This window comes from Falco rusticolus, chromosome 4 (genome assembly GCF_015220075.1).
Source record: "Falco rusticolus isolate bFalRus1 chromosome 4, bFalRus1.pri, whole genome shotgun sequence".
Classification (NCBI taxonomy): Eukaryota; Metazoa; Chordata; class Aves; order Falconiformes; family Falconidae; genus Falco; species Falco rusticolus.
Window position 1 is genome coordinate 95,163,685 of NC_051190.1, and position 144,179 is coordinate 95,307,863.

A 144,179-nucleotide genomic window follows, 5' to 3' on the forward strand; every position below is an offset into this window, starting at 1 on the left:
ACAGGCCTTGTGATGTAGAAGAATATATTGCTTTCCTAAGAAGATACACAATGCTTGCTGTCACAGGACTCCAGGTCCCCACTCAGGACATACTGTGCCACAAATGTTTTGAGTGTAGAAAGAATAACACTGAAAAATGGCTGTGCTGGTAGCAAACACAAGAGGAACAAAAAACTTTGTCTTGGAAAGAGCACCAGAAATTGTGTGTGGATCACTGACAACTGCTTGTACAACCATACAGACCTCTTCTAAGAGGCCTGTAAAATGCCTTAATAGGCACTCAGGTGGTTTACAAGTATACTAGCCTGTATGATGCTGACACAGGCAAGGTTAAGCAGTCAGGCTTTAAGGAAAAGGAGTACCAGGAAGGGATATCAGGCAAGAAACATTAGGCAGAGGGTTTTTTTTCAGCATTTGGGCAACTAGAAGCAAAATAATAAAACAGGCATGCATTTGCCATTAGTTGTGTTGCATTATCCTTTACTTATTATGTGCTTAAGATTCCACTAAAAGTTGTTTTAAAACTATTATTCTGAAGCACCTGATTTCTCTGAGACCTTTTTCTCGACCTCAAAAATAAACTAGAGTAAACAGAAGTTCATCAGTGGTATTACTATGTCAGTTTGGAGATAGAAAGTCAAGGAAACATTCTGAATTAGTCATCCTGGTAGAAGCTGTGACTTGGATATGTCCATGAAACCACACTTACACCACAAGCTCTTGCCCTTATAGCTGTAAAAAGACGCTGTTTATGGCCAGTGCATTTTTGTTGACTCTCTCGTGTGGGCCAGTTATACCAGGAAAAACATGTTTTTCCATGTATGGTGTCAGGCAGCAGCAAGAGCCAGCTGCTCCCCAAGGGATGAGGAGATGCGGGGATCCCCAGGGGACCAGCTGGGCAGGGGCTTCCCCAGCCAGGGTCCATCCATGAACCCCCAGTGAGGGAGCTGGGCAGGCTGGGGAGCAGCTGGGTGCAGCCGCCAGCCCAGGGCATTGGGCAGCTCCGTGGGGACAAGCTGAGACCAGGATGGGACATCAGCCTGTGGGTGGGAGTCAAGATCAGGCTTGGGGAGGGAATATACATAATGTCAGACACAGCCCCGTGATTGCTGGGCCTATGGGCTGGGGGGGACAGCCAGGTGAGGTTGGTCAGGGGTGACCCCAGGGCCCTGACATATGGGATAGTTTACTTGGGTCCTCGTAAGTAAGACCTTGGAGAGAGAACAATGTCTGTTTACCATTTCAGGTTGCGTCAGTGTCGGGTGCATGTTGCCGCTACAATAGATGCAGACCTTCAGTTGGGAGCCAGGTGTGCATCCCACCAGATGCAGGCCTGTGGTACGATGCAGTAATATCTGAGCCAGGCTCAGTGCTGTACTCTCAGGAGCCAGGAGGTGCTGCCTGCTCAGGAAAGCAAGAGCTGCCGGTGGAGTAGCTCCCCCAAGCTCAGCACAGCTGAGGGCTTGCGACACAGGCTGCAACTCTCTTTCCTGGATGTGTTACGAAGGGTGCTCTTCCCCTCAAAGTGAGGTTTTCCCATCACTGTGAAAGGAGCAGAGCTAAAAAACATGGTTTCTAGCATCAGCCTTGTGCCAAGGCCCATCCCTTCTGTGCACCTCCATCATGAACTCTGATACACGGGTTTATGTGTGGAGTGACAAGGATGTGGAAGGATCTGTTACTCACTCTCCCATCCAAAATAAATGTTTTCCCTTGCAAATGGCCCCACACCAACGCCTCTACTCTACAGCTGCCACAAAAGGGATGTAGGAGCTAGGTAGAAAGGGCTTTATACATAATTTTATGCTGCCTTGTGGGACTTCACGAGCACCTCCCACCAGTGCTCCTTCTGCACCAAAGCACGCTGCATCACCCAGCATGTCTAACTAGTTACTTGTTGGAGTGCCTGTGCACTCAGACACGCAGTACTGCCTCCTGAAGTCACCATTTCCAGTTTCTGTTCCTTCTCCTCTTGTTTAGAACCAGGAAACAATTAATTTGCAGACTCAGTAATTCACTGGCAATGTGCGTGCGTGGCAGGGATGCACGACGCGAGAAGGAAATGCCCCGCTGCACACCAGCAAAAGGCTTAGACGCTGCCAAGTATCATTTTTACAATGGAGTTTAAAAAAACAGTTTCATTTTCAGTCTGTGACTGGCTGGACAGACACACCCATGGTCGACAAACAGATGTAGTAGCAAAGACTGTTCTGCCAGTGTTCAGGTCAGAGTCCCTTGCAAGCCACAAAGCAGTGCCTTCCGCTTTCTGCATCAGAATTGGAGTGGGATGGTCCTTGGTTTCTCTGCGCTGATGTGAAACACCCCTAAATAACAATGATAGGAAGTTCAGAGGTTACATGAAATGCCAGCCACATCAGTTCGCATCAGCCACCCATTACTCTCAACTTCTATATTCTGTTGATTCACACAAGCGCTTTTACTGGAGTAAGAACTGCAAAATCCCACCCGTGGACTTTGATTTCTTTAAGTCTTAAGCAAACAAGATCACACTGGGGAGCATGCAGTTTTCCCACTTCTTATGGATGGCAGCTCCAAAACAACAGTTGTGTTGTGGCTGTACTTTTGATTGGGTTTTTTTTGTTGTTTTGGGGGGGGTTTTTGTTGTTTTGTTTTGAAAGTGCCTTTGCCCCCTTATTTTGATGCACTCTGCTTGCAGCAAAGTGATAAAAACAACCACTCTAAGGTTAGCATTACTTCATTTCTCCAGTCCCTAAACGGGTACAGGACGATTTATGTGAAAACTCAGCATGGAGGACAGATGATTAGGAGAAATTCATTTTTGTATCAGAATGTGGTGGGTTGACCTTGGCTGGATGCCCACCGAGCTGCTCTACCCCTGCTCCTCCTCAGCAGGACAGGAGGGGGAGAAAATAAGATGGAAAAACCCTCGTGGGTCAAGATAAAGGCAGTTTAATAGAGCAAAAGCAAAGGCTGTGCGGGGAAGTGAGGGGAAACAAAAGGTGTTCTCTATGGCCCATCAGCAGGCGATGTTCGGGAAGATGTTCCCGGCAAGATGGGCTACAGGGTGCGGGCGGCTGCCGGGGAAGGCAGCTGCTGTATTAAGGGATGCCCCCCTGCCCTCCTCCTTTCTCTTGGCTTTTATTGCACAGCTGACGCCGTACGGTACGGAATACCCCTTGGATCGGCGGGGGTCCCCTGCCAGGACCTGCCCACCCCAGCGCCGGCTGGGGGAGGCGGGAGGGAGCGTGGGGGCTGTGCCCAGCACCGGTGTGCAACCAGCACCTTCTCAGTACCGGTAGAGCACACGGTGCTGGGGGGGCTGCTGGAGGGGGGCGGTGCGTGTGTGTTAACCCCATCCCGGGGCCGGCGCAGGGGAGACGGGCGGACGGCCGTGCCCGGTGGCCGAGAACCACGCCACGAGGACCGCGGCCCACGGGAGGGTGAGGCTGCCGCGCGGGGCGCTGGGGGTGCTGCCCGGCCAAGCGGAGCCCTCGCTCCCGGGGCTGGCGGCGCACCGCCGCGCACCGAGGCGGGGCCGGTCCCCCGGGCAGGGGCTGCCTGGCGGGGCGGCCGGTGGCGGGGCGGGGCGGGGGGTGGGGGTGGCTCTCCCCGCTTTCCGCGTGTGCCCGAGGCGCCGCTACGTCACTTTTTACAGAAGCACCCTGAGATGGCGGCGCGGTGCCGCCCCGCGCCCGTGACCCCCGCCCCGCGGGGCGGCGCCTTCGCGGTTTCGATTCCCCGCGCGGCGCGGCGCGAGCGGCGGGGGCGGGGCGAGGGCGGGGCGGGGGCGGGGCGCGGGGGCGCCCGTGTTTAGAGGCGGCGGCCGGTACCCGCGGCCCGGGGCTCTCGGCACGCGGCGGCCGGCAGGTACGTGCGTCCGTGCGCTGCGACCCCCGTCCTCGGTCCTCCCCCCTCCCGGGGTTTGTGCGCGGGGGGCGCAGCGGCTGCCCCGCTCCCGCCAGCACGGCGACGCCGCCGCGTGTCTGCGGCCGCAGCGTGCGGGGTTTTGGGGGGTGCGTGTGATGGAGCGCCGCCGCCGGGCTGCCCCCCCCGCGCCCCTCCGCACCGCGCGGTTCTTCGCGCACCGCGGGGCCCGTGGGCGGCGCTGCGGGAGCCGTGGCCCCTCGGGCCGGCGCCCCAGCTCGGCGGGGCCGGCGGAACCCGCGCTGCCGCGGAGCGGGGGTGCTCGCAGCCCGGGAGCGGGGCCGTGCTTCCCGGGCGCGGGGGGGCTGTGCCGGCTGGGAGCCCCGCCAGGGAATGTGTGGGGAGCTTGAAGGAGGGAAGCGCGCGTTCCTGCTGCTGCAGGGCATCTGTGTGTGGGGGGTGTTAGCCAGGTACGGCTTGCACCGAGGAGCTGGGGGGAGGTGTGGTGGAGTGGCCGTGCCTGGAGAGAAAAGAGGGAGCCCGTTCGGCACAGCCCTGAGCTGGGCATTGCCTTCGATGGGCTTGGAGCCATTCCCTGAAAAGCAAAAGTCGTGTACGAGGTCGTGGAGCGGTCACCGGACAGAACAGGCTTTTGCATTTGGAAAGGAGTTTGGGCACAGCGCACGCTTCAAAAAAAACACCACCCCAAACCCAACCACCAAACCCCAAAAGATCTCTCATCATTCTCTGTGGGTTTTTTTACACAATTTACAGAAGAATAGCATGATGTTGATAGAGTGACTTTGCTGCAAATGGGAAGAGGCTTTGCTTTCCCATGAAAACACGCAGGAGGGAGTGTTTCCTGCCAGTGTTTTTACCAACACGCAGTTAAACTTCTCAGGCGTTGGCTGTGAATGGAAAACCTCGCTGTTAGGGGAATCTTCCTGTTTGGGGTTTGTTTGTTGGTTTTGTTTGTTTTTCATTCCAGATGCAACACCATCTTGAGCTAATGTATACAAAGGAAATACTGAGGCTGTTTGTTGCTGTTGCTTTCTGACCCGATCAGCTCTGTTTGATGACAGGAACATTGCTAGGCTGAGCAAACAACTGCAGCAGGGTCAACGCCTCCCTCCTGGACTGAGTTAGGTCTTGTATGGCTGAGCTAGATCAGGGATTTCAAGACTGTTGTTGTTTCGGAGGATAGAAGCAGGGTTAACTTTTTCCACTGTTTTGTGAGGTTTTGGGTGTTTTTGTGTTGTACAAAAGTGATGCCGCTGTGTAGACAGAATACTGAACGTGCTTTGGCATTGGTTTTTCCGTATGTAAAGTGGAAGATTCAAGTCCTTTCTTCGTTTACTGGAAGTCATAAGTATGTACACACAGTTGTTTTTTTTTCTTGAAAACACAACTCCACACTTGCTTTAACCGTATGGTTTCTTTGGTATAACTTGTTACTGGTTGAGTTAAAGAGGGGAAGATCATTTGAAACTGAAAGCAAAAAAGCCCTGTTTTGTTTGACTTTACAAAACAGGATGTGCTGGGGAAGAAGGCCAGACCTGTCACTGGTGCAAACCGCAAAGCAGCCTTCAGCGAAAGCTAGTCCATATGTGCTTGGTGTGAGTTCAGCTTAGGAGGAACAGAGGGAGGATGTTCAGAGATGTCACCTGTCCTGGTTTTGGCTGGGAAAGAGTTAATTTTCTTCCTAGCTGCTGGTACAGTGCTGTTTTGGATTTAGGATGAGACTAATGTTGCTAACACACTGATGTTTTAGTTATGGCAAAGAGGTGTTTACGCGAAGTCAAGGACTTCTCAGCTTCTTCTTCTGCCCTGCCAGTGAGGAGGCTGGAAGGAGACACAGCCGGGACAGTTGACCCCAACTGGCCAGAGGGATATTCCATACCATACAATGTGTCATGCTTGGTATATAAATTAAGGGGAAAGGTGGCCTGAGGCTACTGCTCAGGAACTGGCTGGGTATTGGTCAGTGGGTGATGAGCAGTTGCATTGTGCATCACTTGTTTTGCGAATTCTAATTCTGTGATGATGACTATTTTCGTTTCCTTTTCTGTTCTACTAAACTGTCTTTATCTCAACCCACAAATTTTACTACTTCTTAAAATTAATTTCTCTCCCTCATCCTGCTGCAGGGCAGGGGGGTGTGGGTGAGTGGCTGTGTGGTATTTAACTGCCTGCTGGGTTAAATCACAACACCACCTAAAATCCAGGATAATGTGTCATGCCTTTGTGGGAGGACCTTTGTTGCCAAATTAATCAGCAGCATGTTGAGGTCTTGCCTATAAATTGGAAGACCTGTGATTTTATTTTTTTTTTGTTGTTGTCTTTCAGTGGTGTTATTTTTCCTTGTAATTTCTCTAGGGGGCTTTCAAAATGTCGTGTAATTTTAGTGACATGAAGATACCTTATGGATGGGCTCAGGACATGCCAGGTAGTCTGTAAGTGCCAGTCTGTCAAGTTTGTTTCCCTCTTCATGGGTTTCATTCATTCTACAGGGAGCACTCATGGTGTAAAGCAGGTACAGAGCTGGTGTCATGGTTGTATGCACCCATCTTGTTTTGTGGAAAGTATTGTCTTGTTCTTGGTGATGTGCTTTTGATTTGCATTTCCTTGCTGTGTTGTTTCCTAACCCTAGAACCTTTCCTGTGTGCAAGTCAACCACACATCCCTATTCTAGAGGACTTACTTGTAACATTTCAGTAGCGTCCTTGTATTGAGGTTTTGCTTGGATTGCTGTGAGACGGCAGGGCTGGCCCAGTACTTCTGGTGGTCTTTGGGTCCTGTTTCTGTGGTCTTGTTTGCTTGTTATGTGTCTGCAGAGGAACAGAGCTGCTAACCGGTGTCAGCTATACAAGTGTGTTATGTGGCTGGCTGGAGATGTTGGGCAGCTGGGCTTAGTTATTAATGTTACATATCTGCTATTAGTTAGAATTAATTAACCACATTTGATTAGGAATATAGTTATAAGAAATATTTTAGTGGAGTTTGTGTTTGCATAGCAACAGACAGCTACTATGAAATCCTTTGTACAGCCCCGTACCAAGGCTGAAAGAACAGGTCAGAATCACCTAGTAGGAGTTATTAGAACTTAGATAACAGACTTAAGATTAAAGATGATTGGATACAGTATTTATGTGTAGACTAGGAGAAAGCATTGAGATGTCAAAATGTAGAATTAATGGGAACTGGGGAGAGTCGACTGGAACAGCTTGTAGTTACCTGCCAAGAAACAAGTAAATGTAGGTAAAAGGTAATTCTGGCAGGGGGTAGCGCGACCACAGACTCATGTACCACCTACCCGAATAATACCCCAGACCCACTTCCAGACCTTTTTAACCTTTACTGCGCAGAATCGGATATGGGAGGAGAGTATGTTAATGAATTTTGGGAAATATTATGTTTATACATGAATACTTAATGAATATGTATGAATAAGTTCTATATAAGGTGTGTGATTTTGAAACTTGGTGTGTGTTGATCGTGAGAGGACTGACTCACGCACCTGGTTGTTAATAAAGAAGTGTCTGCTTATCTGCATCACATTGGTGTTGATAAGTTCTTTATTCTGAGATTTCAGTAACAGTAATAACTGCTTTATAACAGTTTGCTTAAATGGGAACCAATGTACAGTGGAGGAGGAGGACCCTGGGAGGTCATTCAGGCCAGCCCTGTCCAGAATAGGGTCCTAGGCCAGAGCTTGAGTTTTCTTGTGTTTCTGTTCCACTTGCCCTGCTTATTTCATGCAGACCTTGCACACATCTCTTCCTTATCTGGTCTGTATGTAGCATTTTAGGTATTAGCAGGCCTTTGAGATGTCTGTGCTAATGATATCCTGGGATGAATTTGCCAAATGTTGATAAGGATGTATGTCTTGTTTCTGACAATGTCTGTGCTGTACCATCGTTAATTTACTACAGAGTGTGTTTCCAGGGGAAAGCTTGGAGTGAAATGAAGAGCAGCCTGGGGTGTTCTGTCTCACTTGGTGTGCCAGCAGCCATTTAATTTCTTTTGAAAGCACAGCCTGAACTGAGAAGTCTCACAGCTGACTTTAAAAATACAGATGTAGCACTTGCACGCTAGATCCAATGCAGGTACAGATCCTGTCTCAAGAGTGAGATTTGTCCTGGCAAGATGCACTGCTTCAGGGTGCTACTGCACTGGTGGAGCTACAGAAAGGTCAGCTGAGTTCCCCGAGTACTGGCTGAACACTTAGGAGGGAAGGGTGTCTGCAGAAGCAAAACTCTCTAAGTGGTATTTAGGGTTGTTTGTTTTCTGTTACGGGGGATCGTGTTCAGGTCTCCAGTTCAGACTGAAACAACCTGATAGTTTTTTCTCTATTTGTTTAGCTAGGCAATTGTTTTCTTTGTCCTTTTGGAGGCAAACGCAGCTACAGAGACGGTGGTCTTCACCTCAGGAGTACTGCAGTGCGTAGGATGGTGGCTGCCCATAGGGCCCAGGAACAGCAAAGATACTCCATTTGGTCCAATTTGTGCTAAGGTCAGGGCGATGTGCCCTGATCAGAAGCTATCGCTATGCTGCTCTGATTGCCCTGATGTTTCAGATTTACTCTGGAATCTCATTCTTTGTTTTCAAAGTGGTGCTGGCTTTTACTGGGAGCAAGGGGTCCTCTGGCATTTCCAAGCTCTTATAGAAATCTGGCAAGGTGACTTGTGAAAGAAATGTTTCTTTTGTTTCATAAGGCAGAGTGAGAATCTTATGTAATGATAGTCTATCCCTAGCTATCTGAATATATCCCTAACGACAGGGATGTCTAATAAGAAGCTTTCTAAGTGGTATACTTTTCATTTGAGTTGACCAGCTTCTCCAAGATGAGCTGACGTATTTTACAAGGGCTGAACGTGCTCTTCATGAGATACTGGCTGGACATTCAATTAAAATTTTCAGATAATCACAAATACCACAGCAACTCTTCCCAGACTGAACAGATCCATGAGGGTGGCCATGTCTAAATCCCAGCTTCTTTCCCCTTTTCTGTGTGAGATTTCCTAATGTATCTTATTATGGCCTGTTCAGTTAAAACCTGTTCATCCTGATTGCAAAACTTGTATTTTTGTCTCTGCTATTTCTCCAAGGCCACCTCTGAAAATACAGGTGTGGGTTGTTGGTTTTTTTTTTTGTGCACCATTTCAGCATTCATTGGAAAAACAAAGCTCCTGAAAAAAGTACGGTTTTTTTTCTGCTTTTCACTGTCATGGTTATGTTTATATGCAATGTTGTGGTTTAACTCCAACTGGCAACTAAGTACTATGCAGCTGCTCTCCACTCCCCCCTACCTCCGGCTGGTGGGATGGGGAGGAAGAGACTTGGAAAAAGGTAAAACCAGTGAGCTGGGATAAGAAGAGCTTAATAACTGAAGTAAAACATAATAATTGTAATGAAAAGGGAGATAGCAGAAAGAGGGAGGAATAAAACTCAAGAAAAACAAGTGATGCACAGTACAGTTGCTTACCTCCTGCTGACCGATGCCCAGCCAGTCCCCCAGCAATGATTGGCAGGTCCCAGCCAAACTCCCCCCCACTTCATATACTGAGCATCATGTTCTGTGGTGTGGAATATCCCTTTGGCTAGTTCAGGTCAGCTGTCCTGGCTCTGCTCCCTCCGGTGGTCTCGCCCACCTGCACACTGGCAGAGCATGGGATACTGAACAGTCCTTGGCTTAGGGTAAGAGCTACTTTGTAACAACTAAACCATCAGTGTGTTAGCAACATTATTCTCATCCTAAATCCAAAATGCAGCACTGTACCAGCTACTAAAAAGAAAATTAACTCTATCCCAGCTGAAACCAGGACAATGCATTCAAAGGAGGCTGCTGTGTTTTGTTCTTTGTTAGCTGCTGTTGCTGGGAAAGCATATAAAACTAGCTAGCAGGCAGAGCATTGCCTCTTCAAGCTATGGCCTGCTAGAGCTGTCTCATCCTCTATTTTTCCCCTCTCTTCTTGGGCCTGCCCTGACATTCACGTACATCTGTACCAGGACATACTGAACATGGCATTTGGAAGAACTATATGCAGTGTCCTTGCATACATAGCCCTGCAAGGACTGCCTGGATGGACGGTACCAGTGGTGGGCACGGGGCTGGAGGGGTCACTCTTGATGTAGCAGGTCAGGGTGACACGGCAGTTCCTTTTGGCTGGCACTCGGAGCCAGCATACTTTTGTTGGGCAAGAGCTATTGAGAGCCTGGAGGTTTCCTGATGAGAAAACATGAATTAATCAAATGCTGATGCAAAGTATTTAGTTGTCACTTGACTACAGTTTAGATGGGGTGTTGGGCTTTTTCTCTCCCTACCTGTTGGTGCCAGTTGGTAATGTCTGCCTATTAGGTTAAGGGGGAAGAAAGAAAAAAAGATTTATTCCTCTGATTAACAGGAATGAAGAATGTATGGTCTTTAGAAGTCATATTTCCTGGAAATAAGGAGATGCTAATTTTTCACCACTATTTTAATTCAGATGCAGAGCTACCCAGTTTGCTATACTTCACTTGTTGCTTGCATCATAGAAAGCTACTGTGCCTCCAGAATAAAAATGTTACTCTACCACTGAGTAATGCTATAGGGACAGAACTTCAAAGCTTAACTTTCAGTATCAACAATAATTAAAAGCACGGCTGTGTTGACCTTCCACTTTTTCTCTGTGAATAAGCAGTGTCACACAGTTTCTCTTTTAAACCATGTAAACCAGATGCAGACAGAACATACCGCTTGGGTTTGCGCTGAGATTTATAAAGTTTATAGTATTGCCAACTTCAGATGTTTAGAAAGCACAAGCTGGCGTCTTGAGACTGATAGCTGGTGTAAGGAATGCAGCCTTTTTCAAGAATGACAAATGGGTTTTCTGGGCAGTCTCTGTGCTTTCAAGCTTATCTGCTGAAGTGAGAGGAGTCAAAACTCGGCCTTGTAAACCCCCAGAGCTGCCCTGCTTCTGAGGATAAGCCTGACTGAAGCAGTTCAGTGGGACACTGACCATCACAGTAACGTAAGACTTGGCAATGTGAAGTAAATGGGAATTTTGCCCACTGGCAGCAGTAGGGGTTGGAGCTGATAGTTTCTGACTTAACTGTGTAATCTTTTGTTTTACTACTTTGAGTAAAAATCAGTTTCATTTTGCTGTCACAGCCATGCTGGTGGCCTCAGGAGCCATAAAAAACCTGAACAGAACACACCATCTTGTCTGGTCTTTTTTTTGTTTGTATTTTTCTTTGAAAGACAAGGTCTCAGCAATGCACTGTGAAGGGTCTCCCAGACTTTAGGGTGTCCCTGCACATTTATGTATTTCATGGACTCTATAGCTTAGGAGAAATACCTGCTTTACAAGGGGAACCTGGCTTACTCTACTGTGGCTGGCAGGAATGGAGGAATTGTCTTCATAGTAGCTTGATATGGTGCTGTGTCTTAAATTTGTGACCAAAACAACACTGATGACACAGTAATCTTCTAGCTGTTGCTGAGCAGTGATTGCATAGCATTGGGGTCTCCTCAATTTCTCACGCTGCCCCCCCAGCAAATAGATTGGGGGTGCACAAGAGGTTGGGAGGGGACATAACTGGGCAGATGACCCAAACTGACTGAAGGGATAATCCATGCCATGAAACATCATGCTGAGCAATAAGAAGGGAGAGGAGGGGGCTTAGGGAGATCAGCTGTCCTTAGCTCGGGAACTGGCTGGGCATTGGTCTGTATGTGGGAGGTGGTGAATGACTGCCTTTGTGTCACTTGTTTTCTTTCTCTCTTCTTCCACTTTTGCTTATTAAACAATTTTTATCTTGACCCATCAGTTTTCTTGCTTTTACCTGTCTTTTAATCTTTCCCCATCCCACTGAGGGTGAGGGGGGGAAGCGAGTGCTTGGCAGCCAGCTGCGGTTAACCCTTGGCATGACAAAAATCTTTCTTTAGATATATATTCAGATGCAGCTGTGACCTTTACCTGTGACAGTTAAGTCAGAGTAACAAGCAACATTTTTGTTTATTGCTTGCCACGCTTGGTAGACTTTATATAATAGGTCAACTGATTTTGAGTTAAATTTATTTATGCTTCAGGAAGATGTTGGGCAATAGCAAACCATGCTGTGCTAGCCAGCACAGCGATTCTTTTGGATCATTAATTTGGATGTCAGATTTGCATGCCTGTGTATCTCTTGGGGCTGCAAACTTGGATGTAGTTGCTAAAGCCTGCAGCAGATATCCCAGTTATTCAAATGACCTACGGTTTGAAGTTTTGGCTGGGAAGCTTCAGTGCTGGGAAAGAATGGGAATTTGTGTTCTGTTGGAAATCCTGCTGCCTGGAGTGGGGAGGGGCTACCACCTTCAGATCTGAAGCAGGGAGCCCAGTTCCAGAATTTCTCAGCATGGGACACATTTGAAAGTCCTTTTAAAATGTTTGTTTCAATTGATGATCTCTTGCTGTATTGTGGGAAGAACAGTCCTTTAAAAGCCTTGTAAATACCTTTTATTTGTAATTGTGCTTTAAGTGCATTCCAAGGAAAAGTAATGTAAATATAAGTCTGGGTAAAAATTTCATCCTAAGTAGAAATATAGCTGCCTTTAAAAAAAAAAAAAATCTATTGAAATTCAGCTATGATTTAGAAAACCACAGGTTCATGTGTGTTCCTACGTGAATAAGCTCCTGTATAGCTGAGCTGTTTTGGTATTATTCTTGGTGATACTAATTTATCTAACCTTCTGATGCTAAAAAGTTGAAAGAATTGCAAAAATGAGGTAGAACCATCTTTTAGCACTAGCTTTTTATTCTTTGCACTGTTCTGTTCTCCTTTTCTTCACCTTGGTAGTGCTCGTACTGTGCAGTGTAAAAAAAAAAAAGTCCTGCTTCTGCTATCCAGACAGTGAACAAGTGTAACTCATAAGTAGTGTTTTGTCCAAGTTTCAGCTGGGATAGAGTTAATTTTGTTAGTATCTGGTGCAGTGCTGTGTTTGGGACTTGGTGTAAAACCAGTGTTGATGGCACGCTGCTGTTTTTGGTTGTTGCTGGGTTGGTGTTTGTACCGGGTTGGGGACTTTTTGGTTTCTCAGGCCTTGCTGGCGGGAGGGCCGGAGGGGACACAGCCGGGTCAGCTGGCCCGAACTAGCCAAAGGGGTATTCCATACCATGGGATGTCATGCTCGGTATATGGTGTGGAGGGGGGATGTTGGCCAGGGTGGGGGGACCGTTGCTCAGGGGCTGGCTGGGCATCGGTCAGCGGGTGGTGAGCAGCTGTACTGTGCATCACTTGTTTTCTTTTCTCCTTTCCCCTTGGATTTCATTCCTCTCCCCTTCTCCCTCCTTTTCATTATAACTGTTGTTGTTATTATTTTTCTTTTGTTTTGGTTTTATTTCAGTAATTAAATGGATCTTATCTCAATCCTTGAGTTTTACATTCCTTTCCAATTCTATTCCCCATTCCTCTGGGTGTGGGGGGAGTGAGTGAATGGCTGCATGGTACCTAATTACAGGCTGGGGTTAAACCACAACATATTTTTAAATTGTTTACTGTGTGCATGTTGCTTAATGAAGTGATGAATGAATTTGCTGAGGGTAGCTATCATCATTACTCCTCTAACATGACTGGTCATTGTACCTCCCTCATGGAGATGGGACCTATTTTTTGTTAGTTTAGTTTATAGCCAGAAATTATCTGTTCTTGGTGCTTTGCTGGAATTAGGAAGGTGATGTTTGGATTGCAGACATCATCACAGAGTGTTTATTTGCTTAATTAAGACAAAACTATTGACAGGCCTTTTCCCAGCCAGCCTGAAGCAGTCTGGATCTGAGCTTTGCGGTTGCACCTGGTTCTTCTGCTGTTGGCTCTTCAGAGGTGTGGGCTGCAGGTGTCAACCTACCAAACACCTCTTGCACTCGGATAAATGAGGGAGGCACAGTGTCATCCATAGTGTGCCTCTTCATGCCTCTGTGTTCACAATACGGTACTAATTCTGAACATTTCAGGTTCATAATGAGGAGTACTATAGAGAAAATATGTTGGTAGTATTTCTTGGTTGGTCTGTAGGTCCATATACTTAACAATGCCTAGCTTGCTTGGATGTGAAGAGATCTTGCAAATGGTGGACTGGTTTTGGCTGGGAAAGAGTTAATTTTCTTCCTAGTAATAAGTGCTGCATTTAGGATTTCAGACTAGAATAATGTTGATAACACACATATGTTTTAGATGTTGCTAAGCAGTGTTTACACTAAATCAAGGACTTTTCAGCTTCTCGTGCTGTCCTACCAGCAAGGAGGCTGGGGGTGGGGGCTGGGGGAAGCACAGGAAGCTGGGATGGGACACAGCTGGGACAGCTGACCCCAGCTGGCCAGAGGGATATTCCATACCATACAACATCATGCTCAGTATATAAATTAGAGGGAAGGCTGGCCAGAGGCTGCTGCTCAGGAACTGGCTGGGCATTGGTCAGTGGGTGGTGAGCAGTTGCATTGTGCATCACTTGTTTTGCATATTCTAATTATTATTTCCCCTTCTTTTTTGTCCTGTTAAACTGTCTTTATCTCAACCCACAGTTTTACTTTTTTTTAATCCCATTCTCTCCCCCATCCTGCTGGGGGTAGGAGGGGAGGGGAGTAAATAAGTGTCTGTGTGGTGTTTAGCTGCCTGCTGGGTTAAACTACAACAGTCCTTTCTGGCACCCAGTGTGGGGCTCAGAGGGTTGAGATAACAACAGATATGACCAGAGAATGTTAAAACAAATTAATACAATGAATGCTTAAAACAAATTTAATAGTCATAGTCACAATGTTGATTTCTTTGCTTCCAGAACTCTTGTTCTCAGAGTTGCATTCTGTGCATTACTTGCTGTATATGTTGTGCTGTTTATCACCCCTGGGGGCTGGGTTAAGGTTATGATATTGTACTCTGTAATACAAATTATGATGTGATGCTGGTCATGAGACTGACCTGGTATTTGTGCTCAGCATTGCCATTATCTCTGTACTTCAGGGGCCATCTCTCGGAAGCTATTAATCATTACATTTTTTACCTTTTCTCCTTGGAGAGCTGACCTATGGGGGAGGCAAGGGGGGACATTTTCCCCATCTCCTTCACCTTCTCTTCTCCTCCAGGCTAATTACAATAGCTCTTGAGAATTTTGAATGTCATTGGAGTGTTCAAACTGGCACGTTCCTATTGATGTATCTTCTACTCCTGAATGGGTTTCAGGTCTTGTTTAAAGTTCAACAGCTATTTAAGAATACCACCCAGAGATCTGCCCTGAGGCTGGATAGTTATGAGTGTCAGGGTGTGTGGGATAGTATGGGCAAGTACCTAGGGCAGTTGGGCACCTCCAATGTTGTGGAACTTCACCCCTGAACAAGTGCAGAATTCTGAAAAACAAATAAACTATTTGGAAAAAGTATGCTGTCACCCTGGCCATTCCAGAGTGACATAAATCACTGCAATATGGTGGGACCTGGCCCATGCCTACCGAGCCCTGTTCAACCTATTCAGTATCCTCAAGGGGAAGAGAAGGTCTCTAGATGTGACAACAAAGTGGTGGGCACTGCAGCTGCTCCAGCCCCCTGCAGATGGACCAGAGAACCAGCCTGTGCTGGTATCAGTTGCCCCTGTGCACTAGAAGAAATAATGGAAGCAAAAGTCAGCTCATCTAGTAAAGGAAGAAACTCTTCCCTTACTAAGTGAAGAAGGGGATGAGGCAGACTACTGCAAAGCAGGGCCATCATGAGAGCAGGAGGAGGAAGAGGCAGAGACTGAGCTCATGAACGAGACAGTAACCACCTGATCCCTATCCCTGAATGAGCTGAGAGATATGTGAAAAGATTTCAGCTGTCATCTGGGTGAGCACACTGTCACTTGGCTGCTCCGATGGTGGGGTAATGGGGCCAGTACCCTGGAATTACAGGGTAGAGAAGCCAAGCAGCTGTGATCCCTTTCTAGGGAAGGGGACATTGACAAATGGAAAGGGGCACAAGTGCTGAGCCTCTGGAGGTGACTCCTGTCAGATATCAAGGATTTCCTTAAGTGTCACCCAGGCAAGTGGACCACTGTGAGAAGGGTATGCAGTACCTGAGGGAATTAGCTGTGCAGGAGGTGATTTGTGATGACCTGAACAATGATCAGTTATCTAAAGACCCAGATGAAGTAGAGTGCACTGACCCATGTGGTAGAAGTTTGTATGGGGTGCACCGTTGCCATATGCCAACTCAATGGCAGTAATGACCTGGAAAGATGGAGAGAGACAAATGGTGGATGAATTGGCTAGCCAACTCTGGCAATACAAAGTCTCTCTTCTTCCTTATGGGCTTGCATCTCAGCTGTGGAGAAACTGTCGTGGTTTAACCCCAGCTGACAACTAAGTACCATGCTTTACTAGTGGGATGGGGAGGAGAATTGGGAAGAAGGTAAAACCTGAAGGTTGAGATAAGAACAATTTAATAATTGAAATAAAATAATAATGATGAACAGGGGAGAGGCGTAAAATCCAAAGGGAAGGGAAAAAACAAGTGATGCACAATAAAATTACATACCACCTGCTGACTGATGCCCAGCCAGTTCCTGAGGAGCAGTTGGCCAGCCCTGGCCAGCTCTTCCCGGTTTGTACATTTAGCATGATGTTCTGTGGTGTTGAATATCCCTTTGGCTAGTTTGGGTCAGCTGTCCTGGCTGTGCCCCCTCCAATTTCTTGTGCACCTCTGTGGAGTGGCTGGAAGACAACGGACGTATTATGAGCAATCCAGACTGAATAACTTGGTTGTAATAACAGGCCGCAGCCCTAACAAGCTGCAGGTGTTGTGAAGGACATGTACAAGGCCAGGGGAGATAGGGAGGCTGTGTGTTTGTGGAGAGATGGGGGAGTTGGATGGAAAGATGAGAAAAAACAGGATGCCTGCACAAGGGGGGGAGCAGCGTGTGGGCACCACACTGGGACCAATCATAAGGGAGGTGGAAGTGTGGAGTGAGTAGTTTTAACCTATCACTTTTTACATAACAAAGCCTACATAGCATGTTTATCTTTTGCTGAGACTATAAATTGCTGTAAGTCTTTTAATAAAGTGGCACTAACTTGATCACATTGATTGTATAAGTTGTGTCCGAGCTTTCTGCATCAACACCCCTCCAACCTTCTCACTGGCAGGGCCTGAGAAACTGAAAAGTCCTTGGCTTTGTATGAACATTACCTAGCAACAACTAAAAACATCCGTGTGGTATCAACATTGTTTTCACACCAAACCCAAAACATAGCACTGCAGCAACTAAGAAGAAAATTAACTCTATCCCAGCTGAATCCAAGACACTGTCCAAAACACTGTCCTGGGAGTTCTAACAATTCAAGGAAGATGGGTCCTACTCCCCACCTGTGTGGACCAGTATCTCAGCTGTTAGGAGTAAGTGTTCCTCTGCTCAACAGAGGATTTGGTGGGTACACACCACGGGCTACTCTGGCTTCATCTGTATGACCACGAAGAGGTCATGAGGAAGTGGGATGGAAAATCTACCTTGACCCTAGAGGCACAGGTATGTGAGTTACAAGAAAAAATAATCACAAAAGGGGGTTCTTTCAGGGGAATTGCTGCTCCAGTTTCCAATGGACAGGTTCCTAGACAAAGTAGAAGGGCTGATCTTACTTCTGATTATAATCAAGGGACTTCTGATTTGTATTTACAAGAAATGAGTAATGAATACTATGACCACAAGTAGGAGGGCCCTGCCTCCAGCCAGGTAGAGGAAAGGGACAACCAGGTTTACTGGACTGTGGGGGTTCGATGGCCTGGCACATCAGACCCACGGGAGTGTAATGCTCTAGTGGACGTCAGTGCACAGTGTACCCTAATACTGTCAAGCTATAAGGGGGCAGAACCCATCTGGATTTCTGGAGTGACAGGGGGATCCCCACTGCTCACTGTCTTGGAGGCTACACCTAAATGAGAATGAGTGGCAAAAGCACCCCGTTGTGACCCGTGCAGAGGCTCCATGCGTTCTTTGTATAGACTGTCTCGGGAGAGGGTATTTCAAGGACCCAAAAGGGTACTGGTAGTCTTTAGGTATAGCTGACTTGGAAATAGAAGAAATTACACAGCTGTCTACCTTGCCCAGTTTCTCCGAGGACCCTTCTGTTGTGGGGTTGCTGACGGTTGAAGAGCAACAGGTGCTGATCACTGCCACCATGGCACACCGGAGGCAGTATTGCAGCAACTGAGACTCCCCAGTTCCCATCCATAAAGTGATTTGTCAACTGGAGAGCAAAGGAATGATCAGCAGGACCCACTCACCCTTTAATAGCCTCATATGGCCAGTGCAAAAGCCTAATGGAGAGTGGAGACTAACAGTAAACTGTTGTGGCCAGAATGAAGTCATGCCATTGAGTGCTGCCATGCCAGACATGCTAGAACTTCAGTGTGAACTGGAGTCAAAGGCAGCCAAGTGGTATGCCACCAGTGATCCTGCTAATGCATTTTTCTCAGTCTCTCTGGCAGCAGAATGCAGGCTGTGGTTCACTTTCATGTAGAGGGGCATCGAGCACACCTGGAATCGACTGCCCCAGGGGTGGAAGCACAGCTCTACCCATGGACTGATCCAGGCAGCACTGAAACAGGGTGATGCTCCAGAACACCTGCAGTACATCAATGACATCATTGTGTGGAGCTGTACAGCAGAAGGAAGTTTTTGAGAAAGGGAAGAAAATAGTCCAAATCCTTCAGAAAGCCAGTTCTGTTACAAAACAAAGTAAGGTCAAGGGACCTGCGTAGAAGATCCACTTTTTAGAAGTGAAAGGCAAGATGGACATTGTTAGATCCCAATGCATGTGGTCAACAAAGTAACAGCTATGTCTCTATCAACTAGCAAAAAGGCAACACAAGCTTTCTTAGGCTTTGTGGGTTTTGGAGAATGCACGTTCCAACTGACTGTCTGATTGTAAGCCTTCTCTATCAAGTGGCCCAGAAGAAGAACAATTTCAAATGGGGCCCTGAGCAACAAGCCTTTGAACAAATTAAACAGGAGGTAGTTCATGCAGCAGCCCTTGGACCAGTCTGGGCTGAACAAGATGTAAAAAATGTACTCTACATCTCAGCCAGGGAGAATGGCCTTACCTGGTCCTGTTGTACTGTAGGAAAACATGGAAGGTGGAAAGCTGCTATGTGGAATCCTACACAAGTTGCAGAAACTGTTGAAAGGCAAGGTGTATCAAGGTGAAAGCCATCCAGCTGGGTTTAGATATTGCTGAATGAGAAAAATGGCCAGTATTTTGTATTAACTCATGGATGGTGGCAAATGCTTTGTGGGGGTGAGTACAGCAATGGAGGCAGAGCAACTGGCAGTGCACGGGTAAACCCATCTGGCCTGCTGAACTAGGGCAAGATACTGCTGCTGGAGTAGAGATCCTGGTTGTAAAAGTATGTCATGTAGGTACCCAAGAGTTAGGCCACTGAAGAATGTTAAAACAACCAGCAGGTGGAACAGGCTGTTAAGACTGAAGTGACTCAGGCAGATCTGGACTGGCAGCTTAAGGATGAGCGAGTTAGAGCATGATGGGCCCACAACACCTCAGGCCATCAAGAAAGAGATGCAACATATAGATGGGCTCGGGATCAAGGGGTGCGCTTGACCATGGACACTATTGCACAGGTTACCCATGAATGTGAAATGTGCTGCAATGAAGCGAGTCATGTGGTTAAAGCCTCTCTGGTATGGAGGACAATGGCTGAAATATAAATATGGGGAGGCCTGGCAGATTGATTATATGACACTTTCACAAACCCACCAAAGCAAGTGCTGTGTGCTTACAGTGGTGGAAGCAACCACTGGGTGGTTAGAAATATGTCCTGTGCCCCATGCCACCACCTGGAATACTATCCTGGGCCTTGAAAAACAAGTCTTATGGTGGCATGGTGCCCCAGAAAGAGCCGGGTCAACACAAAATAGTCTAATTTCCAAAACAACCTCATAGACACCCAGGCCAAAGGCCATGGCATTGAGTGGGTATATCGCATCCCCCATCACGCACTAGCCTCTGGGAAAACTGTACAGTACAATGGACAGTCACAGACTACACTGCAAGCAATGGGTGCTGGGACATTCAAACACTGGAATACGCATTTAGCAAAAGCCATCTGGTTAGTCAACGCTAGGAGATCTGCCAGTTGAGCTGGCCCTGCGCAGTCAAAAGTTCTATACGCTAGAGAAGGGGATAAAATCCCTGTAGCACACATAAATATGCTGGGGAAGACAGTCTGGGTTATTCCTGCCTCAGGCAATGGCAAACCCATTTGTGGGACTGGTTTTGCTCAAGGAACAGGGTGCACTTGGTGGATAGTGCAGAAGGGTGGGGAGGTCTGATGTGTGCCTTGGGGTGATTTGATCCTAGGTGAGAATAGCCAGTGATTTGAATTGTATGATGTTAATTGCTGTATAATACTGTGTCATCATTACTATGGTTGCTATATGCTGTATCAACAGTATTACAGTAAAAATAATCTAGATTGGTGAAGAATGAATTTTGATAAAAATGGGCAAACTAATAGCTGGCCAAGGTGATAGAACTAGGCAAGTGCTGTGGTGGTGGAACCAGAACCGGCTTCAGCCTGCAGCAATCCAACACCACACACCATCTCTCCTTTCCTGAAGGACTGCTATGACAGACGGAGCCCGAAGGCACGGACTAAAATGAGTATGATACCTGTGTGTATATATCAAAGACAGGAAAGATGCTGGTGATTAATGGTGATGGAAGAGGTTAGTGCTCTCCTTGATGAGGATGGAACAGACCCTGGTGGCCTCACGCATATGGTTAAGGCACTGCCACGTACTTCAAAGCATTTTTTGATGTATTGGAAAGTGTGGGGACCTGGGCATAATGTAAATGGTATGGAATAAGGGGTGAATGTTCTGGTTTTAGCTGGGATATAATTAGTTTTCTTCCAAGTACCTGGTACAGTGTTGTGGTTTAGATTTAGGATGAGAATAATGTTGATAACACTTTGATGGTTGCTAAGCAGTGTTTACATTTACATCAAGGACCATCCAGCTTCTCATTCTGCCCTGCCAGTGAGGAGGCTGGGGGGAGCACAAGAAGCTGGGATGGGACACAGCCTGGACAGCTGACCCCAGCTGGCCAGAGGGTTTTTCCATACCATATGACATCGCGCCTGGTATATAAATTAGAGGGAAGGCTGGCTGGGCATTGGTTGGTGGGTGGTGAGCAGTTGCTTTGTGCATCATTTGTTTTGTCTATTCTAATTTTTTTACTGTTATTATTAATACTATTATTATTATTTCCCTTACTTTTCTGTCCTATTAAACTGTCTTTATCTCAACTCACAAATTCTACTTTTGTTTTTTTTCAGATCCTCTCTCCCATCCCATTGTCAGGGGGTGGAGTGAGCATGTGGCTGGGTAGTGTTTAGCTGCCTGCCAGTTTAAACCACAATATTATGATAGCAGGTTGTGAGGTTTAGAGGTTGTTACTGGTTTTGTTCCAGGCCTGCTAATACCTGGATAATAACATAAATCTCTGCATTCCTTTTTGGTGAATTAATCTTATTTAAGAGTGCTGATATTTGTAAGATTCATACAGGTTTTTGCAGGTGATGGAAATGGCTTTTATTCATAAAATCCATTGTGAAGAATGATTCTATGGAAGACTTGAGCACTGGATTTTTCTTTTGTCTGTGATTCTGATGTGCGGTTTCTCAGCAGACACGTACCTGTTTTCCCTCTTGTGTTTGTTTTGTTCATCTAGCTGCTTGACCATGTGATTATGTCCTGGTTTTGGCTAGGATAGACTTAATTTTCTTCTTAGCAGCTGGTGCAGCGCTGTGTTTGGGACTTGGTGTAAAACCAGTGTTGATGGCACGCTGCTGTTTTTGGTTGTTGCTGGGTTGGTGTTTGTACCGGGTTGGGGACTTTTTGGTTTCTCAGGCCTTGCTGGCGGGAGGGCCGGAGGGGACACAGCCGGGTCAGCTGGCCCGAACTAGCCAAAGGGGTATTCCATACCATGGGATGTCATGCTCGGTATATGGTGTGGAGGGGGGATGTTGGCCAGGGTGGGGGGACCGTTGCTCAGGGGCTGGCTGGGCATCGGTCAGCGGGTGGTGAGCAGCTGTACTGTGCATCACTTGTTTTCTTTGCTCCTTTCCCCTTGGATTTCATTCCTCTCCCCTTCTCCCTCCTTTTCATTATAACGTTGTTGTTATTATTATTTTTCTTTTGTTTTGGTTTTATTTCAGTAATTAAACGGTTCTTATCTTAACCCTTGAGTTTTACATTCCTTTCCAATTCACACCCCTCTGGGTTGACCTCTCTGAACCTGATTTTACAATTTTAATAATAAAATATTTTACCAATCAGTTGCAGTTGATGCCTGTTTTAAGCTTTGTTTTCTTTTAGTGTTTGCTACATACATTTTAATAACTTTTAAATCTGATTCAAGGTCCTTATGTAGTATGAATCTACTTACATTACAGTATTTCCAAGTAGTAATCAAATTTCAATGCAGTTTTGTGTACAGTATCTATCCATAAAGGCTGGACAAAAAAAAAAGGCATAAAAATAAATAAAAAGCAAGTAAATTAGTTTTGTGTTTAACTAATTGAGAAGTATAGTTTCATGTATTTCTTAAGCATATGAACTCTGTTTTTTCTCGTGTATGTTTCCTCCTGTGTTGAGTGTGTGTGCACACATTTAAAAAATTCGGAATCTTAATTTAAAAAACACAGTTTAAGATTTGAGGAGAAAATCTGGAAAAAAATGCATACCAATGGTAGATTTGGTTAGCTGAGGTTGATTAAGAAATAGATGGAAGTTGAGGCATCAGCAGCAAAGACAATGCTATCACATGAGTTATATTTTACTATTGCAACTGCAGTAAAGAAGAAAAAAGTGGTCTGTTGTACTTTTCAAATACGCAAAAACTAAGGTGAAAAATTAAGTGGATTTTTGGGAAAGAAGTGTTTTATAAATCAAAGCTTTTCTTTGACTGAAGTTTTTTTCTTTTTTTTTTGTGCTTTTAATTAGCATGGATGCTATGGAATATGCACAGTTAATGAAACAAACTGGGAACCAGGATTTTAAAAATGGAAATTACTCTTTGGCCATCAGAAAGTATGATCAAGCTCTGCATACGCTTGCTTGTTTAATGCAATGGGTCCCGTAAGTATTCTTGAATTACAAGATATAAATCATAAGACAAGTCTGAAATTTGTACAGTACTACAGTTAACTCAGAACTGTATTTCTTGCCCTGACACCTGATTTTCTTGTATCTTTGTGTATCTTAGTGTACTAGTGTCATAATTAGAGAGGAATTACTGTTCCTGACATATATGTGGGAGACTAGTTAGTGACTGTAATCTGAATGTTTTCATATAAGCATCAGTTGTAAATAAGTGTAATTAAAGCTCAAATTAATTTTCCATAAAATGTATTGGTTTCTGTTAAACTACTTCTGTTACTTAGCTGATGTGCTGTGGGTTAATCTTGCTGTTATTCTGCCATGTACTGGTCATGTCTATGGCTTGTTACATGGGTCGTCTGATTATCTTTAAAATGATTTATCTAAGTTACTTTGTTCTTGTTATTTGGTGTTTCTTAGTTTTCTCAGATTTGTTAAAAAGAAATCAGTGGAAATGTTCTTTGGGTATTTCTTGTGCTTGTTTTTGTCAGTTAACATCAGTTGCTACTGTTACTGATGACTAAATAACTAATATGTTGACTATTAAATATTCATTACTGCCATGTATTAACACCGCTGTTTACCTTATTTAACACCAGCCATTCATTTATTTTGACTATTAGCCATTTAGATTAAGTAGTAAAATAAATTTGGACCATAGGGAAGGACTAGGACTGAGCAAGGATAGAGCAAAGTAGGGACCTGATCCCGAGTGTCTCCTTTCCCCTTGCCATAGGTTGCATTGTCAGGATTTGCTTGCAGGCAACAGTGTGGTCTGAACACATTCAGTGTAGTTGAAACAACTTTCTTGAGTGTAAGTTAGCAGATAGGAATAAAATGAAGGATGCAGCTGTGTGGCGTGTACTGTTTGTTTGAGCACAGGCAAGATAGGTGGGCTGTAGTCCTGTAAATTTTGTGCAGCTCTTTCCAGAAACTCTCTTGGATTTTTGTATACTCTTGGATACTTTTATATCCTCATGTTATTTTTTTTAATATATATATATATAGCGTGTGTGTATATATATATATATATGAAGTATATATACTTTAGTATATTCTGTACTCTAAAATACATGTCTATTTCTTAGCTAGTGTAAATGTGGATAATTCTATTGACTTCTTCAAATGGTAATACAGTAAAATGTGTTTTGGTGTTTTTTTGGTGACCAAAATATAGCATTTTATTAGCATTCTTTCCATCTTGCAGCTTCTATTTGTGGGTCTGTTTTTTCCCATTCTTGGCCTCTGGCTTTACTGAGCCATACCTAGGTGTGCTGAGGTGGTCTAAACTTTCTAAATCCTCATACTTCGTTATTCCAGTGGGTTGGCTTTCTGCTTCAGGAGAGACCAGGATATCACTAAGGTATCATTCAGGATGTCACTAAAAGATTTTATAGCAGATGTTCAAGCGATCTTTATTTCCTGCAACTCCATTTTTACATGTAATTTTGTTAGATGGGTGATACATAGACTCTTCTTTTTTTCTTGTTGCTAACCATGAAATATGATGCATCCTTTTTCAAGTGAATATATTGCTAAACCCCTATTTTTAGGTGTTCGAAGGACATAGCTGTGTTACACTGTAACAAGTCAACTGCCTTGTACCATCTTGGTAAATGGAAAGAAGCAGTGTTTTCAGCCTACCAGAGTTTACAGTGGGATCCGGAGTATGTTAAGGTATTCAGATGTTTAAGCTGGCTGTTTTTTGCATGCCTTACTTACTAAAAAAAATGTCAATATCTGCTTTTTATTGTCTTTTGGTTTTGAGGTGTGATAAACAAATACAGCATAAAATTCTAGGAATGTGTCTGACACTTACATGAGCATCAGAATGACTACTGTAACAGTACTTTTATTAAAATGAAGGAGCTCTCTTGCACCAGAAGATGCTGGTTCTTTCTGGGTCCCAACAAGAGAGGCACCAATGCTTTCAAGAAAGATAACTATTTTATTAATATCCTGGACAAGGCAACAGCAAGTAACAAAATCTTACATGCCTTTAAGATGTTGGAGACCTGAGGATGACACAGCACCGGCCAGGTCTCTGGTCAGGTCATGGCACACTGTCCAGATCCCATCTGTGGTGAGGTTCACCAGCTCAGTGTTCACTTATGGTCTTACAGAGCCTGGCTCGTGGTACAGATTCATCAGCCACTGTCAGGTCTGGGATGGGGACTTAGCTTTGAAAGTTCCCTTGGGCAGTGTGCCCTAATATTCTTTACATGTTAATAAGTTCCTGGGAACAGTACGTGGTGATCAAGGTCATATTGTGTTTCCAGTGGACAGAACAATACGCTACGCATACGCTTGTGTGATTAAGTACAGTGATTAAGTACACATTGATGCAAGTACTCATCTGTTAAGTTGCAGTTGTACAGTATTTATGATGTGGAGGCATACACTTGGATTGGCTTTTATGTACAATAAATGGTCTTCTGGAGTAACCACTGCAGACTCCCAGAGACTTTAGTAGAAGGTATCTGATTTGGGTATGGTAAAATTGCATGCATGCAAATACCAGTTTAATTTATGCTGTATCACAGCATGTCAGTTATCTGGTTTGAATAAATTGATTTCACTGTGACTCTGAACCAATACAACTTAGTTTGGTGGTGAACATAAACATGTTCAGGTGTCTTTGGCTGAAGGATATATGCATTGTGGTAAATACTGCTGCATGCAGTGGCATGGGGACATAAACATATATTCTGGACCTTATGACAAAAAAAAAAATCCTGTGCAGAGGCTGTTAAAATATAGCTGCTAACAGTATGTCTTCCATCTTGTAGTTATTTTCCAAGTTTTGCAGTGCAGGATTTATCACTTTTATGATCTGTGATGTCATCAGTAGCATATTGTGAATTTCAAGGGATGTTTTTTCGCTATTCTTTTTTGATCTGTGTGTAAGAAGCTGTAAAAATAGTACTACATGTAATTTTTGTAGCATAATCAGAGAATTTAGGAAAAAATGTTAATGTTTTGTAGTAAAGATCTGAATATTTTCCCAACAATGGTCTTTTTTGTTCTCTTTTTTTTTTTCCTTCCCCCCCCCCCCCCCCCCCAGGCGTATTATAGAGCTGGCCACTCATTGATCAAGTTATCAAACTCTTACGAGGCGATTTCAATGTTTCATAAAGGTTTGGTTCTCCTGAATGCTTCTGCAGATCAAACTCAAGTTGCTGATTTTGTAGCAGGAATCTTCATAAGTGTCAATGGTAAACTCAAATTAAGAACTTAATTCTTCTAAGAGCCTTTCAGTAGTGATGACAACGCAAGTCCTTGGTAGGGCATCCTTTGTGAGGTCATTCATTTGGTCCTTAGTGGCTCAGGTCTGTTTGAGGATCTTGAATGTGTTGAGTGGCCTTATCAAAAGGATGTGGTGAACCTGGTCTAGTTTGTAAATGGCAGATACCAACAATCCCAAAACACTGTGCAGGGGAGGATGTTGTCTCACAAGAACGCATCAATTTTGGACCAGTTAGAAGAGGACAGAATTCAGAGTCAGGGAGGCAAAGATGGAGATTTGGAGCTCCAGACCCCTGAGGCTTTAGTGTTTTTAGTCCAAACCGCTCTGCTTTTCTTTTAGCTAGGTAGATTTGAAAATAATTAGAAGATAGCTTAAACTTGAGTTTACAGTGCAGTGTACTCCAGTGTGGGGGACACTCAGCTAGTAATGGGCAGCGATGAAAAGAGGGATTTTGACTTTTTTGTGGCATTGCATGGGGTTTTTTTGAGCAATGTCTACCCTGGGCCTTCCTGCCCTCTCCTCAGTCTCTCTTCCTCTACTTGCTTTTTTGTCTGGTTCACAGGCTCTGTCTGATGGGGCTTGCAGGCATGCCAGGTGATTTCAGGTGTGCCCCTGCTGCATTTTCCTGAACTTGTAGCCCCATGTTAAGGACCTTGATTAGCTTTAGCACTGTCTGTAGCTGGGCTCACCCACAAGCAGAAGAACTGCCATGAGGTTCGCAGTGTCTTGGGGCTTAGAAGTGTTTCTTGAGGACAGGGATTAATTTTTTCCCCCTCCTTGTTTGATGAAGATTGGCTGCTGATTCAAGGTGCCTCATCAGTTGGGTGGCCAGGGATGTTGAAGCCCCCATTTGGCATTCTCCTGTGTGTTAATCGGTGCTAAAATTGTCCCTGTGCAATGAAGTAATTTAGTTAGAGACCCCAACTTCAAAAGCACTGTGTATACTTGCTGCAAGTGAGTGGCTTAGGTTGCTTAAAGAATCACCATCAAAGGTATTGGCAAAATAGTTTTAATATGAATTTGTGGGAGTGCAACTTCACCAAGTTCGATGGCAAGGTTCATTCTATTACTTATTGCATAGATAAATCACACAAAGAAGAATCAAATTAAAAATAAGCTGGAATGAAATGATTTACAGAGAGACTAAAGATGTAGAAGAGTAAGGGAGAGTCTCCTTGAGTTATGAGGTTCAGAGTGGACCCTCTTGCTTTCTCAGCTCTTGATAAGAGTTTAGGTGCAGCTAGATCCAATCCTAGTCTCAGACTTGGGCAACAGTTTGTATTTAAAGGAATATAAGGAGTAAGGAAGATCAGTTGAGTCACAAGGTTCAGAGTGGACCCGACCCCCTTGCTTTCTAAACTCTTCATAGAGCTTTGGTGTGGCTAGATCCAATCTTAGTCTCATCTTGGATAGTGGTTTATATCTAATGGATGTCTAAGGTTTATCTGCAGTTTAAGGTTGATCACAAGATTTTAGCAGCACTTAATCATTGACTAATTTATCATTTACAAAGTGGATCAATGTTTTACTACAATCACAACAGTAACTTAATTATGGATCCGTGACAGTAACATTCATTCTATACTTGTTATCAGGTACTTCAATGAATTCACACATGCATGCACGCAGACACAAAGGAGTAAATTTATTGTGTATATATATATATATATATATTTTAAAAATGTACAAAGGTATAACTGTTAAAACTTCCCCTTGCTGAAATATTAATGTTAAATGCCTTTGCATTTTTCAGTGGGTGAAAGGTTGAGCCTCTAGGAGTGGGGAGCCCAGGGTCCATCATCAGCTTTTGGTGATGGTGGTACTAACTTTGTGAACTTGGGAGCTAGCGAGCTCTGAGAAGTGTCCTGCCCAGAGGGAGGTGCTTGTCACAGACTGCTGTGTTCTAGGAGAGCTCAAAGGGACCTTGCTTAAGACTGCTGTTTTTAGGTTTGGAGATGATTGGCTTTAGTCAGCAATAAATTGCTGTTCTGTCCACAATCCAAGTTGGTAATTACTGGACTTTTCACAATTCCAGTGAAGGCGTTACCTTATCACTCATATTCAGATAAGGAATGTTCCAAGGCTGTCAAGGGAGGTTAGGATTCAGATAAGGAATGCTCCAAGGCTGTCAAGGGAGGTTAGGATTCAGATAAGGAATGTTTCTGGTGTGGTCAGCATCGTTCCCCACCTCAGCCATGCAAGAGTTGCTGGCACAGTCAAGGGAGGCACTTAACCACCCAGCTCACTGCACAGGGGACGAGGGCTCAGGGGGTTCCTGAGGAACAGAAGGGAGGGTGTAAGATGCAGCGCCACGACACTAAACAGTTTTCTCGATGGCTTGTTCTTGCAGACGAACGGGTCTCTCCATTGACTTTTCCCCCTGCGTATGATTATATTTTCAGCATGAGGTTTGATGCGCTGATTTGGCAAGCGGTGATAGAGAAGCTGGCCCAGAAGGGGAAGTGGCGGGTAAGTCTGTCACTGCCTGACCTGCTGTTGTGCCCCGTCACCCTTAAAATCCCAGTGAATGTTTATTGTTCCCTGGTTCGAATTTTTAAGACTGAAAAATACTTTTAGGGGTAACCTGTGAAACTCATTTCTTGAAGGCATACGATGAACTGTAAATGCCGCTTTGCTCTTGCTGTTGTTTCTTATAACTTCGGTGCCATCTAGAGTTGCTATTCTTGAAAGAAATATGAGGGGGGAAAAAATACATGTTTATTTGTGGTCCCTTTTACTTGGTGTATGACAAGCTGGACTTTCACAGCGGTCTATGAAAGACCCACAAATAAAGGAGCTCAGAGTAAATATGTGGTTGTTAAAATGAGATCATTTAGAAAAATCCGAAGGTGAATCACCTGAAATTATTCTAACCTTCTTTTCTATAGTAGCTGTGTAAAAAAAAAAAAAAAAAAAATTGATCATTGTCATGAATATGCCTGTGTTGAACATGGGCGGCGAGGTGCTGGCATGGGGCTGCCGGGCCCCTGTGAGGAGAGGCCAGGGCTGCCCTGGGCCATCATGGCTGGTTCCAGCAGCCCTGCCGCAGGGCACAGCTGAGCCCCCCAGCCAAGGTGGGCTGCTAATGGGAAGGTGTTTCAAAAAGGGTGAACCCTGCCTGGCAGAGTGAGGGGGGAGGAAAGAGCAGCAGCGGGTGGGAGGATGAGAGGAAGGAGGTGGGGAGGTGCTGTGGCTGGAGCAGGGGTTCCCTTGCAGCCTGTGCAGAGGCCATGCAGGAGCAGGCTCTCGGCGGGAGCCATGGTGCTGGAGCATGGGAGAAGCTTAAGGAGGTGGGAGTGACAGAGAGGGACTGCTATGCACTGACTGCAGCCCCACATTGCCCATTCAACCCCCCCGCTGTGGGCAGGGACATCAATCGGGTCAGGTTGCTGAAAGCCCTGTCCAACCTCACCTTGAACACTTCCAGTGGTGGGTCATCCACATCTTCTCTGGGCAACCTCTTCCAGTGTACCATAAAAAAATTCTTCCTTACGTCCAATTTTAAACCTACCCCCTTTGAGGTTAAAACTGTTGCCCCTTGTCCCTTTTGTTTCCAAAAACCATAACCAAGAAAACTCTCCAAACCAAATGGTAGTTCAGAAACTTGTCACTGGTTTATTGCAGCGCTGGGTGCATGGGTTTTTTTTTTCCTTCTGATGTGCACGCCAGGTTACTCGAGGGCACACGTTACATATGATAGGGTACCTGCACATTCATAGTACATTACGTATCCATTTTCATTCACGCACAGGACTGGTTGCAAGTTTCTCACTTCTAATGCAAATTAGTGCGCATCCTCAGATAGCACTACTGAAGTTTTTCACAAATGATGTGTGCTCCCCAAGTGGGGGTTTGCTGTCTTTCGGGGGAGCTGTTTGAGTAGGAGGTCACAATCTCTCATTACCACAACTACTTTTGTCCTACTTTCAACTAATTTTCTGTGGATTGCAGCACCTTAACAGCTTGCCTCCTCTTGTGGCCAGAACTTTCTCACTTGGAGGCTTCCTTCCACATAACTTAGATAATGGTGTTCTTTTCCCCATCTGTTCTTGGTTTCCCAAGGCTGACTCCCTTGATTACAAGTCCTTTCACACAACTTTAGAGGGTGGGTCAGCTTGGCCTAAACTTTGTGCCCATATTTCTTCAACTTGTAGTCAAACACTAAATCATAGTTTGATAATTCAGGAGTTTAGGCAACACTTTCACTTACAGACCTTGTTAAAAAGCCTTTCTTATAAGCCCCCTTTATATATAGAAAGGCTGTAACATGGTCTCCCCAGAACCTTCTCTTCTCCAGGCTGAAGAACCCCAGCTCTCTCAGCTTTTCCTCATAGGAGAGGTGTTCCAACCCTCTGATCATTTTTGCGGCCCTCCTCTGGACCTGCTCCAACAGGTCTATGTCTTTCCTGTGCTGGAGATCCCAGAGCTGAATGCAGGGCTGCAGGTGGGGTCTCACCAGAGGAGAGGAGAGGAGAGTCATCTCCCTCGACCTGCTGGCAGTGATTCTTTTGATGCAGACCAGAATACAGTTGGCTTTCTGGGCTAGAAGCACACATTGATGGCTCATATGCAATTTCTCATGTACCAATACCTCCAGGTCCTCCTCTGCAGGAATCCTCTTAATCCATTCATCCCCCAGCCTGTATTTATACTAGGGATTGCCCTGACGCAGGTGGAGGACCTTGGCCTTGTTGAACTTCATGAGGTTCACACGGGCTTGCTCCTTGAGCCTGTCAAGGTGCCTCTGAATGGCATCCCTGCTCTCAAGTGTATCAACTGCATCACTGAGCTTGGTGCCACCTGCAAACTTGCTGAGTGAGTATTGCACCACGCAGTCCCACTGTGTCATTGATGAAGATACTAAATAGTAGTGGTCCCAGTACGGACCCTTCAGGGACACAGCTTGTTACTGGTTTCCACTTGGACCCTGAGCCATTGACTGTAACTCCTTGGATGCAGCCATCTGGCCAATTCCTTACCCATCCAACAGTCTATCCATCAAATCCGTACCTCTACAGTTTAGAGCTACGAATGTTGTGGGGGACTATATCAAAGGCCTTACAGAAGTCCAGGTAGATGACATAGTTCTTCCATTGCCCTCTGGTGAAAGTAGATGGGTTTTCAAGGAGCAAGGTGAAGTTTTTAGGGAAACTGAGAAAAAGGAAAAAGATACAGTAAACACTTCTTGCTTTCTGCTGAGAATGTTGTTGTGGCTGGGGAGTCTCATCCCCATGAATGTAAAGGTCTGCTCCTAAAGTGAGGGGCCACTTCCAAGGCATATTGGAGAGATTTTTAGGGCTTGACCTTTCTTACATGGTTTTAATTTCTGAGGAAACTTTAATCAGTCATAACTTACCACAGTCCACTGTGTATTACATTAATTCAGTTGAAAAACAGAGATTCAGTAATGTACTGCAATCTTAAAAAAAAATCTGAATTGTTGTTAGCCCTTGTTTGCCTTCCTACAAGATCTGATGAGGCAGTGAAAAACAAAGTTTCGAACTGTGCTTATTAGATCACCAATGTTTTGTCTTTTTTTTTTTTTTTAACAGTCTTGTTTGTTGTTGTTGTCCGATAAGAAAGAGTTGCCCCCCAATCTCAGAGTAAACCAGTTATCACTGAAGAATCTCTTTGAGGTAAACTAAACATTTTTTTTTTCTTATGTCTATTTCTTTTTTTCCTGTTGACTTTAGTGAGAGATTTTCCACCTTGTGTGCAAGGTTAAAACATCAAAGAAAAATAAGATGGAAAATAATACATGGACTTTGTATTTATGTTAAATGATCTATTTTGCCCCTTTTCACTTGAAAATTAAAAAATCTTTATTTTGCATAATTTCTGTGTGTAATTTAATATTTTATTTGATCAAAAGAAGACATCTTCCTCTCAAGTACAGCAAGCCATTCATGTCAGGCTTGTAACCTGACAATTTAATGCTGAAAAATGTCAGACATCAGTTAAGTTGGATATGTTTTCCAACTATGAGAACTTATGATATCCATGAGATAGGGTATTTTTTTTTTTTTTTACTTTGCTAGCCTGTCTCTGAACTGCTTCATGGTGCTGAGTATGATTACAGAGAGTTGAGCTGGGTGCAGTATTGGAATTTTCCCTTCCCTCAACGCCCCAAATTTTAGTAGGTTGCTTTATACCTAGGCAGCACCTGCTAAACTTTTTCCCTGAAGACTCTGACAGTTTGCATATAACTTAGAGGATTTTGGCAAGATGGAAACATGTAGTTGTAGACAAAGTAGCCACAATTCCTCATGCCTTTCACTGAGGTGATGGCGTCTGCAGGCAGCAGAATTTAATCTTTATGTTGCTCATCTGAAACTTGCTCTTTTCTTTATTTTGTGGTTCCTCATGTTATGCAGCGCTTGGGAACCTCCAAAGCTTTCTATGCTGGCAGGAGAAAATAACATTTTCCAGCTGTCAGAAACTGCCATGCTTACACATCCTTTGCTGCTGTTGGTTGTGCTTACCTGGTGCATGTGCCGTGCCATGCACACTGGTACACCCCGGAGGCTCTGCCCTCATCGCTGTGTGAGCTAGGTGGCCTTGTAGGGCTTGCTGCTGCTTGCACCTGCCTTTGTACATGGGTATGCTGCCAAAACGCTTTGAATGCATGAAGGTGTGTGCAGCCATTGCTTCCAGCCCAGCTCAGGGCTATGGAGGCAGTTCACCAGCCCTGCAACTCAGGAGCAGCCAGTGTCCGTAGCAGTAACATACCAACTCTCTAAAGGCATCTCACAGTGTATGTGTCTGTTACCACACAGGGGATGCCCAGGCTGTTTCAACTGCAGTTAAGTAAAGCATTTCATATGTACCATTAAAAAAAAATATTGTTGGTATGCATTTTTTTGTATTATTCTTCCATTTCTTTGTGTGTATAAGTTAATTAACTATAGTTCTGCTCTATGTAACCTACTTTAAAAAGATATGGTTACAGGTTCATTGAGATCTTCCATTAGGCTTTATGCTGAAGTATACTAGATTTCTTACAGCACAGAGGTTTTCCTGACAGAAGCTGTAGAAGATGTTAACTGTACACGACACAGTACATTTGCTTGGCATTTACTGGCTGGCAAATTAACAGTTTAGGGTATGTTTATGGAATATGCCAGAATTTGCCACTTGGCTGTTACAGTGCTTATGGTACTTTTGTCATAAAAATTGCAAGTTGGTGCTTTTTCCATCAATGTATATCAGGTAGGTTCCTTGACAGAGTAAGTGGGAGCAATTCTGGAAAAGAAGGGTAATGCAAAGGGAATAAATCGACATCTGTTCATAGCAGAAGAGTTAGTGGATGAATATATATATAACCAAGCATGCCTTGGTTAGCTATCATTAGGCAGGTATGCTGGATTAGTGCCAGCAGATATGGGACTTCATGCTACCCACCATCATCCCTCATGTTTACTCATTTTTTGTGGGAAGGGAGGGTGAGTTGAGGTCCAGTCCTGAATCAGCCAGGTCCATGGCTGACCAGCAGAGCAGGGCTGTGGTGCTAGAGCAGCATAGTTGTGGTGAGGACAAAGGCATGAGAGCCTCAGCTTAAAGCAGCTTCGAAGTGGAGATGCCCACTGCCACTGCGTTGGTTTGCAGCTCTTAGCAGTGCTGTGGCCTGGGACATTGCAGCAGAACAGTCCTACAAGGGGTGAATGAGCTCCTCACACTGACAGTAAGGCATGGCGTTGCAGTAGAGGACACATGTAGTGTCTTAGCAAAGAACCTTCCTTCCTGGGCAAGCAAATCGAAATGCCTCCTTGAGAGAGGAAGGTAAAAATCGGTTGCCTTTGCAAAATACTGTGTCCTTCATTGCTGAATTGGCTTCGCCAGTCTTAGCTATTCTAGGGGTTTGTGGTGCATGTGGAAGACTGAAAGAATCAAGATGAAAAATTCCCTAAGCACTGCTTCTCTTTTGCAAAAATTAGAAAACGTGGCTTTCTGACAACTCGAGCTTCCCCTGCTGCCACTACATTATCCCTGTAATTTGTGGTATTTTGATTTTGTAACTGTGCGCAAACAGTAATTCTCGCCAGTCAAAATTTGGCATGAGGTGTTAGAAAAAAAGATTTATTTGTGGATGTTGGAAGCATGTGTGAAGACTGCTATTTAAAAAGATGACTGGCACAAATGGAGAAATTATGTCTGAACACTGTTTCCGACCACCCCCTCATGTCCTGATCCTTCTGGCATAGTGTCTTAATTTCCATCTGAGCTTCCTCTGCCCACCTCCAGAGTTCCCCCTGTTGCTGTACCCCTTGTAGACTGTGCTTCACGTTCATTAAGTAGCTGCTAGAACATCCTTTTTCAGTTCAGCTGCCTTCTGTTCAGGCTGTGTGCTTTCAATCTTGGTCTGTAACCTTCCCTGTAAATTCCATGCTTTTATCAGATCACTTTCTAGGAATTTATCTGGCCAAAAACGTCTCCTAAGGCTTAACATTTTTTCTTTGTATGAGCAGTCATGTTATCATTGTTGTCTTAGTAACACCAGATGCTTCCTGAAGTGGATGAGAGTAGGGCTTTGCCCTGCTCTCCATCCATGGGGTTCCTGAGCTGTAAAAGGACTGGTTGCTTGAGTTCCCTAAACCTCCTTCCTGCAGTCTCTAACTCCCTTTTCCTAGTTACAAGTGTTTCTCCAGCCTATTCTTGCTTTGGGGTAGCTGCCTGCAGAAGCTGCCTCATCCAAGCTTAAAAGGCACAATATCCAGTTACAGCAGTACGTGCACTGAGAGTCCGTAACATTGAATAGACAAGTGTAAGGCCAAAAGTTGCAGTCAATTACAGAGAAGAAATACAGAAATACGTATTATAAAATAGACTTTAGGTTCAGTGCTCTTCAGAGCAGGACAAGATTCCTTTAAGATTAACATCTTGTAGTAGCTTCTACTAGAGTTGTTACATATATAATAGAGGTTTCATTTTACAGTGGCTATGGCTTGATTGTTACTGTTTCACTGATTCTTATAATAAAACCCCAGGGAAACCAGATTTTAAAAAGCCTTTTGTGTATGTAAAAAGTAACATGTTGTAATTGTTCTCTTTGTTATCAGACTTCTGAGTTGTATGGGTGCGGTGAGAAGATGCAAGAAGTAGCAGAGTTAGTCAAGTGGCTAATTTCCATCGGGGCGAAAGCTGAAACCATTGGAGTGTATCTGCTTCATGCTGTTATCAGGCTGTGTATCAAAGCGAGTGAGTGACATCTGTAGCTAAAATAAAATAATGGTGGCCTTCATCAGAGAACTGACAGCTAGAGCTTTTAAATTTTTTATTTAAAAAGCTAATGAGATCAGATCATCTAGGTGTATATAACCTGGCATGTGCCAATAAGGCACTATTTTTGAAAATGTTCTAAGCATTCTCTGTGCCTGATAGTAGTACAAGCATGATATGGCGGTTCTCTTCTGTGGTTTGAAGCAGAAGGGTGATTGGTATGGGTCTTTCATAATGTGAATATATTAGCTTTGACAAAAATACAGTATTTCTTCCTGCCACCTTGGTGTGGAGCAACAGTTTCTGTATGTGCTAAAGAGCCGTGAGGTTCACACTTTATGCAAGTCAGCAAGAATGTAGCATCATGTCTCCCACAATGCAGCTGGCTCTTACCATCATTTCGTTCACGTATTTCTTCCCTAGCATACTCCCTGTCTTTGAGAAAAGGTTTCATATAGTTGCATCTTGGCAATCTATAGGGGAAAAACCAGGATCTGTTTCTGTTGTATCTCTCTTTACCATTTATAACAAGTGGGTTTTCTTAATCATTTCAGGAAAGAACCATCTCTTCAGGTGGTTACTGACTCAGAGGCCAGACTTGAAGGATAAGATCAACCAGCAAGACAGAGATGGATGCAACCTCCTGCATATTGTGGCGTCTTCCACTGAATATTCCCAGAAACGCAGTAAATATAGTTATTTTGTGTGTGGTGTTTTGTTTTCATATGGAAAAATGAATAATGGAAGAACATTTCAGAGCCCGGTGTTTACTATTTCGTTCTAAGGAAGAAAATGAGAAAGTCCTTTTATCTAAATGTAGACTTTGTAATGGTAACTAATATTTAAACTTTCCAACAATTCCCTTTTAAAATTTTATACCTGATTTGTGACCATTTGATTTGCTCTTTGGTTTGACTGATTATGATTTTCCCACAAGTGTGCTGCAGTTTTTTGAATCCTAGAAGTTTCATTTTGAAGTCTGATGTGCCCTTAAGATCGTATTAGACCACCTGGGGACCTATCCTTTTCTTTTCAATAGATGAAGATTTGAAACCTCTGTAGCAGTTTATCTTGTCAGAGGAGAAAAATGAAATGCTTTCCTTCACATTTTCCGTGGGAATCCTTTTATGTTAATGTAGCCTGGCTTTTTTTTCTTGTATTTTTTCCTCTGCCCACCAGGTGGCAACAGGAAATAAGCATCTATGCCGAGGTAACACCAGACTTCTAGGCCGTGAAATGTGATGATATTCTGGCGGTTCTCCTTATTAGCATGAATGACATGTGCGCAACCTATACTAAATAATTTCAGTTTATGGGAAGGTGTAACATGTCTCTTGCAGCAGTTCCATCTGTTGCTAAATGACGTCTGGATTTCCAGAAGATACCGTATATATATTTATTTATTTATAATTACATTTATATAGGGTATATATATTATATAAAGTATATATTTTAATATGTACTTACTAAAGATTATTTGTATATTACATATTATAGAGCGAGCATATAGTTGTATATCTTTATTACAGTTTAATTCTTTATATTTATATAGTGTATATTATCTAGAGAATATATTTATAAATATAAAAATAAACCCTACCACCTATCTGTTAACAAAAAATAATCCCTAAAATAGCTTGAACAGTAAGGCTTAGACAAACAAAGCAAGACATTTGTGTTAGCCTGCATCATTTTTTCCTCATCTAGGCTTTGCCTTTGGGACGTGCAGTAACAGAGGCTGTGTGCTGTGGTGGTGTGCCTAGGGGACGTGTGGTGGTCTAACACTTACTTGCTCACAGTCACTCGGTCTTCTCCTGTGTGACTTGGTGATTTGGTGCTCCTGCGCCCTTCCAGCTGTTCCAAGAGCATGGCTTATAGCAAATATGTCTCTTTGAGGCACGAGGAGTACAGGCAGCTGCTTGCAGGGCTGTGAAGTTTCCCCTGGTAGTGCCGTGTGACACACTAAGAAATGAGCATGTCATCTTCCAGAATATTAGATACTGTGTCAAGGCTTTAAATCACCATTATATTTTTTGTGTTTATGTGTAATCTGTAATACTTGTGAAATGCTATAGAGGATCGTAGTATCTGTTGAAATTAGTGGTACTGTTGGTCAAATTAGACATCTTTGTTATAAGGCTTATTACCAAGACAATGATGTGTTTTATGCTACATAGAAAGAAGAAACTCAGTGCCCAGCTGTGTATATTCATGCATGAGTATGTGATATATTCTGGTTTATTGGGTCACCTTCCAAACAGTAGCAAAATCCATTGTTTTGCTTTTTCTTTATGTACAGAGTAGTTTGCCTAGAGCCTGGAGAACAGGGTTGGGGCATAAGGGAGGAGGTGAATTCTACATGCTGCCTCTGGCCAGTGAGATGCTCATGAGGCATCCAGTCACTTTGTGTTTCTGTGCTGCTGTTTCCCAATTACTAGTAATGAAGACAGAAGACGGAGTTTTAATTTTTTTTAAGGGGTTTCTTTTGGGGAAAGATGCCTAACAATGCCTCATTCTTATGACATTGGGAAAACATAGATTTTTGGGGGTTTTTACAAAATTATGCTAGAAATTGGGCCAGGCAAAACCCCTGAAAAATGAGATTTTTTTCTCATATTTTTCCTCTAATGTTTATTACTGTAATGTTTTAGGCCAAACAGAAGATGTGATCATGCTCCTGAATTTTGGGGTTGATCCCACTGTTCCAGATGGACGGTCAAGATATGTCATAGATATGTTGAAAAAGAACAAAAACTTTGATGCTGTAAAAGCAGTCAGTGATCACATTGAGAGACATACTTCTTCTGAGAAAGAGACAGGTACTACGTGGACTGTGTGTTTTTCCTGTTTTAGAATTATATCCTTTAGGTACAAAACTGTTTTATTTGTAATTGGTAGTAGTAGGTGGCTTTTAGGTAACTTTTCCTATGAGTTGTCACCCTGATCTCCTGTCAGTCAGTGATGAATGTTTTGTTCTTGCCTGAAGGTGACTGCTGTGCAACAGATGTTCTTAGTATATCATGCAATAAGTAACTACAAGTTGTTCTGTTACTGTAAGCCACTGTTTTTCCCCCCCTCATCCTTAACATGAGACTCCCCTTGCAATAGAAACTGCTTCTTTTTGGTGCTTCTTCAGTTTTGATCTTTTACCTTCACTTTATTTTTGGGAAAATGAAACATTTTGTTGAAATATTGGTGGCATATTTAAAATGCTTTTAATAACAAAAAATACTGGCAAAAAAAGAGAAATTCTGAAATGATGAAAATGTAAGTGAAAAGTTGCCAGTATTTTTAAAAAACAAAATAACATTTTAGTAAGAGCTCTTTGTTCACAAAGTTTTAGCCATCTTTGTTGGGCTATGTCAGTGATACGCAGCTAAAACTCCTGTATTACTTGGAAAATTTTAACTTCTGCACACGGTAAAGGAAGAGAGTAGCAGAGCAGACTGTCAAACTAAAACTACAAGAGTCTCTTATAACCAAAACAGGGGAGTTAAAATTTAATTACAAATTTGAAGTATGGGGAAACTTTGAAGTGCATTTTAAAAATTATTAATGATATTTCTAGGCAGTTTGCAAAGGACCTGTGTTAATATGAAATTTCATGAACAGGGATAATAAACTGTTGCCAGTCTGCTTTTTTATAATAGTCTGTCAGTTCTGAAAAGGATTCTGACATGTATGGTTTTTTATAATTTTCTGCTCTGGAAATTAACGTATCAGGTGCAATTGCCCACATAATGGGAATTTCCTCTTCCACACCAATAAAAGAGAATGAGAAAACAATACAAATTTTACAATACCACCCCAGTGTGACAGTATTGAGTCTGGCTAACCCTTACATAGTTTCCTGTCTGCCCTAACAAATGGAGCATGCCTGAGCTGCCTGTACTGTAGTATGGTCAGAGAGATGCTAGCTGGGGCACGAGGTGGGAAGCTGTATACCCTCAGGACTAGAGGGTCCCTGCAGGATGCACCTTATAGGCAGCATTGGCACTACAGCTTGGTTGTTACTTAAATCCTAGTTTTTAAAGAGACTGTAGTGGGCCACAAGACATGTCCAGCAGAGGATCCAGTCGTAGGAGGCCATTCAGAGAAGCTCTTGTGAGTATCCACTTGAGAACTGACAGATTGGCTGGGAGGCAAGACGCTTCTGCAGGACTTTGAGGTTCAGAAACTGAGGAGGTATATCCTGCAGCTGATCTTTTCAAGCCGTGGTTTAGACTGCTGTTTAAAAATAGGTCCCGAGCATGGACATTGTTCATCTTGAAAGCGTTTCTTCAGTACAGTCTTTCTGAGATGGCTTGGTGCCTAATCTGCTTGTTTTCGTTGGCACTAACCAGGCAGGACTTTTAAGGTAACACCTCGATCAGGAGTATTACTGTATTAACCCAAAGCATACCTTTTCAAACCAGAACTTGCTTATGTCATGCAAATCTCAAAGCACAGATGGAGCAAAAGGTTGCACAGGCAGATCAAATTTGGCAAAACCCAAAGTTTTTAGGCTACATCTCTATTTGCGTGTGTGTATTGCATAGAAGTTTACCAGAAAGCACTTGGTTTCATTGCATTTGCATCTTACGGCTCCTGGCAAGCAGATTCCCAGTTTCTTTTTCTTTACTGTAGGGATCTCTGCTCTGGTGAAGGTCTTAGCCCAGTGGCTCTCAGTTATGAGGTTATCACCAGTACCCCTGTGGTGGTAATTGCTTTGGTTGGTGTTCCAGGTAGCTCAGCCTGTCTTTTGTGGTCTTTATTTATTGGCAATGCACAGGCCACAAGACTTTTTTAGGCTTCGTGCAAAGTGAAGGGTTGTAGAATAAGCCACTGCTTTACAGGTAACAGTCTGAGGTTAGTCCTTGCTGCTAAAAAGATGACCAACCTTGTCTGTCTCTTTGTCCTAAGAGGTAAAGCTGCTGTTTTGTTTGGTCTTTGATGTACCCGAATTCCTCAAAGCTTTTAGGAAAGTCAGGCCAAGTCTTTCAGTTTTTATTTAAGGGCATTTATTGGGTCACAATTTAAAATCTCTCATTGCCCATTACCTAAGTATCTGTTAAACTTGTAGGTATCGTTTTGGTGTGGTAGGGGTTTTTTTGTTTGTTTTGTTTCTTCCTTTTAAAAGGACATATTATTTCATGGCTGTATTTCTTAAACGACACTGAGGAAGCAGACAAGCTCAGCACGTCTGATTAAAACTGTATACTGAAAAGAAACATGACTGCTTTTAGTCATCTCTAAAAATTCTAAACAATGATACCACTGTGAGGCAGCAGTGTCCTGCCTGCATGCAGACCAATTTGTGAACTACTACAGGTTTCAACCTAGTGTATTATGGTAAAGTGTGTTTGATGAGTGTGTCAAATACCCTTTGGGATACGAAATCCATCACAGGACTGGCTTTTGCAGTAAGTTTCAGCCATCTGATTTTAACCTGCCACTACACATTTCTTAAGAGTCCTGAAATGTAACATATTACAGCCTACAGTCCTGCCCTGAAAACATGACAGCAAGGATCGGGATTTTCAGCTTCTGTAATGTTTTGCAGGGAGGAATGAAAGCAGAGCTGTAGCTGGTACGGATTCTCTCCTGGATGTTCTTGAACAGTTTGTCCAGTTCTACAGGTTTGAAAATGGAGCACATCATAAAAATGTATTGAAGGAAGATGCAGTTAAGCGATTTCTGAAACAGCTGTCTTCTCTGAAAGGTACAGCGAGTTCTTATTTCTCCCCTTCACAAAACCTAATTGCTGTGAAAAATGTGTTTGATGCTAACATACAGTTCTTGCTCTTTTATCCTTCCTTCTCTTCCTTGTTTCTGCAATGTATATTACTGGAACAACATACTTATTTTTACTGTTGTGTTTTGCACTTAGAACTGCCAGAATCTGCACAAAAATTCAGTATGATGAATCAAACGGTTCAAACTTACTTGGCTGTCAGTATAAGGATGGGAAGATGCAAGTGTTGCATTTTGCTGTTCTGTACTTTGAATTTAATGAGTTCATTATTCTGAAATCAGTTCACAGTGAGATGGATTTTATTATGTGACTTTGAGTGAGTTACGTTGTCTTGACTGTCTTGCAGAAATCCCTGAAGGGGTGGTTTGCAACATCTCCCATGCCTGTGCTAACAGCTTCATAAAACAGTTGCTGGAGAAGCAAATGTGGCATAAAGTTTTGCTGCTGCTAACAGGGAAGGCCAGTGGGGAAGAGCCATCAGGTGGAGGACTCTTCAAAAACTGCAGTCTTTCAGATGTTGACATTTGCAACATTATCCAACGGTGTGACAGATCGGATGAGCAAGTGCACCTCATAAGATGCTTGATTGAACGAGGAGGTGAAAAATTCTGCAATATTCATGTGTTATAAAAGATCCAGTATTTTACTTGGCATGGTTGGAGCAACATAGTTTCAGAAATACCAGTGCTTGTTTTTTGTGGCTCTGTATAAGTGCAGGAGCTTGTTGGAATGCAGTCCATTGGCTGCATCTGCTGTGTGCGACATGGGGAAGCTAGTAAGGCTACATGGGATGGAAGATGTTTTTCAAATGAAATCTGGCTGTCAGGTTGGTAAAAGGTCAAAGGCCAAAGATTATTGTTGCTCCTTTGCTTGTAGTTTCTTTGGTTTTTAATTTCTCTGTCTGCAGCCACAGTATTATCCTGACAGAAACTATAAGCCACGGTCTTTGGGTTCAGTCTGTTGTTGTGTTACAAGTAATTGACAACTTCAGTGGTTTCAAAGGCATGACCAGATGTCTGTCTCTTTTTAGCTAGTGTAGACGTAATTTCTTTTCTTTAGCATGAGGTTTATTCCTAGAATTACTCTGGCATTTTTCATTTCATCTTATAACTTGCTGTTAGCTATGAATTATGGGCACACAGTCCTGTTGCAGCCTTGTGAATGCAAGGAGGCTTCTTTTGGTCAGTGACTGACTGACTTGAAGAAGATAGACCTGGCTTTTCTGTCTTCCTATCGCAACGGGAAGACTGGTTGCTTAGCTTAATGGGAGGTAAGAGGAGATTCTGAAGATTGTCTTAGAAACTCTTTTAATGGATACATGTAAAAAGCGGTCAAAAAAAAAAAAAAAAAGTCCCCTGCACAGCAATCAGCATCTACCTTCATCTGTTTAGAACTTTCTGTAGTTTGCAGATCTGGCATATCTGGTTTAACCCTTGATATTTTTGTGTCCTTTACACCAGCTCTGCCAGATGGGATTGGAACCAACTCTGAGATACCACTGCAAATATGCCTCAAAAAGAGTTATTTTGAACTAGTGTATTTGCTGCTGAGCAAAGGTGCAGATCCTCGGAATGTTTCCATTGCACAAGGAGATACTCCCTTGCATGCTGCAGTTTCCATCTGTTTAAATAATAGAGGTAAGGCTTGTGTGTGCCCGGGGCTAGGGGACACAGCTCTGTCAGATGTCCACCATTTGTTTTCACAGCAGCTGTTGAAAACATCCCCGTTTCTTACCTGTGCAGCCCACTACCCCTTCTGCTGCTGTTCACTGATGCGATAGCAGAGGCAGCAGGTCAGGATGTCTGACTGTGTCTCAGCCTCTAAAGTCTGCAAGCCAGAGCATATACCCCAGTCTTCCAGTCTTTGAGTTGATGTGTTCTGCTCTCTGGTTGCAGCGGCTGGGACTATAAGGAAGGTTAATGGTAGCTCAGGTGACCAGGAGGAATCAAGTACCTGTAGTGTCTCCATCAGTTACTGTTTTGTGAATATATTCTTATTTAATCAAGCTGATTCAGAAAGGAAGGCTCCTCTCTGAAGCCCTGTAATATGTGTACTAGGTGGGAATAAAGTAAATGGGAAGGATCTAGGAAGAAACAAAGGTAAAGGCAGAGCAACAGCAGCGGACTTTGAAGGAAATCCTACATCTGAAATCTGTTTCCCAGTTTTTGTTCAGTCATAAATCGAGCAAAGTTTTGTTCAGAGGAGGAGTGAGTGAGAGGACTGTAGGCCTTACATAAAAATGTAAGAAATAAAGATAAACTATCAAGTTAAACCCCACAGTAAGGTTTGATTTTAAACTAAGAAAGAATGCATTTTTGAGTTGAAGGATAAATAATGAATTTATTAATTTTTAAAGCACAAACATTTCACTTGATAGCTTTAGAGAGATTAACAACATAGATACTACCAGTTGTAATTTTTTAATCAAAAGATTAAGAAGTCTAATGACAATATCTTCTCTTAAGTATTTTTCGCTGTGTAAATTTTTTGAGGTGGAATTTCTTTACGATTATTTTGATGTGTCACTATTTTACAGTTAGGAAGGAAATGTTTCACATATATTATGTGATTTAAATCCACATATATGATGTGGATTAAATCCAGAAAACTGTAGAATATCTCTTTTCTTTTTTTTTTTTTACCCCAGGGAGGTATTGGACTGATATTAATTTGTAGGAAGTTGCTATAGGGACTTCAGATGTCAGAAAATAATGAGGATTTGCCACAGGTTATTTTAGTAAACCAAAGTTATCTTCAGCACATTACTTCTCGGTGGCATAGTAAAGCAAACCAAATGACCCCAGAGCAGTACCCAGAAGCTGATGCTTGCCCAGATGACCAGTCATGACCCTCCCTTGTGTAGCAGTCAGGACTGATGTTGGAAGATGAACTAATCTGTCTGTATCCAGAGGTTAAAAAAACAAAGGAATTGACTGACACTACAGGAACAATTGCAGCACTAGAGATTTCTAAAGCTTTGCTGCTGTTGTGTTATTTTCCTTGAATATTAGAAAAGCTCAGTTTTAAGCCATTTCAAATAAGCATGTTTGTAAAACATGAAATGTAGATTATTTTTTTCTTTTGAAAGCAAATTTCATTTAATAGCTGCAGAAAAAAAAGTATTAAAAATTTTTGGCCTACAAAGCAGCCTTGTAAAGCAAGTTAAATTTTGTTTGTTTTCTTGCTTTCAGATGGCACCGGTTTAGACATCTTGAACTATCTACTTGATCTCTTTGCTTCAAGACCTTCTGACTTTCCGTATCTTAATCCAAACATACAAGATGAGAACGGAAATACAGTGATGCATGTTGTTTTTCAGAGAGGATTTTCAAAACAGGCTAAGAGAGTAATGGAGTCATTGGCAAAATTTGATGTTAATTTTAATATAAAAAACAAATTAGGAAGAGATGTGAGACATAGAATTAAAAAAAATGACCCACTGCTGCTTGCCTGGAATAATGCTGCACTGGAGAAAAAGAAGTACCGGCAGGATACCGCAGGGCAGTCAGTTAAAACATCTAAGCCCATTCCAGCCTCTGAGATTTCACAGCCAAAGAGCACAGGGCGTTCTTCATCTGGGTCCTCATTAAAGGCACCATCTGGCAACGCAGCGCATAATGATTTAAAAACCCCACGTTCTGTAAAGACAAAAAAAGATCAGTTGGCAAAGCAGGAGACAGAAAGAACAAATAGCCCCTTAACACTGCAGGAGAGTCTACTGCAGGCAATCACAGCTTTAATTCAGCAATTGAAATTGAGTGACACCCTGAGAAAGGATCATCCTCTGGTACAAAAGCCATCTTCGGCCCAGACTAATTTGGAAGTGGGAAAAAGCGAGTCCTCACAACCTTGTGGAAGCGTAGCTTATCCTGAAGGAGAAGGGGATAACTGGGAGAAAACGAAGGGAGAAGGGGAATTTAATATGGCCCTGCCTAATAGAGAGAAGGAAGAACCAGAGGAAGAGAAAGGCAAGATTCTGGATATTGAGGCATATGTGCAGGAGTTTGATAACATGACCTGGGAAATAGAGTGCACTCCTGAAATGCTGAAGACGTTGAGCAGCAAAGCTGTACCTCATTATCTCAAAACTAAAACTATAATGACAATTAAGCAGCTTGGCAATGGGGAATGGACTAGGGGCCTTTGGAAGCCACTGAAACACTTGAAAGCTGATATCCAGCTGTATGAAGCCAAATTGGACAAAGGTGCAAGAATGCTATGGGAACTTGCAATTGACTTTTCTCCTCGTTGCAGCGAGAGTGCGGAAAAGATCATGGAGACAGAACAGACAGAAAGTCTTCCAGAAAAATCAGGTAGAGTTTACACGGAAATAATCAGAATTTGGGCCATTGTTCTCGATCACTGCAAGCTGAACCGTGTCTTGGATAATATATGTATTTCCTACAATCGTGGTTTATCCTGCATCTTGAGGAAAAAGCTCAAGGGCATAAACGAAGGTCATCAGAACCACAACCAGAAGCGTGTTCCACGTTGTTATGTTGAAGACCCAGAGGCAGAAAAATCAAAAAAAACTACCATACCTGAGTATTTCCCCCCAGCCAGTGCAGCAGAATTGGAATTCAATATAATGAAATTTCACAGCTTCAGTACTAACATGGCGCTTAACATTATAAATGATGTACATTCTTCTGTTGAATACCCTTTCCGAGTTGGGGAATTGGAGTACGCAGTAATTGATCTCAATCCAAAGCCCATGGAACCAATCATTTTAATTGGGCGAAGTGGGACAGGAAAGACAACTTGCTGCTTGTATAGGCTTTGGAAGAAATTCTATTCGTACTGGGAAAAATCTACCTCAGCAAATGGTCCTCTGCTGGAGAGGCAAACGTGGCAGCAAAGACAGTGCAGTGAGGCTGAAAAAGCTAGGTTAGGGAATGAAGAGAGTGAACTGAAACAAGACAGTGATGATTCGAGCGAGGAGCAGGTGAGTGACGAGCAAGACCAGGACAGCGAGGATGAAAAGGTTCCTGTGGGCACAGCTGGTGCGGAAATGAATTCATGTGATGACTGTGAAGAAGACCAAATGTGTAGCGCAGAAGCATCAAACAGGTTGGAGCACCTGCACCAGATCTTTGTGACAAAAAATCCTGTCTTGTGCCAAGAAGTTCAGAAGAATTTCATTGAACTTAGCAAATCTTCCAAGGTGACCAGTCACTTCAAGCCTCTGGAGCCAAATGTCCACAAGCTACAAGATATTAAAGATGAAAATTTTCCATTGTTTGTCACCTCCAAGCAGTTGTTGCTGTTACTGGATGCATCCATACCTGACCCATTTTTTCCAAGAAATGAAGATGGAAGCCTTAAAAGAATCATTGTGGGCTGGAGTCCTCAAGAGGACATAGTTGTACCAAATTGGCAAGATGAGGATGAAGAAGGTAACACTGAAGCAGAACATAGTGATGATGAAGGAGATGCAGATGCATACTCTAGGGAAAGTGATCCTCGGACTTTTGTGACTTACGATGTATTTGCAAATGAAATATGGCCAAAAATGATAAAAGGTAAAAGCTTGTACAATCCAGCACTGGTTTGGAAAGAAATAAAATCGTTTCTAAAAGGCTCTTTTGAGGCACTGAGTTGCTTTGGAGGTAAACTTACTGAGGAGCAGTACAAAAAGTTAGGCCGAAAGAGATCACCAAACTTCACAGAAGACAGGAGTGAAATCTATCACCTCTTTTGTCTTTATCAGCAGATACGGTCACAGAGAGGTTACTTTGATGAAGAAGATTTGCTCTATAACTTATCTCAAAGACTCTCAAAGCTCAGGGAGCTGCCATGGTCCATCCATGAGTTCTATGGTGATGAGATACAGGATTTCACCCAAGCTGAGCTAGCACTGTTAATGAAATGCATCAATGACCCGAATGCCATGTTTCTAACTGGTGACACTGCCCAGAGCATAATGAAAGGAGTTGCTTTTCGTTTCAGTGATCTGAGGTCACTGTTTCATTACGCGAGCAAGAACTCCATGAACAAGAAGCAGCGTGTTAGAAAACCAAGAAGAATATATCAGCTGTACCAGAACTACAGGTCCCATTCAGGTAGAGTAACAAATCTATTTATGATATGAGCCTGTGCTCTTCAGATGTTACTAATGGTCTAAGTTTTCTACTGGTCAATTTGAAGCATCTTTAAGTGACCTGTCCTTTTAAGAGATCAGATGGCCAGCTTTTTCTGACATGCAAATTCTGTATTTTGTCAACAGGAAAACCAAGAATGAATGTTTTTAAAAATTATCATTTTTTTTGAACACTCGTGCTTATTGCATGTTTTGACTGTATTTGTTTGAAGGAAAATTTTAACAAATAATCACATCTATTTCTGTTGTCCCATCCCAAGTCACTAGACTTTGCAGCATTGGTGTGCGGCTTCTGCTTTTCTTACATGTTTCTCACCTTCATTTTGTGAGAATGCTGCTAACCCTTTGTAGCATGCTTGCTGATCTTTACAGGCCCAAGAATGAGGTCCACTCAAAATGGCAGAAACATGAAACAGACCTTACAAGTTCTCTCTTCTCTGCCTAGTGTTTTTGTCATGGTGTTTCTTGATTTCAAAATTCTGACAAAAACTTTTATAAGTGTGTTTGCAAGAGAGTATGGGACAGTAAGACTGAAGTTTAAAATCTGTATTTTTCTTATGACAGGTATTCTCCGTTTAGCATCTGGAGTGGTTGATTTGCTTCAGCATTATTTCCCAGAATCTTTTGATCGGCTTCCTAAGGACTGTGGTCTTTTTGATGGACCAAAACCTACGGTCTTGGAGTCCTGCAGTGTTAGTGACCTAGCAATTCTGCTGAGGGGCAACAAAAGGAAAACACAACCCATTGAATTTGGAGCACATCAGGTTTGCTTTTCTTAGGTATACGGCTTTCTGCAGATTCTTCCAGCTCTGTTGCTAAATCATTTTGTGTGGACTGCCCACAACTTTCTTTTTTAAGCCCTTGTATCTTACTGGTAATTTATGCTTTTTAAACTTAGAAACCTTTATTGTGTTGGTTTCTCTATTTTCTTAATATGTGTCTGGCTCTTTCTGTTCTTTTACATCAGGTGTTGCCTGTCCCGTTCCTTTATAACTCCAAATTTTCTTAGACCAGGTCTGCAACTGCAGATCAACTGTGCATTTGTCAGTCTTCTAGTGGCAGCTTTGTGACTTTTGCAGAGTGTTGTGGAATGTCTGTGTTAAGTGTTGTCTGGTTTTGCAAAGGCTATTGCATTATCGTGACATGTTGGTATGCTTTCTCCATGTAGCCGTTACCTCCCTCACCGCCCCTAATATGTTCTTTTTTATTAATGTATTTTATGACAGGTGGTATTAGTGGCAAATGAAACTGCAAAGGAGAAGATACCGGAGGAACTTAGTTTAGCACTTGTACTGACAGTTTATGAAGCAAAGGGCTTGGAATTTGATGATGTACTCCTTTACAACTTTTTCACAGACTCAGAGGTATTTAATTCTCACCCATTTTCTGCATTTTTCCCTAAGTCTTAATTTTATATGTAGTCTAACTGGCTTTCCAGCTGGAGAAGGATTCCCCGTTTCCTCTGAAGATGGGTGATTTCATCACAATAGAAAACAGGGCTCATAGTTCTATGTCGTGAGACCATCTTCCATTTGTGCTGTGTTTTCCTTCAATTTAAGGGAGAGCCTTGGGGTTCACACAACAGTGCATGCATGCGTGCATGCACACACACACTCTGCTGCTGCATATCAAGACTACTCTGCTAGCTTGGTTCAGGTCAGAGCAACTGGTGGAGGGACAATCCATCACCCTCTCATACTCTTTATCTTACACTGGAGTTCCAGGTCCCAGAAAAGCACCTTAGACCCCCTGCTTTGCATCACCACAAAATCGTAAAACAATTATGTTTAGAATCAAATCGTGTGTGTATGTGTTTTGTGGGGTGGCAGTGAGGAGCGTGTTCTGTAGCCCTCCACAGCTTAGCTCCAGAAAACTCATTCTGGTTCATGAGCTAGCACACCAAAAAGGTTGTGCTGGACTTGAAATCATTTCTCAGCCCCAGGCAAAATGAAACAGAATGATTTTTTAAGATTAGAAGCTTAGTAAACCAATTATGTTTAGAGTCAAATAGTATGTGTATGTGTTTGGGGGAGGTGGGGTGGGGTAGCCATCCACAGCTTAGCTCCAGAAAACTCATTCTAGTCTAGCTCAGGAGCTGTCAGGAAACTTGGGAAGGTCTCACAGTCTATAGTGGAGACCATCGGCCACAGAATGGCCTTTGATAAAGACGTTCTTTCCTGGAGGTGTTTTGTGTTTTGTATTTCTTATTTCTTAGGTACTGCCTTTTCTCCCTTTCTAGTGGTCTGGGGAGCTCAGACCCTGTCTCTCCAGGGTTTCCTGTAGCTCCAGACCTGGCAGGGGTGCAGTCCTCAAGGCTCCTTGCGAAAAGCTGTGAACCCGCAGCAGCCTCGCTGTTGTTGCTGGAGCATCGCCAAGCCCTCCCTCAGCCTGCCTCCAGCCAAGCAGTAGGCAGCATCCTTATTGAACATGCCTGCAGAGAGTTGAGAATGCCCACGGCTGAGTTTCTCTGCAATTAAACATTCAGTGTGAACATCTCTGTTGCAGATGCCCTCTGCCTCCAGCCTTCAAAACAGGGTCTCTCAGATGTGGTTTTCAGCACAGGAAAGCCACAGGAAAACTGAGGGCAGCTTACTGGTGGCTCATCATAGAGGTTAGTAGACATGTGAGGGCAGAAGAAAGGAGCCTGAGGTAAATGACCTTGTGTCTGGCTTACTGAGATTCGGGGACAGTACAGCGCTGGCTGCCATGGTAGATTTTTCAAAGATGATTTGGTTTTGGTGATGCAAGTTGTGCTCAGAAAAACAATGAACCATTCATCAGAATATAGCAGGATCAGTTTAACAGAGTTGAGTTGTGTAGAGCTTTTTAACTTAGGCTAGCATATGTCAGGCCTGGAGAGCTGTTTTCATACAATTCTTTCGTTTTCCTGCGAGTCATGAGTAATTGAGTTGATTTGAGCAGCTAAACAAGCAGGCAAGGAAGCAGCTCACTCTGAGGTTTTCTAGTTTTGTAAAGCTGATTCTGTGAACTGTTTGTAAACACAGCAAATGTGGCTGCGTGCTGTTTGTAATGTGTTGGGTCTTCTTTTTATTGGGCTTGAAAATGGTATTTGAGATGTCTTGTTTCAAGAAGCAGATTTGAATGAAGAATCTAAAAGGAAAAAAAACCAAACCCCCCAAAACCAGCAGCTGTTGACCAAACTGATACCGTTAGCTGGTTGTCATTTTGTAATCCGTGATGGGTTTAGGAATGTTTTGATTGATGATTAAATTCAAAATACATTTTGCAAGAGAAACTTTCTGCATTTTTTTCCCTTAGGAAGACAGTTCACCTGTATCAGGTTGCTTAAAGCTCCAAACCGTATATATATAAAAAAATGCTGTTTCATCCTTACTAAGTGTATTTTTTTTGTGCCAGAAATTTGGCAGTATGTAATCAGTTTTCAATTAAATACCAAAAAGGGTGGGAAATGAACATAACTTAAAATATGCTTACGATTTTATGGGTTGTTAGTTTTGTGTGGGATCAGGAACCTGCAGAACAGTGTAATCAGGAGCTGGTATTTGTTACATGGCAAGAGAGTGCGCCACACCAATCTGCTGCCACACTTAACATACATTTGTGTCTCTGCAGATTTGTAGGATTTCTCACTTGTCGCTGTGTCAGAGTTAAATATTCTCTGACCAGAGACAGCTGCCCATCCTCACCTACAGGCTGAGATTGATCCAACATGTCTTAGCAGATTTTAGCATGATGGATTGTAACTCAGGAGCATTATCCCACCACTGTTTACCTTTCATCCTGCCCCAAGCTGGCAGGGAGTCTGGCCCAGTAGTCAGCACACCCCCACTGTGAGTCTGCCTCAGTGATTTGCAGTATTGGGATTTGTTGCAGAGTCCCTGGCCCTAGGAATAAACCTTGAGCCTCATCCATGATGAGGGTAACCTGATTTCTTCCTTTCCCCCATGGATGGGCCATCCATTGTAGGGGTGTACCTTCAAGTTTAGCTGAAAATTTATAGTTCACCCAAGGAGGTTTTAATGTTTAATATCAAATGTACTTATTTGATATATTAGGCAGTGCATATGGTTTGGATTTAGAAGTATCCTGAAGATACAGCAGTATCCTGAAATCACAAAGCAAGCATAATATAACAATGGCAATCAATACACAGTGGAATCACAACACAAACGTGATTCCCATTAGTGATGCTTATATGCTCCACCATCATGATGCTCAGCATCCCCAGTCCTCTAAAAAAGTAATTAAAGTAATATGTACCTTGAAGCCAGCTCAAGCCAGTTGCATTCTTCCAGGGTTGTTTTGTTTGTTGCTCAGTTTTTACCCGCTCTGTTGGACTGAGCCACATACTCACTTTCCCCCATGTTGGTCTGGGTGGCACAATAGGAGATTACTGTTTTAGGGAAAGATTTGTATTCGACTTGATGGCCACCTGGTACAGACATGTATCTCAAACAAAGGTTACCCTTCAACCCCACGTGCGTTGTGATGAAGTTCAGCTTTCTTGATGAAAATTGCTCATTATTCTTTACATTCTTCCCTGAGATTTTTTTTTTTTTTCTACTCGTCTCCTCTGAGCCTTCTTCAGTTGTGAGAGTGCTTTGGTCAATCACAACATATGACCTTATCTTTTGCATATGTGGACAGTAGTGATTGCTGCATACAAGTAAACCTCATTCTTTTGACATTTTAGGCTAGCAAAGAATGGAAGATAATTACTTCTTATACTCCTGATTCAGACGTGCAAGTAGGAAGCAAATTGCTAATCGAAATGCCTTTAGAGGATGCTACTGGTATGCAGAAAAGAACTTCCTTTAATGTGGAAATGTACAAGGTGAGTTTTTTGTAACATTAGGAATAGGAAGGCTAAATTAAATTCTTAAATCTTAGAAGTAGGGGAATTTTGTCAAGAAATCCTTTCATCCTGTAGTTCCATGCTTGTTGAGGTTGCTTTATCTTTTTAGTAGTTGATCGCATTTGTATAGTGTAATCTTGATTTTGAAAGATAAGAGGTTCTTTGTGTATGTAATTTGATAAGAGAACAAAAAAATACATGTAATAGACTTTTAGGTATATTTACAGAATAGCTGCAGTTAAAGCAAATAGCAAATGAGCATGTAAATATTATTGCTTTGGTCTGGTTTCAGGTCAGTGTCACTACCTTAAAATTAAGGAAACTTCTTAGAATCTAGTGAGTGGGTTATTTTCAGGATTGTATGGTAAAAAATGAATGATTATATGTGCAAGTGATTAGAAGGAAAATGGACTGTCACAGCTGGAGCAGCTAGATTTGCGGTAGCAGTAGTTGCATGCAAATTAGCTGGGAAATGGCTTATGTAATTGACGAATCATATGTTTAATATTTTGACTTGCTTACTTAAAGATACTTTGTTATTCATTCTGTATATATTCACTGTTTTCTTATAACCACGAATTGTGTTAGGCTGTTTCTAACAACTTAGCTCATTTCATTTATTTTATTTTATTGTGTTGTTTTTGTGTGGGGTTTTTTTGCTTCCGCTTCAGATGCTGAATGGAGAACTAAAGCAATTATATACTGCCATTACAAGAGCCAGAGTAAATCTTTGGATCTTTGATGAAGACAGTGATAAACGAGCTCCAGCTTTTAAGTATTTCATCAAAAGAGAATTTGTTCGGGTTGTCAAAACAGATGAAAAGAAAGGTAAAGTTATCCTAAAGCTTTCTTAAAAGACTGTCAAACAGGACAGCCTACTCATGCTTTGTTGCTATTAGGCTGTGTAATAAAGAAGTCACTCTTGGTCACTCTTAACAGTATGCCTTGATAAATGCCCTTGCAAATTCCCACTGTTTTCAGTAGGTCTTATTTCTTTTGGCTCTAAAGATCAGATGTGTATGTTAATACATAATTTCACTGCTAATTTATTAGTGTTAAGTTTGCTGTTGCAGAAGTCAGAGATCACTCAGATCTGATCTAGTAGTTAGTTTATTGAATTCTAACCAGTAAACGTAGATATGTAAAATATTTAGTAAGTACGGATGGATTGGTGGTCAATACTACACTTAAAGATCGAATGGGATACAAAGATTATCATGTAAGCTTACTATACATATCGTAACTGTTATACGCATGCAGAAATGTCACCAACCCATTGATATCTGGTGTGAGATAAGGGATCTCTCAGCCTCAAGGGGTAACCTTGAGAGGCGTCCCTACTGAAGGGGAGATCACCAGATCACCACCAGTCATCATCATCATCAGTCAGCTGCTATGGCTGGAGAACTCAATGCACCCTGATGGCTGCAGATATTTATGGTGTAAAGCAGTTGATTTGTACTCAGATTTTCTGCTGTGTTTATATGGTTTCAGCTGCTTACCAGCCCAATCTCCAGCCAGACTGGATTTTTTTGGTTTTGGTGCTGTGTTCTCGCTGGTAGACTCACACAATAGTATTAACTTTGGTTAGGTCTACTTGCTGAGTATCTGCCTGGACCAAGGATCAGTTAGTTCAAACAGAAGGGCTGCATCCGTCACACCTGCACAGTAATGAAGGATGTTCATGGAAGACCATCCCAGCTAAAAGCAATTTATCAAAGGAGAAAATTTGGTTTCTATAAAGACAGTGGATTTACTCAAAGTTTTGTCCAAAAAACAAGTATGATTTTTAAAGGTCTTTCAAAACCAAACCCAACTTGTTGATTTTTCAGCGCTGATTGAGAGGGATAAAATGTATTTAATTCGTAGTTACCGTTACTGATGTGAGCACAGATCATAAAGAATTTGGAACATTATGAGATGTTAATGCTTAGTTTTGGTACATGATAAGTGGTTTCTGTGGTTTATCCATTCTAACATAAAATGTTTACCTCTGACCTTCTAGATTTAGATGACAGCATGTTTGCTAAAACATCAACTCCAGAAGAATGGATTGCACAGGGAGACTATTATGCTAAACATCAGTTCTGGGCGGTAGGAGCATGTGTTTAACTGAAATAAGGATTCTTGTCTATTTTGGAACCATTTTTTTTTATTTACATCTATAAAATTATCTATAAACCTTCAGTTGCTCTGTAGCTGTGTATTTGAGTTTGTGGTTTGTAGTTGCGTAGGTGTCTACAGTGTACTTGTAAACATCTTGCAAGAAGTAAGCAGGGAGAGCAAGCCTATTGTCTGTAATCTCAAATGCAATACTATGAAATTTGCAGTCCAGTGAGGGAAATACATTTTAATGTGCACAAACAAAAGATCGTTGGAAAAAACAATTACTAGCAACAACTGGAATTGACTGGAATCTGTGAATCTAAACCACATGCTTGACAATATAATTACACATTACTGTAGGAAAATGAAAACATTTCTTGGAAGTATATTGATTTGGGTGATGATCTCTGAGCCCTTTTATGTTTTTTGGGGCAGGATACAGATACAAAACATGTGTTGAGGCACGGCACGTAAGAATGAAGGGAGCACTAAGAGAACTGCAGAAAGAGTAGCAAAATGATGCTTTCATTCCCTTGCTATTTAAAGAACATGGAGATTTTACAACCTTTTATTTCCTAAGCTGATAGTTAATACAATTCAGATATGAGATGACAGTTAATGGAATGGAAGAAAAACCCAGCCAGGATGACAACGCCAATGAATTATTTTACAAGGAATTCAGAGATATCTCTAGATCAACTGCCCTTGCCTTTACAGGCAATTTTAACTTTCTAGACATCAACTGGGAATATCATACAGCAGACACAAACAGGTCCAGGAAATTTCTGGAGCATGTTGAAGATAACTTCTTGGTGCAGGTACAAAGGGAGCCGACTAGGAAAGATGTGCTGCTAGATTTATTGTTTGTAAACAGAGGGACTAATGGGCAAATTGTTGATTGGCGGCTGTCTTGATCACAGTGACCACGAAGTAGTTCAGTTTCAAATCGTTGGTGGCAGGAGAAAAACTGCCAGCAAAACTTTGACCCTGGATATGGGGAGAGCAGGCTTTGGGCTGCTGAGGGAGCTAGTTAGAAAGGTCCCTTGGGAATCTGCTTTTGAAGATCTTGGGGTCCATGAATGAAGGTCACTTTTTAAGAACATCTTAAAAGTGCAGGAGCAGGCAATTCCAAAGTGTCAGAAGTCAAGCAAGTGGGGCAAAAGGCTGACTTGGATGAGCAGGGATCTTCTAGAACTTAGGCGAAAAAGGAAAGTCTGTGGACATCGGAAGCAAGGACAGGTGACGTGAGAGGACTATAGGGATGCCGTTTGACACCGTAGGGAGAAAATTCGTGTAGCCGAAGCTTGATCAGAGTTCAAGCTGGCCAGCACTGCGAAGGACAGCAAAAAGGCCTTTTTTAAATACATCAACAGCAAAAGGAGGATCAGAGACAGCACTGGTCCATTACTTGATGAAGTCAGTCCCCTCACAGATAGGGACATAGACAAAGCAGAGACAGTTAATGCCTTCTGTGCCTCTCTTTAAAACTGATTATGGACCTTGGGACCCCCAGAGCCCAGTGTTGGAAGGCCATGGCTGGGGGGATGATAAACTCCCAGCCAACTCTGAACTTGTTTGAGACTTGCTGCTCCAGGTGGATGCACATAAGTCTGTGGGGCCCAAAGGGATTCATTACAGGGTACTGAAAGAGCTGATGGATTTTACTGCGAGACCTCTCTCCATTATTTTTCATTGGTCTTGGGAGTCTGGAGAGGTCCCAGTTGACTGGAAGCTGGCAAATGTCCCAATTTTCAAGAAGGGTAAGAAGGAAGACCCTGGTAATTTTAGGCCTTTCTGTCTCACTGCAGTGCCTGGTAAGATAATGGAGAAGGTTATTCTGGCTGTTCCTGAAAAACACTTGAGAGACAATGCAGTCATTGGTCGTAGCCAGCACATGTTCACAAGGGGAAACTCCTACTTAACCAACTTAATTTCCTTTTATGACAGCATCACCCATCGAGTTGGCCAAGGGAAGTGAGTAGATGTGGTGGGTTTGGATTTTAGCAAAGCTTTTGACACTGTTTCTCACACTGTCCTTCTGGGCAAGATGTCCAGCACAGCTAGACAAGCCCATAACACGTTGGGTGAGCAACTGACTGGACTCAAAGAGTTCTAGCGAATGGGTTTGTAACAGGCTGGTGGCCAGACACCAGGGCTCAGTGTTAGGCCCAGTGCTCTTTAATGATTTTATAAATGAACTGGATGCAGGAAGTGAATGTATATGAAGTAAGTTTGCCAATGATTCTAAATCAGGAGGAGCTGTGAACTCTCTGGAGGATAGAAAGACCTTACAGAGGGATCTGGATAGAGAGCTGCGCAATTACCAACTGTGTCAAATTTAACAAGAGCAAGTGCTGGATTCTGTATCTGGGATGGGGTAATCCTGGTTATACACACAAATTAGGGGATAAGAGGCTGGAGAGCAGCTCTGTGGAAAGAGATCTGAGGGTCTGGGTTGATGGCAAGTTGAATATGAGTCAACAGTGTGCTTTGACAGCAAAAAGGGCCAGCTGTGTCCTGGGGTGCATCAACAGCAGCATAGCTAGCCAGTCAAGGGAAGTGGCGGTCCCACTTTATGCTGCACTGTTGCAGCCCCACCTCAAGTACCGTGTGCAGTTTTGGGTGCCTCAATACAAGAAGGGCATCAAACTGTTAGAGTGGGTCCAGAGGAAGGCTACCAAGATGGTGAACGGTCTCAAAGGCAGGAGTTACGAGGGTCAACTGAAGTCACTTGGCTTGTTCTGCTTGGAGAAGAGAAGGCTGAGGGGTGACCGCATCGCAGTCTACAACTTCCTCCAGAGAGGCAATGGAGGGGGAGGTGCTGGTCTCCTCTCTCTGGTGACCAGCAATAGGACACAAGGAAATGGAAGGAAGCTGCATCAGGGGAAGCTCAGATGATGTGAGGAAAAGGTTCTTCAAAAAGAGGGTGGTTGGTCACTGGGAGAGGCTCCGCAGGAAAGTGGTCACGGCACCAAGCCTGTCAGAATTCAAGGAGCATCGACAATGCTCTTAGTCGTGTGGTTTAGTTTTAGGTAGTCCTGCAAGGAGCAGAAGTTGGACTCAATGATCCTGACGAGTCCCTTCCAACTTCAAATATTCTATGATTCTATGAAATAAAATTGTGGGGTTTTTTTTTATCATGGCAGAAGGAAAGCTGCCATTTTTTGCTGATAGTAACGTACAATTTTTATATGGAAAATAGATATCTATAACAAGGCAAAAATCAAAACAATCGGCTGCCACTGTACAGACAGTCTTTATCTACCCTTGAAAACAAAGGGCAATTTCCTAAATGGTCAGAAAATTGTTTAGATAAAAAATACACAGCTGAAAAAAATTCATCTTGAAATCTGAAATGTATTAGCTATATTATCTGCTTCTTTCTTTATAATCCTGTTCTTTGTTTATCATTGCCACATTAAGAAGAAATTATCTGGTGAATTTGGCAGTTCTAAGAGTAGCTTGCAACGTGCAATTTCTAAACAGAAGAAAATACTAAATTAATGGATAGAATAAAGAAATAATGGTGTTGCAGAATGAGCAAGGTGGTAATGAAGCAAACATTGCTAGGAGCATGGTAACTCATGCTGTTGCTCTTTAGCTTATCACAGAAAGGACCTGGTATGGTAAAACCATTAATAAAAGCTCCATGCTTTTTGATTTAACTTTACCCACATTGTTTTTCCTAACTTTTATTAATGGAATTTGTGGTAGATGCCTGGTGACTGGTCCATTAATGGTTTAGACCATCATTCAGATTGTGTGTGCTGTTTGTTCTATTGGCCTACCAGAAATGTTGCTTTCACTACTTCCATGTAAAACTTTGTTATTAAAATTCTAACTGTGATAGTCACTTGTAGACCGACTTTAAAGCTTTTCTTTTTGCCCTAAAAATATACTGCAATGTTTTGCCTTTTCCTTCTTCCAGGCACCCTGCCAGTCTTTCTGTTTTCCATTACAGTGACTGTAAAATTAAGTATTGCTTTTATGTGCTAAGCCATGCACGTGTGTGAATGCTGTGTATGATTTCACCCCAGGTTGCAGCCAAATGTTACCAAAAGGGAGGAGCAGCTGAGAAGTCAAAACTGGCCCTGGCACACGATGCTGTTCTCAAAGTGCACTCAAAGAAAAGCAGCCCCAAGTAAGTGTGAACACAGATGGGCAGGTGTCATTCTGCAGTGCCGGACCTCACAGGGTGTGTGCAGGGGGACATTCCTGTCACAGTTGTGGGACTGGACTGGAGGCACCAGAGAACCATGCAGGCTAGGTTAGGTGTCTGCACATCTTTCTTTGTCTGTGGGTGGTAAAAGAGATTTAAAAAATTGGAAAGTCTAGCACAGCTCCAACAGGATCTGGGCACTTTGGGGAGCAGAGGGAGCACTTGTATGCTGTAGGCTGTCCAGACCAAATGTGGCCATTGAAGGGGCTTACTGGTTATGTGAGAGAAAAGCAACAGGATTTGCATTACCTCAAAAGGCTTTATGTTCTTAGATGTGGACAGAACATACACCATCAGCAGTGCTCAACTCCAGTTAATCCCACTGCAGGTTCACCTAACAAAGAAGACGGAATGGTGGTACATATTGGGAAAGAAAAGCTGCTAACAAAAAGTGAGCTTTGGGGTGAAATTAGAGTCAATCTAAACAAGCAGAAGTAGATGTCAACCAAAGGGTGTTTTTAAAGGGACAGATTTTGAGATAAATCATTTAGTTCGTGCCGTCAGCTGGGCAAAACAGCTCAAGGGTTTGACAGGGAGGAAAGTTTGCAGTTTCATGAAGTGGTTGAAAAACTGCTTGGGACTTGTCTTAAATAAGACAGGAAAAACTTCATGAGGAGGATTCTAGACCTCAGTGAATTAATTCCTGCTCGTTCTGGGGAGGCTGAAAACTACTAGTCATAGCAGAGTGGGTAAGGAATGACTAGAACAGAGGAGGCTAGCACTGAAGGGAGGAGGGGGAAGGTCTAGAGAAATGTTATTGCTGGAGTTAGTCAAGATTTTACCTTTTAAAATCACCTGTTTTATATTAGTGGCCCTGGCTAGAAGTATAAAGATACTCATAACATTTTGTAATCATAGAGAATTTGTTGATGGGACTGAAAAAATGTTTTTTCAGTTGGTTGTGAGCTGTGGTGCTTGTCAACTGCATAAAGCCTGAGAAGAAATTGGGTATATTAGGATATATTAAGTTGACAAAACGTGCAATAATGAAGCTGTGAAAGTGGCATTTTATTTTTTTTTTTTAGTAGCGGTATTAATGGTAGTGTACAAAGCATAAATAAGATACCTGTGTGCTATATAATAGGGAATGCTCTGTATGCTTCTGATCCTCCAGGTTCAAGAATGATGAACTCAGACTAGATCTGGGAAGAAAATAAGACATGCTGCAAGGAAACCAGAAAGGCTGGGCTTGTTTGGTTATACAGAGCAAAGGCTGAGAACAAATTTGACTGTTGTCTTTAATGGCATTGGGGCTAAACAGCAGAAAGGAAGGGAGGAGCAAGTTAAGCTAGAAAGGAGGAGCAGCACAAAACCACACTAGTACACTTTAGTTTGAGAATTTTATTTTTTAAAAAAAAAAAAAAAAAAGCTTCTTGCTGCCAGAGCAGTGAGATTCTGGAATAGACGTCTGGACAGAAATGTGTCACCCCAACATATAACTAATTGTAAGGTAATACCTTATCAGGTTATATATGAAAAAGAACACATGATATCAGTGTTGGTTGGATTCAGTGGCAGATCACGTGATCCTAAATTGAATTTGTATGTAGGCAGTAATTTTCTCTTACTTTCTACAGGGAGAAACAGATGGAATACATGACATTGGCTAAAACTTATTTGGAATGTGGAGAACCAAAACTATCATTAAAATGTCTGTTTCAATCAAAGGAGTTCCGGCTCTGTGCAGAACTGTGTAAAAAGTTAGGAAAGGTATTAAATCCTCTAAACTATCCTCTCCTTATCACTTTCCTTTTCCTACAGCTTTTTTCCCCTCATATTACTCATAAGGTGATAGTATTCTTCTGTGACATATTAGTAACTGAACTGAAACAGCTCTTTAAGCTGGGCCATTCAAGAGGAAGCATTTGTCACAGAATAGCCAGAAGGGAAATGAAGAGGACAGTGATGCAGTTATGCAGTCTAGGTTTATTTCTTTGGCTTTCCTCGAATGTCACCATCAGTCATTTATGCTTTGCAGTCGAAAGTTAATTAATGACCAGTTTAATGAAACTTATTTCTGCTTTGCAGTCGGAAGTTAATTAATGACCAGTTTAATGAAACTTAAGCTGTTATTTCATTCGATACTCTGATGATACTGAAATGTCACTGATTACACCATCTAAGTGGAACCTTGAAACTTGTAAGGGTTAAGTAATGTGCCAACAATAATTTTCTAAGTGTATGAGGATATTGAACATTTTTTGTTTGCAGTGTTTCCACTGTGTCCTGGTTTCGGCTGGGCTAGAGTTAATTTCCATCCTAGAAAGAAGGTAAAGGTGTTGTTCCCAAATATTTAAAGTTTAGGATACAAGGTTAGGGTTCCCATTCTGCATCCATAACTATTTTAATCTAATTCTGTTGATTCTGAGAAATTTGCAAGTCAACAGAAGTGTGTATGGTGTTTTTTAACAGGCAGAGCTGGGTGAATAAAAAGTGCTTTGGAAATCCTGTATAATACCTTTAATTTTGCATTCCAGTTTTTTGGACACACATTTTTAAGGATTTTTTTAAATTTTTTCAATTTTAATGATGATTACTTCAGTATGTATTTGATTACATTCAGATACATTTATTAAAATGTGCTTATCTGTGAGATGCCTACCTGATGGAGTTACTGAATTCTATTTATGTAGTTTTGACTGTTTAGAGCACTTCAGTTTCATTACTGATTTCTGCATTGCAGATGAGAGATGCTGCAGTTTACTATCAGAAAAGCCAGTGCTACAAAGAAGCATCTGAATGTTATGAACAAATTGAGGAGTTTGATCTGGCAATTAAAATGTATTGTCAAGAAGAACTCTATGAAGAAGCAGCAAAGGCAGTTGAAAGGTATGTCTTCCAAGATGGTATTGGAATATAATTCTCCTTTCCATTTCCAAATTCACAATAATACTGCTGGTTTGCCATCAAATTTTCACGAGTTTTGGATGGTGACTTTGTTTTATATCAAGTTAAATTAACTTTGTCAGAATTCTCACTTTGGTAATGATAACATGGTGAAAGCATCCTACTGCATTCACAGCTGGAGCAGTGACTTAGCTTCATTTTCCTGGGAATTTTTCCCAGTCTTTATTACTAGTCATGTAATTCTCCTTCAGCCAGTAAATATGACAAAAATATTTAATAGAAGTATTAAATACTTCTCTTTTAAGACTTAAATAGTAATGGATTTAGCCGCTTAGTCACTGACTTCTGTAGGAGTTATACCATTAGATGTATATGTAATGCAGCAGTTGTTGTGGCAAATAAACTATTTGCCTCTTCAAAATCTCTAACTTAAGAGCAAAGAATAGTTATTTAAATGAGCAGCTTGCACTGCCTCTCTGACAGATTCTTGGTCCCAGTCTCTGAGATTAACTTTTCCACACCGTCTCTGCTGTGCTGGCTCAGAGCAGTTAAGAACTGCTTCAGACTGTGCTTCATAAACTGATCTTATTAGTATCTTTTTGACAAAACTTTGCCTCTGGCACCACCCCTGTGACCTCATTTGCACATTCTTGTACTGCGTAAACAGTTCATTTATTGGCCACACTTTTCATTACACCTAAATTAATTGATTACTTTTGAAGAAGGTGTACAGCAGTTAAAATTCTAGCAAGCCTACAGTTACACACCTTCACTGAAATCCTTTGTGATGTACCTTAATAATGACAGTTGGGGTTTTTAAGCTTGTTTAATACATAGAGATAGTTTGATCAAAAGTTCAAGCATTCAAGTCATCTTGCCAACTAAGTTAAGGTGCTTAGGCACTTAATAAGGAGCAAAGTATATAGAAGTACATACAACAGAATTGAAAGAGTTGTCTAAACTGACCAGTTTATGTAAATTTTTCAGAATATTATCTATATTGACTTGTGGAGAATTCACTGAAATTCGTGTTTATTTCATTCTGGCTTCTGTTCATGTTAACAACCATTTTGTATTGAGGTTTACTTTAATAAACAGAAGATTATCGCTGACAAAACATGATAAAAATAATCTGTACAGTGATTTGACAACATGGGGAAAGATCCACTAATGCTGTAAACCTCATGATCTTAATTTGTAGCAGAAGTTTTAATGGTCTTGCTTCAGACAACCTTATGTTGTAACTAAGTTCTTTCTGTAGATCTTTTAAAATCACGTGATTGTTGGGGTTTTTTTGCGTGACGGACATATAACTTGCAATAGTTGGCCTTTTTGAAGGCTTCTGGGGGCAGCTATTTGTTTAATGTCTTAGGGGCTTTTTAGAAACGCAGTGGTTTTTTGTCTAGGTTAGTCATCTGTGGTAGTAAGTTGATCTGTTATTTCAGATACGAAGAGATGTTAAATACAAAAGGACAGATGGTTTCCAAACTCTCGTGTACAGCAAATCAGTTGTATTTGGAAGCAGCTGCAAAGTACCTGAGTATGAACAGAACTGAGGAAATGATGCGAGTCCTTTCAAAACTTGATATAGAAGATCAGCTTGAGTTTCTGAAGTCTCGTGGATGCTTGCACCAAACAGCAGACTTACTGAAAAGGGAAGGTCGAGAGGAAGAAGCTGCAAAGTTAATGAAACAACATGGGTTTGCTCTGGAAGCCGCCAACCTCACAGCTATAAAAGAGTTCCGTGCATTGTGTTTGCTTGCTGCAGCACGTGCTGGCGTGACTTGCTGCTCAGAATCAGACCTGGTGAACATGGAAGTCATCCTAAAGGAAGCCCTTGAACTTTGTGAACAAACCGAGCAGAAGTCTGGCATTGCTGAGGCTGTGTTTTTGCAGGGAGCTCTGACAGGAGACTGCACAAAGCTGAGCAGTGCATACAGTCAGTTCCTCTCTCTGAATCATTCTGCTGGTGCAGTTGAAGCTCTCTTTGCATTATCTCGCTGCAGCACTCCTAACCAGAATATCCTCTTTATGGCAATGCGCGGCTTAATGGCTCTTCTGAGTCTGGTTAGGGGTTTGAAGAAAGCAGCCACCAATGCAGAGAAAGATATGGTGAAGTCATGTTTTGCCTATTTTGGGATTGTCCCAACAGGTGACAGTTGCCAGGTGTCTCAAAATGAAGCTGAACCTATTCTCAAGTTTTTGTCAGACAAGCCAAGCCTGAAAGAGAGGAAGACAAAAGGTGATTTCTCAGTAAGCACAGAGGAGGTAAAATCGGCTTTGAAGCAGCACTTGTTAAGCAGGTTGTGCTCTATCACCCATGAATTACTGAACAAGCATTACCCTGATACTTGTATGAAGTTCATTGCTGGCTTGAACTGTGAAGACAAAACCTGTGAGGGTTACCATAAGCCCTTGTTGCGCCATGAAGCAAAGACAATATTTCAGTGTAAAATGCATTTGGTGGCAGTAAGTGGACTGCTGTTGGAAGCCAGGTGCATTTTCCCTAAAGAGCTGCTGAATCAGTGCAAAAGCTTTGATGATATTTTGAGTGCTCACAGATATGCATCATGTAAAGCCCTCCTAGAGATGTTTTTTCCTAATCATTTTCATTTGAGAATACTGTCTGAGAACCCAAAGGCATGCAAAGAAATACTGGAATTCAGTGACGTTATTTCCAAACCCTGTAGGGCGGCGTTGAAGGAGTATATCACATTCAAGTTTAAAAAGGAGGACACTGCAGCCAGAAGAGAATCAACTGACTTGTGGCTAAGTGCCATGCAAGTTTTCATCTTATCTTCGGGATATCCTGAAGAATTTGAGAAACTTCTTTTTAAGGAGGAGGATGATTATAACAAAGAGCTTAACTTTGCCTTGTTAAAGGCAAAAAACTTACCAAAGACTAAAGGCCAGGGAGGAAAGGCCAAAGGAATAGAGGGCAGACATGGTATGTTGCTACCTGACAAAAATACTGAAAACGCAGGAAGAACACACTTGTGCTTCATTAGACTCCTTCAAAATTCACTTGAGCAATTCTATGTTCATAAAAACCCAGAAAACTGTAAAAGGTTTTTTTTCCGTTTTATGAATGTCCTGGTTAAGAAATGCACGAGATACCTGATTCCAAGCATAGGAAATACGGTGATGTTGTTGGAATTCCAGTATATTCTCTGTTGTGCTGTCTTGATGCGTCTCTCCAAGAACATCACACTCTGCTTTCCAAAAAGTTACATTGCTCTCATTCATTACTGGGAGTTTTTGTTCAGAAGCAAGGGCCATAACAAAGAACCTAGAGACTCATTTTCTATTATACAAGAGTATAGACCAAAGGACGCATACGTAGCTGTACAGAATTTCAGATCTCATCTCTGTTATCTGGCTGAAGTTTTGTGTGGTATTCATGGAAGGTTCAATGTCATTCTGGATGCTTTTGGGGATCCTGACTGCATAACTTCAGGGGAGGCTGAGCGGACTGTAGTGCTGTGCCTAGTGATGTTACTGAATGCTGACCAGGTGCAGAATTCTAAATATCGATCCCACTTATGCCACCACTTTCCTGAAATCAAGACAATGCTGAAATCAATGCAGAAAGACTCTCCCTCTAAAGTGCCTGCAAGATTGCTAAGGGTTGTGGAACAAGTGAGTGATGCTACACGTGTAAGAGAGATTGCTGCAGGCCTGCAGGAGCTGCTGACAGAGCGAGATGCAGAGCACTTGGTTGACTGCCGGTGGAAGTGGGACTCTGCCTACACTCAGGGGCACCCACCCATACGGGGCATCCTGTACGAACCCATAAACCTTGACAGGTTTACGACCTCTTTGGATAAGACAGAATATGCTGATGAGCTAGAAAAGGAACTTGAAAGGGTTCATTGCTTAGAGGACCAAAAAGATCCCCTGGAAGTCATTGCACTCAGCAAGCAACAGAGGCAAGAGCAGAAAGCATCTGCCCAACGCCACCTGCGTCGTGTCTTTCATTTTGTTTCTCTGTGCATGAAATGGAAAAGGAAGGCCTGCTCCAAAGCTGAGTCTGTTGCGATGGAAGGAGAGGAATTTGTATCAGAGATCTTCAAAAAAGCAGATATTGACCAAACACAGTGTGACCTCTGTGGAGTCAGATTTATCCAGAGCTCTGAGAACTATTTCAGCCGAGCAGAAAACATGGAGGCCGACACTTCTGAAACTGTGACACCAACAGAGATCAGTGGGGAAGGAAATGCAACTTCTGTGGCCAGCGAGGCTTACATAGAGCACCAAAACACAGATGAACACAGAAAGAATAATGCTGTCTACACATCCTATGTCGACTTTTTCAGAAGAAAGGTAGATCCAGTAATACAGGATGGACTGGAGGTAGTGGACGCCATTACACAGAAGACTTATACCCAAGACCATTTAGCATATAAAGAAGGTTCCAACTTAAGCCAGAGAAAAATCAAAGAGAATATTAAGAAGATTTCAGATGCAGTAGAGGAAATCTACGAGAGAAAAGCCTGGGCTAAAGGTAGGACCTTTCCAGTTTTCTTTTAAACAATATGTCATTTGTGGCCAAACTTCTAGACCTGACAAAGCTCCATTTGAAAATCTCAGTGTGGTCAAGAGAAAGATATTTCCGGGTATTTCAGGTAGCTGAGGAAAAGAAGAACAGACACAGCTGAAAATATTAAAAAACATATTTTCACCTCTTCCAAACACAAAATAAGACATCAAATAGTACAGGTAAAGTGAATTTTAACTGCACGATCAAGTGCTGAATTTATAGTCTTACAGCAGCCTGTTACATTAGACCAGGTAAACTTCGCTAATATTTCTGCTGTTTCCTACTTACTTAGTTCTGCTAGCCATAGTAATTGGGATTCGCAGGAGTAGAGTGTTAGGAGTACTTGGAGTCTTGGTTAAGGATACCTCTGACTAGTCTGCCCTTGAACTTGTAGTTTTCCTAGGGATGAACAAAAGTGGATACTTAACTACAAATCTCTGGGGTATCAGACACTCAGAGGCAACCCTGCTATTATAAAGTCCAGTAAATTATGTACTTAAGGCATATGTATTTTGATATTTGTCCTCCCCCCCCCCCATATGTTTAAAGCATTATACTGTGTTGATTTTTGCAAGCAAAATTGAACCACTGAATGAGTTGTCCTAGGAGCAAAATTGTTTGGGCTACTTGCTGTGGGAAAGTGACATCTTAAGTCAAAACATTGTTAACTGGCTTTAGTTGTAGAAATCCACCAACCCTGTCAAGCTGTCACTTTGCTTGGGATGTCTTGACAGTAGTGAAAAACTGTAATATTTGATATGTTCATCAGCTCTGATCAGTGAAATTCGTTAAATCTCTTAACTAAATGTTAGGTAGTGGTCTTCATTTGTAAGCTTTATCTTTACTCTTAGTGGAAAGCGTTTACTTATGGATGAAATCCATGAAGTTTTGCTTGTTATTTATTTGGCTGTCTGCTCAATGAACCATGATAGTGATCAATATGATAGATGTAGTAGGCTCAATTAGGTAATAGTTGATTTTGTTATGACAGTTGCTTGATGACTGTTACCTTGTTCTTCCACTCAGTAAAAATATATTTTCCGAAATTATTTGCCTTTGAAATTACTTTTCCCTCACTTTATAACAAGCATTTTTCAAGTCCTTAGTGGTGCAGTTAAGCAAAGGCTGCAACATCTCGGGTCCATGTTTTACTTTGACCTGTATAATTTCAGAGGGATAATGAAAGCCAGGAACTTTAATACCCCAAAATAGATAAACCGGAACGTTTTCAGAAGTTTCAAGTGCACCTTAAAAAGGACAGCACAAGGATGGAGAGCTGCTTCTCTGACAGTGCTAGTAATGTTGATTGGAATGGGGAGTAATACATGCAGCATCTTCAACCTCAGTAGTGAATTTACCTGCACGTGAAATCACTGGTGACTGAGACTTCTTGCTTGGCAGCTCAGTGTAACTTTGTTTGGTGCTTGGCTTTTAGCTGCTGTCCATCTTTCAGCTAGTGTTCTTACAGAATGTTAATTGTGCTTCTTTTCAGCTGAAGAAATAATAACCAAACATGCCAACAAATTGGTTGCCACCGTTGATGAGGCTCGTAAGTGGCTGAAGAAAACGGATTCTCCTAGGATGAAAGAAGGTACGTTTTCAAATTGCACGGGTTTCTGTGCCCTCTAGAGGGCACTGTTCAGTAATGGTCTCTTAGCATCAATTTAGTCTCCAAGTCACCCGTGTTGTGGATATTCACTTACCCTCGAGGCAACAAGAAATTGGCGTACCAGTCTTTCCTCAATGGCTCTTTAAAAGAGCATGAGCCTCGCAGCTGGTTACGGAGTAGCCAGGATGGAGCAGGCCTCCTCCCCAGCACTCAGTGGATTCCAGCCTGCGTAACGTACGTGTGTGTTTGTGCACACAGGCACACGCAGATGCACACATAACTGTGGCTCAGATACAGCCTTCAGGACAGAAACTTGGGTGGGGGGAACAGAAGACAAGCTATCTTCACCTTCATCAGTAAGATAGCGCTGTTTCTTAACTCTGCTGCAGCAGTGTGTTTATGAGCAGTGGGGATCCAAGTTCTTGGAAAGCAGCTTCCTAACAAAACTGATCCTTAGCTAGCTTTTAAGAGTTCTGTGGAAAAACATTATATATGCAGTTGGCTTTCTTTTGCTTTCACTTCCATTTCACTTGGTTTCACACCAGAAGTAACATACATTGATGCAGTCTATTGCTTCACAGACCTCTGAGGACAAGTTTAAGACTACATTGTGCCTACCTGTATGTCCAGGTTTAAGCAAATATTTAGGTGGTGAGATTGCAACAATTGCACAAAAAGACAGCAGTGATCAGGCTTACAAATTGCACTATATGTAAAGTATTAAAGTAGTTCTGGTTTAGAAAATCTGATTGTGATAAAGCCTTGTGTAACACTTTCCCATTCTGAGAAAGATATACTTAATAAAACTACATGGGAGGGCTCCCATAGTCTCACAAGGAACATTGTAGTCTGTTTTTGAAGTCAGTAAGCAATTGTATTGTCTGCTGAAACTGAACCTTGAGAGAGGAGTCATACATCTTACAAAAAGTCAAAAGCAGTAACAATAGGAGCAGAGATCTTCAGTGTAAAAATTAATTACTAGTGCAGCAAGTGGCTTAGCAGTCTCTAGCAGAACTCTGAAGTGTATTGTCATGTTAAGCTCAGTACTTCTTAAACGTGATTATATACATACAAAGGTATATTGCTGACATAAAATAGCAATGACATAGCTTGTGATAAGAGTAAAAGGTGTTGGGGTTTTCCATTCTGTGTTAATTTTTTTTTTTTTAAATACAGGCTTTGTGCATGATAAAGACTTGGAAAATGAAGTAGAAGATGAAAGCATGGCTTTTGAAGAACTTGCCTATAAAAAACCTTCAAGAAAAAAAGGAAGATACGGGAAATGTTAATTAGAAAAAATACGCAGGTGGCTATTCTATGCTTTTAATCTAATTTTAGAACAAAAAAATGTTGTTAAAAAGAAAAATAGAGGGATGGGGTCAGAAATAGGAAGATTCTGAAGAAAAATAATTATTTATGCTATTGGGTTTTGTATCACTTGTGTCAGAATAATTGCCTGTGTGGTGACAATGTAATTGTTAAAACCTACGATAGGGCACATTTCCTTTCAAACCTATGTGGTAGCTTGAAAATAACAAAAAGAGAGACAGAGACCCAAACAAGTAGTAAAAACCAATAATGTTTCTGCCTTATCTCAGGGGTATTTTTCCACTCAGTCGTCTTTTTCTTTTTCCCTGTTACTTTACATCATCATTCTTCTGAGCTAGAATACTCAGAAAAATGTAAGGATACTTTCTCTGATTTTAAGAGGTTTTAATTGTTTTTAGGTTACCATTGTAAACCTGCTGTATTTTGAGTCTTATATATGGAAATTCTTGAGTCTTCAGGTGCGATACTTACAGTATCTCTCTTTTCTATTTTTATGACAAGGACAGTAATTTCTAAACACATTCGTTTTTAACTGTACCTCTAATTAGACAGGTATGGAAGTTATGGATTGTCTTCTATTGAATCAAGTTTTGATATAAACTTACCTGTAAATATTGAAATATAGATAATCTTGTAAAAGAGTATTACACATTTTAAGTGTTTTGTAATTTTTAATTGATACAGGGATTATTGTAATGTATAATAACATTTTTATAAAACCTGTAAGATTTTTAAAATCACTTGATTTTGTCTTATTTTTTGAATACTTTCTGAAAGCCATGTGTGACTGACTGCATGAGTGACATTTACAAGTTGGGTCCAAAATGGGTTCATACTGGTAGTGTTTTACTTCTGGGATTTCAATGTCTCCAACATACTGTAATCTCCTTTAGCAGCATTTTAAATGTTAACGTAATTAGAATATTAGTTGTTGAAATACTTTGCCTTGAAAAGGGAGCTACTTTGTATATGTAACAAATTGTTTCAATAATTACCTTTTGCCAAAATCTTAGTAACTGGCTATTATGCTCAATGCCATGGAAGTGGGACATTTTACATGGGTGAAAATGAAATGTTAGTGTAGAATGGAGCAGCGTGGGCAGCAGTAATAGTTACCTATTGCATTGTAGTTGCTGTTGTCTGCCAGAAGACTTTACAAAGTGCTTCTTAAAGAAGCCTTGTGGCTTAAGCAAGTGTCTAGAAGATAGTTTAAAAACATCTATTGAAGAAATGTAAGACTGGTCACTCACATAGAAATCTAGAATTCAGAAAGTTGGATCCTTAATGTAACTACTTTGGCCTTGTTTTTTATAGTGATGTTTTTTGCATTTGAGGTTACTCCAAGTAACTTTCCTCATTACTTTCTCAGCTTGAGTGTCTACATTTGTGGCAGTGAATACTGCCTAAACTTTATAAGAACAGTTACCATTTAAAAATCCTTGCTGGCCACAGTTTAAAGATCTAGGGATCATGCTTTTTCTTTCTCTTTATGGGAGAAAAAGAAGCTTTGAAAACATTATTGCAAAACACCAAGCAAAGAGAAGGACAAAACAAAGGAGTAAGAACAGAAGTTATATTACATCAGGAACTTCACCTCAGGTACATCTCCTTGGTGCAGAGACCTATGGTCCTTGCTATGGTTCTGTACAAACCAGTGGTCATTCTGTGACTGAATCAGTGCTCCCAGATGGAACTTGTTTCAAATAGCATGCAAAGGACTGATCACTAGCCAAAATCAATGGCAATGCAAATTTCGGGGCTCGTGGTTTCAGAGCTCTATTACGCCAAGATTTCAGTAATGTTTAAGCAGAGATGGAAAATCTGGTTGGTTCTCCAGTCTGATGTCAGTACCTGAAGGGTTTTTTTCCCTTATAATGGTATACATAAATAAAGATAAACCTTGCTTTTCCATAGCATTCTCTTCAGATAATAATGACCTGTTTGCATTAATCCTGTTTGAATGTTTAATTGGAAAAAAGGGGCTCTCCAGATAGACCCTTGGGGTTTTTCTTTGTTTATTTAAAAATCTTTCTCACCCGTGGTGGAAGCCCACGGTTTCTGGCACCAGCTAATGCCTTTGACTCAAAGGGCTTAAGAGCCACGACAGGTGCCTTGGTACGTGTGAGATGCATATTGCACTGAAACCTTGGAACAGAGTAGTGGATGCAGGCTGTCAAGCTAGTCCACCCACTTCTGCCTAAGCCATGTTGAGTTGAAAAGAATTTAGAAAAGGCTTCAAATGCAGAGAAACTGGTGACTTAAAAATCTCTTTTCCTGGTGATACAAAAATGAACAAAAAAGAACAAACTATTTACTGTACTTGGAAGACAGAGGTGTGGTCTGAAAGGTGACAGTTCTCCAGATTCCAGACTTCTCAAGAAAAATAATTCTTGCTTGCTTGAACCTCATACTAATACAAAGGACCGTGTGGTAAGTGATGGGTACTTTACACCTTTTTCCTCAGTTCCTCTTAAAAGCATTGTTTTGTAATACTGCCCACAGTTTTATTCTAAAACACTTTCCTAACAATTAGCTGTTACAGACTCTGACTTAGCAAAACATTTAAGCGCTCGCTGGTTTTTATTTACTTTCATTCCTAAAGGGAAACCTTTTGCCTTTATGCTCACTGAAAATGTAGGAGGGAAGAAACTGTCTTACCTCAGTATATGTAATATAAAATATTTTCCTGCCAGCAATCCCTGTGACATTATTTGCTGAAAACCAATTATGAAGCACCCTTCCTTGTATGAAGGGGGACCACAGCCACTGCTGCTCCGCTTCTATCTTTGTTGGAGCATTCAGTTTGCATGAAAACCTTCACACCTGCACTTACACAGCAAGACCCGGAGAGGCTTCAGTATTAGATTGATGACAGATCTGCCATTCAGGCTTTCAGTGAGCATGTAACTCAGAAATCTATTAGCAAAGTACCAGGCAACACTCGTACTCTTTACTCGTTTATCTTGGTGTAGTAGTTGTCAGAAGTTTTGAGTGTCTTCCCTAATGCCCTTTTATAAGAGCTGGTGTGGCAGGGGGTGGAAGAGTTTTCGTGGTTTATTTTGTAGTTTTCATGACTACATTCATATGCCAAGATTTCTGACTACACATACGCTCAAAGTCAATGTGAAACACTTAAGAGTCGGGTACTTAAACACCAAAGCAGTGGATTTTTCCAATTAATAGCCATTAAATACTCTGTGAGAATTAGAGCTTTTATTTCCGTTTTCTGATGTGGACTTCTGATACTGTTTTCGGCCTGTGATCTGAGCCCGGTACGTGTATGTGCATGAGTGGTGTGTATTCATATTGTCATCTCTGCTGTGTCGATCCTGCTGTGTTGCAAGAGGATGGGTGCAGTCTCTCTGAAGTGTTACAATTCCGTGCTGCTTGATCTGTGGTGATAGTGTTTGGAAAGAAAATGGTAGAAGACTTTCACCTACCTACAGCCCATCTTCCATTTAGTCTGCACACAAGGTTTTATGGTTTAGATATGCAGTTGCTAGTGATTTAAATAATAGCGATGCTCCAGGCATTTATAAGTTACTTTAATTTGGCTTCCGATCCACTGGTTTCTAAATTGTCCTTTATAAGCCAGTGCTGAAATTTTAGCAAAAAACTGACAGAATTAGGTCACCTGTAAGACATTCTGTAGGCAAATAAGTAGTAGTGATGCCAGAAAGTAGTTTTCTTTAAATACTATAGAAGTAAATCCTTGTAATTCCCTTTTGTGAAGGAGTGACTAGGTCTTTAGTGGAGCTCCATTACACCAGTTCAGTGCTGTATGCCCCTCTGCAAACTATTAATTGTAACATTTGCTTGTCTTGTGCTAGACATACTTTATGAAATCATGGGATGAGGATTTTACCTTCAAACAATCAGGGACAGAACATTTGAGCTGTTTGAAAGTTGGCTGCTTCTCTAGAAATAAGTTAGAGCAAAACACTACAAGGAAATCTGCTGCTGACTCGCCTTGTCAGCTTACATATGCTGAGCTTTGAGTTACTCCAGTATTAGTCATGTCCCAGTCAAAGTCGGTATCGATGTAGTTTGGAGCACTCTACATGCATTATAGAGCCTTTCTCTTAGGAACTTTACATTTCTAGTAGTTTTGGGCAGGGTTCCCAAACCTTGAACGAAATGTTGCTTAAGAGGACTCTGAAGAAGAGGTAGGTGAGGTGCCCGATTTCCTCTGGAGAAAGTTGGGTACCTCGGTATGGGATGCGGAGCAAAAGAGCACTGAGCTGAGAGGCACCGGTGATCTGAAACGGTGTTCCAGGTGTTAGAAGACATGCAGAAAGGAAAACACTGAATACAGGTGATTTTCAGAGCTTCACCTGGGGGAGCCTGGGAGTAGGAACATGTCTGAAGTGTGCAGCATGGGAACCTTCAGTAGTCTCTCTGTCAAAAGAACAGATTGGAGTTCTTTGTTTTCACCAGGAGACAGCCAGAAGAAAGTTTACTTGGAAGAGGATGTGATGATGAGTACTGACGTAACAGCTGAGTGGCTGGAGTGCTCCTCTAGGCTGCTGAGTCGGCCAGGTTTCAAACTCGGCCCTCCCAGGAGGATGCTCTTGAGACATGTGCTGGTTTGTCTAGAGGAGCATTCACTGCAGCTGCTGCTGAAGGTGACTTAATTCAGGGCTTTTCTGGGCCAGAGAGAGGGTGGGAGAGGGACCCGTTCAGGAAGGGAAGACATGCATTGCAGCTGCAGGTGTCAACGCTGTAGTCCTACATGTCGAAAACAGCCTTCGGAAGGGGACCTATAGCTGCAGTGTTAGCGGTGCTTAGTTGCCAGGGCAGGGTTGAGCCCCCTTGCTCTGGTAAGTGACTGCTGGGCTCATTGCACAGTGAAACAGCTTCAGCAGGAGAGGTAGAAATGCCAGCAGCTGGGTAGCCAGGCTCATCCTCTGCTAAGCTACAGGTGAGGTGGGGTTGAACCTGGATCTCCTGTTCCCTGGGAGAACGCTGTGATGCAGAGGGTAGTCAGTAGTGACCATTCCATGTCCTACAGGGATGCTCGTGGTGTGCAAGAACCTGGACTGAGGTAGCAGATGAGAAAGAGCTGCCTATTTTCTGGATCCTGGTTGGACTTACAGGTAGGTAACACACTGAGCTGTTCAGCTTTGCCAAAATACAGCAGCTCTGAGCGTATAATAGAGGTACTGGATCAGACCAAGGGTGGTGCAGCCTGATCGATACCTGGGGTTTGGCACTGGCCAGTTGCCAATCCCACCCATTTTCTTCTGAAGCCCTTTCCCTTCCCCCAGTAGGTGTGCGCCTTTACAGGGTCAAGTTCAAAGTGACATTACCTTCAAGGCAAGGAATGCTGTTTCACAGCCCATCCCCACACTGATGAGGCTACTTCTGCCCTTGGGTCTATTAAATACAGATATTAATATTGCTTACATAACTCCATCAAATTTTAGAGTTGGGAGATTTGGGGACAACTGGCACTTTACAACCTATATACGCTCATTTTTCACTGAAAAGTGCTGGAGTAAGTTAACGGTCTTGCTGTACTTATTTGAACCATTATTATCAGGCAGATATAAAGTATTTAAATGCTTTAACAAATCATGCAGACCCACAGTTTTCACAGTTCCTAGATAAAACCTGGTCATGTTTCCTTAAACATGCAGCTGGAGCTGTTGACACGGAACTCTTGGCTGAAGACCTGCATAAAGAACAGAGGGATCAAGCTGGAGTGAGTAAGTAATGAAATAACTGTCAGCTTCCAAGTTGCTCTACTTCTCTCTGTAAATAACGTGCCTGGCCAACTCTCCCTTCTTCCTGACCCTGTTGCTTCAAATGTGTCTGCTGTTCAATCCGATGCTGTTCAGAAAAGGTCAGACACCAGCTCATGGGAAGGAATTTCCCAATGTTACATTCACAGTTTCTCACCACTCTTTACTCGGGCTGGAGGAGGCTGATGTTTAAAAAAGGAATAAACTTGTAGTACAAAGAACCGTACCTGTGAGCTGGAGTGTGTATAGCTCGATGCTCTGTGGCAGTCTTGTTGTAGGGGGGGAAGAAAATACTTTGGTGGTTGTGTGGAATGTGTTTTGTGTTGGGAATTAAAATTAGATCTGCTACTGAACCGTGAATATGGGTGCCTATTTCTGCCACCAGCCCTAAGGATGTAAGTCCTTCATCCCCTCACCTTGCCCACTTTGTGTTGTCTAGTTCAGAAATTGCTGGTTTTGCTGGAGGATCATTTGAAGCTATTGTGGCTTGTGAATCATGAAGATAAAGATGCTGAATCCTCAGTAAGTAGTCTTTTGGGGACCTAAGTTAGACAACTGCCTTTGGCTAGGAGGAGCTGTAACTCTCCTGAGCAGCTGTCAGCGTTGACTGAAGCTTGTCACTTGACCACTTGGGACAGGTCACCATTCCCCAGCTGGAAAATATTTCCTTCTAGGAGTTATGAGCTTTTAATCTGAACTGTAATCACCTGATAACATAGCCTGGGCCTTTAATTGGCACCAGTGATGCAACCGCTTTTCTGGTTGAAGTCTTTTGGTAGGAATTGTTAGAGCACAATCTGAAGAAGTTGCATCCTTATGGAACAAAGGACACAATCTTTCCCAGTTCAAAGCTGTAGTGTGGACCTCCATCCCCATATACCTGCTAACCAAAATTGGGGTGAGAAGAGAAAATACCACTTCTTGTCCAATACTCATCTTCCAACCATCCCCGTTTTGTACTCATTCTGCAAAGATTACTAAAAAATTAGCTGAAAATGTGGAGTAACATGATCTACTTAGTTCAATTGATAGATAAAGCATTACACACACTTGGGAAAGACACTTCCTTTGGCCTTTCAGACTCAAAGAAGTCCCAAAATGTGCAAACCTTTCTCTTTATGAAAGCTGCAATATTCAGAATAAGAATGAAGCTGGGAGTTTTTTGAAGTTGGGAGGTTTTAACTGAATGATAAATGAGGCAACATCTCCCTTTTTCACCAAATTGCTTTTGTGCTTTCCTCTTTAAACTATCTCAAGGCCAGACCTTGAGATCTGGACTGGAATACTCTCTGAACACAGGTTTTATATGCCTTTTAGTTACACATGGTGGACAATCTTGTATTCATGACCACAAGCTCTCCCCACTCCTCGTAGTACCAGTTCCACAGATGTAGAAGCGTTGCACTGTGTAAAGGATTGCGTTGTGTGGTTAGATGCTTTCTTAGACCTTTATTTCCTGATTCTTTTAAAGTGTCTTCAGCCAAAACTAATTTTCCACCCCAGCCAGGAGTGCTTGACTTACTGCTTGCTTTAAAGAAACAGAAAATCTGAAGTGAGTACTTCCTTCCAGGAGCCAGGTATTAAAGGGAAATACCATTGGTCATGAGACTCAGGATTAAACCTCAACATTTGGAAACAGTGAGGCATATGACTGAATTGGATCGTTTGTGACAGGGAAAAGCGAAAGGAAAATAGTCTTTATTGTCAGATATCCTCTGTTCCTTTCTGTTCCTAAGAGGCAGGGCCGAGATGATCAGCAGTGAACACCATGTAGGATTTTGTAGCAGCTTTTTAGTCAGCACCTAATAAAACCTACAGTAGAAGCCTCTTCGTACATAGGGTGTTAGCTAAGAAGCAATGTCATATTTCAAAATGAAGCACTTGGGCAGTGGGTGTGTGTGGAGGAGAGAGTGGGATCATGCTGTAAAAAGTGCTCACATTTTTAGCCAGACAGCACTTCTGCAGCAAATAAAATCTCTCTCTCCAACAGATGGAGGAGAGGTGAGTGGGAGGGAAGTTTGGAAGCGCACTTTGTCATTTCTGTTCGCTCACTGCTTCAGCTGCAAGGGAGGGCGCATGAAATACCAGCCGATAAAAGGGTGGATTAAAAAGTGCAGCAGCACCAAGGAGGTAGAGGCAACTCTCCATGGAGCAGCTTCCATCTGGGCCTGTCAAAATGCTTTACAAACATTAGGCAGCTGAGCTGTATGATATCGCAGTGGACATGTATCGATCATTCCTATTTAGAGATGGAGAAATTCAGGAATGGAGAGTATATGACAAGATTTACGTGCAAAAGAATATTGATTTGTAGGGCTGGACCTCGTGCTACGAGCATCTTCTGGTCCCAGTACAGGACCTCACTCCCTGTATGTGTTGTTCAGACTTAGAGTAGCTGCCTGGCATTAACATGGGTAGTTCTGTACGTGCCTGACCCAGCCTTCCCCTGGAATACACTGTCATTTACTTTCCTTGATCAGGCTTAATTTACCTGTCACTTTGATTAGAACTGATGACTTTAAAGCTCTCCTGGAAAATAAATTTTCTCATCTGAGAATGGCAGGGAGAGAAAGAGAAACACAAAGTGAGAGCATCTGTACTGTTTCCATCTGCAAAATTTTACTTATTCCTCCTCAACATTTGTTTTAAATGGGGAAAAAAAGCATCTCTGATGTTTTGTTGCAATAGAAATTAATTACCTTTCCACATTTCCTCAGAAAAGGGCTGCTTTTTTAAAAAAATCGTGGTTGCATGAAGATATGTATTTGGGTGAAATGTTTAAACATGAGCTCAGAGAGATCGGTAAGCTCTGCTGTCCATGCACTGGAAGTAACTATGTGAGTATATTTGCACCCAGCATAAACACTTCCAGACACATTTTAATCTTATTTATACTTAGGCAAAAGTGGAGTAAATCTGGTAAAAACTGGATTAATTTCATTGGTATAAAAGGGAAACAAGCAAAACCAGTCAGATTGTTCAAGCCTTGCTGCAGGGCAGTCAGCTCTCAATGTGCAAGCTGAGGTGGACCTCCTGAACTACTCTGACCTGTTCAGCCAGCCAGAAACCAAAAAGAGATGTTCTCGTGGCAGTTCAACTGGATGTCAATGGTATTGAACTGCTGATGAACGTTACAGGGTAGTGAACCTCCTGCTTGCTTTCTCAGGTTCTAGGGAGTGTTTATTTCTGTGGCTAGGAGGGTGTGTATCTGTGCGTTTGGGGATTTCCTCAGCTAAGCTTCTGAAGTGTTGGACTTCTTGCCCATTTTTGTCTGTGAGATGGTTCTGCCTGTGTCGCACAAGGGCTGGCGTTCCGGCTGCTTGATTAGATATACAAAACATAGATTCATCTCCTGGGTTTATGCTTTTTAACTATGGTATCTCAGACTAATCACTCCCGTTTGTTCCTGCCTTGCTAAACCAGGGTAGCAAAACACATTCTGCAAATGTCTGGCATTCATCATCTTACTTTTTTTATAATTGCGAACTATTTGTGTCTTCAATGCTGATTCATGAAGCAAGGTATTTCACTGAAGCTGAAAGGGAAATGACCCTGCATCTTTTCCAGCTTATTTGTCATTTCATTTTTTTGTCCCTCTTTAGGGATCTCTGTCCTACTTTCTGTCACATATATTAGTCTTGGCTGATTGATATGAAGAGATAAAAAGCCTTGAGGAAAAACAGTTTATAAACAAAGATAAAGAATTCTTTTGCTTCATTTATAAGAAAAATATCTTAAGCAGAATGACAGAGCATTAACTGACCCATTTCCAAACTAACTTAGGAGTAGATTAACAAAGAAACTAACATGTTAGTTTGGTGGTTTGTTTTTTTGTCTTGGTGTGAAAAGACAGAATAAAACAATGGTGGCTTCAAAAAAAGACATGCAACCGGGCCCACTGTGATGAAGATTTTCTACTAAAATATGTTTACCACTTATGACCTGAATATTGCTATGAAAATGTGTATCGTGGATTAGATTTATTTATTAAATCCTTGTAAATTACACTCAGGAAAAAAATCAGTATTATTTTGTCAGTCACAAAACTCCAGTCAATGAAATAGGTGAAATCACCTCTAGTGTTTGTGTGTAACATTTGCTGAAGTAATAAATTATATTGCTGCATGAAAAACTAAATTCAGTACAAGGACCATTAGAACTTGACAAATTGGTTGGGAGTTGAGACCTCTGTGAAGAAAATTTACAACCTAATGACAAAACCTTGAAGAGGAGAAGTTAACCTCCTCTGCTTCTAGATATCTTGAAGGACAGATAGCCACAAAGAATTCCTTACTCAAAGAGCTTTAACTTCAAAATATAATTCAATAAATGTTTTGTTATTATCCATAGTACTCCATGTAATTATATTTAATTGATTAAAGCATATAAATTTTTTCCTTTTATATGTAATTGAAATTTCCATCCAAATTAGCTTAACTCAAATCATGAATAAAAAGGAATCCCCTTAGAAATAGGAAGCATTATCTGCCTTTTTCTAATAGAATACAGTCTAAAAATTAAGTTGCCTAATTATACATTCTTCTAGTTACCAAAGAAAAAGTACCAGATTTAGTAAAACGACCTCACTTACTTGCAAAACAGCATGTCTTAATAATTGCTAAAAGTGAGAATCAATCTTCAGAAAAATAACTAAGTATAACAAATCTGAGTTAAGAATAAAGCCACATTTTGAATCAGGATGTGTTCTTTGCTGAACTAAATCATGTTAAAATTAGCTTTTTCAGCCTTACCCATATGTTACCTTTCTTTTTGAGCTCTTGTAGGCTCTGTGTGCATTTGATGATAGCTGCGTTTGTGAATTTAATTTTTTTTAGGTTTTCTTGCTGTTATCAGTTGAGTAATGAACAATTAATAGACGACCTCAAATGATGTGGTAACCTCAAGTGTACATCTTTCTCTCTCTTTTTTCTACTTAGTGAAAGCACATTAAAGCCTATGTGTCCAGTGAATGTGTAAGGCACTCAAATACTTGGTGCCTGGCTCCACAATGAAACCGGCTAAGGGCAAGGGGAGATGCTAAAAAATATGGGTTTGGTTTGGTGAACTTAGGTCTCACTTCTGTGACTTTCAGCTCTTTCTTAAATCTGGTTCTTGGTTACTCCTCTGAGAGTTTAGGAGTAAAAGAGCCAGCACTGCTTTGTTTCTCAGCACATAGATACTAATTATTTCCCTTTGGATTTATGCCATGTCATTTATAAAAAAAATAATGCAGTGAGTAAACAAAGCTGTAAGTCATGTGCAATCATCCCCAACCTACTGGAGTTATTAACAGCACCCACTCGTTGACTTTCTAACAGAGACATTCATCTTTCCTTTAAATTCTCATCTGGAAATGTGGTCATTAAAAAACTCATGCTCAGATAGCCTCTGTTCTGAAAGAATTCTTATTGAAAACTTTCAGTATTTACCACAGCATGATTCTCTCCAAATTGTCCTCCTTTGGAGCGCTCACTGAGTGTTTGAAACTGATAAGCTGGTAATCTTGCCTCCAGATATTTTCTATGCCCTTGCAATGTAAGTGCAGGTATTACTGTAACACAGAAATTGGACTTAAACATTTATTTTTTGCAAATGTCTAAAATAAATGAATTTACATTCCTGCCTTGAAAAAAGTAGTTAAAAACATAAAGCAAGAATTTGTTCACATGGTGCTCTTCTTTCCCGTATCAACTTGCTGGAGAGGCTATTTTTTGTTACAGCCTTGATTTTCAAGTGCAGTTCACACTCACCACAGGGCCTGAAGCACTGAGTGAAATAATGGGTGTAGCCTCCTTAAATCTTCCCGTGGAAAGGGCAGGGCAGCAGCTAGCCTGCACTCTTTTCAAAACAGGTCAAAGACAGTTCTGCACAGACTGAAATAATTTCCTCAGCTCTGATGCTTGGGAATTTGTCACACATTGGACAGTGTTGGCGTATGACCAACATGTGCATTGGCCCATGGATAACCTATGTGTTTAATACATTCAGAATTTAAAAATACCTGAAACTCTAGATAGCCACAATCAATTACTTGAAGTAGGTAAGATTTAAACAGAGAACATCTGTTTGCTCTTTAAAGGGGAGAATCTCTACTTTTGTCCCTAAAATGAGCAAAGTAATCCATAAAAGCATCACATCTGCTTGGTTTCAGCGAACAGGCTAGGAGTTTTTGCATCTTTAGTTAAGGCTGACTCTCGCTCTTTTATCATCTTTGATGGCAAAACTCATCAGATAATTCTAATTACTCTCTGATACAAAGATGGTGTTTTGAATCACATCTTCAGTTTCACACGGAGGTCTAAACTGTGCCACATTTGAGCACCAGCTTCATATAAAGGAAATGCATCCTTGGAGTATGTTTGATAGTCTTATGGTGATCTTCAGCACAGGCACGGGAGGATAAAGCATTGTCTAACAACTCTGATGAAGTCTTCATTGGGAACCACTCCTTTCTTTACAAAAAACATCAGGCAGATGCTGTATTTGTATCTTGTTAAGTAAATTAAAGACATAGCTGGTGAGATGCAGGATTTTTCATGCGCATTAGTTTGCAGATACTATCCACAGGGCTTTACTGATGATGTGAATAAGTTGCCTGGGTAGCAAAATATGGTCCCCAGGCTCCCAGGCTGTGAGCAAATACTCCACCGCAGACCCATTCCTAACAAGTATAGAGGGATTAGAAACCATTTGCTTACTTTGAACTGTTTTGCTCCTGCTTCCTTGCTTGAGAAGAGTTTATGGATCATTTAAAGGAGGGAAATGTGGTATTTGCAGGGGACATTTTTGAAGTGAACTTAAATATTTGGGTGACTGTATGTTTTGTAGGCAAACTACTGCTTGACTAGATGAGGTGACGCAGGCAAGCTGGCCCTCGCTTCTTTGTGGTGCCTTTGTGTGAAGTGAGGTGCCCCATGGGATTTGTGAAGTGATCTGCAATGGATTTTAAATGGCTTTGAAGAGACTGAATTTTCTCATAGGGAAGGAAATTTCCACCCATTTTTCTTTTCTCACCTTTTCACCACTGAAATATCAAGTCTAGATTTCCTTAGTTTAGACAGAGACTGAGAGGAACACTGGCAAATGAGAAAAGTATAAATAAAAGGTTGTAGCCATCTGTAGCCATAAGAATAAATAGCATTTTTCTGTAATGTAAGTGTAAACTTAACACTTCATCCATGTCTTCTGCCTTAGGAGACTGAAAAAGCATTAACGTCAATGCACTATTCCTCATTATTCAACATGTACAGAAAAATTTCATCATTTTTAGCAGGATGAAAATCGGGCTAGTCTTAGGTCTCAGTTCAAAGCAGCTTAAGGCCTTAGTATAGCTGTTTAGGAATGAAATTCGAGTGGAAGTCTGGTAGAAGGGTGTTCTTCACCATATCTGCTATGATGCACCTACAGTAACTGTTTCAGTTTGAACCTCCTGTGAAAATAAGACTTTACAAATAGCATTGGATAGAGCACTAGAGAATAAGCTGGGACCACAAATCTGTGCTGGGGAAGGAAGGACAGAAAACTTCTTAACCAGAGTATTTTATGCCAAGTTCTGTTCCAACAAGATGTCTCTGAAATGGGGCAGCTCTGATGTGACTGAGCTGGGACAGGGGATGGAGGATTGTGCCCATACCATTTGATGTGCAACGTATATGGGTAGAAACAGGGAAAGTAGACTGTTTCCCTTTCGCTCTAAAGGAGCTTACTACTGTGTCTGAAGGACACATGGCAGAGAAAAAGCTATACTAAGTGCAGTCCTCTTGGCTGAGTAGCCATAGTTTGGGAGGTCTCTCAACAACTTCTCCACTTTATTTCACTGCACCACAAGAAGAAGGGCAAAACCAGAAAACAAATGGCTTGCTGCCATGTGGCTGTGGGCTAACACGCCTTCTCCATCAAAATCCTAATAAAGCACTTAACTGTCTGCTCTTGCCTTTTACATCTTTCTCCTTTACTTGGGTATGGGTAGATTGGCAGCTATATAGAAGCGCTTTCAGTATCTCAGCTTCCCCTGTGTTCTCTGGGGTTGAGCAAAGTTCATCAGGGCCAGTGGAAAACCACACACTTTCTCATGATTTTTTACCTTGTCCAGTTACATGCATCTCCTGCACTCTTGCAGGGTTAAGTCAGGAAAACAATGAAACTAATGCATAAAGAGCTCAAAAGCTTGCAAATAATGCAATACTGCATATTCACACAGAAACAAAGGAAAGTGATATCAAACAAAGTGGCAAGTCTTTTTAAGTGCTTTTCTGAGGGGTCAACATTAATGCTATGTGCTCATTCTGCTGTGTTCTTCTAAAACTGACAGAGTGTCTGTGCTGTGGACCCTGTCTTAGAATCAGTGAGATTTAAGCAAGTTGTTCTGGGAGCAAGTTTCTTGTGAATTGTCCTTTGCCTCCAGTCTTTCATCTCCCTCATGCTTTCCTCCAGTTTGAATAGTGTCAGCTCGACACCATGTGCTGTTGATGCAGCAGCTGTCGATAATAGCCCTGAAAAACATGGCCAGGGCTACCCATGGATGATTACCCCTGTTCAACTGCCCATTGGTTGTCAGCAGCTGCATATGGGAAGAGCAGCTACATCCTAGTTGCTTTGAGGGAAAATAATTTGGATTGTTGTGTGCTAGTCAGCTTTTAAGTTTTCACAAAATGTATATAGTACGTTATATTTCAGATGTCTATCCTCTTGTCAATTGTGGTAGAAATTAGTCAGTGGTTTCAAAATCATTGGGCAAGGAAAGTGACAAATAAACTGGAGAGAAAATCACAGCCTCAAAAGTCTTTCTTCCTTGGGAATTCAGGCTTGAAACAGTTAATGCATATTTGTCTGCTCCTTCTTCTGCCTCCAAGGTTGTTATTTTCTAAGATACTCTTTCTCAATCAGGAGGCTGAGCATTTCTTTATGGTAATACACATTCTCATAGAACTAGCTGAGTCTTCAAAAAATCATTGTTATATTGTGAGATTAATTTAAATAAATAAATTAAAAAACTTGCCAGAACAATTTCTCCTGTTTTGGTTCTCTTGCTTATTCAGTGTCTTGTCCATCAAAGTCCAGTGTAAGTAGCTAATTCTAGCCAGGGCTCCCAAAAGTTACAGGGTGGCACCAGTCATCCTAAGCATGCAGAAAAGGAACAGCTGGTGACTGTTTTTGTACACCATCTTCCTCTAAATATTAGAGGGGTGCTTTGCAATGCAATATTGTTATTTATACTTCAGTAATACTAAGAAGTTCTAGCTGAAAGTGGAGCCTGAAGGTACTATTTTTTTTAATCTACATGCTGTAGGAGATAATCCTGTCCTCAGTTCCCCTCTATCCCTTTCCACAAAAATATCATAGCTAATTAGGCAAAGAGTGGAACAGGAAAGAGAGGCGCCACAAAATGAGGAGACTTGTGCGTGGCTCCAGAGCAGATCAGTGCTGTCTGTGCTGAGAATAGAGCTCAGTCTCCTGCCTTCCCATTGGAACCTCTTCCCTGGACACCCCTGCTGCATTGCAAGATCCCAAATAAAATGTTGCATTTTTAATATGGTGTTACAAAACTCAAGGTTTTAAGGAAACATTACAAATACTTCATAAATATAGAAAACTGCAAAACACTTGAAACACACTGTGTCTTGGGATATGGCTGAGCAGTATTACTTCATTTTTATGCAAAGTTGTGAAAATATTGAGACAAAGGGAAAAAAGGGGGAAAAAGTAATTTGGTTTCAAGGATTCTGCTTCATCACATGCTTTTCAGACACTCATGAATCGTCATGCTGCTGTGACCTCTCATGAGAATTATATTCCTGTTAAGTATATTTGTGTTCACATTAGCATAAATGCGTGAACACTCGATGCATTTACCATGCGCAGGCTTGTCTTGTCTCTCAGCCTTGTCAAAGCGATACAATTTTTCCCCCCACCACATTATTTTCTTTAATATACTTTTCTCTCTTGTAGGACTTTTCTTTCTTTGTTACTGTCTTGGATCACAAATGGTCTTTATTTCCCTATTCTTCTGAACTAAATAGCTAAATGCAAGTTCTTCTGGATATGAAAGGGGTTATGAGTCATACAAACAAAAATGTTAACTTCTCCTTGTGTGGGTTGTAATCCATTAGAAACATTCTTATTCTATGTGGTTTAACCTTGTTCTTTTTTCCTATTATAACTGGCAAACCACGATTAACTAAAGTGTAATTTTGGACCCAGCTCATCAGACTGTTAGACCTGTATGTCGCACCACATTCATATAATTCCAGGTGCAAAAAGACATGCCACTTCACATCATCGCCTCTCAGTATTGCTGTACTATGATGATAATGGATTGAATAACTGGGATTGCAAGGCAATCTTTTGGGGGTTAGGGTAGTACAAGTGAAGGTAAGTTACATGCTCTGAATTCTCCCTGTTGGGTACAAAGCAACAGATCACCTCCTGCTGTGGGGGCTTGACATTTCTGTACAGAAAGAAGTTTGACTCTTTTCAGCTCTCATGACCTGCCTGATGTGATTGCTGAGAAGTCCCACTGAGGTCTGTGTCCATGAGGTCACCACCTGTGCAGGCTTACCCCATGAGCTCTCCTTGGGGAGAGGTGGTGCAATGCTGAATCCCTGTGTGCCTGAACTCCCCCCATGTCACGCATGGTTCTTATGGAAAGGCTGAGAAGGCCACCAGGAACTCTGCTGTGGTCAGCACTGCAAAAGGATGGGGAAGCAACAAGTTCTGTCCTGGGGAAGAAATGGAAAAGTGAAACTGAAAGCAAGCAGGAAGCAACAGTGATAGTTCCCCGTTTGCCGTCCGAATTTTAACTGCAGTGAAGTGTATTCAAGAGTGATAAGAAAAATAGGGATTCCTTACCCGTCTTTCCTAAGAATCATTAACGTTATTAGTTAGACTGGATCTTGAGCAAAAGACAGTTTTTGAGTGTTCTTAATGAAGGCACAGAAGTTGGGATGTTTCTTATGATTATGCTAAAGCCCAATTTTGTATTATTTGAGAGGATCCCCAGATCAAATCTGCAGTTTTCAAATTATTGTTTTTCTCACCAACCATAGGCCAAGGCATTGTTTGTGTGACAAGTCCTTATTTCAAAAGATGAACTTTAAGTGAGAATTAATTTAAGAAATATCTACAGCTGTGTTACACAGAAGACTGACTGCGGCACCTCAGTGACCCCCTCCCTTGTGCATGTCTGTACGTGACAGGCTGTGGCCATATTTTCGAAAGATGCAGCAGAGGTCTGGCAATTTGAGTCCTGTTCACCCGCTCCTGGAAACAGAAGTACTTCCCTTGTTCCAGCCTTTTCATTCAATACGGAAGTGAGGAATTGCACTTACTCATCAAGCCCAGCTGATGAACATGGAGAGAGAAACATACAGCCCATCAAGTTACCTGAAGAGGTACCCAGAAAATCAGCGATGCCTCTCTTGCCTTGTCAGTAGCGGCTGCCTTGCTCTGGTGGCACTCAGAAGTCAGATGTTCATCAGTACTGACCTGTGTTAAATTAAATGACCTTGAGGTAAAAGACTGTGTCAGACTGGCACTGTTATTTCTGGTTTACTGATCTGTTTTCCTCATCCATTTTTATTTTCCTGGTAGTATTCCATTTCTACAGTAAGACTACAGATATGATTAGTAAGAATGAACTGTCTGCTTCCAAACATGAATCGTGTAATTTAAAAATGTATCTGTACAAACACTGTCTCACACTGTTTGCAACTAAATTCTCTGCTGAAGCAATTAGCAGCAATGAAAATCAGTGTCTCCCATAAGCTAAAGTTCCTGTTCACTTTACATGAGGCATGAAATAAGCTGATACATAGCAGCTAGAGGTGTTCACAGCAGGGAGAACGTTCAAAACTTCTAAGCAAAGAATGGTGGGTATTTTTAAAGCTATGCTGTCAACCAGGGAATTTGGCTTCTTAAAAATCCACAAGGAGCTTATGTGTGCATGTAGGTGTCTAAGTACCCAGGGTATTTTCAAGAAATGCATCCAGCATCAATTATTGTAATAATAACGGTAAATATTGAGGCAAAGTCAGGCAGTTTGGGTTCTGTTTCTAGTTCTATTTCTGTGACTTGTTATGTGACCCTCATTGAATCTCTTTGTGCCTCGATCTCCTCACTTGTAATATTCATTTGAGATAACACAATAAAGTTTATGTACCGTAACTGTTTTTCTCCAGCTCTAGGTTTTGATCAGGTCACGTATTAATGAAGTTCTTATGTGCCTTACATCATTTTGCGAGATTTCACTGAATGTTGATGAGCTTTGAGATGCTCGAATGAAAGACATTATCAGTATATAAAATGTCTCCTTTGAGAAGTGTGTTAACGAGGAACATGCCATTCTGTGAGTCTTCCCAGAAGGCAAGAGTCGTAATCCTGTATGAATTACTTTAGCATACGGGTAAAGCACAAATCTCGGGTGTCAGGGGATGTCAGATGGTCACAGTTTCTACTTATTTGATACCAATGAGTCTTTCTTAAAATCACACATTAGCAGTTTCTAAAGCAAGTCATTGACAATTATCCTACACGGTCAAAGCATTGCCATTTATAATACACCTATTATCAATGCCCTTTTCCATTGTAGCTTCTAATTATCTGAATTTGACACTGATTAAGTATATTCATGACTTAGAAACTGAAATAAGGCCGGATGTTACAGGAAGATAACACAACTTACTTTGGTGAAACTGCAGTGCTTTTTTTCTAAATGTACCCTTTAAACAAAAAGTTACTTCTGGAAAGAAGTACAGAATTATGTTTATATCACTATTCTTGGTTTGGTAATAGTTGCCAAAGTCTGGTTTTTGCTTTGACTACCTGCTGATCTGCTGGCTGAGGCTGAGGAGGTTTTGGATCCCAATCTTTTTTCCTGATCTTGTGAATTTGTTCAGTGCTGCTGTGTAAATGACTCTAATATCACTGTTCTGGCAAAATGATAGATACATTGTCCAGGTTCCACTCAGATATTAGGACTTAGTTTCTATTGGGAGCTATTTTCTTCATTACGTTTAGCATACATCTTAATGACTAGCATGGATGTAATTTCTTGGATTATTTTTTTATTTAACGTATTTTTGAAGGTGGAGGGTAAAACCTGTATTGCTCACATGTAGTTCAGCATTTGTTTTTTGCAGTTTGAATAATGCCTGCCTCTTTTGTTATTTTACTGATGGCTTTTGATTTCTTATTGAGAAGGTCTGAAAATTTTGCTTCTGGATTTCTAACTGCAGCTGACTGTTAGCTACTATCACCTTTATTCAGATTAATTCCTTCATCTTTTGCCCCTTGTATTTCATATACTCAAGCCATAGAACATGAGATAGAAACATGATTCGGAGAGAATTCAGTCTTATTTTTAGTCCTCTGTAAAGGTCAGGCTTTTTGTCTTTATTTTTACATTAAATGGATTGGGTTTCTTTTTTTAAAGGGAGCCATATTAACTGCTGTCTTACTTACAATGTAGATATTTTTGAAAATATGAAATCATCCCTGTTAGTTCTGCCAGTAGCAGCAGTGTCAGGACGCCTATCACACATGTCTGTATTTCAGGCTCTGTGTCGGCGAGAGCTACTCCACACCACATGATGTGACAAAGTTTAATATGCCCAAAGCAACCATCAGCTCCTGGGTGTTTGGAATATCCCAGCGATGAGGGGTATTCAGGTTCATCTGAAAAGGATATGCACACTTTTCTTTACAGACTAAGGACAGATTACATTATAGCGCTATGCTTTGAGACATCAAACCTAGTTTGCCTCCTCAAGGATTACTAGGAAGATGGAAAACCACTGCATATGAATGACTTTCAGATACCAATGACAAGATAACATTTTTGTTGTTGAAACCACACCATGAAACTGCTACTTTTATGTTGATTTCTTCAATATTCTAGATTAGATTTCTAGACATTCAAGAAGACAGCTCTCATCAGACTTGGTGAATAAACTGATTAAGCTTAAAGTAGCTGCTTTTTTCTTGTCAACAGGCAATTTTAATGTCTTTCAATTTACGTAAAACAGAGGCAAAGAAATATATTTAGTTTTCCTCTGCTCTTGCTGCTTTTTCCTCACCTGATGTGGTAAGTGTGTACAGGTGATTTGTCATTTTCAAAACAATACATTGTGATATTGGAAGGGATGATCATATCTGAGGTACAAATTTATAGTTCCACCATGAAAAAGTGTGGATTTTATTTTAATGGTATTTTCTTAGGAATGTGGTGAGAAACATGCAAAATGCAATCTCTGAGCATGATCATCTAGAGAAAATAATTCTTCAAGGGAATCGGTAAGATCTTCTGTTTTACAGGTTCCCTTTAATTTAAGTACAGCCCTTGAACCAGAACAGGTGCAGCAGAATCCTGGGTCTCAAGGGAGGGGAAAAGGGAGAGAAAGAACAGGTGATTTTTAAGGCAGAATGAAATCATTGAGTTTAGGACAAGGTCAAAATAAAGCAGGATTTCTTCCTAAAAGAGACTGAACATCCATTTCCAAGGGTGTACCAACATGCCTGTGGTCAGCCATAGGCATACGTAGGTACTATCTATGGCCTGGGTGTGCAACACACAGAGAGATGTATATTTGACAACTTCCAGCTAATTAGTCATTAGCCTGCAATTTCAGTCTGTGAAATTAAGCACCCTTACAGGTTAAAAGGCTGTTATTGAGAAGCAAATCTTGTGGTTCTTGTTTGTGCTTACTAATAAACACTAAGGAAGTTGCAGATGGTTTAGTAGAGAAATGGGATGATTGAAATCAACGGCTGGTTAAATGATGGATTAAAGGGAAATCAGCTGCACTGACTATTGAAGAAGAGTGACAAATTTCCAGAGGCAAGTTAGAACGACATGTCTTCAGAAGTCAGTATTCAGTCTTCATCTGTTTTTCATTCTATGATGAGAGATGCGAGTACTACCAATTTAGTGTTGACTTCTATATCATGTTACATTCTTATTTCAGAAACAAATGGCAGGGAGTAATACCAGATAATTAGGACTGATACTTAGCTCTTCTAAGGATTTTGCATCTATAGACAGCAAATCCCTTCAACTGCTGTCATTATCCCCGTTTTACAGCTAGAAAAGGTCATCCACGGCAATGTGGAAAAACCTGACAGAGGAGTTTCAGAGCCAAATACAGCCCCTGAATTCTTAAGACATTCTTAAGCCATTGCGATGACAAGAACTGCAGAAATTAGTTGTAGTATTGTTTAAAGAACCATGTGAAAGATGGGGAATAGCAGAAGACACCTCCCATTGACTCTAGTGAAGCCAGGATTTCACATGGGCACTGAGTGGGGTAGAAGAGATAACCTGTTACACCACACAAGCTGCATGTGTGAAAAATGACTGAAAAACAACACTCTAATTATGCTCCTTCAGGCATATTATTTGAAAATAACCTTGATACTTGTGGCAAACAAATAATGATGACTGTAGGATTAACAATCTCTAGACAAAGGGCAAAATTAAAAAAAAAATTTAAAAAGACTTGGAGAGTTTTTGAGATTTTAAACAAGCTGGGAGATTTCAAATGAAAGTGAAATGATGCTAAATTTTTAGACAGCAACTTGCTAACTTGGTATTATAATGTGTTGCAGGTTTTGACAACCTGGGGTTTGACTAGTTTACGTGACAGCTTTTGTCTATGCTTTTATTTTAGATGGTTTCATTCACCAGATAGTCTAGCAAAATAGAAATGCTCTGTGTCAAAGATATTTGAGCTTTCTATCCATGTCTTTACATTCAAAGAGCACAGTGAGTTACATTTCAGGATAAATATTGATCAAGATCTACTTTTTCAAAGTGTTTGGTTTAGTCTGTGTTGACTCAAAAATGATTAAATACTCTGGAAGTAAAATCAGGAGGACAAGTTAAACAGGGCAGCTGGATAAGACTTCCAGTACGTGACAGAAATCAGAGTATAGGGGATATGTTTAGCATCTTCTGCTTTGCCCTGTTCATACCGTTTAAGGGCAGAATGATGGAACACTAAGTCATTTAGCCTGACCTACTAGATATCCCTGGACCACAGTTATAACTGCGCCAAGTCTAACTGCTTCTCTTTGGATACAGTATGTTTTCCACACAGTCATCTTGTTTTATTTGGAGATTTCCAGAGAATAAACCACAGCTTCCCTCCGTAACTTGTGCCAATGATTACTCGCTCCCCTTGATAACATTTCTAATTTGAACTTGTCCGACTTCAGCTTCCAGGTGTTGACTGGTCTTTTCCTCTACAAGATTAAAGGGCCTTTTAATTCCTGGTATTTGCCCCTGCAAAGGTATGAATGTGCTGTTACCAATTGCATCTCCCTCTCAGTACGGTAAGTGGTCCAACTTCTTTTTATACAATCCTTGTATCAGTTTTGTGCCTCGTCACTGCACTCCCGCATATCTTTTGAACGTGCCCCTGTGACCCTGTGTGCCAGATGTGTAGCTAGCATCCCCACGGGCAGATGAAATTAACTCCTCGCTCCTTCTCACACTTTATGGTAAAGACGTCGGGCAGCCAGTTGTCCACGCATCCAACATACGCTCCATTTAGGTCCCTTAGCGCTTGGCCTTTTTAACCCAAGCCCAGCCTACATGGCACTCAAGGGCTGTGACACAAGTGTGGGTGCCCGCACGGCTGCGCCTCGTGTCCCACCAGCCCGGGCATGGCACGGGGGTGCGTGGAGCCCCACCACGGCGCAGCCCCCCGTGCGGGGCGGGTGGGTGTCCGGCTGAGGGGAACACGGGGACGTCTGGGTGGCAGGGGCCGAGCACACGACGCCTCAGCCGACAGCTGGCGGCGCGGAGGCCCGGGGAAAGGCGGGAAGCGGGAGGAGAGCGGGAGGAGAGCGGGAGGAGAGCGGGAGGAGAGCGGGCGGGCCCGCCCGAGGGGATGGCGGCGGCTCGGCGCCGTCCCGCGGGGGTGCCCGGAGGGCGGACCGCTCCCCGCTCCGCTCCCGCCTGCGCCGGGGAGGGGTGCGGAGGTGTGACCGCTGGTGTGACCGTTACGCGGCGCCGCCTCCCCGCCGGCTCCCCTCCCTCTCACTGCCCCGGCAGCCGGGAGGCGGCGCGGAGGGACCGGGCGTGCGGCGGGGCACGGTGCGGTGCGCGCAGCCCCCGGCCCCAGCTCCGGCCCCAGCTCCGGCCCAGCCGAGCCGCCCTGCCGAGCTGAGCCATGCCGGCCGCCGCGCCGCCCCCGCTCCAGCCCGCGGCGGGCTCCTGCTGCCCCTACGGCCACTGCGCGGGTGAGTGCCCCCTTCCCTCGGCCCTCCCGGGGCACATCGCCGGCCCCCGGCCCGGCAGCGCGCCTTGCGGCGGGTCACGCTGGGAGGATCGGGGCGGGCTGCGGGGGGCGTGAGGCGGCGGCCAAACTTCCTCCGCGGGTCCTTGCGCGCCTGTGGGGTCGCGGCGAGCTGGGGGAGCTTTCGGTGGCGTTGGGGCTTGAAGCGGGGGCTCGAGGGGGAAGGGGCGATTCCCGCTTGGCGGTGGGGTTGAGGCGAGGGCTTTGGGAAGGAGGGAAGGCTTTTAAAAAAAAGGAGGTCTCCGAAGGTGTGAATTTGGAGTGGTCATTCCACCGTGCTCCTTCAGTTACTTGTAATTTCGACTAAAGCGAAGCTCCCCTTCCCCATCCCCTTCCCTCGTAGCGGAAACTAACGAAGTGGCCCAGCCCTTGGGTAGCGGAGCGAAAGGCTGCTACCAGGTGGAGAGCCAGTCCCTGTGGCTTCCCGCAGGGGGCCGGGGGGCCGGGCGGTCTGCGCTTCCTTCCCAGGCCGGGAGACCACCCCAGCAGCCGGCCGAGGTACAGCGGCAAGCCTCGAAGCCCTGAGCGCGAAGTCACTGTGTTACTGCTTTGAAAGGCACGCACAGTGTCGGCTATACTGCAATAAAAAGATTGAAGATTACAAGTAACTTGCACTCTCCATAGACGGTGTGAGCCCAGTTTGTGTGGAGTGAGCGCTCGTGGGCTGCTCAGGGGGCCATGGAAAGATTTTAAGCTGTTGCACAGCTGTGTGTTAAAGCGTAGTTAAGGGTGGTGAATTTTCCCTGCAGGTGGAGCTAAGTGGATTACAGGTGCAGGCACAAAGGGTGGCAAGGGCTGTTTGTGTCAGGTGGGGATGCTCTGACATGCGGTAGCCAAACCTCTGGGGAAGAATGCCGGTTGTGCCCTCGTATCCCCTGACTTCTGTAGTTATATTGGTTAAGTTTTCTCCTATTGAATTACAGAACAGATATTTATAGGAAAACTGTTCCATCACTTTTCACTGTGCAGCGTTATCTTCTGCCTTCCTCAGGGAACATTCAGTACACAATGTTAGCAGGACTGGATGGGACACTGATATGAGCTAATGGAACAATTTTCACGTTTCGGACAGAACCTCATAAACTGAAACTTTTGCTGCACTGAATAGGTTTCCTTTTAAACAAACAAACCGACCAACCCCTAGTAATATTCTGGCTTCTTCCTCTGAGTGTTTAGATTGCAGCCTGTGTTTAGGGAGGGGGATAATCTAAGAGTTCAGCACCAAACCTGATTGTTCATCCTGCATGGTTTTGCTACTAGCTTTATGTAGAAATGAAAATGTATGTTATACGCATGTTTGCATGCAAATCTGCCTTCCCACCCCCTTGTCTCCTTTTGCTTTAGCCCCCCCTCCCTTTTTCCTTTTGATGCTTCTTGTATTTTTTGTATGGTCTGAAGGCAGTTGTGACTCTTAGAAATGTTGAAAACCGGCAGAGTCCCAAAACAGTCAGCAAGTGAACCAAGCTTACAAAACCTATTACTGCAACTTTATGTAGTAGAAGTGCTGTTATTACAGCAACTCTGTCGTGGTTTTCTCAAGAGGTGGCTGCATTTTATATTTCAGGAAGCCATCCTGTGGCTGTCTGGATAAAACTGATCCTGCAGAGTTTCTTTCTTATAGTGTAATGGGCATGGATCTCCCTGAAATGGCATGACTCTTTCCATGAAAATTTTTGTGGGAACACATCAGCTAAGAGCTAGCTTCTTGGTAAATCTCCATCTGTGCTTCATTAACCTGAATTAGTTAATTGGACTTAAACTGTCAGCAAAGATAACTTGGTTTTAATTCAAGATATTGGCAGCTGTTCAAGCCTCTGAATTTGAGCTGTGCTAAAGTTACCTTGTCTTTATTGTTGTTTTTTTTTAATACTCAAGTTAATTACCTTGGGCATGGTAACTTGAGTTTGGAATGTATCTTTATCTGGTGGTGTCACTATATGCTTTGTATCTGTCTGCACTGCTGCTTTTTCTAGTCTTGTTCTGCGGAGCTTCACAATTTTGGCATCTACAGGACTTTCAGCATGTGGTGACTAAGGGAAGTTGTGTGGGATTCATTTCCCCATTTCTAAGATTACTTAGCTTAGTTTGTTTTCTGCAGAAACATCTATAGTTTTGTAGAAATTGGGGAAGCCGATGGTCCTCCTGTCTCTTCCAACAGCTCTAGGGCTAATTGAGTTGGTTCCTGTCACTGCTTTTTGTCTTTTCCTTTGACCTGGTGATTTCTGAACATTCAACGATATTTGAAATCAGCATTATATAGACTTTCTTAAATATAATTAGCACCAAAACATTATGGTGACTTTAGCAGACTCAGATCTGATCCAGATCTCACTGAAGATAATGTGAATCTTTTAATTGGCTTCGGTGCAACTTGGGTCAGAGCTGAAAATGTAGTAGTTTAATGAGGTGAATGTAACACTTCTTAACCATATACTATTTTCTAAGTTTTTCTCATTTTCAGGGTATGGGGTCTGTCCCTTTGGAATATTCACCACATATTGGAAACAATGAAAAAAGAAGGTGGAGCTACTACTTCGATAGGTTCTAATATAAATTGGAGTTTTGGTAATGCTTGCAAATTGTTTATCTTGCCTAGCAGTAGTTTGCCTTCACTGCAAATGAAAGTCTGGCACATCTACCATCTTCCCTCTGTTGCTAGTATAGTTTACTCAGTCTAATTATTGTAGGAATGCAAAACAATTATTTATGTCATATTCTTAGAAGAAGCACTCAGTAATCGTTCTGAAAACACCACCTCCCACTCAATCAGTATTGCTAGCCTGTGTATGTACTCCAACTTTTTAGTTTTCTTGTCATCCCAAGTAATGTAGCTAATGGAAATGCTGACAAATGTCTGGTGGTGTGAAAATCCTGATCTTTCTGCTTGTCATCATGCTCTTAGGTCTAGTTTGCTTAGAGTTTTCCCTGAGAAGCCCATTTTATTTTGCATTGATGACTTTGTAATAGATGAGCCTCTGCTGAAAAGTGGTTCTGTGATAACGGGGTTGGAAATTCTACATTGATATGCAAGTTAACCTCTCTTAAACATACTAAGTTCCAAAGAAAACTTTGAGGTAATCAACCCTTTTGCAAACCAGATAGAGAATCAGGCTCTGGCTGGGTCTTTCCTTTAGTTATACAATAAGATTATTGGTAATAAAGTATCTGGAAGCCTAATCAAACCCACAGTGACACCTCTGCAAACTCTCTTTATTTTCATTGGGTTTGCTCAGTTGCAACTGATTAGTCATCAAGTTGAGATTTAGGAAGCTATGCAAATAAAATCTCCCACAAGAAGAAACAAAATCCTGCTCCTTTGACTGAGGCAACGTTGGCTAGTAGGATTAAAAAGCAGTGAAAGCTTACTTTGTGGTGAAACTGAATAATTAATTTGAAATATATGGTAGTTCAGGAGTCAGAAGCGTCAACATGAAAGTGAAACTCCCTGTACAGTGAGCCTTGAGAAACACATGAAGGGCTTTGCCAGATGGATCCTGGCAAATATCACAGTTGTGTAAGATGTTTTTGTTTCCCTCTGTCGGTTCTGTCCCTCTGCTGAAACATTCTTGATGGAAGGTCCTCGCACTGCAGACCTCACTTCTTTTGGTTACTGGGGCAGACCCTAAAGCTGTCAAACTGCAGAAAGCAGCCATGGCTGTTCCCAGTAAAACACACTGCCTGTCATCTTTGAAAGAAATGAAGTAAATGAGTAGTTTCATAATATTCTTTTTTTGGTTTTATGCAGGATAACAACTTAAACTGATCCTCACACCTCCAAAGGCACTGATTCATTTCACGTGCAGTCTTACGTTTCACTTAGTCTTTACAGAGTATGCATCTGTATACTTCTTTAAAGGGCTTTATGCTTGCTTTTTGATTTGCTACCCTTAAAATGTCAGAAAGAAGATAATAAAAGTGGGGTTCTGCTCTAAAAAAAAAAAAAAAAAAAAAAAGTAAAAATCATGGTACTTGTGACTCATTAACAGACTACATGAAATCTTTTACTTTCATCTGCTGCTCTGGGGTGATTCAGTGCAGTTTAACACTAACACATGGCAATAGCCATCTGTGTTTGCTGTAAATATTTTATTTTTTAATTACAAATGGCTTGATTTAGAAAATCTTAAACTGTACAGTGGGGTGACTGTGAGCCTGCAGGAGAAGGAAGTGAACACCTGGGAAGGTAATTTTTGGGCAACCACTGTTGCCAGGTTGGAAAGGGAGTGTAACACTGAGAGAGCAAGCCAGGCTGTCCTGGACCTTGCTGCTCCATCCTGCGGGGAGCTGGGCTGGGAAGGGCCAGGGAAAGCTGCAAAAGAGCGCTCAACATTAGCAAAGGAGAAAGGGGAAGGAGGAGAAAAAAACAAATAAGGCAAGGAACCCCTTGAGTTTATCTTCTTTGAGGAGAAAGAAGGAAAGGTGGCTGCTAAATGTCATCTATCTCTCATGGTTCTCAAACAGTAAATACGGTCACGTGTTGCTGCATGCTGAGCCTCCTACATGCATTTCACTGCGGGGTGGAACGCACAGTGGGGCTGGGGGAGACACAGAGGCACCATCAATTTTCAGAATGGAAAAATCTAGAGCCTGTCTAGCCATAGTGAGAGATCCAATGTTGCCATTGCTCAGTCTCCCGCTCCCTGCTGAAGTCCAGCCAGCTGCAAGGTTTTCCACCAAGGGTGTCCCTCCAGACAGCCCTTCCCATCTTAGGAACTCCTTTGCTGCGGCATTTTCATGCTTTTTGGCTGCTCTGGTAGTCTTTACCGTCTAGCATTTCCCAAAAACTCAGAGGTCTATGTTCCAAAACTGGCAGTGAAAAGGGAGTGAGAGAAAGGGGCAGGGAGACGGGAGTAGAGTCCCTTCCTCCGTAAGAATGGTGTTTATGGGACTGAAAGATTTGGAGATCTCTACTTTCCAGTTTGTATGACATAATGGATGCTTATTCTTAAAAGAAAAAGTTTTTATTCTTAAAAGAAAAAGCAGATATGTTGAAGATATGGTGTATGATGCAAAGTTTTGAAGTCATCTTGCCTGCCCTTATGAGGGCAGGGAGTAGGTCCAAAGGTGTGCATCTCCCATACTCTTGCACTCTCAGAGGAGCCATTAAGGACATTTTCTTTCCTCACAGCTGACACTTTGGCACTCATTTAATGGGACCAGACATATCTGGCGAGGAGAAACTGTAGTTCTGTTAGTGACGTGTGGAACAGAAGGAACCCAACTTGACACATAGCTGAGTTTGCAGGGCTGGCAGTTAAAGGAAAAATAATATTACATGTGAATTTAAGCGTGCTTCATGTGAAATTGTGAAAGATAATGAACTTGGAATCCCAACATACTAATTTTATACGATCTTTTAGGGCTAAAACTTTATATTTATGAGATACAGATGCTATTCTGTTGTTGGGGTTTTTTTCTTTTTTTTTTTGTCAATGAGCCTGTATTAGTTTATCTTTGGTGAATTTAAGGGTGCTGCCTGAGCTGCTGAGTGATTTTTAATTTTCTGCAAATTGGGTTAGACTGGGTCAGCAACTGATCTCCATTACACTAGTGCAAATCAGACATGGATGTCCTGACATGAGTATGACTGAAGATGTCCATTAGGGTAGCAGAAATAACACAGAAATCAAACTGATTCCCTTTTTTAAAAAACTGTTCCTGAAAGATTCCAGGTAATAAATGGTATTTGTAATATTGAACATGGTTTTGTTTTCCTTATGCACCAGTGGCTAATGAAGATAAGAATTTGTGCAAATATCATGATGAGTTATTTTTTTTATGTAATTGGATAAAGTACACTTCAGTCTTCTAAAAACACTTAGATTGTGCATATTTTATTTGGTTTAGTAAACCGTGGTTCTAATACCTTATTATTTACAGTAATATTTTATTGCATAGTGTCTTTTATAACTGCCTTACCATCAAATATATTCTGAACATGTAAGATTTGTTCAATGTATTAAAAAAACCACAACTTCTACAAGGCCAGGTACTTATAATGTAACATTTTTCAGGTTACAAAGTCAAGCCTTTATGACTATTGATTAGCAGTGCTATCCCCCCAACCCATGTTCCTGTGCATTAAGATATAAACATTAATTACACTATCAGATGCTGCTTCCCCCCCCCAGGGTCTCTGGCTCCATCAGTCCATATGATGGACAAAGCTTACTTAATGAGCATCTACTTACTGTTTACCCTGGCTGTTTGTGCCTTTCACTGCATGCTTTTTGAACCCTGCTGTTAATACAGGCTTATTAACTTGTGGGCTTCTCTGTCATGGTTATTGCTACAGCAACAAACATAGATTAGCATCGCTGTGATGCCTGTAAAGAGATGGCATGGACTGCATTCAGTGGGAGTCAAGGTGCAAAAACCAGTCAAAAGTACTTTACTTTGGGGAAGAATGCAGCTTGAGATGCCCAGGTCCTAAATTTTGGGACAATTTAGTGTTATCTATGTGTTGTGTTATCTTGCCTTGTGTCTGAAGTACCTTTTCCACTATATTTTCTTGCAGCTTGAGCACTGAGCAGGTTTGCAGATCAGGTCTCAGGATATTGTTTTGGCCACCAGAACGTAATCCCCTCCGAGAAATCTAGATTAAGTTGATTGCCTTTAAACTCTATGGAATTGGCTGAGAGAAAATTCAGTTCTTTGGGGTTGTGCACTCACTGCCTTACGCAGAGAAACGATTCTTCCTGTATTCTTTCACTATTCACATGGCACAGTCCTGATTCCAGTTTATCTGTAAAAAAGGGTCCACTGTACCCTGGAGTAGACATAGGAAAAACTGGAGGCACTTCTAAACTATTTTGTTTGCAAGGAGGAAGTGAATTCAAGTTATACTGAAGTCTTGATTTTGTCCTGTCTTAATGATGACCTTGCTAATGCTCTCTTCATGTAGTCACCTGTTTGTGTGCATGTAGGTTTTCCTGGTTTTTAAAAAAGAAAAGTCAAGGTGAACTAATATGGTAAGTGACAACAAAAGCAGGTAGATGTTCTTTATGAAGAGCTGAAAGGAGCAGATCATGTGAGGACAGTTCTGTTGTTGGCTCCCAATCCTGTCCTTTTGCTGAAGTTCAGCATCCAGCCTGACTTCCTGACCCACTCTTACTTATTCTCACCTTCACGTTTTACTGCTTCCTTATTACAGTCTCTGTCAGCTTCCACTGTGTCAGCAAAGTTCATAGAAATTGCTATCAGCCAATATCAGAGTTCATAGGAACTGACTCTAACTGTGGCCCTATTTGCTCCATTCCCTGCAGTCTGTCACAGTTCCTTTTATAACTTTGTTTCTCATATCCTTCCAGTCCAGTTCTTCACTAGGTTTCCTTTTTCAGTTTCAGTGTCTGGCCCTGCTACATGCTGGCTGGCTTCTGGACAGTGATACCAGAAAAGCAATGACCCTTTCAGTTCCCTCTCCTACTCCCACCCTTCATCTTCTCTCCCTGCAAGTTCCAGCTCCCCCTCCCAGCTCATACTGCATTGTGTCTCCTTGGCGTTTCCCCAACCAACTACTGTTTTTAATCCTTTTGCCGTACCCTGTTTTAGAAGAAACGTCTAGTCCTGTCTCTTTTCTGGGCCAGTTGTCTTCCAGAACGCATGGGAGGACAGTGACCCCTTCTCCCTAGTCCTGTTTGTCTGTCTCTGTACATGTTTGTCTATAGTCTTAGTTTTCTTTGGTGCCAAAGTCCCCATGCTCCATGTTTTCTTCCAGTCTCCCTTCTGACAGGCCATTTCCGGTCTTCTGGGTTTTCCTTATTGACTCTCCATCTCCGTGTGAGAAGCCCAGCCACCTTTACTACAGTCCCAAACTTTTGATTCAACTGCTCAACTTCCACTTTTCATAGTAACATTACTGTCTTGGCCTGATAGCTGATGGGGTTTTTGAAAGCAACCAGACACTGACCTCCCACCAAAATAGCTTGTACAATACCTCTGAATGCCCCGTTTCCAGAGGTTCCTTTCCTTTGTGACCTGCTCTGTCTGCTCTTGGCCGAATCAAACAGCTCCTACACAGAGGAGCACCGTGGGATTGCCAAGAGGACAGAGAGACAAGCTGTCTTCTCAGTTCTGGTGCTTGAGTCTCCTCTAGCAGTTTCTAACATAGCTGTTATGGGGGAAAAAACCATTTTTCAGACTTGGCTTGAATCACGCTGGGGTCCTCAGGGTTCACCTCTGAGCTGTGTGAGCCTTTGGAGCTTGCTCAGGCTGGAACTAGCAGGGACTGTCCTGCCACGTTTGACACTGTCTCAATCCATTCCTTGTGAAATGTGAGTTTCTTTTTCTACTGAGGATTTTATCTGGACAAAACTGACAGAGTGTGACTACCTTTTTGTTGTTGCTGAAATCATCACCAGTCCTGACTCAAAATCTCTGCACTGAAATCCTGTAAAGCGTGGCAAAGGAGGCAAGGATGAGCGGGAGGGAAGGAAAGAGAGGGTGCTACAGCTGTGGCTCTTGAGAGAAAAAGTCACCAGCAGTGTTTCCAACAGCAGGGCTGTAAATAATGCTCATGTAAAATTTACTTGGTGTAAAAGGATGCCCGTGATCATATTTTGTTTCCGTGTAACTAATTTAGTACATTGAGACTTGTCGTGCAGCTACCTCAGTCTTGGGCACTAATGGTGTGCGCTAGCCATGAAAGTTGCAAAATTTAATCATTTACAAGCAGAGGAGATCAAGATGGCCTGCCTCCGGAGGGCTCAGCTCCATCCCCGAGCCAGCTGCTGATGCACACCGGTAACCCGTGTGAACTACATGCTTGGCAGCTCCGAGTTAGAGGCCAGAGGCATTGTTCACCCTCAAGTACTCTTAAGATACTTGATACTTTGACATGAATTAAATGGTTTGGGTTCCAATTAAGCTTAATTTTTTTCCCCTATGGTCTTTGTTTTGCATGCCCTCAGCAGGCATTGCTAGGGGGTAAGGGAAAAACTGGACATTTTTAGTGCAGTTCTTTCTCTTCCTATTTGAAACAGTGTTTTGTTTATCCTGTGTTGGGACCAATATATCAAAAAGACTACCAGATACATAGTTTCTGTCATGTGCAACTTCGCTTGCATGAAGAATGCTGCTAATGTTTCAGTGAATTTTCACCGTTGCTTTTGTAAGTGGAGGCTTTCCTATTGATCCAAGGCCCTCTGAAGAAATTGCAGGGCTTAAATAACACCATCTTATTCACAGGAAGAAATGCCATAACTAGATCCTATTTCAGTGTTGCCTTCTGTTTTAAATTGTGTTGTAATACTCCTTGTAAAAATTTAATTTCACTGCAACCTGTGACTTGATAGCAGAATTAGCTGCTGGGTAAACTATTCAGTTAATTACTGAAACTCTGAGCTCAAGGAGGAGAGCCAAGAGAGGATGCAAGATGAATGGCAATATTTTAATTAATGAACAAAACCTTATAGACTGGTTAAAGGAAGGGATAAGTTTTGAAGGACAAATGGCAGCAGCACATTTTTAATTGCAAGAATAGGTTGACCTCTGGCAAACCCTGTTACTCTGCCGTTGTAAGGGGTGTGGCCAAGCAATTCCTTAAGATATAGATTGATTAATTGGATTAAGATATAGATGGATTGATTGGAGTACAATTCTGCCACCTCTACAATTTTCTGCTTCCTTAATCTTTTGCATCATCCTGTATATTGATACTTGGTGATACATGAGCATATATAGATAGATGTGTATATGGATAAAAAAAGACAGATGCATGCATCCATCCATATTAACATTTAGAAGAAATATGTGTTTTTGATAACGATTAGCTCTCAGTAAGACAGTAAAAGAAAAAGATGCATTTTATTCTCTGATGTATAATTTGCCAGCGCTCAGACACACTGAAGTGTGTTTCTGATACCACCTCCCTCTTCATTCCTCTCCCACTTGTATATAAATATGGAAACAAGATTTGGAAGCAATATAAATTGTAGCTGTAGGATTTGTATATGTGTGTGACCTTTGAAGGCTTTCTAGAAATGCTTGTTACTGCTTTGTGTGCACTTTCGTGACAGATTGAGACTAGCTTCATGTGTATCAGTTCAAATAAATATAGCATAACTGGAAAATAACAGGAATTATGACTGAAATAGTTGTAACAGCCAATTTAATTTAATTTTTTATTTTATGTAATATATAGTCATTGTGACCAGCCCTTTGACAAAATTTGACAATTTCCCTTTTCTCAGAAAACATTGGGAAATTAATTCCTTTATGCATTGATTTAAGCATTCATGTGACTTCCTTTTTCATCTTAGAAAATCATGCAGCATTATTCTTGTTCCTAAAAGTATTAAATTCTTACATGTGGCTTGTGTCAAACTGTTTTTGGCTAGCGATTCAGCCAGTTTAAAAAGCACAAAACCCCATTCCTGGGTTGTTCTTAGCAATTACATAAAATGCTCTTATTCTGTTAGTTATAGAATTAAAAAATAAACTTGTTATTTCTGTTTAAAGCCAGCCGATTTAGTGAAGAAAGGAAACATAATTGATATTTGGGTAATTGAAACAATCACCAGTGCAGCCAAGGCACTTAAAATGAATGGTTTATAGAAAGGTGTGATAATGGCAGCATAGCTGAGAGAAACATAATCTGCGAGAAAAGTTGTTATTAGTGCCACATTGTTTTTATATTGTACCAAGATTATAAGCAGTAACAATGTCACACACTGTTCCCATAAGCAAGATAATGCTTTGATGACAGTGGGTACGCAAGAATCTGGAAATGTTGATTAAATGCAGAGCTTCAGCAGTTCCTGGTAACCAACATGTTCTGGAGTTGATTTAGATTTCAGAGAATTATTATTACATCAGATTTTTTTTGATTTTTTTTTTATTCTCCCCCATTCAGAGTAGGCTTTGTTCTAGGTGGAATGTAAATACCTGATTGCTGAAAAATCACTAACACATATGTAGTCATCTTTTGATAACAAGAGATCATCCTCAAAAAGCAGAATGAATACAGAAATAACTTGTACAACCACCAAGCATTAGTCACACGTAGCTCTTATATAATGCTTACATCTTCAATCAGTGTGCTGGCGGCTGCGCTTCTTTGTAATATTTATTTGGAGAAGAAGTATCTGTCTCATTTGGCAGAGGAAGAAAATGGAGCCAAGAGTTAAGGGATGTGCTGGGGGGGCGGCTGCGCTTCTTTGTAATATATATTTGGAGAAGTAGTATGTGTCTCATTTGGCAGAGGAAGAAAATGGAGCCAAGAGTTAAGGGACGTGCTGGGGGGCACGCAGCGCTTAGCTGGTGGAAGTATTGCAACTGAGAAGTGTCCATCATTGTACATCAAAGTCACCAGCAGAGCGGAGGTCAGCAGCAGTGTCTCATGTGCTTTCCTGACTCAACCCCTGGCCTTTCAGAGATGCTGGTTTTGAGGCAGAGCGAGTGCGACAGCACTTGTAGTTTTTTCTTTTGTTTGTTGTTCTAGGTGAGGAGGCGTATTTCCTCTTCACTCTGTTGTGCCTTGATGAAAAGGACACATAAAAATACATAGCTTGAAATACTGAAAATGCCTTTTCAGCAGTTGAAAACCAAAATGTAGATAACCCTAGCACCAAGAGGAACGCTCATGCACGCACATTGTCTTTTGTGGATTTGCCCACTGCACTGTGACACTGTAATCACAGTAATGTATGAAAATGGGTGGGATTCTCTGGAAGATAAGTCATTTGTGTATGGGAATTTCCTTGTAATGGTTCACTAAGCATTCTGAGTGCTTTCTTTTGGCTTGGTCCTGTTAGTTTATACATACTAATGTTTGTTCTCAGCTGAACTGCAGGACTATTAAATGGAGTTGGAAGCACTCTGTGATCTGATCTCATTCTGAAAGCTTATTACTTGGGGCTGAAAAGAATTGCATTGTAATGAAGTTTTAATCTTACTAAGTACAAGAAATCAGAGAAGTTTAAGGAGGTGTTTTTATTCTTAGCTTATTGTTGTGTTCATAGACAGTGAATTATATTATCACTTGGTTTGCCCATAGCCATGTGTTCTCTTTTCAGTTCTTCCTTTTCAGAATTACATGTAAAGAATGGTGGTATTCTTTTTGGTTGATGTTCGAAGGTGAAATATGAGAGGGAAAATTGTTAATGTCCCTAGAAGACAGTCAGGACTCAGTGTGATTTGACATAGTTTTTAGAATAAAAACGTCAAACCAAAATATTGGAAAACCAGGACTCCAATTATCAAACAAAATAAGATGGCTTTTCTTTGAGGGAAAAAATAAATCACATTACTATTAAATGTAATTAAAATTTGCGGTAAAATTATAGCAGAAGTAATGCTTTTTAGGAATAATATCATTTAGTTATTTTGTTGTAGAAATCTAGAATGAACGGTCCAGGGAAAGTGAAGAGGAGATTAATAAGAATATAAAGTTGCACACACATAGCTGTCTGGTAGCAATTTTAAGACAGAAGTAATTAGTTTCTTTTACTTCATGCAATGTAATTGTGGAACTTGTTGCCACAGGGTTTACAGAGGCCAAAATTGTAATTGGGTTCAGAAGGGAATCAAGTGAGTTCATGGTAGGCAGAGTCATAAGAGAATGCTAAACAATCTGGATGCAATCCTGGTGCAAGTAAACCCGCTTTTTTGAGGATTTCTGGAACATAGGAGGATTTAGGAGAAGGATCTATTTGTTTCCAATATTACTGGTTTTTTTAATAGCACCGAGTGCATTTACATTTTCTCACAAACTTGAAAACTTTTGTAGTTGCACATATATGTAGTTACTCCTTACTGGCAGTTAAAGTCCTTTATAAGCATTGAGTGCTCCTACTCTTACTCTTGAGGTCACAAACACAGATATGTAGAAAACTATTACTCGAAAGATCTGATGATGCAAACTGAATAATATGCCTGCTCTTTATTTGCTTTAGGACGCCGAGGCTTCTTTGGCCATTCGTCCCACAATGCAAGCTCAAAAGTAAAAGAGAGGAAACTTCAAGGGTCTTGCCCTCCTGTTGGTCATGGAAACTATGGAAAACCGTGTTTGAGTGAAAGCAGTCATAGGTCCCCATTTTTTAATCCCCATAATGGTTTTCACACGATACATTCAGAGCACAGTCCCGTGAAGCCAAGGATTATTACGGTGGTGAAACCTGGTGGACACACACTGAGAAGAATAACCTTGCTTCTCAACAGGAGATCAGTCCAGACCTTTGAACAGCTGATGGCTGACATTTCAGAAGCTCTGGGATTTCCACGCTGGAAGAATGACCGTGTGAGAAAGCTTTACAATTTGAGAGGTAGAGAAATCCGAAGTGTTTCGGACTTCTTCAGGGAAGGTGATGCATTCATAGCTATGGGTAGGGAGCCCCTGACTTTGAAGAACCTGGAAGTAGTATTACAAGAACTTTATCCTGAAAATCCTTATGCTGCCAGTGCTGCCATTCAGCAGAACGAGGAGCAGTCCCAAAAACTGAAGAGCAGGCTATATGACAAGGCTTCGAAAGTGGACAGTGGCTTTGATGAGACAGAAATTACCAAGAACTGCAGCGATGCTATGTCGCCCAAACTGGTAGCTGGGCGTGAAGGAAAAAGTCAAGCCAAGACAAAGCAAGAGGAAAAAATGAGAATAAAAAAAAAGTGGACTAGAGAGAGCTGGGGTGGTGAGCAAGGAGTGAAGCCTTCTAGAAAAGCCCGAGAAAGCGAAAGGTACCTTGACCGCGAGAGGAGCCCTGAGGAGGGATTAGAAGACAGTTCAGAAGAGGTGGTGAGGTGTGAGAAGTGTGAACAGGAAAGGCAGGCCAGACAAAGGTTACAAAGGGAAAGGCGGGCTGAGGCCTCATTTGAAAACAGAGACCTGAATGCAGGTGCATGTCAGAGGTACCACGTAGAAAGAAATGCAAAAATCAGGAATTGCCGAAAATCTTCAGAAACTTGTCTGGAAGGTGAGGAAGTTGTTTGGAAAGATAATGGCTGTAGGAGGACATGGAAGCCCCTACATAGGAATGTTAACGAAGGGCTAGAGAAGCAAAAAAGGAGCCTTGAGAAGGAAAGGGGTGTGGAGAAACATGAAAACCACGGGAAGGAAGTAGTAAAAATCAAGAAGAATGCTGTAGAAGGGCTGCAGCTAACTTGTGAAGTGAAGGAAGAGAATGGAAGTAGCTGTGTAATGAGCCAAAGTGGTTGGCTAAAGAAAGATACTCCGAGGGATGCTGAGAAACCATCTAAAACACATAGGGATGGCAGAGAGGGACAAAGAGCTAAAGAGGAGGGTGCCAGAAGAGAGGGAAATATCATACGTAGAGAGAGTGACATGACACGGCGAGAAAAAACAGGGGACCGCAGACTGAATAAAGAAGAAAACAAGGCTCAGGGATTGGAAAACACAAGCCGGAGGCATGCCATTAAAACCAGAACTGATGTGGAAAAACACTATGAGATCGGCAGAACTATTGGGGATGGGAACTTTGCAGTGGTGAAAGAATGTCGCCACTGTGACTCCAATCAGATCTATGCCATGAAAATTGTTGATAAATCCAAGCTGAAGGGGAAAGAGGACATGATGGAAAGTGAAATTCTGATTATTAGGAGTCTCTCTCATCCTAATATAGTAAGCTTAATTGAAGTGTATGAGACAGAAGCTGAGATCTACCTAATCCTAGAGTATGTCCCGGGAGGAGACTTATTTGATGCAATCATAGAAAGTGTGAAGTTCACAGAGCATGATGCTGCTGTCATGATCACTGACCTGTGTGAAGCACTGGTTTATATTCACAGTAAGAACATTGTCCACAGGGACCTCAAACCAGAGAATCTTTTGGTAAGTATTGACAAACAAATTACATGTTTGCAGGAGCTGAATTTATTTTCCTTTTAGCTATGGATCTTTGAATATTTTTAAGCAAATACTATGCAGAGATAATGTGCTGTGGCAGGACTGCTTGGAAAAATGGATACAATTTTGAAGTGAAATTACCATCAGTTTGCTTCATGTAGAACTGCTGTGCATTGCAGATAGCAGTGCTTGCAGATAGAAATTCAGATAAAAATGACCTGGCTTTCACCGGTAGTGAACATTTGTATTTTTTTTGAAAATCAGGCCTGTTACTTAATATCTGACTTTTAGGTATGCAAAGATGATTTTTTTTTGTATGAGGCATGCACTGAATCGTAAGGCGTCTTCCTTGCAGACCAAAATTTATTAAAATTGCTAATTTAGCTTATTTATTTGGTGGAATTTTTGTCCACTGCAGTCACACATCTTGCAGAATGCTGTGCTAGTCCTCTACTGTAGCGATTTCTATCTTGTGACAATTTATTTTCTTAGGAGCAGAAGTATGATGCAGTTGATTGAAATAATCTGACAGTAAAATCTGAGTGTTTTGGTGAAATACAGCACTAAAGTCAGCTCAAATACTAACTTCATGCCAAAGAGGAAGGTTCTTTTTTCCATCACATTTCTGAGGCTACATTCTTTGCATCCAGTGCTGAAGTCAATAGACTTACTCACATGTGTGATATGCATAGAAACGTCTGCAGTATTGATACTTGACAAGACACCCATTGTAGAACACTAACAGTAGGCAATTCTCCCTTGCTAATCGTGTATCACACTCTTGTACTAGTGTTCCAAGTTTCCTGATAGATAGAAACCAAATATTTGCCAGTCTCTAAGAAATCTGATTTGATCTGCTGGTGAAAGATCATAGTTAGCCAGAAAAAAATATAATGAATGATTTAGTCCTATGTGCCATTCAGTTCTTTAAGGGAATTACTTTTGGGAAGACATCAGTGTGAATTTCTGGAGAAAAGCAGCAGTGTAGCCTGTAGGACATGCAGAGGTTGAACAAAGCTGGCCCTGAGTGGTTTGCTCCCAAACTTTTTGACTAACCACTATCATCTATACTAGGTCTTGCTATGCATCCTGCTTAGTCTGATGACAATCCTTGGTATGTGGTCTGTGTGTAAATAAAAGATGGCGAGTGCAAGTGCCTGGTTTGCAGGAATAAGTAGGCTTGTAGGCCCAGCCTTCATGACTCATTCTGCCATTAGAAAAAAACTTCACTTAAAACTGCAGGGCTTTTCCCAGAAGCTAATTTTCCATTATGAACCAAGCTCTGTCTTTCCTGTTTGCTAAAAACAAACCAGTGCATGTGGAACACCTGAGACCAGATGCTCCATTTCCCTCTATAATATGTAATCATCACAGTGATGAAGATAAACCAAGAGAGGCAAGATACAGGTCTGTTATGGTTGTTTTCACATTTAGCTCACAGCACTGCAAAACAGATTGCTGGGCAGTGGCGAAGTTACGTAGCACTGAAATAATCACATTGCCCATTCTGACAGTCAGAAAATACTTTTCAGGGACAGACTGGCCCCCAGCCTGTAGGTATTTTCTCATACAAGAACAAGTGTTACTCAAACACTATGGGAAAGAAACTTGTACCTGTTCCAGTTTCACTTTGCTGCTCATTGGCTGTGAACACCTATATTAGGTATCATTTACATGAGGCATCCTTTTGAAAAGTTAGTCTGGTCAACAAGCCAAATGAGTTTGTAAGCTCTTGATATGTTGACATGTTGGGTAGTTGGATAGCCCACATACTATCGTATAAGCATCCCTATAAATAAAGGCCATTTGAGCAAGATTCTGGCTTTTCTTACTTTTTAACATGCTGCCTCTGACTCCTCAGGGACTGGAGCAGTAGCAGCAGAGCACGAAGAAGACTGCCACTAGTCTTGATGTCAGCCAGTACTGAACAGTAACAAACGGTATTGAATCAAATTTCATGGGTTCACCTGCTGTTGGTGGCTCAGGGGCTGGAGGCAGCCTTCTGTAGAGGAAGCGCGGTGCTGCAAGATCCTGCAGGGATGTCCTTGATTGTGGTATACCTCTCGCTTCACATTCCTAGACTACGGATGTTTAAGTTTGAATTATTCTCCCTAGACTTTCTTGGTACACAGAGGACAGAAACAGATATCTGCTTTTAGGTTGTCGACTTGTTTGTCCTACTTTGGGGTCTTCTTTTAGTTAGGTGGATCTCGTCCTTTTTCTTGTCAACAGTTTTTCTGTAACCCTTTAGAGCAAATGGGAAATGGAAGGGAAAAGATCTTTCGTCTATTTTACTAAGGAAATGCATTTGTCTCCTGTAAACCTGCTTTGTCCTGTTCCTAATGACTTCTGAACATACTGGCTAAGTTTCATTGGAGTTGACAGAGCAGCAGCAAAGCGGGGAAGAAAATATTTCCATAATCTTCACGAAAACAAGCAGCTGGAGAAAGAAGGAAACCCCTTTCTGTCCCTACAGAGGAAAAGGTGGAAGTACACTTTGATGTCTAGTGAATTGCAAAATTATTGACACAGGAGGGAGTTGGAAACTTGATTTAATTATTAGTTCACTGCACTACTGTTCCTCTTATGGCACTGTTCCCTACTTATAAACTTCTGTAACAGTCCACCATCATTGTTTTTTGGTTTTCCCTCTCTCTCTTTCACTACTGTGTCTGCTCACAAGGATGAGACTCTTTGCAGCGTAACTGTGAGGCAGAAGGGTGGTGACTTGCGCTACAAAAACAAAATCTGTTTGACAGCTGGTATGAAGACAGCTGCTCTGACTCCCTCCCATCTGCTAACAGAATCACCTCATTTAGGGCTAGGTGTTCAGCAGGAAAACCTTTGCTACCAAGGATGAGCAATGTGGTGTGTTTGGTCCTACAAAGGAAGCTAGTCAGTTTTTTAATGCTGAAGGAGCAGAATTTTCTGGCCAAGGGCTTTAGCTAAGGGGCTGTTTAATTCTGCAGTTGCTGGCTTTTCTTGACCTGTGCATGAGAAATTAATTTCAAAATGTGGTGTTCTTCCAGGCTATAGCTGTGGAAGACACAAGGTCACCTCCTTGTCCCCCTTAGGAGGAAAGATTGTATTTGTGATGGTATGCTTATCTTTTTTTATGCTTCCCAAACATACGAATGTGGTTATTGTTCAACACTCAGCTTCCTAAATAAGTGTTATAGCTTTTTATTCATTTGAGCTCTTTTCCTTTTTTCTCTTCTCTTTCGGTCAAGTTTTCATGAGCACTTTGAGTGCCTTTCTGTCCTTTAACTTTGCTTTTGTGATACTATTTACATGTACACAAAGCACTGTCTGAGATTTCTGAGTGTATTTGAATTAAAATCCTGTTTAACCAGTTACCTGTCAAGAGCTTTCAGTATGATAATCCTACATAGGGAATTTTCTGTAAGGTTTTTCATAGAGAATCTTCTAGCTAGCAGGGATGTCTGAAACTTAAAACACGTAAGCAGTGCTTTTTCTTCAGCTCTATCTGTTTCAAATATACAAAACATGACATGGGGTAGCTTGCTTTCATGATGTCTAGAAGAAGAACCTGTGCTACCACATATATGTGCATACAGAGATATTAATCTATAAATCATAATCTTAAACACCCTGATAGATTTCACAAGGTAGATATGAAAAGAAACAAGTGCATGAAGTAGCGGGAGTCATCAACAGACAGGCAAAAAGGACGATATCAATTTATCCCTTCTTTGACGGTGAACTTGGCTTTGTATTAGTGTATTATAATTTTCTGGATGTATGGCTGGGATAGCTAGAAATCCTCAGATAGTATTCTAATATCCTGCTCTGGCATCTGTATTTGAGAGGGTAGCGAGCAATTCTGTCTGCATTAGTCCAAGAGTACCAGATACTGGCTTCCCTTGCAGTTGAAGTACGTAAGTGCAGTTGTATGACCTAAACTGACCGTCTATAGAAAGTGTACTGAATACAGGTCTTTCTTATCTCATTAACTCTACAGGCATGTAAGACAAGGCAACACTCTTAAATGGACTTTTGGAACCATTCTTTGTAGTGTTGAATGCAGAAAGAGTAATAGCTGTCTTTTAGGCGTCACTGTAAGGCTAGTACGTTCATTTAATGTTACCGTATGTGCTTTATTCTCACCATTTTACAGAGCGCATACTGCAGATGTCAGAGGCTAGATTTTTCTTGAGCAGGTTGTTCATTTCTGTGATGCTGCTGTGAGTAAGTAGCCGTGGCCTCAGGAAGGAATAAAAGCAACCTGAGAAGCTTTTGTTTCTACTGTGAAGCTTATTTGCATGCTCAGTGTGATGCCAGGTGATGGAAAGGTAGACTGGAGAGTACAAAGTTGGGGATGAAGGGAATGCTTACTCTGCCTGAGCTGACTTTGAGTTATTTTGAGCAGAGTGTTAGTGAAGATGCTGAGGAGTTCTGGGTTGAGGTTTTCAGGCGGGCTGACAGGTTACATGCTGTCTTTGAAATGATTGTCACAAAGCTGTGAAAATATATCTACGGTGCATGCTGTTCCTACCTGTTCAGTTGTTAAATAAAATGAAAGCTCAGTGGGTTTGTCCTGGAAGAACAGATGATGCAGTGTTGCCACCTTGTGCTGTGGTGAGAGATAAGGAGTCTGGCGTCCTGATAAAAGAAAAAGTGTAACACTGTGTTTTTACAAAGCAAGACATTTCCTGCTGATTTTAGGATTGGGAGTAAGAGCAGTGTGTTCTCCACCCTCCCCACCCCCACTGCTGGTTTCTAAAAATGTATATAAACGTTTAAGTGTTATTTATCTGAATACAGTAGCATGCAGGGTATTAGTTGAAATTCCATTTTCTTATATCATCTTAAAAGTTTTATTTATATGATAGGAAAATAAATTCAGGTTTATATTTTCATAGTGCATATAAAATTGAGCATTTCAAGTGTGAGGCTTTGTAGCTTTCTACCACTGACCCCTATTGTTAGATTATAAATCCTGTGGATACATGCTGCTCTAGGAAGTAACTGTTACCTTTGTAATTTATTTTTCATTTTTGTTAGCTTGTTGTGTCCACAGTGCATTGTGGCAAAAAAAACCCACCATCATGAAGCTGACTAGTGTAACAGAGAAAATGGCTGTGCCATTTTAGCTTTCTCCTGCAGAAGTTTTGACTACATGATTGTAGTAAACTAAGTTTCATAAGGAAAAATATTTTTTTCTTAGAAAACCAGAGAAAGACCTAAAATGTTTTGGTTCATCACAACTAGAAGAGTGCTTATATTTTCTATAAAGAAGATAAAAATGGATTAGCAGGCTGTAATGTATTATAAAGTAATACTTTTTTCTTTAAAAAAAAAAGAAAAGAGAGACAAAACCCCGGACTTTTTGCTTAATGGAAACTGCATGAGTGCTTACAGTTACTAGAAAGATGATAAACGGGGATTAGTCACCTGTAATATAGGAGGAAATTTTGTCCCATCTGTGCCCTTAGTTGTCTTGTAATAGAGACTAGCTTGAATTTTTGGCTTTCTAAAGCACTGTCGGATAGCAACGTATGAGTATGCACGGCATATACCTGTTGCATTATACTCCACTTTGTCCATTCAAAAGCAGGGTGAAGATTTCCTTGGCTTTCTTGTAGACATTTTAGCTGCTGATCTGTTCCTCGTAGTCCCAGAGACAGACCATTTTTCATTTAAAGCAAATTCATAACGCTTTTTATCTCTTAAAGGATATTTGAATATCAGTCACCAGTGTTATGAATACTCATGTGTTTAATTATATTGCTACATTCTTCATGACTTGGCCTTTTAATACAGAATCATAGAATGGTTTGGGTTGGAAGAGACCTTTAAAGGTCATCTAGTCCAAGCCCCCTGCAGTGAGCATCTTCAACTAGATCAGGTTGCTCAGAGCCCTGTCCAACCTGACCTTGAATGTTTCCAAGGACGGGGGATCTACCACATCTCTGGGCAACCTGTTCTGGTGTTTCACCACTGTTATCGTAAAAAATTTCTGCCTTATATCTAGTCTGAATCCACCCTCCTTTAATTTAAAGCCATTACATCTTGTCCTGTCACAACAGGCCCTACTAAAAGGCTGTCCCCATCTTTCTTATAAGCCCCCTTCAAGTGCTGAAAGGCCATGGTATGGTTTCCCTGGAGCCTTCTCCAGGCTAAACGATCCCAAGTCTCTCAGCCTTTCCTCATAGGAGAGGTGTCCCATCCCTCTGATCATCTTTGTGGCTCTCCTCTGGACTCGCTCCAACAGGTCCATGTCTCTCTTTCCTGTTCTGAGGACTCCACCACCAGACTCAGTGCTGCAGGTGGGGTCTCACCAGAGCGGAGCAGAGGGGCAGCATCACCTCCCCTGACCTGCTGGCCACACCTCCCTTGATGCAGCCCAGGATAGGGTTGGCTTTCTGGGCTGCAAGTGCACATTGCCAGGTCATGTCCACTGTTTCATCCAGCAGTATCCCCGAGTCCCTCTGCACAGGGCTGCTCTCAATCCCTTCATCCCCCAACCTGTATTGATGCTGGGGGTTGCCCTGACCCAGGTGGAGGACCTTGCACTTGTCCTCATGAGGTTCACACAGGCCTGCTTCTCGAGCTTGTCCAGGTCCCTCTGAATGGCATCTCGTCCTTCAGGCATGTCAGCTGCACCCCCCAGCTTGGTGTTGTCTGCAAACTTGCTGAGGATGTACTCTATCCAACTATGTCACTGACATATTTTGTTTCTTAAAATAATGTTTCATTAACTGCATTAGAAATTAATGCTAAAGACTCATGCATACAAAATTAGAATGGGGAGAAGTGTTTTGATTACTTTCCAGGTGGATGCAGGAGATGGGAACTGCTGAAAAGACCCATTTAGAAGGATGTTCTGCAGGGTTCCATTTCTCCAACTCTTACTGTGTGATGACTGTGACTCATTTATTATTTGCGTGGCAGCAGATAGAGTAACAGAGCAATTTGCAAAGAAAGTAAAGCCTTGGTTTGTTGGGGGGGTTTTTGTGTTTTGGGTTTTTTTTTGTGTTAGACCAGTATGATGGAGATATTTTTCAAGTGACGCTGTAAAGTCAGTAGCTTGCTTGGGAATACCGCATTTAAGCGGACAGATACCCACAGCATTCTTCTTTGCTTTCCCAGGGGGAAGGAAAAGTTTACTTTCCCAAGAGGAAATAATAGCATTTAATTGACTCTTGGTTATTTTTTGTCTTCCTCCTTTTAATTTCTTGGAAATTACAGTGTGCCAGAGTTTGTAAAGCAAAGGTTTCTTTTCCCATTATTGCTTGTCCTCTTAATTATATGTACCCTCTTAATATATGGGGGGGGAAAACCACTTTCTGAATACTGTTTATCAAAATACTGTTTCCATTTGATGTTGCTTCACTTGAAGGTGCTATTATTAGAATGTCTTACTGTTTATTATTAACTACTTCCTTTATCTTTTGCTGTCTTAAAATGCACCTGGACTAAATATATGTATTTTTCATTGCATGTAGGTTCAGCATAATGCAGATAAATCTACTACACTGAAACTAGCAGATTTTGGCCTTGCAAAGCAGGTTACGAAACCTATATTTACTGTGTGTGGGACACCAACGTATGTTGCCCCTGAAATACTTGCTGAGAAAGGTGAGCATATATATTCATAATTTGTTGTGAATCATACAATTACTCTGAACTTTCTGATCATGGAAATATTCCAGAACATTTCAACCTCCTGATACGTCTTTGCAGGGTAGGAGGTTGGCTAGCAGCGTAATCTGTGAGAGGAAATGAAACCTTTTAGCTTTTGACAAACAGAAGCATGACATCAGTCATGTTTGCATTATTAATGTCTATGGTAATATAACAATGTTTTCCAAGCAGCCAAACCAAAAATATCATAGATAGTCATGGCTGGTGTGGGGAAATGAGCAAGAGTTCATGTTGCAACCTGAGGGTGGTCAGCCCCATTTGATGACCATAACCCAAACGGCTTTCCAAGGCCCCTAATGATGCAGAAACATTGTGAACATATATGTTAAACTGAAGTAACAGGCCAAAACGTGTTTTGCCTGAGAAGAAATTTTGGAGATTTCGTAGCCAAAAAGATTCAGACCTGGAAAGGAGTCAGTTTTGTTGATGACTCAAGTATAACTATTTCTGGGTTCTGTGGAGCTGGGTTGCACGTCTCCAGTTATATCCAATTTCAATGGAAACTTGGCAATTTCTTAGTGCTTTTTTGAAGGGAATCTGAGGAGGACTATTTTAGAAAAACACGCTGTGTTTTCTTGATTAGGCTGCAATTGACACTGGCCTTGTGAGACAGTGTTTGTGAAACATGTTGAAGAGAGGCACTTGTGAGAGCTGTGGTTATTACCAGGCAGAGCAGTTCAGCTTGTAAGTGTGGTGTACCAGCCACTTATTCTTCTGCTGACCTCTTCTCTCTGAGAAACTGAGCAGAGCTGTGTTCCTTGGGAAACAGAATGAAAAGGAAACAGCTCCCTACCAGTTGTAAGTTGTCTTTCTGAAAGAGGACTTTTGGTTTGTCTTTTCTTCCTTAGGCTACGGGCTCGAAGTAGATATGTGGGCAGCTGGTGTGATCCTTTACATTCTGCTCTGCGGATTTCCCCCTTTTCGCAGTCAGGACCGTGATCAAGAAGAACTGTTTCAGATCATACAGCTGGGTCACTACGAGTTCCTTTCCCCATACTGGGACAATATTTCTGCAGGTAAGGTTCAGCATATATAGCAGATCTGAGAAGTGACGGACTTCTTCCTTAGGGTGGGAAGAACTCCCTTTTGTTCAGGACAGTGAGCTCAATGAAGTTGAGAGTGTCTCACAGGTCTCTTTTGGGCGATTCTGTGTTTGCTTTAAATGTGAATTTAGTCCTCTGGTGGTATCGAAGGCTGCGAGTCAGCATATTGGGTCTGACTGATTTAGTGGATTGCTCCCGTTCTGAAGCAAGAGCAAGGGTTTTCCTCACCTTGCTTATGTGAATTGTCCCTGTAGAAAAAGGTACCAAAACAATCTCCAGGGTTATGGTAGATTGTAAAGAAGTATGCTACACAGACGTCCAAAACTGAGAATGAAACCCTTGCTCTGCAGAACACAGTGTGGATTTTCTATTGAGATCAATAGGGTGGTAGGTTTTTTTCCTTCTCACGGGCTAGTACAGTGTCTTTTGTGAACTCTTCAAAATCAGAAACCCTAAAAACCCTCTCTCCGTATACATTCTTTTAAAGAACATGCTTAACAGTGATCTACGACTTTTATGCTCCTTGTAGGGTGAGATAGCCAATGCTATTTCCTATGAATCTGAACACTTAGCCTTATGCTTTTAGCATGCTTTCAAGATTAAATTCCCTTCACTTTTTCCTCCCTTTAGGAAGGGGAGAATGATATCAGGAAAAGATATGCTGGAGATTTAACATCTCTTGTCACTAGTTCTAAATCCAGTTGTTAGAATATCTTCTGGGTATAGTCACAAAAGTCTCTAGGGTAAAACTAATAAAAAATAAGAAGGACATTTTGTGTATGTATAACTGTCAGCATCATCACATCACTGTTCCTTTCCCTCTTCTCCTTTTCTTTCTTTCACAATAGCAGCAAAAGACCTCATAACCAGGCTGTTGATAGTGGATCCCCAGAAGCGCTACACAGCACGCCAAGTACTTCAGCACCCTTGGATCAGAACAGCTGGAAAAAATAACAGCCGAAATTTACAGCGGGAAGTGACAATAAATATTGAACGTCATTTCCGGGCCCAGCGCCGAAAGGAAGTTGCTGATGAGGACACATGAAATCTCTTCAAGCTCGTTTTGTCATCATCTATTGATTAACAAATTATTTATGTTTTCTTTTCTAAATGAATTGGGCCTTTAGTGTATAGCTGTTACTGGCTATTGCCATACCTTTTTTTGTTGTTGTTGTTTGGTTCTGAGATTCTGAAGAAAGACAGAGATTAAATTTGCATCCACCTCCCTCTGATGTTACTTGGGAGTCTCTCTGTTGACAGCATAGATATTTCCTGGAGGGTCCCTATTATTTTTCTTTAAATATTGACTTGGGCTGTTACATTACGAAATGTATATCTATTTTAGATGAGAAATGTTTGCTTCTATGGCTGGCCCTAGTGAGGACTCTTCTCTTGTCTTTTTTTATATGATATCTTCCAGGAGTTTTGTGTTTATAATGTTTTGTGTTTATAATGTTTTCAAAATAGCTGTCTGCATACACATCCTAAACTAATTCACTAAACTGTCTTTTCACCATATCCTGCTAGCAATGGAGAAGGTGAAAGAATAAAAAAAAGTAAATATATTATTTAGCTGTAGGGTACGTTAAATAAGCAGCAAGATACTATTTATTAAATTGTGAAAGAAGAAAAATCCTTATAGACTAAATCAGCTGTTTTATGATATCTCATGTGGCAACATCTTTCTTGGGATGTTCTCTGGGCCATCTGGTAATAGGTGGTACAATGTTTCTGTTAAATGATGGTGGTGCCAAGTAATATGGCAGTTTCGTTTGTGAGAAGAGCTGGGAAGACACCATGGCTGATATCTTTTCAAGACTGCAATAACTTTCAAAGAGCTTTTCTTCCTACTCTGGGAAGCAGGAAGTTAAGCAGTTCTAAGGGACCTTTGGTTCTTTTCCCAAAGGTGTATTTATGAAAAGATAAGCTTTTTTTTCGTGCTGATTTTTTTTCTTAGAGGCCATCCACATGCATCTGTGATTCTTCTATGCTGATGGAGAAGAGATAGCTGGGAAGCTGGTTTTGTGACTTAAGTTATCCTTGCCTTCATGGTTCCCCTTTCATCAACACACTTCACAGCTGAACTGCCTCTATACACTTTTTCAGTGTAGTTTAGCAATTGTTTGATCCTCCCCGTGCCCCCCCCGCCCCGTTGCCTTCCCTAGGGACTCTTTCTCATTGCTTCCATGAGAATGGGCAATGGGTTGAAATTACATTAAAATTCAACTTGGGGAAAAACAACAACTTGTTGGCTATGGAAGGGTCTCCCAAGGGAAGTGTCAGATGCTTTATTGCCTGTGTTTTTTATAATTTGATTGGATGCAAATTAAAGAGATCCTGGGGGAGGGAAATACAGTCCTGAGAAAGGCCGTGACCTAGAACAGCTTTTAAATCTCAGAATTTTTGGTTAACTAGTCAAATCCAAAAAGCACTTGAGTTTTCTGTTTTATAATTCTTTATCCATGAGTTCCATGTGCTAGCAAATAATATTGACGTTAAAATATCAGTGGTATTAGCATTGAATTCATAGCTTGTAGAAATGAGTGAGGGTATTTTAAAATTGCAGAGCTGCTGCTCTGCCTATGTATTTCATAATGAGAAATGTCAGAAACATTTCAGAATCAGTAGAACATTTTCAGAATTATATGAACCAGAATATTATTTTTGGTGAGTGCTAATATTTTGTGTGGACTTTCTGAATTACCAAAAAGTGTGGGGTACTGTCATCATGTTTCTGTTTCAACTTGTAACTGTTTTGCTGCAAGAATGATATATGAAACTAGGGACAACTTGGCTTTTAAAGGAGAATTGCACTTTCAGTTGAACTGGCTTGTTTTTAATAGATATTGGAATAAGACTTGCTATGGAGTTCAAGCATCTGTGAAACGAACCAGTCAAATCTTTACTGTATGCCCAAGTAGTATCTATGCGGTATGTCATGCCTTTGATTTAGAGGCCCTAAGTCAGGAAGACTTCCCCTCTTCCTGAAAATAAGAATGGATTTAAGTGCTTTCCTGAGTTAAGACTATGTGTAACCTAGTATTCTAAAAGTGTTATGTGGTCTTTGAGTACCAGTAATAACTTCTCCTCTGTTAATTTAAGTCTATTTTGGATAGGAAACTGTGGTAAAATAGCTTCTGACTTGCAATATTATATTTTGTAATTATCATATTTTTAATATAGTTACTTAGGAATAAAGTTTGAAGTGACAAAAATAATATTTTATCAGTAGTGAATCTGACAGTTCGGAGATTGTGTTACAAGTTGCCTTTTTCACCTCTAAGAACTTGTCTACAGCCTTATTCATAGCGCCGAAGACAGAGAATTTGCTTGTAATGAATATAAAAGTAATTATTTTTTCAAATATTTTGTTTTTCTCTCAAGTTCTCTGGGTCCCAGGCAGACTAAACACGGGCTGTGCTGAGTACTGTCACTGCATTGCATCTTTAAGTACAGGCAGTGCTGCGGGACTGGTTTGTTGCTGTTGCTAGTAGACATGGCATTAAGCCCTCCTTCTTCAGGTTGGACGCTGAAAAAGCTTCCAGGTGCTGCTTCTCAGGGTTTTTGCCTCTATCTTTCTCTCTCCTACGTAGATTTTCCTTTTTTCTCCCGTTGTTTCTAGCATTCTGGCTCTGCATCTGTGCTGCTTTAAGGAGTCCAGGTCCCCAGTCATCATGGTTTAAGTGGCTTGAAGCAATGAGAACACCTGTAGGGTTTTGGAGAGCTCAGCCTCAAGCATTGCTTGCTGACGTTGGAAGTTAATAAGATTAGAGAGGACTCGGACAAAAAAGGTGAAAATCCCTTATTGGTCTCAAAGATCTCCAGTGTCCCCGCGTCTCCTACTGCCTTTTCTCAAGCTTTTCTCTTCCCACTGTATGACATTTCAGCACAGACCTGATCTTTACTCTCTTTAAGACAGGTTATAATACATGAGCCAATTTCCCACTCTTGGGGAGAGGATTTCTGCTGTTTTTACTTCCTTTCCTGAGATTTTTCTTATGATTGCTGTCTCCTTGGACTCTGGAGTCATCTTCCCCTTATGCTTGCATTTCTTGTTTGGTTCCTTTGTCTACAGGAAGTCTGTGGGAGCTCAAAGCTGGGGAAGATTGAAGTCTCACAGAGAGTAAGTTTTTGCTGATTCATTAGGAAGAAGAAATATCCCTCCTTGCCCTTCATTAAATCTTTGTGATTTAGACTCTCATATGGCCTTATATTCCACTAGAAGTAAAACAAAGTTACTGCGTCCCTAGCTCATTAGATACTAACAATGAAGAAAGTCAGAATATACCACCAAGAAAAACAAAGAAGACCCCCAGAAAGCTAAGTGCAAAGTATGAATACATATTGCAGACCTCAATAGAACAGTTCCACTTAGAGAGGATTTGCTAGGTCTAAGGCAACAGAAGGGAAGAACCTGTCTGTTTCCTGCAAGCTTTTGTGAATCAGCTCTGTATGAATCCTTTCGTGCCTCTTTAAAGGTGTTGGTTGATTCCTATCTCACAACCAGAGATCCTGACCAAGTTCTGGTTATCCCAGGGTTTTTTCCTTACTACCTGGTATAGACTATTACAAATTTTTTCTCTCTTCAGAAACCAGAGACTGCGACTCTCCGTTATCTTTAAGCATAGACTTGGCTATTCTGTAGTTGGTTGCAGTTTTTAAGCACACGCTTCTATTTTCATGCCCTGACTCTAAGACTTCTCAGACTTTTGAGGCACAAAGACCCAATCATATAGAACTGGGTCATCAATATTTCATTTCCTAGTGACACACATACCTCACAGTCAGAGTTGCTTTTTCTTTTTTTTTTTTTTTTTTTTTTTTCTTTTTTTATTCATTACTGGGTCAGCACTTAAAATCTCAGTCAAAAGTGTCAATTACAGTAGTGACCAAAGTGGTCACTGCAGGGTAGCTGGGGTCTATGTAAGGATGTGCTACTTCCAGACATCAGCTGAAGGGTCCTACAAAGTGTTTTGAGCATCCTTGAAAGCCAATGTTGCTAGCTTTGTGCATCATAAACTTTCCTTGACTGTGTTAGGAGTTTCTGATCATAAAGTCCAGGCTTTTAGTGACTGCTTGTGACTGACAAACTAAGTTGTAACTCTCCAGTGATACATTTTCCACTGTCTAAAGATAACGTGGTCCCTGGATGTCCTTTGCTATTTGTCCACCAAGGTCAATGTCTTCACTTTCATGTATGCTATTAGTCTATTACATTTTGTTGGTGCTAGACCTACCTCACCTATTTTCTATCACGTATCATCTGCCTATTGTCCTCTGCCTCGCTTCTCCCCTCAGGTGACTCCCATTACTGAAAGATGGTGAAATCTTCAACTCTTAATATGTTTTTCTGCAGGAAATTCTGGCCTTAGAAATAGGACATAGGAATAGGGGCAGTGCAGGAAATGAGCAAAAATTTTTGCAAGTATTTAGGCATCTGAAAATGTACAAAAGGTATTAGCATTTCATACTGCATAGTGCATAACTGCCTTAAAATGAACAATGGGAATTTGGTCCTTGCTTGTATCTGTAGTCACCTAATATTTAAAAAAGTGCGCCCAAGAGACCTGTCATTGAAACTTGGCAGTACAGCAGAGACTCTTTCCTCTGAGACACAGACACTTTAACTTCTTTTATTCAGGGACCTCTTTTCTTCATCTAAGATTGATTAACTTTGCCATCTCTGTTCTGACTGGCATTATCAGTGGGTTTCCCATATCTCTGTCACTGCAGTGTTTAGCTGTAGGGTGAATGGAATAGCGGGATGTTATTCAGAGCTTGGGGCTTTTGGGTTATGGTCCTACTGTGAAAGTGACATTTCTGGAGTTGGCTGATTGCTTTTCCTCCAGATTTGGGGCAATGTTAAGTCTGCTTGAGAATGTAATAAATTTGCTGTTCTTATAAACTGATCTTTCCAAAGACAAGTAAATATCAGTCTGAAACCTTTCTCCTACCATTTTTTCTGTTGCCTAGATTTCTCTTAAATTAAACAACATACAGAAAATGCTTTTTATGTGGCTGGGCATGCGTTTTTCTGTCCTCTCTGAGTCCACCAGTAAAATACTTTACTGTTGACATTCTTGCTCCTGAAAGGAATATGGGCACTTTAACTGAGCTGACAGTGTATATTAGCACTGTTCTACAGTATGCTTTATTTGCAACTAGGCTAAAGTTGTCATTTTCTAAATTAAAATACATTGTAGACTTCAGCAGAATAGTGGTTGTTCCCTCCCCCTGATGAAGGCAGACCACATAGTGGATGTTACATTTCAATGTTCTTTCCAGTAAATTGGGAAACAATCATGTGGCCAAGTATTTTCACTTTTTTTTTTTTTTCCTTCTGACAATTTATTTGGGAAATGCTTGTTTTAAAAGGTTTGCAATTACAAAAGTATTGTGTGTACCTTCATTTACACTTAAAGGACTCCTTCTAGTACTGCAGTCCTTTGAATACTTACAGATGTGTTCTTCTTTGCTGCTGCGTGTAATCCATTAAAACCAATATAATTCTTTGCAAAACTGGGGCTGAGATTCATTCTAACACCTGTTTTTGTCTCTGTACTGCATAAATCGTGCCTGCTGTGATGTTAAAGCAATCATGACAAGCAGGGAGAGCTTCACTGACGCTTAATGCACACAGAACTGAATTCCCCCATCATTAGTTCTCAGTCTGTAAAATTCAAGTTTGTTTAGAAAAAGATTTGCTTTGTGGAAACAGGCATTCTAGTTGAAATTGAGTTGATTGCAAAAGTGGCTTTTTCAAAGGACACAGTTTCTTAGTAGCCTGTATATTTCAGTTCTGTTATTAAAAATGGTATTTTCCCGCAGGCCTGCAGTATCAGCGGAAGCAGTGGAAATAAAAATGCTATATTGATGGTGTTTTTGTAGAAGCTGCCTTCCCTGGATGTGAGCACGTGTGATACAGCGGCTGCCAGTGAGAACCAGTACGGGATCTCATTTATCACATATTGGTACTTGAAGAGAGCACAGCCACCTCATTACTCTTAGAATCACCATAGGCTGTTAGGAATTGCAGACTTTTATGATAATCACACAAATTGATTGCACTGCATTTTAATGGTATGTATAGGCAGCTAATTAAATCTGATTTAATGCTTTGCTCTTCGGAGTGGGATTCAGCTGTGTTTCCCATGTCACTAATAGTTGAAATCAGGGTCCAGCAGTATTATTTAAAAAAATAGTCCGTTAAAGTTGTCACTGGTAGATGCTGTTTCTTTGGAAAAGATGATTCCTTGTATCATTCAATTTGCTGTTTCGTTCTGTTGCCTTGAGTTATAAACAGATGATGTATTCCTGCAGAATGTTATCTTTTGAAATTAGAGTTGCCTTGATAATGTAGCAATTGGAAAAACAGAAAAAGTAAAGCTAATAAACTATCACTGGAAATATATTTTATTTTCTGAATTCAGAAGCTGAACAAAGAGCTGGAACCATCTACAAATTTAGAGAAATGCAGTATTATTCCTGTAGTAAGTGTTTCAGCAGTTCAAGCAATAAGAATATTTGACTTGGTGAGAAAGCCAAGCCATGCAGTACATTGCTAGGGATAAGTAACTGCTGCAACAATCAACTTCCAAAAGTGTTGGAGATTGCTGTATGGGATAAGGGGTGCAGAACTGAATAAGGGGTGCTCCTACTAGTCATTGGGAAAAATGCAATGTATCATTAAAAACAGATTATTCCTGCATTGTCGTTGCCATGTTAATTTAGTGTTAGTCACTAAATTTCAGTGACAACCACTGTATTGTAAGAAGGCATTTCTCATGAAGAATTTCAGCGTGAAACGTTTTAGATTATGTTTAATGTCAAGGATTTCAGAAATGAAGACAATTTTTCTAGAAAATGGAAGTGTATGATCATTCACTGCTATGGTGACAAGCAAACCTTATTGCTGGATTTTCAAAAAGAGTGCGTTTTTGTGGTCCCAAGCATTTGCAACTACCTAGCTTGCCATGTTGACAGTTTTAATGACATGGTAATGCTTCAGCGTATAACCTTGTTATTTAACAGGCTCAGAAAAAAACCCTGTGTGCCTAGTGTGAGGATGGAACTGAATGGGTTGAATACATTTTATTCATACCAGCCAACATAACGCTCACATGGTGACTGTATTTATTGACTCGTATTTCAAGTGCAATGTAATGTTGTGCCCTTAAAAATGCGAGTGTGTTGGCTGTTTGGCTGAAGGCCAGCATGTGTCCTGATAGGGTATTATTTCTATGTACTTTAAACAGAGAGAGAGAGAATGAGACTATGTGAAGTAGCCCCTTAGCATTTGAAAGAAACAATATGAAAGAAGAAAGTGGGGGAAAAAACCAAGAAGAGAAAAAGCTGAAAAAAACTGAACTCTTCCCCAAATGTTTTATTTTTTAAAGCAAATCAATGCTGTGGACAAATGTAACAAAGCTTTAGGAGTGAAATAAAATGTCTTTTCCCTTACTGGTGTGTAACATTCCCGTGATGGTTCCCCAGTTACTTCTGTGTGTCTGGGGATAACGGATTCCAAGCAGATACTATAGCAACTGCTGGCATTATCCCACCTGGATCATAATTCCCTAACAACAGGACAGGAGGAGAATCCCTTTAAAAGAAACAAAAGCAAAACTGCTCTACCATGTAAATAACAGCAATTATTCAGCCATGCAGGGTTTTATGGAAGTTTATTTTTAAATGCTTTCTTAACTCAGGTAGTTAATGTTCAAGTGACAAATAGGCAGAACTGGATGCTGGAATGTGACAGCAATAAACCCCTCCTGACAGATGAAGCCTCAGATGAAATAATGGCAAATGACTGGGAAGGCTGTACAGTCAGAATATTACAAACCCCGTGTTTATGTACACAGTTCACCTGGAGAAAGGCTGCAGGAAATATGGGGAAAACTTGAACAAAGATATACAAGTAAGACCCTTAATGACCAGGAAAATGAATCAGTTCTCTAACTGCCAAAACAGACCACTGAATGTGATGGTCACTGAAAAAATGATTGTTTGTTTCTTTTCTCATGAAATTCTTTCACTTATTTTACTTTTTTTAAAGCTTATTTTTTATTATTGTTTTTATTTTCAAAAATTTTAAAATTTCTTTATTTTAAGCTTCAAGGGTGGGATCTTAAAAGCCACAAAATACGTTACATTTTAGATTAACACTTTCTTTAAAATAATGGCACAATTTATGCTTTTGCAGTAAGTAGCTTTGAAAATCGCACCCTCCATTTAAAATATTTTCTGCTGGTTGTTAATCCAGTTTTAAGGAAAACAGAAAGATTTCTATGACACTGCACTTGGTCACTTGGTTCCTGTGTACTTGCCATCAACAAAGGTTCCTTCATGATTGTCTCCCAGAATGTATATTTTGAAATTAAAAGATCTACTGGTGTTTCTGAGGGCATTCCCAGGTGTTTCTATGGATTTGAGTGGGTGTGTGCTGATGGAGATTTTTGCCCCCTAGTTGCACATAACTCTTGCTCGAGCCTTTCCAGGTTAGCAGCTTCCCTGAGGGGTGCCCGTGTTTTTAATGATATAAATGCTGTGTTCTGTGCTGGTTTTTCTTTGCTGTTAGTTCTTGGAACCACCTGCCAGTGTTACTACTTTTCCAGGTAGCAGAAAAAAATAATATGTTATTCAAAACGTGCTTTCAAAAATAGCGTAATCAGATTGTTGTTTTAATGAATTGGTGCTGGGAGTGCTATGGATTGTACCAACCACTAAACAGCCATTACCAGGAGGATGCTTCGGATGAACTCTTGGACAGATCCTGTATGAGGGATTCTGGAAGAGAATAGACAAAGAATTCAGCAGTTTCGTTCTGGCAAAGTAAATCACCAGGAATCTGGATTTGCTGTTGTTCAATCTGTTTTCAGTGTCAAATGGACTGACAGAAGAAGGGTAAGGATGGGACAGCTTTGTTTTTTAAGTGGAAGCCTCCTTATTGGCAGGCTACAGTGGTTTGCATTCTGAGGATTATTTATTATTTTTTTTTATGCCAGACCAAACTATGTTTGTGAGTCCCAAATCAGAAGCTTTTCAGTGCACGTATGCATACACATTGGCAGTTTTGAATAAGATAGTTCCGTGTGGGCTGAAAAAGCATTCTTTATTTTCATTGGTAAATTAGCTATTATAGTTATTTTACTGGTTTTCAGGTGTGATTTTTTTGCTGAAAAATACATCTTGCAAAGCAGGAGGGTCTATATTTAACCCCATATAACGACAGATATTTAGGGTTTCAAGGTGATGCTTGCTTTATATGTGCTGCTTTGGAAAGAAATCTTTTGTATGACTGAGGTACGTAGATGGTTTTTATTAATGTGAAGCTTTCTTACATCTGTTGGCTAGTAATAATAACAGTGGTGCTTCTGGGGATCTTCAGAGGCCTTAATGGACTTTAGCTCTTGTTTATTTGTTAGGCATTAGTGCCTTGATGCCTCAGTGAATGGCTTTGCAATAGGCCTTCTATAAAAGCACAGCAACCTGAATGTCTTCCTGGGAGGAATGCTGGAGAAATTCACTCCTGCCCTGCCAGCCGAGCTGATCCTGGGCTGGCTCTGGTGTGTCGAAAGGGGCTGGTGTGGAGCTTTGGAGGTCGGAGGCTGCTGCCATCCTGCTGAGGAACTAGAGGGGCTTTGTGAGCACAGAACAGCAGCAACGTTTAGTTAGAGCAAAGCCCTGCCTGCCATCCGCCTGTCCTCTCACTCCTGCAGCTGTGGTCCCTGGCGGCCTCGGGTCAGGGTCACCTTATGTCCTTGAAATGCTTCTACCTCGTCTTTGCCAGATCCAACTTTGAAGCCTCTGCTACTAGGAGCGGTGAGAATAGCACTTCGTGCTTGTGCTGCACTTCATGTGTTCAAAGCTCTTCACAAACATTAACTAATTAAGCCTCAGCATGTCCTTATGAGGCAGGTATTTACTCCAGCTGAGTGTTTGCATTCGCAATTCAGAAAATGCTAGACATAATCCTGCTGTCAATCAGCCTAATTGACTTAAATGTCTAATTGGGTAGATTCCCCCAAGTAAATTCGGTTTAAAAAAGGTTAGCCTGGGGAGGGGAGCTGTGCAGTGGAAGGGTGCAAGAGGAAACCCTCCGTCAGGGAGAGGCAATGGCAGCTCTCGGTGGCGGGCTTGAAAGGCGCCAGGGAGGCAGGAGCTGCTTTGTCAGTGCTACAAAGTATCCTGGGAGAGGCTTGAATTAACTGGAGTTAAAAAGTCAGTCATCATAACTGGGTTTGTTTTCAACAAGAGAAATGCAGAGAGAAAATCCCTAGTAGCAGCAAGGTGTAGTAGCAGTGGCAAGACAAGCAGCAAGGGGCTGAGGGAGGCTGCTCTGTGCAAGGGCTCAGATGGGTTCAGACTCTCTCATCTGGACTTTTGTCTTGCTAGAGAATCGCAGCTTCCCTCCACGTCTTGCAGGAGGCCAGCGTGCAACCTGCTTGAGGCTGACACGTTGGAACTAAATGATCTTTCATGTCCCTTCCAACCCAAACTATTCTATGATTCTAACGTAAACATTTCTTACCGTGGTGTTGAGTAGTGGTTAGTATCTAAAATGCCAGTTGATGGTAATCAAAAGGTGGAGTATCTTCTGCCTGAGATGCATGCCTTCAAGGGCAGTTGGAGATCAAACAAAAAGTGGCAATTTTTAGTTATAATCACATATAGTCAAGCATATTATAAGTGTTATGTGTATGATGGATACAGTGAACAGATACAAGTATTACTCACCTTTCCTAGCCAGCCAGGTACAGTGGTGAGCTCAGGTCAGAAGACTTCTTTACTGAACAGATCCACCAGACTTTGTGCAACGAGTGTGGAACTGGTGTGCTCAGCTCCCTCCTTTGCAATCCCTGCAGCCCAGCTGTGAACCCATGTTCCTCAGGTTGGGGCTGTCCACCATGGGGGTGTGGGGAAGGGAGGAAAAGGTCACAAATGGGAGACCTGAACTGGCAAGTGTGGCCAAGGGAAAATTCCAGGCTCAAAAGGGGTAGCTAAGACCTTGCTTATCTGCTGCAGTCTCCCCTAGGCATTTTCTGGGACTCTCCAGGGGACTAGAAGGCATTTACGGAGGTCACCACTCCATCTTCTTCCCAAGGTAAGATGCCTATGGCATTCCTGATGGACACTGGCTAGCCTGCTCTTTAAAAGCTTGAATACAAAGATCCCAGGCTTGAAGAGAAAGATCTCACCTGCTTCTCAGGCAATCTGTAATAGTATTTTGCTCTTCTTACTGTCAGAAAGTGTTTCCTAATTTCTCTCTTGCCAAGTGAGCCTCTCTTGCCAAAACCTTAGCTCACTGCTTATGCTCATGGCCAGAATGAGTTTGGAAAGCAGGTTATTCCCTTACTACTTCTGCACCTGAAGGTTGTTCCCTCCACAGTCACCTCTCTAGAGATGTGACAGGGCTGGCTTGTGCCTTCAGCTAGTAAAGTACTTGGGAGATGGGTAAAGACTTTGACATCCTCAGGTCTGTTCTCCAGTAGGCTTACTGTCATTTTCTCAGGTATTAACAGTGCCTTGAGGTGATCAAGCCTAGAGTGGGAAGTGCGTGTTTGATCTTTCTTTGCTGGCTGTACCTCATTTCAGTGCTGTGTGTAAGCTACGAGCACTTTCCAGGTTGGCTCTTGCCTCCCCCTTTGCACCAGTCCCAGTCCTTTATCTGTGGCTGCAGCACATTCAAACTTGTATAGCTTGAGATGTTGCTGCTGGAGAAATACTTTTAAGAGTTGAGATCTAGTGGAACTTTATGTGAAGATTTTAAGTATTTACATCGGTACTATAAGCTTTAAGAAAAAGGAGGTCTACAAAGACTATTTAAAATACCTTCTCTGGGGCAGCATCTGGAGACCTCCCAGGGTGTATGCTTGTGCTAGGGGAGGTACAGGCAGGGTGTAAGCAGCAGCTTACAAACGAAAAAATCCAATGCCTTTCTTCAAAATTCCACTACTGAAAGCAATCCTTGTGGAAATTCACAGTGAAAGTGAGCAGCAAGTAATATTTTTGTAATTGCTGCAGAGAAACCATCTTCTTGCCTGCACCCTTTGCTAGAATCTGCAAACTTGGCTTTGAAAAATAGATGTGGCTGTAGATTCAAGCTGACAAGTGTTACAGCATTTCAGAGGGGGGAAAACAGCAACATGAAAAGGTGTGTTTAGGATAGGATACAGCTTAGGAAACTGTATTAACTTGTTGAAGATGTTGCTTTACATGTTGTGACATCATGACTGTTTATGTCAAAGTCTAATCCAGTAATGGTAATGTTACTGTATTTTAAAAGCAAATTCTGCTTTTGTGATCATCCATTTCTTGTGAACAAAGGAATGGTGCTTTAAAACAAAAATGTCTGAATAAATTCCCCAAGAGCTTTAAGCATGAGAAAGATAATTTTGGGTTCTTCCTTTTTATTTTTTATTTTTTTTTGTATTCTGATGAAATTTCTGTGATGATGTTCCTGAGATGGCTGCTGACACCTGGAAAAAGCATCTAGTCAGGTAATGTTACTCAAAGTTTTGAATTAGTTTGAGCTTCTCTTTCCAGTGTCTCCCTGTAAAATTGTGTCCTTGCAATTTTAGGAGACTAAAGCTTGTCACTACATTTCGTTACACGACACGTATGTGCATGTGTGTGTTGACTCTAATGATTGTATGTGTTTGTACTCGATGTAATTTTTTTCCAGTGATGCTGTCTTGTCCCAGAAACCATACTGCTTGCAGTACAAAACACTTGAGAGGATTTTTCTATTAACTGAAATGATACAGGTTTACAGCACTGCAGTGTCTTGAAGTGTCTCTTGAAGCAAAGAGCCTTTTAGGTAATTCTATCTTAAGTACTTTCGATAGTTTAGCAAAAAAATGCCTCTCATGATGTGGCTGTATTTAGGCAAAGTGACATCCAGAAGATAAACAGGGCAAGTACATGTTGGATGTATTTATCACAGATTTGTAGAATTTGTCACAGCTAGGGCTGCGTGACCTGCCAGCTGGTCTGTTTGCAGATGATAGAAACTGTTCTTTCAAAACTCACGAGGAAAACAAACATGGAAAGGGCAGAAAGGGAAATGGGAGGAGAAAAAGAGAGGCGAAGAACTGCATAAGCTGACTGAATGCTTCTGCCACCGTTCCCGTGACCCAGGGAGCTAAAGGTGTCGGGCGACCCAGGCTGGCACATCAGCGGGTGCCACGCTGCCAGGCTGAGCTCGGCAGCGTTCGGTGTAGGCTGCTCGCTCCCAGATTGGCCCTGCCTGACCCTTCCCTCCTTCATGCTGATACAGTTGTGAGGTCTTTTTATTTATTAGTATTTCAGGTGAGTTCACTTGCCTGCCTGATAAGGTCTCCCATGCCAGGCAGAGCGCGGCTTTCTTGTATCCATTTAAATTTTCCCTCAGATCCATTCAGCTTTTACAAAAACTCCTCAGAGCAGTATACTGAAAGTACTGGAGCTTTTCTACCCTTTGCACATGGGTCTTGTGGCATAGCTACTGGGAGTTGTGTTACATGGACACTCTCTTTCATCTTAATAGAAGTGTGCATTTTCTTTTTCTTCCTGAAGATTTCCATTAACAGCCAATAACACTTGTATAAATTATTTCTCAAAGGGCGGTCTCCCTTGCCAGGACTGAATTATTCAATGTATTCCTGCTTCAGGCAGCTGGAGGATACAGACAGAAACACCACGGTGCTCAGGAAGGTCTTCTCTGGTGAGCGTGCCACAGGGAACCCAAGGTGTACCTGACCCTGTCCAAAGCCAGGGGTATGAAAAAACTGTATATGAAAAACTACTGATGAGTACGTGCTACATGCTCAGTTTTAGGCTTCAGGATCTTCAAAGCTTTTGAGAAGCATGCAGTAAGCCTGTGAAGCACCCGTGTGGACATGAGCTGATAGTGAAGGGAGGGAGGAAAGGGGAGGTGGGTGCCCATGGCCACCCAGGCCAGCGGGGCTGGGCCTGCCTTGGCTGGCTGGTGGCCCGGGGAGCCGTGCATGGAGCAGGGGAAGGCTGCCATGCCATGCAGCACCTTTGGCATGGTGGCACTCGCACCCCATGAGCAGCAGGGCTGCTCCCCTGGGAGGCGAGGTGCCGGAGCAGGAGGCGGCAGGTGCCTGCCTTGAGTGGGACAGGAGCTTGCACTCCCATAGCCTCTGCACCCCTGCACATTCCACTGTTCCCGGCAAAACCCACCCCGTGACCTTCCACAAGATATCTGTAATACAGGGTTTTGTTCATGGCCCGTTTACTGGCTGGGTTCCATACAATGAACACACAGGGCTTTTTCTTTTGCCCAGCTTACTCGTACAGCTCTTTGCACAACCCTAGGCTTCTGATTTTTCCCTTCCCTTTCCAGTATTGTCGTTTTATTGCAGTTTCGGAGGGAGGGAGCCGAGGCCGGGGATGCCACGGGGTGGTGCTCTTGGCACAGGAACAGGGGACCGGGCGCTGCGGGATGCTGCCCCTGCGCCGGGACCAGCTCCACGAAAAGGTTTGGGTTTGGCTGCAAGAATAATTTGCAAAGGAACTTTGACACAAGCCGCTGTTTCTCTCCAGGATGCACAAAAGTCCTCTGACTTTGAAATGAGTCCAGAAGAAGCATTTTAAATATAGACATCTTCTTACAATGTCTCCAGAGGGGTAAAAAAACAGACCAGATCTAAAATGGGAAACAAAACACCCCCTCCACAGGAATTGTGGTCCAGAGGACAGTTCTGATGATGGCCCTGCTTCTGCACAAGAACAAAGTGGGTGACTGGGTGCACTGGTGTAGCTTTTGGGACGTGTGCCACAGCTACCATGGGCAGCAGGTGTGGAAATTTTTTATTTTTGTTCCGAATTTCCCCAGGGAAAAATGCTGAGGAGCCATCTTACCTACCTCCACCTGCTTTCCTGGGAAGCCTCTCTCACATTGCTGGTCCCAAGGGACTGCCCCGGGGGAGCCTGCCCAGCCCCTGTCCCAGTGGGAAGGTCCCGGCAGGGATGTCCCGACCGTTCCAGCAGCGTGTGCCAATGCCCAGTTAGATCCCTCAGCTGCCTCTGCAGGAACAGGACTGACACCTTGAATGTGGTTGCAAAGGCAGTCTTCCTCCTCCTCCTCCCACCAATAACCCTTGAGTTTTCCCAACATTTTTTCCTGGCATGGTTTCACTGGTGTAAGCTATGCCTGTAGCAAACACCCTCCAGCAGTGAACAGCACCTTCTGTTTTTTGCAATTTGAAGGCTTGGCTGTTTTGGTCACTGTCCTGCCCTCACCTGCCATTCAGTTTGTCTGGTTTGGAGATAAACACCAAGATTTGTGCCTGTTGCTGAGACAAGCAGAAGAGCCGTCAGCGACGTTCCATCTGACACCATCAGGTACCAAGGCAGATACAGACAGCGGATGGTCTTGTAAGTTGTGTCCCTGAGGGATAAATAGGTTGAGGGTGGATAGAGATGCTAGAGATAAAACAAGTTATTTTGTTCTGTATCTTACTAAGCTCTGTGGGCTGTTTTCTTTCCTCTGAGTCAGTGCTGAGGGGCTTTGTCCCTGCGCTGTGGTAAGGCTGAGCTGTGCTGCTGGAGCTTGGATACCATCGTCTGGACCAGCCATTTCCAAGCGGCTCAAGCTGCTGGGCTAGGCAGGAGGCAGCTGAAAGCGTGGGCTTTTCACTAGGCAGGGTCTGAGAGGAAGATGTGGGATCTCAGCAACCTCCGTTTCCCCAGCTTTCCCCCCCCCCCCCCATTTTCTTCCTTCTGCTAGAAGCAAATACTTGATTTTTATGATTTTTTATTGCATTCTGCTTCTTCAAGTTCCTGGGCTCCACTTCCCCCCACAGCCTTCAGGATCATCATGAGACCACAAGGCACCTGGCAGGGAAAAGGCCTTTGACATGCTGGTGAGCAATTCCCTCCCTGATGCAGGACACAGCAGCCCAGTGCGTGGTCACTGCCTTTCATTTCAGGCACGGCACAGGTGCTGTAATGGTGCTGACCTTTCTGAATTACTGCCTGGAAGCAGCTGCCCCGATACGGAAAACATTGACCACTGGTGCTACTGCTGTAGTGGGTGATGTTAAAAATGAACAGATGCCAGAATGAAATGCTGGACTGTCTGTGTGCAGTCATCCTTTAATGGTTCATTACTGCTCTTAACCTACAAACAGCCAGTGCCTGACAGCAAAGTTATTTCTTCCTTTATTTTCAGGCTGTACTCGGGGACCCTCAGCTACTTGTATTTCCCTTGCAATGGGCAGTAAAACTATTGCAGCCACCTCTGGTTCCTGATTCTTCAGACCATGCCAGGTATTCTGCTAGTTTGGTTTTTTTTAGCCCAAGTTTTGAGACTTGATCTCTCAAGTCATGAAGTTAAGCCATCCCACTGCTGCTGTCACCCGCAGCTGCAACCAGGCCGCGCTAAGGCACCGACTGCATGTCCTTGTCCCACACTGACTGCGGGGGGTGCATGCTTGAATCTGGGGTTTGAGCCTGTAGAAGAAAGGCCCATCACCGAGCTTGGTGGAGTGCAAGTTTTGCAGGGCTTGTTGAATGAGCCTTGCATTGTATAAAAAGCCTTCTGGTGAGGAAGGCGGTGATAGCAATGAAGCTGTTCTTAGAGTTGAGTCAGGATGCACAAGCTCTTTGAGCACTGATGCGCAGACAGCTCACCTGATGCTATCATAGCTTCCTATTTACTAAGGGTGCATGTGCAGAAATCCCTCATGGAAGCCAGACTTACAGATATACTTGCAACCACTTTTACTGTTAGTGTGTAATACACCCAGTCCTGCAATCAACCAAATGGAGCCAAAGCTCCGTAAGATGCAGAAAGGCTTCTCATTTCAGAGAAAATAGGTTTCCATACCTCGTCTTTGGCTTTTTTGGTGTCTATTGATTGTTGCTATAGCTTTGTTTTCCTCCACTGGCTCTGATTTGCTTATATTCTTACTTTCTTCCTTCTTTAAGAGCAAAAAAAATTAAAAGATGAACTTTAAGGTGCTTGTAAAGCACTTTGAAAACTTACGTGGATCTGGTTACAGGTCTGTTGAAATGAAAGGAAATTTTTATGATGAATGAAAATTCATTCTTCTTCTTGGGTTAGACTGACCCTCCTCCAGGGCTGTCTTACAGAGCAGGCAGGGCAAGAAGGAGCAGGTCCTCTGAGGGTGTTTCCCTTTGTTATTTGAGCACAAAAAAGTCCTCAGGGTGTAAATCCTTCTGAGTCTCCCAGAGATGCAGGGTGCTTGTGCACCCTGTCATCTGCAGGACCTGGACGTATTTTTCTCACCGCAGTGCTGGTGGCTCAGATGAGGTCGGTGGGGACGAGGAAATGGGTATATTTACTCAAGAGTCCATTAGTATAGAAAGAGGGCAAAGAGAGGGGAAGGTACCAAGAAGGTGGTGCGGTATGTGTGCTTGCACTACATCGTTCTTTCACGAGAGGTCTCTGTCATCTTGCAAAGCTCAGGCGAGCTGAATTTGGTAATAAAAACTCCAGCTATGAGGGAGCCCCTGCACACATTATTATTTTTTTTTGTCATGTTTTGGATACTTAAAATGGTACCAGATTGAGATGGGATATGATTTGTACATCCTTCTGATTTGTTTTTCACAGATAATCCCTTTTAGCAACATATATCATTAGAATTTTTAGATTTTAAAATCAAATGCAATTACAATGATCATGCTTGGAAAGGAAATAGGTTACGGGATCTAGCAGACCCTCTCCTTCTTCTAGCAGACCAAGAGTTCCCAGTTCTTGGGACCGAATGTACTGTTCAGTTGCAAATGAAAAAATGGTTTCTAAATATTTGTCTTATTCCCAGAAACTTCAACTACCAAAATGACAGTGGGGTTTGCTCACACTGTCACTGCTTTCCTTTCCCTGGTGTGAGTCCTACAGCATCTTGTCTGTCTCATTGGCACTGTTGGCTGTTTCTCAGTAAAAGGCACAAGATTTAGGTCTTGGGGTTTCTAAACAGGGGCTTGGCTAAGAAATCCTGCTTTGGGCTGCCTCTGGAGGCAGGAGCCTACGTGTGCCCAGGTGAGGAATACCTCAGTGTGGTACTGGCATAAATAAAAGGACATTTTAGTACTGAAAAGAATCGCAATTGCACTGATTTGGTGGCCTGGAAACTAAATGGACTGATCTGAATTGTTGGTAAGTAGTTTGCTTTAAAAGAAATTTCCTGTCTAGAACATACTGTTAATGAGAAATGTTCTGCTGATGCTCTTGAAAGAGTTATGGGAGTAGTTCACTTGCATAGCTTAATGAAAAAAAAGCTACATATGAAATAAAATTTGCTTTGCACACCTTGAGGCAAAAGTGGCCAGAACTCTATGAAACCATGAAGAAAGTATCTGTATTTGTGCTACAGGCAGTTGCTACCTGGTCTGGATGTCAAGGCTAAGAGAATGATGAGAGTGAATTTCTTAGACCTGCTGGGCAGATTTTATTTGTAAGTAGGTCACTGCAGCACCTCAAAGTTCATTAGTAGCTGCCAAGTTTCAGGTACATCCCTGTGTCAGGGCTGGGGTTGTGGTGACAAGGGGCAGGGTTTTGGTTTTGTATAATAAAAACATGGGAATTTGCTGAGCATCTGTGTGCATACATCATCTGTGAGCAGGTAGGTGGTCTGCTCCTTTTGTGGACCGCTAGGAGGTGGATTAGATAGCTTGCTTTACAGACCATGCACAGCCTCGAGTTGCTTACAAGGAATGCATTTTAGAGGGAATCCTTCTGCAGAGACAATTTTTTTATGCGAGTGCATCCAAGACCGAGGAGCTTTGGGGATTATACAGTTTTTCTTAGCCTAATAAAGAACCTTGGGAATAAACAGATTTTGCTGTGGTCCATTACCTGGAGCTTGGCTATATCCTTGGAGAGCACAGAAAAGCTTCAGAAGACAAATGAGATACTCCTCTACTTCCTAAACCTCCCTCCCTGCCCCTGTTGCTACAGGCACTGCTTTGAGCTGGGTTTATCCTATAGTTTGTTTTCTACATAGAAAAAAACCCCCAATTCTTACTGATTCCCATCATATTTCAAATCTTGGGTGATACTTAGCTGATACACTGGCCTATGTGTACAAATTTCTCTCCTTCTGGGCTTTTTTTTTTTTTTTTTTTTTTTTTTAATGTTAGCTTTACCAGTCCCCTGGGAAAAAAAAACCAACAGTGGGTATAAGAAACTTGCTGAAGGAAAAAAAAAATCTCAACACATAATTATGAAGATTGAGATCAGCCGTACTCCCAAGTTCACAAGAATAAAATCTTCAGGACTGGGTCCTTTAATCTGTATGTATAAAGCTGTTGTGGGGGGAAAAAAAAAGTCTGCCGAGCAGTTTCTGAGCTGATTGTACAAGTTCAGAAAAAGCCTGGCTTATAGCAGTCTTTATTATCCAGGCATATTTGGGTTTGGGACTGCTCTGTCTTGCCTTCAATGGAGCATAAATGGCAATACAGTTCTGCTTGAAGCTGCAGAAACCCCTAAGGTTTAGGTAGGCTTTACATGGTGAACTCTGAGTTTATCTGTTCCCATTTGAAAAGACACCTGAGTTTAAATACCTAATCTGACTTCTTTCAGCTCTTAAAAAAATAACAGAATGAGTTTGAAAGGGAATCAAATATAACATTTAGGAAAAAAAAAATTCCTCTGGGTGTTTTCTGGTTTTGCTCTGTCTCATTTGCTGGATAAGCACTTAAGCTCTGCTGGCTTCATTCTGAGATAAAGTTGAAACATGTTGTTCCGTATATATCTCTGATTATCCTTTATGAGATGGAATGTTGCACCTGCCAAAGTGTTAAACATAAAATATTTTTATATGGCATCTTTTATCTCAAAGCACTCTATGAGGCACTGAAATGGTGCTCTAAGCTTCCAGATGATGGAGACCATTACTGCTGGGTGAGTCATGTTTTCAGAGATGAGTGGAGGATTTGGGATTTGGACCTGTAAGCCTGATCCTCCTCTTATGTTCTCCTCTGCAGTCAGGAAAATTTCTGGTGCGTTACAGGGAAAAAGTGCTTGACTGGCATGGTTCAAATCAAATCAGGATCAAAGCACTTTGTTGATTCATTATGGGCATCTACTAAACTGGCAATTGGTGAACTGCAGATTCAGCATCAGCATTAGTGATGCAACAGATAAACCATGGGGCTAGGCACTTACAAGGTATTACTTAATGCCTATAAATACCTAAATTCCTTCTTACCACTAACCCCCCTAACTTTCTGGGAGTGCTGGGCTGATGTTTGCCTGCTGCTATTACCACTTTTCTCCCCACTGCTGCAAATTTTCATGTGTATTTCACACTTGTTTTCACGCTGATGCCTTTCCTCAAGTCTCTGGGGAATTCCCCACCTGTTTCTATTTAGTCCATCTGACTTGTCTTAGGCAAACTTTGAAATTGTTAATTTCCTTCTGGCAAGGTGAATATTGGGACAGGCACCCTCTCAGCACAGATGTCTCAGGTCTTCATTTGCAAGCACTGTTGAATCCTGCATCCTGTTCACATCACCCCTTGTTATCCAGGTGCAGGTAGCCCCATGTTGCCATAATTTCTGCTTCCTCCTGGAACTGAAAGTAAAAAAAAAATAAAATAATTTAAAGCACCTGAGTGGCTTAGACACACCAAATCACATCACTTTGTGAAACTGGGGCTCAGGTTCCCAAGGTGCTGTTGCACTGTGATTTTTCTAAGGACTCTTGCAGCGAAGATGCTGTGAGCTCTTCAGTGTACAGGCAGAGTATGCAGTCTCAGGTTTTGCAGTCTCAGCTGGAGGACCATCCATCCATCCTAGGGCATCCTGCAGCAGGGTGTAAGAGGCACATTCCCCTTGGCAGACAAAGAGCTCAGCCTGGCCAGGGAGCTGCCCCTGCTGCTGCTGGCATGGGGTTAGCAGAGCGATGCAGCATCCCTGTGCATCCCTATGGCTGGAGCCAAGGAAGAGGCTGCCTGGCTGCAGGCAATGACCCATGGAAACCCTTCACATTTTGGCGAGCAGAACAACTGCTCATTGACACAGGGAGCCTTTGCCCATGTTCCAGCAGGGATCAATTCCCTTGCATCAGCTCCAGTGCAGCAAGGACCTGTGTGTTAGATGGCTTCCTCACAAAATCACATGCTCAGGCATGCAGGTGTTACTGATCCTGTGAAACAATCAGGTCCCCAGGCAGTAACGCTGTTCTCCTTACTATTCCTCTCTCCTGGTATATTTTCGAGGGAGACATTGGTATTTACAGACTGTCTGTGCAGGTGTGCTTGTTTGCATTTTCATTTTTAAACAGAGTGCAGGAGGTTCTTTCCTGCTCTGGGGTGAGGAAGCCCTGCCAGAGAATGAACTGAGCTTTTCAACTTCTTGGGAATATGGAAGCAAACAAACTGAGGAGCAGAAAAACTGAATTTCCTTTCGAAATTCAAATGACAGGGAATGAGTACATCTGATCTGTGTCAGCCTGCCACATGGAATTGTTTTCTAAGCGTATCCATGGGTCCTCGGACGGAGGTCTAATATTTCTGCTCTAGAGAAATCACAGAAGATACCAGTTAAATAGACCCAGTATTGATAAAGCTATTTAGACACCAGTTCAATAGACATATGGCTGTTCTTAAGGGAGCATATATTCCATGAATAAATAAGCCTCAAACTCATTAATTCCTGTGGTACTGGTCAGGCCTTCTAAGTTATCTGTTTTCCTTGGAGCTGCTTATATTTTTGCATGTCCTTGAGTGAATCTTTCATTGAATTCAATGCCCAAGATGATGATAAGCTTCCTTAATATCTTTACAAAGAAACCTAACTAAAATCATCCAGCTACTGGGGTCCAGAGAGATGTATTCCAAGGCTATATTTATCCTGCAATGAACTGTTCTGGCACTACTTGGGGATTATGTAGGTGTGATAAGGAGACCGCAGGGAAGCTGCAGGGGATGAGAAGCCTCCCCAGTGTCAGTGTTTCTTTGTCCTGCCTTGGACCTGTGGCCTCTCCCATGGGGGGAGCTCCTTGTGCTTTTTCCTCCACCTGCTTTTTCCTCCACCTACTTTTTCCAATGCAGAGGGAAGTGCACAGCTCCACTCCTTCCTTAGGTGAAACAACCACTAAGATCCTAGTGAAGGGCAAAGGGGCTGTTTCCCTCCAGCTGTAGCTCTGCAGCTGTGTGGAGCCCTTCTCCGTTTGCTCCTCCACCCCCTGTGCCTCGCTGCCCTTCCTCTGTGGGGTTTGCATGGCGTGACCCACTTGTGCAGCCTCCTGGGGTGTGTCTTCACCACACGGCTGCAGCCAGAGGTGCTGTGTACTCTTAATGATCCTTCTTGGGAAATGTGCAGGACTTGCTGGGTAACTCTCTTTTCTAGCAAAACCCCATGAAATGTGCGCATGGACGTGGAGAAGAAAAACTGATGTGTGTGAGATACAGAATAAAGCCAAAATCAGGACAATCTGCTTTCCCTACATTAAGTAGGTGAGAAGCTGTATGTCTACTCCAGACCTAAGCCTGGACATGGTGTTTGGCGGTGACTGAGCAGTTCAGGTATGTGCCAGCCTTTTTGCTGCTAAGTTGCTTTACAACCCCCAGCCTAATTTAACAGTAGCTAAGAGCCTAATCTAAAAGTCAATGGAAATTGATGAACATTTTTGTGGCTAACAGAGAGGTCCTTCCAGAAGACTGTATCTACTTTTTTGCTCGTCGGCAGCCCAGATGAAACAGGGTGTGTGTTTGCATGGGCTGCTGTGGGATGGACACCTTATCTCTGGGATGCCTGGTATCTTCCCTGACCATGACAAGAGGCAACTCTGCTCACCTTTCTGATGTCAGGACTTTAACAATCTTATCCTGTGACTTTTCCCCTGTAATGCAGGCTGGGGCACCTTGCAGAGTGGTGATAATGCACTTTCTCTGCGGCTGAAGTTGGGATGTGCTGTCAGCCCTGACTCCTTATATCCTTCTGAGGCTCTGAGGAGGTTTTAAGCTGACCTGCCTTGAAAGAAAACACTCTTACTATATCTGTGCTTTAAGGTGAAAAGCAGGTCTGAAGGAAGGCTGGAGTAGATTATTTGCTGGCTGTAGTTCCTGTTCAAAGCATGTACTCTGTGAGTACGGAGTGTCAGACACGCTGTTAGGCTACTCCTGTATCTGGTGAGGTTTAGTCACTTTGACCAATATTTCTCCTCGTTGAGACTGTTTTGCAGGTGGGTGAAAACAGTACAATCCCCTTTTCTCACCAAGACAGAGGTGAGCAGAGCCCAAAGCCCTCAGTAAAGAGAGTGGCAGAGCCAGAGATAAAACCCAGGAGTTGGACCTGCAGGACCAGACAAGCATCCCTGCCATGGGAAGCTCCTGTAAATCTCCCCATCTCTGTACCCTAGGAAGTTCAGCCATCACTAACACACCATGAGGGTTTCTGTGTGCAGGGACGCCAGTTTGCTGTCCATTGACAGAGCACTTATAGGGAGATCTGTACTTGATGGGTAGCCTATCTGATCTGTTAAAATGAGTGCTTGCAGCACATATGACGGCTTGAATTTTGACCTTGATATAATTACAATTTATTACAATGTGTGTCATGCTTGAGAGTATATCTGTGCTGGGAATGCTCCTTCATGATCACTTCTCCTGGGATACAGGGATTTTCAATGTATTCTTTTCATGGCAGTCGATACCCTATTAAGGTGATGACAAACCTCAGTGCCTGTAATTTAGCACTGAGTCTGAAGTGAGGTAACCAATTTGCTTACCTAATGATATAATCGATAGGCACAGAAATGGTGCAAGGGCAAGTCTGTGTTTTTCTGCTTGCTGCTGGCAGGGAAGGCAGCAACGTAGCTTAATGAATTATGTGAACTGCCTGTTGCGTGACTTGAGAGACATTAAAGATTTGAAAAAAAAAATCACATATCTTTTGGGAAAGTTGCTGAAGTGTTTTGGAGGGCAGAACAATGTCTCCAACCAATTGTCATTGGCAAAATACTGTGCTGCATTTCTTATGGTATGTTTGTAAGAGATATGTATATATCTCTATATAATATACATAATTTTTTCCCTACCAATTTTGTTGTCGGTGAAAGACCTGCAGGAAACTCACCTAGGTTTCTCAATGTTGAGCATCTTCCCTGATCAGCTGATAGTCAGGGATTTTACTGCATTTCAGGGATGTCTCTGTTCATTTGAAAGCATTAGCAACATTGTTCACAAGGAACTATGGAAAAGATAGAAAAAGCCTTTTAATTCCTTTCTCTGCTAAATTAGCAGGAGCAAATGTTTCTTCTCTGTCCAAAGCAAACTAGTCATACCCATCATCACTGGGGACAACCTTGCTCACCTCAGTTGCAAGTTTTTGTACTGCTGGTGACGTTCTTCAGTCCCATCGTTTTATCACCCATTTTATCAAACCAGTCCTGCCTATTTAATTAGTGCCTCTGCTTTCCCTTGGTGTCACACCTGTGCCCAGGGAAGTGGGTAAACTCTGAGTACCTGCAATTCCCACAGTGTCACACCATGATAGCTGCAGCCCTCTGACCCACGTGGAGTGTGGTCAGCCAGCCTTCTGCGTTTGTCCTCGTCAGAATTAAGTCAATGGAGAGGCAGATGTGCCCTGGAGGATGGCCAGCGACAGCCCCCAGGCCTTTGATACCTAGTTTCCCCGGCCTCCCATAAATGACAGAGGTGCCTGGGAGCACAGGGCACCAGTAGCACTTCTAAATGTCTTTGTAACATTCCTGGGAGGGAGGTGAAATGCTAGCACCTTGCGTGGAGGTGCTAGTTAATGATCATCTATCAAAGGCAGTTCGTAACTTCCCCTGTCACACGTTGCTATCATTTCCAGCCCTTTCCACTGGCAGAGAGCACCTGCGCGCCATCCTCGCTAACCACAGTGATATCTGGCCTGCCGTGCTCTTTCCTGGTGTCACAGCTCTACAAGCCAAGCTCACTCAGATGCCTGTGGTTTAGTACCTAATGGACCCTGCCAGCTCAGGTGGACCCTCGGGTCAGCTCTGCAGCGTCTCCAGAGTGTGTGCAGGCTGAGTGAGGAAGCAGCCACCCCTCTGCATGAAGGCTGCATTTTTCCAGCCAGCTCGGACCACCTCTGAGGATGCAGGTGTTCTTCAAAAGTTCCTGTGTATTTAGGTGTCCATTCAGAACAGCACCCAAATCTATTCTGAAAGTGATGAGGCTTAAGCACAGTCTAAATGTAATGGTGTGTTTATGGACCTTATATAGCAAACATGCATTCCTGAATGGTGCCATTTTCTGCTTTTATATTAATAGGCTTTGATAATGTCAGGGGCATGGATTAGCAAAAAAGGAAACATTTTTCATCTGAAAAATTCTTGCTGTCAGCAAAAAGAGAGACTAGTGCAGTTTTTCACTTTTTTGGGGAGATTCTTCACTGTCCAACACAGGTGGCTCACAGCAGCTATATTGCTTTGCTTTGCTATTCATCCAATTACATGTTGATTGCAAAAACCTGGGACAGTTATTTGCAAATACATCAGCTCAAGTTCTAAAAAGTGAAAGTATTTGCCACCTGGGGTGGCAAAAAAAAAAAAAAAAAATAGTATGTGAGAAAAAAAAGAAAAGAGTAAGTGAATCTACTGGGCTTTAACCCTGCAGTTGTCTCACTTCAAATTTGGCATAATTAGGCTGAGAAGTACTGTGTATTGTCATATACCTATATTCCCAAACTCTTATGTTTTCATTCACAGTCCTTAATAGTAAAGATGTTGAGGATTATGACATTAATTTTGCAAGATAGGAGGGTCTCATAACTTGTGAGGTTTGGATGATGGATGCAACCTCTATGTATTTGGAAATTGCACTGTGCCCTATTCAGCTGTAGGATGAGCTTCCACTCCTTGTTCTAGAACACCACTGGGTTTTTTTTTTCATTCAGTACTGATTTCTATTTAATGATCTCATCGGAAATGAGTTTAGACGTTTTTCATTAAGCGTGTCTGTCTTTCACTTTTTTTTTAAACTGAATTTTGTGAAACTACGTATGTTTTAGTTTTGCTTTGTGGTTTTTTTTTTGTTTTTTATTTTTTTTTCCCTTAAGAACTCTAGCTTCTGTGATAGAGCATCTACATTGCACAGGGGTGAAAAACTACGCAAGGTGTGTGAGTAAATCCAGGTGTGTGCTTCCACTGGAATGTGTGATCTACTTTTCAACAATGTGGTTGTACAAACTGAAGATAGCTACACCTTGGAACAATTTAAGGTGAAAGATAGCTCCACCCCATAAGTGCAGAGAGGTGACAGATGCTTAACTGAGTGGCCCCTTCGCTGTGGCTGCAGGGAGGTGAAGGCGCCTGGGCTGCCTGGTGTGGCTGCATGCAGGAGGTGGCTGGGGTCTGGTTTTCAAGCGTTTGGTGGTGGCTCCCGGAGCAGCAAGGTAAGGCTGGCAGGTTGCACTGCCTGATGTACCGAGTCTACCTCCTCTGTGCGAGAACCATTCTGATGTGTTAGTATAAAGCCAGGCTGTGCTAGCTACACCAAGTGCTTGCTCGGAAACATCTGCTGACCAAACTTAAATTAAACCAGCTGAAGCAGGTGCAGCTCTTTATCCCGGGGGTTACAACAGTGTGATTAGCCTGATTGGAGCTGGACTTGGGCACGTCAACGCAGGGTCTCTGTGGCAGGTCGTGCCTGAGTTTCTCTGTCTTTTGTCTCAGTTCAAAGTAGATATATGCTGGTCAAACACTGCTCTTGCCTGTCTTCTCCAGGGTTGTCACAAGAGTTCAGCTAACTTTTTGGAGATGCGGGTTGCAATTGCCTCATCTGACCAGGGTGGAAGGTTGGCTGTAACATCAACTGTGCTGACACTCCCGTCTTCCTAAAACCAACAGGTATCCGACCAGCTGATCTTCCCGAGATAATGACTACTGGGTTAGAATCTGTAAACTAACAGCAGGGGAAGAATAATGTCAAAAATGTGTGACTACTAGCCAGAAGAAGCTGTATTGCTTTAGTGTCAGATTGTCACAAAAGACGTGATGAAAGTACTTGGAAAGATTCCTTGTTTTTCCCTTCCAGATTAAGCTGGGGGGCTTCACAATGAATGGAACAAAATACTTGTCTGGGGCTCAAGCAGTCACCTGCAGCTTCATTTGTGCCTCTTTCTAAACCTCTCTGCAGTTCCCTGTTAGCTCCGGTCTGGCTAAACTGGGTTGAGCCTACAGCTATTTTTATAACAGTCCCTCGAGGCACCCGGTCAGAAGCTGCCTGTTTGCCTTGTGTTAATGGAAGTCAGGCCCAATTATATGCATGTGGGGGCTAAGTTGTTTCCTCTTACTCATAATGAATCCTGACCTTTCCCAGGATCTGGCTTGTCTGTTTATTCAATAATCTGCTACCCATCACACTAAGGAGAGAAATGGAAAAATCCCCAAACCTGCCCAAAGGCAGTCTGCCTTCTGTTTGAGCAGCTAAGGATGATAAAGCACGTGCATGAAGCGAGCAGATATGCCTGTCCAAGTGGGCAGGTTTGACCCCTTGGCAGAAGGAGCGCTTCAGCTGCAGGATTGGTTTGGGATGTGTAAAAGAGAGCTCACGTACTCAGCCTGCCGAAGCAGTAGTGAGCATGGGGTGTTAGTGCTTTTGTTCTGGTTGCACTGGTTTACCTCTCCAGGGACCAGCCTCTGAGAAGAGCCCAGTCTTCTGCGGAGCACTTCTATGTACCAGTATAGTCTGGTTGGGGATGGGGATGTCCCTTTGTGCCTTGGGACTGCAGTGCCAACAGGGGAACTGGACTTCTGCATAATGGTTTTGCAAGAGAAGTGTGTCACAAAAGGAGTGGTAGGTCCGAGTCTGAGACTAGGGATAGATCCATCTGCACCTAGAGCTGTGTGAGTTTAGAAAGCAAGGGGGT

General features: G+C 42.1%; 2 protein-coding genes across 7 annotated transcripts; both read left to right on the plus strand.

Annotated features, from left to right (window-relative positions):
• The first annotated feature begins 3,783 nt into the window (after positions 1-3,783).
• On the plus strand, positions 3,784-69,531 carry TRANK1 (tetratricopeptide repeat and ankyrin repeat containing 1). 5 transcript variants are annotated; one of them, XM_037383873.1, is made up of 24 exons: positions 3,784-3,849; positions 22,852-22,986; positions 24,561-24,684; positions 26,072-26,222; positions 28,605-28,723; positions 31,807-31,890; positions 35,311-35,449; positions 36,025-36,156; positions 38,122-38,289; positions 41,013-41,171; positions 41,551-41,802; positions 42,665-42,841; positions 44,396-47,266; positions 47,869-48,068; positions 48,531-48,668; positions 51,980-52,120; positions 52,813-52,969; positions 54,147-54,235; positions 58,285-58,388; positions 60,044-60,176; positions 61,150-61,295; positions 62,759-65,817; positions 67,346-67,444; positions 68,639-69,531. In XM_037383873.1, the coding sequence occupies exons 2-24, from the start codon at positions 22,853-22,855 to the stop codon at positions 68,749-68,751; spliced, it is 8,889 nt and encodes a 2,962-aa protein (XP_037239770.1). In that variant the 5' UTR covers positions 3,784-3,849; position 22,852; the 3' UTR covers positions 68,752-69,531. The 5 variants fall into 5 exon arrangements, with proteins under 5 accessions (XP_037239770.1, XP_037239769.1, XP_037239771.1 ...); XM_037383872.1 differs by lacking the exon at positions 3,784-3,849 and adding an exon at positions 6,220-6,299; XM_037383874.1 differs by lacking the exons at positions 3,784-3,849; positions 26,072-26,222; positions 28,605-28,723 and adding an exon at positions 6,220-6,299.
• Positions 69,532-91,677: 22,146 nt separating this feature from the next.
• On the plus strand, positions 91,678-119,631 carry DCLK3 (doublecortin like kinase 3). 2 transcript variants are annotated; one of them, XM_037386681.1, is made up of 5 exons: positions 91,678-91,773; positions 104,723-106,611; positions 114,096-114,228; positions 115,143-115,310; positions 116,186-119,631. In XM_037386681.1, exons 1-5 carry the CDS (start codon positions 91,704-91,706, stop codon positions 116,380-116,382), a joined length of 2,457 nt encoding a protein of 818 aa, XP_037242578.1. In that variant the 5' UTR covers positions 91,678-91,703; the 3' UTR covers positions 116,383-119,631. The 2 variants fall into 2 exon arrangements, with proteins under 2 accessions (XP_037242578.1, XP_037242579.1); XM_037386682.1 differs by having other exon boundaries at positions 116,189-119,631.
• Positions 119,632-144,179: the final 24,548 nt, after the last annotated feature.

Coding starts and splice junctions, on each gene's coding strand:
- TRANK1 (XM_037383872.1), top strand. CDS start 6,235: ATGTCGTGTAATTTTAGTGACATGAAGATACCTTATGGATGGGCTCAG. Junction 26,223..28,604: donor AATCTTCATAAGTGTCAATG/GTAAACTCAAAT, acceptor TTGTTCTTGCAG/ACGAACGGGTCTCTCCATTG. Junction 60,177..61,149: donor TGTGTAAAAAGTTAGGAAAG/GTATTAAATCCT, acceptor TCTGCATTGCAG/ATGAGAGATGCTGCAGTTTA.
- DCLK3 (XM_037386681.1), top strand. CDS start 91,704: ATGCCGGCCGCCGCGCCGCCCCCGCTCCAGCCCGCGGCGGGCTCCTGC. Junction 91,774..104,722: donor CCCCTACGGCCACTGCGCGG/GTGAGTGCCCCC, acceptor TATTTGCTTTAG/GACGCCGAGGCTTCTTTGGC. Junction 114,229..115,142: donor TGAAATACTTGCTGAGAAAG/GTGAGCATATAT, acceptor TTTCTTCCTTAG/GCTACGGGCTCGAAGTAGAT.